At 43.9% G+C, this 144,179-nt stretch overlaps 6 protein-coding genes, 4 non-coding genes and 3 pseudogenes across 22 annotated transcripts in view; 8 read left to right on the top strand and 5 right to left on the bottom strand.

Annotated features, from left to right (window-relative positions):
- LOC139547932 (neurobeachin-like) overlaps window positions 1-13,220 on the top strand; it is a 295,912-nt gene extending 282,692 nt beyond the window's left edge. For all 4 annotated transcript variants that reach the window (XM_071357133.1, XM_071357132.1, XM_071357131.1 and 1 more), the window contains 7 exons: window positions 1-10; window positions 1,494-1,649; window positions 1,919-2,089; window positions 7,948-8,049; window positions 8,894-9,090; window positions 9,433-9,584; window positions 10,132-13,220. The exon at window positions 1-10 is cut by the window's left edge and continues 62 nt beyond it. In XM_071357133.1, the coding sequence (XP_071213234.1) occupies window positions 1-10; window positions 1,494-1,649; window positions 1,919-2,089; window positions 7,948-8,049; window positions 8,894-9,090; window positions 9,433-9,584; window positions 10,132-10,222 (879 nt within the window). In that variant the 3' untranslated portion in view covers window positions 10,223-13,220. The remainder of the gene's footprint in view (window positions 11-1,493; window positions 1,650-1,918; window positions 2,090-7,947; window positions 8,050-8,893; window positions 9,091-9,432; window positions 9,585-10,131) is intronic.
- A 5,343-nt stretch (window positions 13,221-18,563) lies between these two features.
- Window positions 18,564-39,777, bottom strand: LOC139547933 (serine/threonine-protein kinase DCLK1-like). Of its 6 annotated transcripts, none has more exons than XM_071357136.1 (16): window positions 39,441-39,764; window positions 38,513-38,875; window positions 36,306-36,658; window positions 29,181-29,280; window positions 28,939-29,055; window positions 26,443-26,537; window positions 25,083-25,170; window positions 24,437-24,615; window positions 23,949-24,068; window positions 23,560-23,706; window positions 21,801-21,934; window positions 21,548-21,625; window positions 20,397-20,487; window positions 20,226-20,306; window positions 20,023-20,136; window positions 18,564-19,708 (listed from the first exon to the last, which is right to left on the bottom strand). In XM_071357136.1, exons 2-16 carry the CDS (start codon window positions 38,871-38,873, stop codon window positions 19,457-19,459), a joined length of 2,310 nt encoding a protein of 769 aa, XP_071213237.1. In that variant the 5' UTR covers window positions 38,874-38,875; window positions 39,441-39,764; the 3' UTR covers window positions 18,564-19,456. The 6 variants fall into 6 exon arrangements, with proteins under 6 accessions (XP_071213237.1, XP_071213236.1, XP_071213238.1 ...); XM_071357135.1 differs by having other exon boundaries at window positions 20,397-20,493; window positions 39,441-39,763; XM_071357137.1 differs by lacking the exons at window positions 18,564-19,708; window positions 20,023-20,136; window positions 20,226-20,306; window positions 21,548-21,625; window positions 21,801-21,934 and having other exon boundaries at window positions 20,397-20,493; window positions 39,441-39,769.
- A 5,358-nt stretch (window positions 39,778-45,135) lies between these two features.
- Window positions 45,136-59,214, bottom strand: LOC139547928 (spartin-like). 5 transcript variants are annotated; one of them, XM_071357128.1, is made up of 9 exons: window positions 54,329-54,698; window positions 53,054-53,874; window positions 51,527-51,724; window positions 49,809-49,959; window positions 49,484-49,678; window positions 48,953-49,111; window positions 48,550-48,640; window positions 47,923-47,972; window positions 47,239-47,427 (listed from the first exon to the last, which is right to left on the bottom strand). In XM_071357128.1, exons 2-9 carry the CDS (start codon window positions 53,870-53,872, stop codon window positions 47,387-47,389), a joined length of 1,704 nt encoding a protein of 567 aa, XP_071213229.1. In that variant the 5' UTR covers window positions 53,873-53,874; window positions 54,329-54,698; the 3' UTR covers window positions 47,239-47,386. The 5 variants fall into 5 exon arrangements, with proteins under 5 accessions (XP_071213227.1, XP_071213226.1, XP_071213228.1 ...); XM_071357126.1 differs by lacking the exons at window positions 47,923-47,972; window positions 54,329-54,698 and adding an exon at window positions 59,108-59,214 and having other exon boundaries at window positions 45,136-47,448; XM_071357125.1 differs by lacking the exon at window positions 47,923-47,972 and having other exon boundaries at window positions 45,136-47,448; window positions 54,329-54,697.
- A 51-nt stretch (window positions 59,215-59,265) lies between these two features.
- LOC139547929 (pannexin-1-like) lies at window positions 59,266-72,019 on the top strand (annotated as a pseudogene).
- LOC139548452 (integrator complex subunit 4-like) lies at window positions 71,329-83,390 on the bottom strand (annotated as a pseudogene).
- Window positions 73,132-76,423, top strand: LOC139547931 (mth938 domain-containing protein-like; annotated as a pseudogene).
- Window positions 83,389-90,540, top strand: LOC139547930 (small ribosomal subunit protein uS3-like). Its single transcript, XM_071357130.1, has 7 exons — window positions 83,389-83,507; window positions 84,003-84,133; window positions 87,218-87,311; window positions 88,139-88,233; window positions 88,833-89,020; window positions 89,556-89,759; window positions 90,466-90,540. The coding sequence occupies exons 1-6, from the start codon at window positions 83,478-83,480 to the stop codon at window positions 89,753-89,755; spliced, it is 738 nt and encodes a 245-aa protein (XP_071213231.1). The 5' UTR covers window positions 83,389-83,477; the 3' UTR covers window positions 89,756-89,759; window positions 90,466-90,540.
- Window positions 87,637-87,782, top strand: LOC139548656 (small nucleolar RNA SNORD15). Its single transcript, XR_011669745.1, has one exon. It is a non-coding gene; the product is annotated as a small nucleolar RNA SNORD15 (small nucleolar RNA).
- Window positions 88,512-88,658, top strand: LOC139548655 (small nucleolar RNA SNORD15). Its single transcript, XR_011669744.1, has one exon. It is a non-coding gene; the product is annotated as a small nucleolar RNA SNORD15 (small nucleolar RNA).
- LOC139548657 (small nucleolar RNA SNORD15) lies at window positions 89,233-89,380 on the top strand. Its single transcript, XR_011669746.1, has one exon. It is a non-coding gene; the product is annotated as a small nucleolar RNA SNORD15 (small nucleolar RNA).
- LOC139548654 (small nucleolar RNA SNORD15) lies at window positions 90,060-90,206 on the top strand. The gene has a single exon (XR_011669743.1). It is a non-coding gene; the product is annotated as a small nucleolar RNA SNORD15 (small nucleolar RNA).
- A 24,924-nt stretch (window positions 90,541-115,464) lies between the features above and the next one.
- Window positions 115,465-119,503, bottom strand: LOC139547524 (olfactory receptor 6N1-like). The gene is made up of 4 exons (XM_071356387.1): window positions 118,603-119,503; window positions 116,197-116,315; window positions 115,784-115,978; window positions 115,465-115,692 (listed from the first exon to the last, which is right to left on the bottom strand). The coding sequence occupies exons 1-4, from the start codon at window positions 119,501-119,503 to the stop codon at window positions 115,465-115,467; spliced, it is 1,443 nt and encodes a 480-aa protein (XP_071212488.1).
- Window positions 119,504-140,854: 21,351 nt separating this feature from the next.
- LOC139547523 (olfactory receptor-like protein DTMT) lies at window positions 140,855-141,790 on the bottom strand. The gene has a single exon (XM_071356386.1). It carries the CDS (start codon window positions 141,788-141,790, stop codon window positions 140,855-140,857), a length of 936 nt encoding a protein of 311 aa, XP_071212487.1.
- Between the last annotated feature and the right edge of the window lie 2,389 nt (window positions 141,791-144,179).

Here is a 144,179-nt window from a genome sequence, read left to right as displayed (position 1 = left end):
CCTCTGATTGGTGAGTGTAACCCTGAGGCCAGGCCAGACCATTGTACTGAATACTAACTAAGTTATCCCTCTGATTGGTGAGTGTAACCCTGAGGCCAGGCCAGACCATTGTACTGAATACGAACTAAGTTATCCCTCTGATTGGTGAGTGTAACCCTGAGGCCAGGCCAGACCATTGTACTGAATACGAACTAAGTTATCCCTCTGATTGGTGAGTGTAACCCTGAGGCCAGGCCAGACCATTGTACTGAATACGAACTAAGTTATCCCTCTGATTGGTGAGTGTAACCCTGAGGCCAGGCCAGACCATTGTACTGAATACTAACTAAGTTATCCCTCTGATTGGTGAGTGTAACCCTGAGGCCAGGCCAGACCATTGTACTGAATACGAACTAAGTTATCCCTCTGATTGGTGAGTGTAACCCTGAGGCCAGGCCAGACCATTGTACTGAATACTAACTAAGTTATCCCTCTGATTGGTGAGTGTAACCCTGAGGCCAGGCCAGACCATTGTACTGAATACGAACTAAGTTATCCCTCTGATTGGTGAGTGTAACCCTGAGGCCAGGCCAGACCATTGTACTGAATACTAACTAAGTTATCCCTCTGATTAGTGAGTGTAACCCTTAGGCCAGGCCAGACCATTGTACTGAATACTAACTAAGTTATCCCTCTGATTGGTGAGTGTAACCCTGAGGCCAGGCCAGACCATTGTACTGAATACTAGCTAAGTTATCCCTCTGATTGGTGAGTGTAACCCTGAGGCCAGGCCAGACCATTGTACTGAATACTAACTAAGTTATCCCTCTGATTGGTGAGTGTAACCCTGAGGCCAGGCCAGACCATTGTACTGAATACGAACTAAGTTATCCCTCTGATTGGTGAGTGTAACCCTGAGGCCAGGCCAGACCATTGTACTGAATACGAACTAAGTTATCCCTCTGATTGGTGAGTGTAACCCTGAGGCCAGGCCAGACCATTGTACTGAATACGAACTAAGTTATCCCTCTGATTGGTGAGTGTAACCCTGAGGCCAGGCCAGACCATTGTACTGAATACTAACTAAGTTATCCCTCTGATTGGTGAGTGTAACCCTGAGGCCAGGCCAGACCATTGTACTGAATACGAACTAAGTTATCCCTCTGATTGGTGAGTGTAACCCTGAGGCCAGGCCAGACCATTGTACTGAATACGAACTAAGTTATCCCTCTGATTGGTGAGTGTAACCCTGAGGCCAGGCCAGACCATTGTACTGAATATGAACTAAGTTATCCCTCTGATTGGTGAGTGTAACCCTGAGGCCAGGACAGACCATTGTACTGAATACTAACTAAGTTATCCCTCTGATTGGTGAGTGTAACCCTTAGCCCAGGCCAGACCATTGTACTGAATACTAACTAAGTTATCCCTCTGATTGGTGAGTGTAACCCTGAGGCCAGGCCAGACCATTGTACTGAATACTAACTAAGTTATCCCTCTGTGTGGGTGTGTAGCCAACAACTCTGGGAATAACAAGCGTCAGATTACAGACCTGGTGGATCAGAGCATCCAGATCAACACACACTGCTTCGTGGTTACCGCCGACAACCGCTACATCCTGGTCTGTGGCTTCTGGGACAAGAGTTTCAGAGTCTACTCCACCGAGACAGGTAATACTAACTACCATGGTACTTCTAGCTACTATAGTACCACCATAATACTACTACTATACTACTGTAGTACTATACTACTACTATATTACACTGTACTACTTACACTGTACTACTTCCACACAGTAGGCCTAGACACAAAGGTTTAAATCATAATACTGTCTCTGTGCAGGTAAGCTGACCCAGATAATAGTACAGACTGTATAATACTGGTACCTTAATACTACTGTATGTCTACAATACTTTATATTGCTCTCTCTGTGCTGCAGGTAAGCTGACCCAGATAGTGTTTGGCCACTGGGACGTGGTGACGTGTCTGGCCCGGTCAGAGAGCTACATCGGGGGAGACTGCTACATCGTGTCAGGGTCCAGAGACGCTACTCTGCTACTGTGGTACTGGAGTGGACGACACCACATCATAGGAGACAACCCCAACAACAGTAAGTCAGAACACACACTCACATGCACACACACACAAACAGACAGAGACAGACATACACACACACACACACACACACACACACACACACACACACACACACACACACACACACACACAGTGTAACAGTCCTGTCCATGAGCTGTAGCCAGTAGTTGCCCTCTGTTCAAGGGTAGAGAGAGGAAGCTCTTCATATCAGCTCAAATTAATTACAGCACCTCATTGTGGAGCTGTAGTTCATTAAGGTAGATTATTATATTAATAAAAGCATTCTTTGATCAGCAGTGAAAATTCTAGTTTCCACTCTTGTTATGGAATGATGGACAGAGACAGTGAGCAGGGCTGGCGCCAGAATGAATCAGTTGGACTGCCATTTGATTTCTATAGGCAGGCCCGTTTTTTTCTTCAAATGTTGTTCATGTGTGTTACAATAAAGACCATAGGCAGCTTGTGAGTTTCAAGTTTGGGGAAGTTTACAATTTATCTTATGATTTCTACCTATCTGTGTGCCAGTTATTTAAAACATGTATGCGCATTTTTGTGGAACACCTTCACTTCAATAATACTGTTTTAGTTTCTCAAAATTATTGTCATGTGGTTAATCAAAAAACGAATTAAAATGCAAAAAATCTCAACGTCAACAGTGAAGAGGCGACTCCGGGATGCTGGCCTTCTAGGCAGAGTTCCTCTGTACTGTGTCTGTGTTCTTTTGTCCATCTTAATCTTTTCTTTTTATTGGCCAGTCTGAGATATGGCTTTTTCTTTGCAACTCTGCCTGGAAGGCCAGCATCCCGGAGTCACCTCTTCACTGTTGACGTTGAGACTGGTGTTTTGCGGGTACTATTTAATAAAGCTGCCAGTTGAGGACTTGTGAGGGATCTGTTTCTCAAACTTGACGCTCTAATGTACTTGTCTTCTTGCTCAGTTGTGCACCGGGGACTCCCACTCCTCTTTCTATTCTGGTGAGAGCCAGTTTGCACTGTTCTATGAAGGGAGTAGTACACAGCTTGTACAAGATCTTCAGTTTCTTGTCAATTTCTCGCATGGAATAGCCTTCATTTCTCAGAACAAGAATAGACTGACGAGTTTCAGAAAAAAGTTTTTTGTTTCTGGCCATTTTGAACCTGTAATCGAACCCACAAATGCTGATGCTCCAGATACTCAACTAGTCTAAAGAAGGCCAGTTTTATTGCTTCTTTAATCAGAACAACAGTTTTCAGCTGTGCTAACATAATTACAAAAGGGCTTTCTAACGATCAAGTTGCCTTTTAAAATGATAAACCTGGATTAGCTAACACAACGTGCCATTGAAACACAGGAGTGATGGTTGCTGATAATGGGCCTCTGTACGCCTATGTAGATATTCCATAAAGAATCAGCCGCTTCCAGCTGCAATAGTCATTTACCACATTAACAATGTCTACACTGATCAATTTTATGTTATTTTAATGGACAAAAGATTTGCTTTTCTTTCAAAAACAAGGACCTTTCTAAGTGACCCCAAACTTTTGAACGGTAGTGTATGTAATGTTGAATTGATATAAATAAACAATCAAAGGGCAAACAATTCACACAATGAAACAATGAATGTGCAAGATTTGGCAAGAGACAGCAGAGCACATTCTGTAGAGTTTAGTGCATGCCCCTTCTTCTTGTACTCAAGACACATTATCTAAACACATTTGAGATGCTATTCACTGACAGACGCAACTCAATGTTCACCTAGGCCTATAGCCGCGCACGCTGCACGAATTCTGGCTTCGCAAATAAGCATAGGCTATTTAAAAAGAAAGAGCCAATGATCCTCTGTGGCTAAGTCAAGCTCTCTGGTAAAGTCTTTTGAATGATTTTACTTAGACAGGAGTAATTATATAATTTTGTCAAAACATCACTTTACTTTAGGGGAAGCCAGCATCCGAACAGTGCACTGTGCACCCGTCAACTTTCCTTTCTAATTTTCAAGTGGCTGAAACCAGAGATCTGTATATAATGCCTTTCAACAAGTTTAGTTCTGCATATTGTGCCCATAGAAACGCATTGGGCTTATTCCTCGCTGCAGAAACTAGCGAGCGAAACAGCACCCCTCTGTCTTACTGTATGTAGCCCATGTATCTGATGCTGTCAGGCCAGAAAAAGTATGACATGCCATACTCCGTTTGTCCAGACAGCATCAGATACATTGTGTACACATACAGAGACAGGGACAGGGAGAACACACATAACGCCGGCCCTGACAGGGAGAAGCATCTGCTGTATATGCACCTATATGTGTGTGTTACTTGCGTTCCAGTAAAATACTCCAGATGTCTTGCTATTCAGCTCCAGTGTGATTTGATTTCTGCTGCTCTTCTCACTTAGTTCCTCATACTCACTAATTATCTGTGTTCAAAACAACCACTTCACCATTTGTCTGACTTGGACACAATAACAGTGTGTGAGCGTGTGTGAGCGTGTGTGAGCGTGCGTGTGTGTGTGTGTGTGTGTGTGTGTGTGTGTGTGTGTGTGTGTGTGTGTGTGTGTGTGTGTGTGTGTGTGTGTGTGTGTGTGTGTGTGTGTGTGTGTGTGTGTGTGTGTGTGTGTGTGTGTGTGTGTGTGTGTGTAATGTATTTGTGTGTACTGTGCATGAACTGGTGTCACATGGGGCTGTGGTTGGTGTGAGTGTTTTTCTCATTATCTTTTCTGAAGATAATTAAGAATTTCAGCTTGGTTTGTTCCAATTAATAGAGGGTGCCGCAGCACTATACTGCAGGAGAAAACACTCCCATGGTACACACACACACATACACACTGCTTACTGCACTGTGCACCTTCCTAACAAAGGAAGGTTTCTTCTATGGAGAGAACTTCAACTAATCATATTCCATATCAATCAAACCAGGATGTTTGATATCAGTTTTTTCAGAGTGAACATTTAATAAGTTCTTCACTATAGATGAAACACATAGTGGTCTTCAGTAGCTACCTACAGTACCAGTCAAAAGTTTGGACACACCTACTCATTCAAGGGTTTTTCTTTATTTTAACTTTTTCTAAATTGTAAAATAATAGTGAAGACATCAAAACTATGAAGTAACACATATGGAGTCATGTAGTAACCAAAAAAGTGTTTAACAAATTAAAATATATTTTAGATTTTAGATTCTTCAAAGTAGCCACCCTTTGCCTTGATGACAGCTTTGCACACTCTTGGTATTCTCTCAACCAGCTTCACCTGGAATCCTTTTCCAACAGTCTTGAAGCAGTTCCTACATATCATTTTCACTTGTTGGCTGCTTTTCCTTCACTCTGCTGTCCAAGTCATCCCAAACCATCTCAATTGGGTTGAGGTCAGGTGATTGTGGAGGCAAGGTCATCTGATGCAACACTCCATCACTCTCCTTCTTGGTCAAATAACCCTTACACAGCCTGGAGGTGTGTTTTGGGTCATTGTCCTGTTGAAAAACAAATGATAGTCCCACTAAGCGCAACCAGATGGGATGGTGTATCACTGCAGAATGCTGTTGTAGCCATGCTGGTTAAGTGTGCCTTAAATTCTAAATAAATCACAGACAGTGTCACCAGCAATGCACCATCTCACCTCCTCCTCCATGCTTCATGGTGGGAACCACACATGCGGAGATCATCCGTTCACATACTCTGCATCTCACAAAGACACAGCGGTTGGAACCAAAAATCTCAAATTTGGACTCATCACACCAAAAGACTTCCACCAGTCTAATGTCCATTGCTCATGTTTCTTGGCCCAAGCAAGTCTCTTCTTCTTATTGGTGTCCTTTAGTAGTGGTTTCTTTGCAGCAATTTGACCATGAAGGCCTGACTCACACAGTCTCCTCTGAACAGTTGATGTTGAGATGTGTCTGTTACTTGAACTCTGTGAAGCATTTATTTGGGCTGCAATTTCTGAGGCTGGTAACTCTAATGAACTTATCATCTGCTGCAGCAGAGTTAACTCTGTGTCTTCCTTTCCTGTGGTGGTCCTCATGAGAGCCAGTTTCATCATAGCGCTTGATGGTTTTTGCGACTGCACTTGAAGAAACGTTCAAAGTTCTTGAAATTTTGGCTGGTCTTAAAGTAATGATGGACTGTCGTTTCTCTTTGCTTATTTGAGCTGTTCATGCCATAATATGGACTTGGTCTTTTACCAAATAGGGCTTTCTTCTGTATACCACCCGTACCTTGTTACAACACAAGTGATTGGCTCAAATGCATTAGAAGGAAAGAAATTCCACAAATTAACTTTTAACAAGGCACACCTGTTTAAGTGAAATTAATTCCAGGTGACTACCTCATGAAGCTGGTTCTGAGAATGCCAAGAGTGTGCAAAGCTGTCATCAAGGCAAAGGGTGGCTACTTTGAAGAATCTCAAATATAAAATATATTTTGATTTGGTTACTACATGATTCCATATGTGTTATTTCATAGTTTTAATGTCTTCACTAATATTCTATATTGTAGAAAATAGTTAAAAAAAATAAGAATTACCCTTGAACGAGTATGCGTGTCCAAACTTTTGACCGGTACTGTATATGAGCTATTTAGTTGTATTATTAATAAAGCAGTTAATCATCATTTATGATACAATTTTAAGATGAACAATAATATTTTTTGTCAGACTTCAGTTCACAGCAATCTAGGTAGGAGAGTATTATATGATTCATATTTGACAGAGTTGAAGATGTTGTAACCCTTGGCAGGAAGAGAACAGTGCCCTCTAATGTACATCAGCCTGCATGTGTCCTTAAACACCTCAGGCCTCATTTATCAAAGGTCCGTGCCCAGTCAGCGCACAGAAAAGACTAAACCTTGCCAGTTTTCCCACAAAGGTGTTTTATCAACATTTATCAATGTTGATCTTGATGGGAACTTTGCTTATCTCCATGCAAATCTCAGATCATGAGTATTCACCACGTCTAGTGGTTGATCAACTGTATTGCAAGCAAATATTGTTCTTTTGAGGAAAATGGAGGCGTTTGATACACAGGAATGATAATAATGGTAGGCTAATAAAAACATTAAAACATATGCCTAATGATGAAACAGATGCATTTGCCATTGGTAAGGAGATCTCATGTAGACTTTTATTCCCGCTACACAACAAATATTAGGCTATCATTTATCCATTGCTCAGAATTTAGTGAGAAATGTACGCATTCTTGATAAATGAGGCCCCTGGTCATTAAAATAACTTCCAGCTCAATCCCCCGCCTGCCTCTCAGGCCCAACTCGGCCCATATCACTGCAATGTGAGGCAGGGTGGGGAGGTTGTGTTGGCTGGCTGGGGGGGGCTCAGTGTAGGCTGATTGAATCTTTTGTAGGGCAGGTGAGCTGGATGAGTCTGTGATCTCTCTGGAGGCCTCACACTGTCCTGGGACTGGCAGGTCTGCTCTGGTCCTACCCTCTAAGGGACTGGAGAAGAGAGAGGGGTGAAAGGGAGGAGAGTGGAGAAGAAAGAGGGATGAGAGGAGAGAGGAAGGAAAAGACACATGGGGTGAGAGGAGAGAGGGGTGGAAGGGAGTAGAAGGGAGGAGAGGAGAGAGGGACGAGAAGGGGAGAGACTCCAGGTGTCCAGGACCTCCCTTCACTAGCCTCTCCCCCAGCCGTCATCAATCATGGGACAGTGTGAGGGGAGGGTGGTTGGGGAAGGGGATGATCTGCCGTCACAACATTTATATGACAATTGACCAGGACCTCGCTGGCAGCAGCTGGGTGGATGTGACTATCACAATGTCTGTGGTCAGTTATTTATCAACATAGTTCATTACATTCTTCGCATCCCCCAGTGAAGTGAACTCTGTTGCAACGATCCCAAGCCATGGTATGTTGTTCTTAATAAAACCCAACTGTTGTGTTGTGTTCCAGGTGACTACCCGGCACCGCGAGCTGTGCTGACCGGCCATGACCATGAGGTGGTGTGTGTCTCTGTGTGTGCCGAGCTGGGACTGGTCATCAGTGGAGCCAAAGGTCAGCAGAGACAGCCTGAGTCCCAAATGGCACTCTATTCCCTGTGTAGTGCACGTCTTTTGACCAGGGCCCATATGGCTCTGTTCCAAAGTAGTGCACTGCTCCAGAGTCTAATGGCGGCGAGCTTTACACCACTCCATTTGACGCTTGGCATTGCGCATGGTGATCTTAGTCTTGTGTTTGGCTGCTCGGCTATGGAAACACATGTCTTGAAGCTCTCAATAAACATTTATTGTACTGAAATTGCTTCCAGTGGCAGTTTGGAACTCGGAAGGGAGTGTTGCAACCGAGGACAGACGATTTTTACGTACTACACGCTTCAGCACTTGGCGGTCCCTTTCTGTGAGCTTGTGTGGCCTACCACTTTGCGGCAGAGTCGTTGTTGCTCCTAGATGTTTCCACTTCACAATAGCAGCACTTACAGTTGACCGGGGAAGCTCTAGCAGGGCAGAAATTTGATAAACGGACTTGTTGGAAAGGTGGCATCCAATGACGGTGCCACGTTGAAAGTCACTGAGCTCTTCAGGCCATTCGTCTGCCAATATTTGTCTATGGAGATTGCATGGCTGTGTGCTCGATTTTATACACCTGTCAGCAACGTGTGTGGCTGAAATAGCCCAATCCACTAATTTGAAAGGGTGTCCACATACTTTTGTTTATATAGTGTATGTGAGTTGGCTGATAGGATTGTAATGTCACATGCCACAGTACATAGTTGAGTTATCTCATTTAGGAGTGGAATGTTGAGTATCTCAGTTAGGAGTGGAATGTTGAGTAACATTCTTGAAACAGTGTGTGTGCATTCGTCCGTGCATGTTAGTGTGTAACTCTATCTTCCCTCCAGAGGGTCCGTGTCTGGTCCACACTATAACAGGGGACCTGCTGCGGGCCCTGGAGGGCCCAGATAACTGCCTGTGTCCCCGCCTCATATCGGTGTCCAGCGAGGGCCACTGTATCATCTGCTACGAGAGAGGACGCTTCTGTAACTTCAGCATCAACGGAAAACTACTGGCTCAGATGGAGGTCAACGACTCAACACGGGTAAGACAACAGACACAATATGTACCTAGTAAAAGTCTACACACGCCTTGCACAGTCTTCACATTTTACTGTCTTAAAATTATATATAAACAAGGGATTCAATTGGGGAGGGATTCCACTGATCGACAGAACCTACTCCACATTTTCAATGTGAAAGAGATGTAAATCATTGCTGGACAGCAGTATTCAAACTTAGTGCACTACATAGGGCCTAGGGTCTAAATATCTAAAGTAGTTTACTACATAGGCTGTGATTTGAGGTAGATGATGTCGTTATTATTGTTTATTTTTATGTTATTTATTTGATTTATTATTATATAATTATTATGATGTGCTCCCTAGGCCATTATGCTGAGTAGTGATGGTCAGAACCTGGTGACGGGTGGAGACAACGGGGTAGTGGAAGTGTGGCAGGCCTGTGACTTCAAACAACTCTACATCTACCCAGGCTGTGATGCTGGTGTCCGCGCCATGGACCTCTCTCACGACCAGAGGTTAGTCCTGTTTGTCCACCCAATCAGGTTGCCTCTACAACAGGATCAATGGCTTGTGTGTGTGTGTGTGTGTGTGTGTGTGTGTGTGTGTGTGTGTGTGTGTGTGTGTGTGTGTGTGTGTGTGTGTGTGTGTGTGTGTGTGTGTGTGTGTGTGTGTGTGTGTGTGTGTGTGTGTGTGTGTGTGTGTGTGGTTGTAGAGCAGTATGTAGGCTGTAACACTGAAAGGGCCTGTGTGTTTCATGCTTGTCAGGGTACATTTGGGGAAATGGAACGTTCGCAGTTCAGTGAGCTTTGTTTTCTTTAAATAGAACCGGTTGCCATAGAGACAACGAAATTGCAGTGCAATGTTCTGAAAGCACACTTGCCTTGGAGCAATACACAAGCGTCACTTTCCTCACACACATACATACACACCAGACACACACCACACACACATTCACTCACACACATACACACTCACACCTATAGTGTTTATGTTAGTAAAGTAATGGGTCTTATTGTGTTGATGAACATACTGTATTGTGTGTGTGTGTGTCCCCTCCCCCAGGACTCTCATCACTGGCATGGCATCCGGTAGCATTGTGGCGTTCAACATCGACTTCAACCGGTGGCACTACGAGCACCAGAACAGATACTGAGGGTTACAGAGACAGAGAGGCAGTACAACATGGCCATGTTTGGAGGACACCTGGACACTACTGTTAACCAACTATACAGGTTAGCTGCTGTTAACTACCTATACAAGTTAGCTAACTACGGTATAAGAGTTAACTAATGCTAACTAACCTCACAGGTCAACTACAAGTTAACGACAGGTTAACTAACTAACCATAAACTGTAGGAATACAGTGGGGTCCGCAATTATTGACACCCTTGATGAAGATGAACAATAATGACTGTATAAAATAAATAATTCAGAAACTGAGCTATATTATATGCTCCCAAAAATGTGAGAATTATTTTATGTTATTAGAATTGCTTAGAGAAAGAGATTTTGTTTAACAAGTTAAAAAAAACTATTCTCAAGAGGTAGGAGTGAAAATTAAAGCTACCTAAAGATTCTTATAAATAAAGTTGTCAAAAGTGTAGTATTTGGTACCATATTCCTAGCATGCAATGACTACATCAAGCTTTGGATTCTACAAACTTGTTGTTTGCATTTGCAGTTTGTTTAGGTTGTGTTTCTGATTATAGAATGGTAGAAATGAATGGTAAATAATGTATTCTGTCATTTTGGAGTCACTTTTATTGTAAATATGAATATGATACATTTCTAAACACTTCGTAATTAATGTGGATGCTACCATGATTACAGATAATAATGATGATTACAGATAATAATGAATAATGATGAGTGGGAAAGTTACAGAGGGTCAAAATCATACCCTCAAGACATGCTAACCTCTCACCATTACCAATAACATGGGAGGTTAGAATGTCTTGGGGTTATGATCTTTGACCTGTGATAATCTGAAGTACCCAAAAGGGCCACTAGATGTTGTGTGATAGATTACATAAAATCCTTAAAAGATACCAAAATGCTGGTAGTTTATTGTTAAACTTCAAACATTTCCAGTAATACCCTCCCTTTGCAACCTATATTTAATATATATATATATATATATATTACTTGTCAAACAAAATCCCTTTCTCTGAGCAATTGAATTAGTATAAAATAATATATATATTTTTACTATACAATATAGCTCAGTATTTGAATTATTTCTTTTATAGAGTAATTTTTGCTCATATTTATCAAGGGTGTCAATAATTTCAGACCCCACTGTATATACTAAGGCCCAGAGACAGACAGGTTAAAATATAGGTTATAAGACGTGGAGAAAAAACACTTCAACTGATGATCTTAGAAGACGAGGTCAGTTATAGTGCTACAGTGACAGTTTCTTTCAACACTGATTTAAAAAAATGAATGTACGATTTTATTCAACTGGTCATATTTAAAACTGTGAAAAATACAATAAACAAACCTACGGTTAATAACGTTTATACAACATTTGTATGTCAAATACATATCAAACTTGGGACACTTTTCTAGGAAAAAAGGAAAAACTGTTGTATATAAGGATGATGTAAAGAGTTGATTTCCAGAAAAGATTTGAAAAGAACAAGACGTCTCCATTTAGTCTCCATTTTGACAGTTGAACCATAATTCTCTGTTCCAAACCGTGACCTGACTCTCTCACATCATGTCTTAGTGTGCGTCCAAAATGGTACCCTATTCCCTTTATAGTGTGCAACATTTGATCAGGACCCATAGGGCTCTGGTCAAAAGAAATGCACTATAAAGGGATTAGCGTGCCATTTGGGACGTAGATTAGTTGGTTAGTAATAATAACTGATAGTTGGTCTCCCATCACAGTAGTCTATTGATGTAGGTGTCAAAAGCAACAAATTGTTCTATGTTAATTTGATAATGTGTTTACATGTCTGTAAGGGCAATTTCAGAACTCTACGTACTGTGTGAAATTTGTCCATTGTAATTGTAATTTGTTTCTTAATCACGTTTCACATTATAAAGCAGGAAATAACAATCCTTGTAATGATTTACATCCCATTTGTTTTTCGGTAACTATTTTATTTATATTTCAACAAAGGCAAGGATTTAAAATTACTTTTATCTACTTTTAAAATGACTACCACAGGCTAGTCAGGTTTAGCACTGAATTCTTTAGTCGTCGTGGTTTGTATTTCCAGCTAATGGATTGATAAGGAAGGCAGTGCAAGACATCAGTTGTAGAAACTTTGGATGATAACTATGGTAACTCAATATGAAAACTATCAATGCCATGAGTTTATTACAGCCTGCAATCCAGACCTGTTTTGTACTACCATTCCACTCATTGTACTCTGTGTCATATGACAAATATGACATGATATTTGGCATGGCAAGTAGTGGAAAGGAATGGAATGTTAGTGCAAACAGACTGATACCCAGGCTAAATGAAAGGTTGGGGCATGTAGCTAAGCTAACCAAGAACAGGCTATAGTCATCCAAAAATTATTCTTAACTATTTTGAATAAACAGAAAATATTACAACAATGTTAAATATACCACGTGTGAGTTGACAGTAAGATGAAAAGGAAAAAAAGAAATTGCAATATGCAAAGAGTTTGGATTTGCATTGTAATGGTACAGACAGCAGCCTAGCTAAACAAGGGGCTCTGCATGCAGAGACCTACAGTGGCTGTAGTAGGGAAAATATATCTTACTTTACTGGTTTGACTCATAATAACCATCAATATGAATTTGACATTCTGGGTTTATTTAGACAATATTTGTGTAAGGAGGATTTTGCTAAATAAATGCATTTGATTTGTGTTGACATTGCAATTTGATGTCGTTTTTTTTAACATTTCTTATTGCTTTCAAATACTTTTTTTGATTTGTATGTAATATATTTTGTTGATATAAGTATATCATATGATTTTATAAGTTATTTGTATTTACCTGTTGTTTTTTGCATATGTTGCAATTTCTGAGGTATTTACCTTGTGTTTGTTTGAAGCTGTTTTACATTAAGCTCTGCCAATATATACAGATTAATAAACTGTGCAATATAACATTGGTTTCCTTTTTGTTGTATTTATAATAAAAATAAATAAAGCAAGCTCTTATGCAAGTGAATTTTCCATTCTTTATAGCAGTCTGAACATAACTAGTACTATGTTTTCCTAATAGTCTGCCATATAGAATAGAGTATGTATATGTATTTTACTTATAAACCCATGCACTAAAAGTTATCTCAAGAGTGGAAGCTCAACGTGCTGAAATGTTTATTGTGTTTGTTGTTGTTTTACTACTATCTTCTGGATCTGGTACAGATTATCCTATACTGCCATCTACTGACTGGATGTTGTTATTGCTGCTGCTGCTGTGGCTGCTGTTTGTAAATCCCAGATTGTTCTACTGTACTCCCCCTGGAGTGACGCAGTACAATGACCAGGCTCTCAGATTGAGGAAGTGATTTATTCACAGGTTTGGCTTGCTGATGACCACCAGTTACAGGGTTGCTTCTTCAGGAACAAAGACCATTCACTAACATCATCAGGAAAAAAGACGTGCTACTGGTGATGAATCCCAATCAAATTGGCTTCACATGTAGTCACTGAATCTTAAATAACATCGGGTAAAAATACATATTTTGCACAGTAACATACTTTCAATCAGTACCTTTTCTTTCTCTCACAACAGAAATGTAGTAACAAATGTCTTTTGGAAAATTACATTCAGCAGATAGATACAGTCAACTCACTGTCCTTCTCTCTCTAGACCTGTCAACTCACTGTACTTCTCCCTCTAGACCTGTCAACTCACTGTTCTTCTTCTCTCTCTAGAACTGTCAACTCACTGTTCTTCTCTCTCTAGACCTGTCAACTCACTGTAATTCTCCCTCTAGACCTGTCAACTCACTGTTCTTCTCTCTATAGACCTGTAAACTCACTGTCCACTCTCTAGACCTGTCAACTCACTGTTCTTCTCTCTCTAGACCTGTCAACTCACTGTCCACTCTCTAGACCTGTCAACTCACTGTTCTTCTCTCTCTAGACCTGTCAACTCACTGTCCTTCTCTCTCTAGAACTGTCAACTCACTGTGCTTATCTCTCTCTAGACCTGTCAACTCACTGTACTTCTCTCTCTAGACCTGTCAACTCACTGTGCTTCTCCCTCTAGACCTGTCAACTCACTGTCCTTCTCTCTCTAGACCTGTCAACTCACTGTCCTTCTCTCTCTAGACCTGTCAACTCACTGTCCTTATCTCTCTCTTGACCTGTCAACTCACTGTACTTCTCTCTCTAGACCTGTCAACTCACTGTGCATCTCTCTCTAGACCTGTCAACTCACTGTCCTTCTCTCTCTAGACCTGTAAACTTGCTGTCCTTCTCTCTCTAGACCTGTCAACTCACTGTCCTTCTCTCTCTAGACCTGTCAACTCACTGTTCTTCTCTCTCTAGACCTGTCAACTCACGGTCCTTCTCTCTCTAGACCTGTCAACTCACTGTCCTTCTCTCTCTAGACCTGTCAACTCACTGTCCTTCTCTCTCTAGACCTGTCAACTCACTGTTCTTCTCTCTCTAGACCTGTCAACTCACTGTGCTTCTCTCTCTAGACCTGTCAACTCACTGTACTTCTCTCTCTAGACCTGTCAACTCACGGTCCTTCTCTCTCTAGACCTGTCAACTCACTGTGCTTCTCTCTCTAGACCTGTCAACTCACTGTGTCTCTGTCTAGACCTGTCAACTCACTGTGTCTCTGTCTAGACCTGTCAACTCACTGTTCTTCTCTTACTAGACATGTCAACTCACTGTTCTTCTCTCTCTAGACATGTCAACTCACTGTGCTTCTCTTACTAGACATGTCAACTCACTGTTCTTCTCTTACTAGACATGTCAACTCACTGTTCTTCTCTCTCTAGACCTGTCAACTCACTGTGCTTCTCTCTCTAGACATGTCAACTCACTGTGCTTCTCTTACTAGACATGTCAACTCACTGTTCTTCTCTTACTAGACATGTCAACTCACTGTTCTTCTCTCTCTAGACCTGTCAACTCACTGTGCTTCTCTCTCTAGACATGTCAACTCACTGTGCTTCTCTTACTAGACATGTCAACTCACTGTTCTTCTCTTACTAGACATGTCAACTCACTGTTCTTCTCTCTCTAGACCTGTCAACTCACTGTGTCTCTGTCTAGACCTGTCAACTCACTGTGTCTCTGTCTAGACCTGTCAACTCACTGTTCTTCTCTTACTAGACATGTCAACTCACTGTTCTTCTCTCTCTAGACATGTCAACTCACTGTGCTTCTCTTACTAGACCTGTCAACTCACTGTTCTTCTCTTACTAGACATGTCAACTCACTGTTCTTCTCTTACTAGACATGTCAACTCACTGTGCTTCTCTTACTAGACATGTCAACTCACTGTGCTTCTCTTACTAGACATGTCAACTCACTGTGTCTCTGTCTAGACCTGTCAACTCACTGTGTCTCTGTCTAGACCTGTCAACTCACTGTGCTTCTCTCTCTAGACCTGTCAACTCACTGTGTCTCTGTCTAGACCTGCCAACTTACTGTGCTTCTCAATTTCAATTAAATTCAATTTAAAGGCTTTATTGTCATGGGAAACATATGTTAACATTGCCAAAGCAAGTGAAGTAGATAATAAACAAAAGTTAAATAAACAATAAAAATGAACAGTAAATATTACACTCACAGAAGTTCCAAAAGAATAAAGACATTTCAAATGTCATATTATGTCTATATACGGTGTTGTAACAATGTGCAAATATGGAAAATAAATAAGTATAAATACGGATTGTATTTACAATGGTGTTTGTTCTTCACTGGTTGCCCTTCTGGCAACAGGTCACAAATCTTACTGCTGTGATGGCAGACTGTGGTATTTCACCCAGTAGATATGGGAGTTGATCAAAATTGGGTTTGTTTTTGAAATCTTTGTGGATCTGTGTAATCTGAGGGAAATATGTGTCTCTAATATGGTCATACATTTAGCAGGAGGTTAGGAAGTGCAGCTCAGTTTCCACCTCATTTTGTGGGCAGTGTGTGCATAGCCTGTTTTCTCTAAAGAGCCAGGTCTGCTTATGGCAGCCTTTCTCAATAGCAATGCTCACTGAGAATGTACATAGTCAAAGCTTTCCTTAAGTTTGGGTCAGTCACAGTGGTCAGGTATTCTGCCACTATGTACTCTCTGTTTAGGGCCAAATAGGATTCTAGTTTGCTCCGTTTTTTCGTTAATTCTTTACAATATGTTCAGTAATTATCTTTCTGTTTTCTCATGATTTGGTTGGATCTAATTGTGTTGCTGTCCTGGAGCTCTGTGGGGTCTGTTTGTGTTTGTTAACAGACACCTCGGCCTAAACATCAGCGCCACAGGTAACTTCCACAAAGCTGTGAATGAGCTGAGAGACAAGGCAAGAGGGCATTCTATGCCATCGAAAGGAACATAACATTTGACATACCAATTAGGATTTTGCTAAAAATACTTGAATCAGTTATAGAACCCATTGCCTTTTATGGTTGTGAGGTCTGGGGTCCGCTCACCAACCAAGAATTCATAAAATGGGACAAACACCAAATTGAGACTCTGCATTCAGAATTCTGCAAAAATATCCTCAGTGTACAACATAAAACTCCAAATAATGCATGCAGAGCAGAATTAAGCCAATACCCGCTAATTATCAAAATCCAGAAAAGAGCCGTTAAATTCTACAACCACCTAAAAAGAAGCGATTCCCAAACCTTCCATAACAAAGCCATCACCTACAGAGAAATGAACCTGGAGAAGAGTCCCCTAAGCAAGCTGGTCTTGGGGCTGTGCTTCTCTCTCTTTCTCTAGACCTGCCAACCAAAATTATTTTCCAATAGTTTTGTTCTAAACAATCGTTATTATTTCCGTTCCATTCCATTGTTTTGACCAGCAAAATAAAGTTCTAAACCGGTTTGAACCCCCAAAAAGTAACAGTTTATATTGATCCTTTCTGTTCCTTTTTAAACCTCTGAAATCCTTTTTTTAATATATATTTAGCTCGACATTAAATTACTTCACCAATCTGTGCAGATATAGCAGCTTGATATGGAGAGGGCAAGCCATAGTAGTTTACATGTATTAGACAGACAATTGTAGAGCGTGAGATGCAATTGAAATTTTGCGGGTTGGGAGAGAGTGAGAAAGGGTGGAGGAGGTGGTGGCTTGCCTTGAAGCATTGGGCATCTTGTTATAACATGAATTATCTGAATTAGGACCAGATTCTGATGCTGGTTTTCGGTTCTGTTTCTGAACCAGTTCCAACCCCTGGCTTACACACAGCAAGCTGAAAATTCAGGCTGTACTTAAAGCAGCTGCCATGACACCTCTGTTCTGACATACACTCACATACATGTACGGATTATTTATGGTTAACGATCGCTTTAAAAAGTCTATGTGCTGTCTAATGTTGGTATGAGATCCAGAACCTAATTGCACTTGATCTATAGTGCTCAGGCCAGGAATTGTACTTTAACTAGGTAATTATTTCACTATCAACATATTAACATATTAACTGAAACAAGGCCATTTCTTTACCAAAATAAAAAGCCATGAAAATGTCCATTAATAGCTTTCCCAATACACAACCCATTCCATAGTCCATTAAATGAGGACTTTTCTTGAACTGGCACACTGGCATAACAGTCATGGACAAAAATATATTCCATCAACCAATCCGTATGGTATAGCAGAATGCCTGGATAGCTTCTAGCTCCCTTCTCTGGTCCTCTGTAAAGTGTATAATATATTATATCTCCAGCAGCACCAAGAACTGGAGAATAGCTCAATGCTAGATAGTTAGATAGATGACTGGGCAGGGATGGGACGCAGCCATGGGTGGGCCTGGGAGGGCATAGGCACACCCACATGGGAGACTGGCCCACCCACTGGGGAGCAAGGCCCAGACAATCAGAATGAGTCTTTCCCCACAAAAGGGCTTTATTACAGACAGAAATACTTCTCAGTTTCCTCAGCTGGTCTCAGACAATCCCGCAGGTGAAGAAGCCGTATGTGTAGGTCCTGGGATGGCGTGCTTACACGTGGTCTGCGGCTGTGAGGCCGGTTGAACGTACTGCCAAATTCTCTAAAATGACATTGGAGGCATCTTATTGTAGAGAAATGAACATTCAATTATCTGGCAACAGCTCTGGTGGACATTTCTGCAGTCAGCATGCCAATTGCACGCTCCATCAACTTGAGCCATCTGTGGCATTGTGTTGTGTGACAAAACTACACATTTAGGAGTGGCCTTTTATTGTCCCCAGCACAAGGTATGCCTGTGTAATGATCATGCTGTTTAATCAGCTTCTTGATATGCCACGCCTGTCAGGTGGATGGATTATATTGGCAAAGGAGAAATGCTCACTAATAGGGATGTAAACAAATTTTAGAGAAATAAGCTTTTTATGCGTATAGAACATTTCTGTGATCTTTTATTTCAGCTCATGAAACATGGGACCAACACTTTACATGTGGCGTTTATATGTTTGTTCAGTATACATACATTATATCTTCACATTACACATTATTGAATGTTCTGAATCTGAGATTACATCGTTTCACTTGGAAGTGTTTTTCTACAGAATTAACTAAACAAGTTGTAATGAATTGGATGCTATATCACTTCACTTAAATAGATAACTGACTGTATGCATACATTTTCAAAATGAATAATAAATGTTTTTTAATTTATATAGTGCTTTTCAAGGACACAAAGTCATTATTATTATCATTATTATTTTTCAAAATGTATGTTTAATCACAGAAATACTTAAGACGACCTATTCAGGGCGTATGAGGTCCCGTCAAGTTAAATGGAAGATTTTGATCTGTAGGTTTACATAGTTGTTGTGTTAGCAGGTTGGTTGCCCTGCAGTACTCATCTCCCAACACCAGGGGACTTCAGCAGATGAGTAGTCAGTGTTTGCTGAAAAAAGGCTTAACTACTGTATGTCTATGTGGTGTCTTAGAAAAGATAAGCAGATACAGATTCTCTGCCTTAGTAACCTCTCAGGGCCAGAGCAGAACCCATCCAGAATACACCTTTAACCTTGACCCTAACCTCTAACCTCTAACCTTTAACCCTAACTGATTTCTGTGTATGGCTCTGACCCCAGTGTATCTTAGGGTTAACTGACAATGTAGCCGGAATGGCAAATCAATGTTTAAGTAATTGGCAGGCATCTTGACAGACTGTCATGAATACAGGGTCATGGGCTAGTGTTAGTACAGGAATGCGTGCCCCCTGTCCTTCCTCGTTCTCTTTCCATCCTCTTCTCCCCTCTCTCTTCCTTCGGGGTCTAGAAGTCTAGAAGGGGGAGGTAGGGGAGCGGACGGTGTCAGCGGAGCTAGGAGAGGTGGGGGAGGGGCTGGGGGAATAATCTTCTGACTCTGAAGTGAAATCAGCGGGAGAAAGGGCAGGGTTGTTGGAGCTTTGGCTGGCGCTAGTGGGGAAGCCAGTTGGTTGGGGATGGGGCTGGAGGCGGGGGCGGGACTTCAACCTCACACCCTGCTGGTGTCTTAGTCTGAAAATCTGCCGCTCCTTATCAAGAGGGGTGGTCTGAAAGGGAGAGAGGAGAGAGGGAGAGATGAGAGAGGGAGGAGAGAAGAGAGGGGGAGAGAGAAGGGGGAGAAAGAAAACAAAGAGAGAAAGAGATAGGGGGAGAGAGGGGCAAAGAGAGAGAATCAGGAGCGAGGAGAGAGGCAGAGAAAGAGAGAAGAGGGAGAGAGGTAGAGAGAGGGAGATGAGGTAGAAGAGGACATGCATTAGATGTCAGAGTTACATGTGAAGAACCTGTTTTGGGCTGTACACATTCTGAACAGTCCTAAACACCTACACAGCCTTGAGTAAGAATGACTAAGAGGGATCCTTACTGTGATAACAGACACTCCAGCAGTGGTGCTGCAGGCTTTAGGACCAGTGTTGAAGTGTTTCTTAATCTTCCCAGCCACAGACAGCTGCTGGTCGTTCACTAATCGCCCATCATCCTGGAACACAAACAGAACCTGGTCAACCAACACACACACACACACACACACCTACCGTATGTTCTATGTACTAAGTTCTAGTTACTCACATTGACCCAGGGGTGATCCAGAACCTGCAGAGCTGTGTATCTCTGTTCCACTTTCATCTGCAGCATCCCTGTGATCAGCTCCTACAGTAAATCAATCAAACAGCTTGTTTATTTATTTATTTGAATTAAAATGTTTTGTCACTAAGTGAAGGGATTAAACCATAGACCAACCTTAGCAGTGACAGACACGTTGTCCCAGGACGGTGAAGGGAAGTCTAGTTGTCCCGTTAGAATCTGGTCCAACAGAATCTCCTGGTCCTCACTGCTCCTTGACAAAAACAACAGCAAGTCTCATGTCATTATCATCATCAGCATTATAATGTTATCGTCTATCTGGGTATGCTGAAATACTATGGCCAGGATTCAATGCAAGGCGCGTTATAGCGCAGCAGACTAAAACTGACTTTAAAAGGTCATTTACGCTTCAGCCAACATGAGAATCTTTTACTATGAATGTGATCTCCACAAATGTCTGGGAAAATGCCTTTAGACAGCTTATTGTCGGTAGTCTAGTGCATTGAGCTAGAGAGTAAGACATAGAGCAGCACAGAGCCACTGAAGGGTTATAATGGTATTGTCTAGCTAGGTATCATAGAGCAGCACAGACCCACTGAAGGGTTATAATGGTATTGTCTAGCTAGGTATCATAGAGCAGCACTGACCCACTGAAGGGTTATAATGGTATTGTCTAGCTAGGTATCATAGAGCAGCACAGACCCACTGAAGGGTTATAATGGTATTGTCTAGCTAAGTATCATAGAGCAGCACTGACCCACTGAAGGGTTATAATGGTATTGTCTAGCTAGGTATCATAGAGCAGCACTGACCCACTGAAGGGTTATAATGGTATTGTCTAGCTAGGTATCATAGAGCAGTACAGACCCACTGAAGGGTTATAATGGTATTGTCTAGCTAGGTATCATATAGCAGCACAGACCCACTGAAGGGTTATAATGGTATTGTCTAGCTAGGTATCATAGAGCAGTACAGACCCACTGAAGGGTTATAATGGTATTGTCTAGCTAGGTATCATAGAGCAGTACTGACCCACTGAAGGGTTATAATGGTATTGTCTAGCTAGGTATCATAGAGCAGTACAGACCCACTGAAGGGTTATAATGGTATTGTCTAGCTAGGTATCATAGAGCAGTACAGACCCACTGAAGGGTTATAATGGTATTGTCTAGCTAGGTATCATAGAGCAGCACAGACCCACTGAAGGGTTATAATGGTATTGTCTAGCTAGGTATCATAGAGCACCACAGACTCACTGAAGGGTTATAATGGTATTGTCTAGCTAGGTATCATAGAGCACCACAGACCCACTGAAGGGAGGGAAGCCACACAGCAGGATGTATGTGATTACTCCAGCTGCCCAGATATCAACCTTCAGCCCGTACCTGTCAGGGGACAACACACACACACACACACACACACACACACACACACACACACACACACACACACACACACACACACACACACACACACACACACCTGTCAGATGAGAATACACACTCCTGTCAGAGGACAACACACAAACCCTTGTCACACACCTGTCACACATAGACGTACCCTGTCTCAGCGATGATCTCAGGTGCTACATAGGTGGGGGTGCCACAGACCAGGTAGAGGAGTCCATCCACCAGGCTAGCCAAGCCAAAGTCTCCCAACTTCAGAGACTTACTACCATCCTGGTGCTCATACACCTGGGACACACAGTGACTCGTTGCAGACTTTTAAAAGTAATTCATGGTTGAGTCGACATGTGTAGCGTTTACCATAAATGCGATTTTCCTGAACTTCAGGCGTTTAAAAGGTGCATTGAGTGGTGTGCCACATTATATCACACCTTGCGTTGAATCCCGGCTATATATAGTTTTACTCATTCAAGGGTTTTTCTTTATTTTTACTATGTTCTACATTGTAGAATAATAGTGAAGACATCAAAACCATGAAATAACACATATGGAATCATGTAGTAACCAAAAAAGTGTTAAACAAATTAAAATATATTTTATATTTGAGATTCTTCAAATAGCCACCCTTTGCCTTGATGACAGCTTTGCACACTCTTGGCAGAAGAGTGTCCCAACCAGCTTCATGAGGTAGTCACCTGGAATGTAATTCAATTAACAGGTGTGCATTTTTAAAAGTTAGTTTGTGGAATTTCTTTCCTTCTTAATGCGTTTCAGCCAATCAGTTGTGTTGTGACAAGGTGTGTGTGTGTCTGGGGGGAGGTATACAGAAGATAGCCCTATTTGGTAAGTTTCTTCAAGTGCAGTCGCAAAACCCATCAAGCGCTATGATGAAACTGGCTCTCATGAGGACCGCCCAGGAAAGGAAGACCCAGTGTTACCTCTGCTGCAGAGTATAAGTTCATTAGAGTTACGATTCTGCTTCACAGAGTTCAAGTAACTGTTCAGAGGAGACTGTGTGAGTCAGGCCTTCATGGTCGAATTGCTGCAAAGAAACCACTACTAAAGGACAACATTAAGAAGAAGAGACTTGCTTGGGCCAAGAAACACAAGTATTGGACATTAGACCGGTGGAAATTTGTCCTTTGGTCTGGAGTCCAAATTTGAGATTTTTTGTTCATGTCTTTGTGAGACGTGGTGTGGGAGAGCGGATGATCTCCGCATGTGTGGTTCCCACCGTAAAGCATGGAGGAGGAGGTGTTATCGTGTGGGGGTGCTTTGCTGGTGACACTGTCTGTGATTTATTTAGAATTCAAGGCACACTTAACCAGCATGGCTACAACAGCATTCTGCAGCAATATGCCATTCTATCTGGTTTGGTCTTAGTGGGACTATCATTTGTTTTTCAACAGGACAATGACCCAACACACCTCCAGGCTGCGTAAGGGCTATTTTACCAAGAAGGAGAGTGATGGAGTGCTGCATTAGATGACCTGGCCTCCACAATCCCCCAACCTGAAAAAAAATTGAGATGGTTTGGGATGAGTCAGACCGCAGAGTGAAGGAAACGGAGCCAAGTGCTCAGTATATGTGGGAACTCCTTCAAGGCTGTTGGAAAAGCATTCCAGGTGAAGCTGGTTGAGAGAATGCCAAGAGTGTGCAAAGCTGTCATCAAGGCAAAGGGTGGCTACTTTGAAGAATCTCAAATATAAAATAACAAAAATATTTGTTTAACACTTTTTTGGTTACTACATGATTCCATATGTGTTATTTCATAGTTTTGATGTCTTCACTATTATTGTACAATGTAAAAATAAAGAAAAACCCTTGAATGAGTAAGTGTTCTAAAACGTTTGACCGGTAGTGTATAAACATAAATAAACAAACACTCAAAAACATCATGTACACACACTCACCAGCAGGTTCTCAGGTTTGATGTCTCTGTGTACGATGTTGAGGCTGTGCAGGTACTTGATGGCACTGGCCAGGTTATATATCATTCCACTTGCATCTCTCTCTGTGTATTTATTAGAGGAGGTGATGGAATCAAATAGGTCACCCCCCTGTGGACCGATACACACATTACACCTCACAACAGGAAGAGTTGTAATGAACAGTGTTGACCTGCATGACTCTATCCATAACAGGGTGTAATCAATGAAACACCTGACCAGGTACAGCTCTTCTTGACCAGCTGGTCTAAGCTCCAGACCACTCAGCTGACTGTCTGTGCCCTTTCCTCTGTTTCCCTCTCTAAACCTGTCTCCAAATCTATTCTGTTCGTCTAACTGTTCTGTCAACTCACCTTGACCAGCTCCATGACCAGGTAAAGCTCGCTGTAGGTGTCCATTTCCTCGATCAGCAGGACAATGTTGGGATGTTTGACACGACGGAGGATGGACACCTCGTTCTGGATCATGTGTTCCTGGGGAATAACATCAAGTAGCGGTCAGGTTACAGATGTTAATAGTAGCTTAATAGTACTGTAGTGCAGGTAAAAATAATATAATAATACTACTACTACTATCAAACTACTGGAGACCATGCAGTCATTTTCAATAGGGGGAGAAGACATGAGGAAACTCATGTGACTTATCGGTCAGCTACTATGAGCTGAGCTCGATAACCGATCAGAAGAGGTAGGGTCTCACTAGCTAGCTTTGACATCCTGCTGGATAGGCTATTAGCGAATGTGACATATGTCGAAGATACACCCACAAAAAGAGAGCTCTGCAATTCCCTACTACTCTGTAGCTTTCGGTATAACTGGGCCGAAACAGGAGTAGTTCTTACCTTTCCCCTACATTTGACTTTGTTGATGATCTTCAGGGCGTATTCTCTGCCCGTACATCTCTCCACACACTCTCTGACAACAGCAAAGGTACCGTCACCTAAAGTCCTCCCCACCTTGTACCTCTCAGCGATGGACGGAGGGATGGAGGGACATTCATCACTCAGCAGGTTCAGCTCCGCTATCAAACCAGGCAAGCAGGAGAGTTCGGTTATGTCTGTTACTGCACTCTCCACTCCACAGTCCCCAGATTAATAAGAGCTAGATTCAATCTGTATCGCGGAAGATCAGCGCTATAGCCCAATATAAATGTAAAAGTAATTTACAATTGGGCCTACAAATGCAGCGTTTACCGTAAATTCAGTCTCCTCGAACGTGGGAACGTTGCCTTTAAATGTCAGTCACGCTATAGCGCTGAACTTCCGCGGTACGGATTGCACCTAGGCCTAAGTCTCTGTACAATAGGCACCCTATCCCCTATACAGTGTACTACTTTTACTTACTTTGTTTACTGACTTTTTCTGTATTGGTCAAAACAGTTCACTATAAAGGGAATAGGCTGCAATTTGGGACACATCCAATGCCTTCTAGAGCATGCTCAATGGAAAGCTGCCCTTAAACATGTATACAGCACGTCCTCTCTACTACCTTCACTTCCTGCTCCGTCTCCCTCATCCATGGAGCTACACACCTTGGTGGAGGCTAGAGACAGGGATGAGCCACTGTGTTGGGACCCCTGAGGCACGGAGAGATCATAAATGCTTTTTGAACACATGAATGTTGACAGTTTGGGCATCTATAGACTATCTATAGGGGGCCATCTACGGGGGACTATATATAGGGGACATCAACAGGGGACTACATATAGGGGACTATCAACAGGGGACTATCAATAGGGGACTATCTAAAGGGGGATATATATAGGGGCTATCAATAGGGGACTATATATAGGGGGTTATCAATAGGGGCCTATCTATAGGGGGCTATATATAGGATACTATCTATAGGGGGCCATCTATGGGGGACTATATATAGGGGACTATCAACAGGGGACTATATATAGGGGACTATCTAAAGGGGACTATATATAGGGGACTATCTAAAAGGGACTATCAATAGGGGACTATCTAAAGGGGGATATATAGGGGCTATCAATAGGGGACTATATATAGGAGACTATCTATAGGGGGCCATCTATGGGGCACTATATATAGGGGGCAGCAGGTAGCCTAGAGGTTAGAGCGTTGGGCCAGTACCCGAAAGGTTGCGAGATCAAATCCCCGAGCTGACAAGTAAAACATCTGTCGTTCTGCCCCTGAACAAGGCAGTTAACCCACTGTTCCTAGGATGTCATTGTAAATAAAAATGTGTTCTTAACTGACTTGCCTAGTTAAATAAAGGTAAAATAAAAAAATATAGGGGACTAAATATAAATATAGGGAACGTCTATAGATGACTATCTATAGGAGGCTATGGGCTCTGTTCAATCAGATTCATTTTAGCCGACATCCACATAGCGTTGTTTTGCCGGTGTCAGAGGTGGAACTGCTTTAGAGCTGTGAAATCCACAAGCTTCTGGAATTATATCTAAAGCGAACATTGCCATTGGCTGCACAGAGTCGCATTAAGTTAAGAGAAATCCCATGCAGCCTTGTTTACAAGTTCAAACACTGGAATGTGACGTGTAATCTATACCTTGTATAGATATAGGCTGATAGAAATCCTAATTATTTTTTAATAATGATTTTAATGATTTTCAAATTGTAACCTATAGACTACACTTTCTCGTTCTGAACTTCTAATGGGAGTGGGACGGGTGTGGCTTTGTAACAATGATCAAGAGCAGCATCTCACCGATTTGACAGCTCCAATGCAGTTATACCTCCGACACCGCCCAAAACATTAGCTATGTGGGTGCCGGATATCACCGGTTAACGCTTGATCTGATTGAATCTAGGCCTATGTTAAAGCGTTGTGATTATATTAGTAAAGCATTGTGTGGTCCTACCCTGTGTCGTCGGAGGCTGGCAGGACTGGTAGGAGAGGGGCTGGAGGACTTCCCAGATCGAGGAGTCGACAGCTGACTGCATACTGTCCCATTGGCTACAGTACAGACACAAGAGGTTAGAGGTTATAGAAAAACACTCCTCTCTGTAACGCTTGTCGTCTGGAGGAGAAGAAGAGGACCAAGGTGCAGCGTGGTAAGTGTTCATATCATTTAATAAAATATGCAACACTAAACAAAACAACAAACACGACAAACGCACAGTCCTCAAAGGTGACACAAACACTAAACCGGAAACAACCACCCACAAACACAGGTGGGAACAGGCTACCTAAAACTGATTCTCAATCAGAGACAATGATAGACAGCTGCCTCTGATTGAGAACCATATCAGGCCAAACACACAGAAATACAACACAAGGACAACATAGAACACCAGATATAGAATGCCCACCCAAACTAACGCCCTGACCAACCAAAACAGAGACATAAAAAGGATCTCTAAGGTCAGGACGTGACAGTACCCCCCCAAAGGTGCGGACTCCGGCCGCAAAACCTGAACCTATAGGGGAGGGTCTGGGTGGGCATTTCACTGCGGTGGCGGCTCTGGTGCGGGACGTGGACCCCGCCCCACCTTAGTCTTGGCCCACTTAGGTGGTGCCTCTGGAGCGGGGACCCTTACCGCCGACCCCAGAATAGACGGGCGACTCCGGCAGCGCCGGACCGGCGGGAGACTCTGGCAGCGCCGGAGTGAAGGGCAGCTCCGGCAGCGCCGGAGTGACGGGCGGCTTCGGCAGCTCCTGACTGACGGGCGGCTCCGGCAGCTCAGGACAGGAGGGAGACTCTGGCTGCTCCGGACAGGAGGGAGACTGGCTGCTCCGGACAGGAGGGAGACTCTGGCTTCTCCGGACAGGAGGGAGACTCTGGCTTCTCCGGACAGGAGGGAGACTCTGGCTGCTCCGGACAGGAGGGAGAGTCTGGAGGCTATGTACTAGAGGGCGTCGCTGGAGGCTCCGGACTGAAGGGCGACGCTGGAGGCTCCGGACTAGAGGGCGTCGCTGGAGGCTCCGGACTAGAGGGCGACGCTGGAGGCTCCGGGCTGACCTCCTTCGTTGGAGGCCTCATGCCATGGATCCTCAACGGGGGCTTCATGCTTCATGCCATGGATCCTCACTGGAGGCTTCGTGCCATGGATCCTCACAGGAGGCTTCGTGCCCTGGATCCTCACAGGAGGCTTCGTGCCCTGGATCATCACAGGAGGCTTTGTGCCATGGATCATTACTGGAGGCTTCGTGCCATGGATCATCACTGGAGGCTTCGTGCCATGGATCATCCCTGGAGGCTTCGTGCCATGGATCATCACTGGAGGCTTCGTGCCATGGATCATCACTGGAGGCCTCGTGCCATGGATTATCCCTGGAGGCTTCTTGCCATGGATTATCACTGGAGGCTTCGTGCCATGGATTATCACAGGAGGCTTCTTGCCATGGATTATCACTGGAGGCATTTTGCCATGGATTATCACTGGAGGCTTCGTGCCATGGATCACCACTGGAGGTTTCTTGCCATGGATCATCACTGGAGGCTTGGCTCTGGGAGAAGGCACAGGACTCACCAGGCTGGGGAGACATGCAGGAGGGTTAGTGCTTAGCACAGGCACAGAACTCACCAGGCTGGGGAGACATGCAGGAGGCCTTGTCCTTGGCCGAGGCACCGGATGCACTGGACCGTGGAGGCGCAGTGGCGGTCTCGAGCGCAGAGCTAGCACCACTCGTCCTGGCTGGATCCCCCCTGTAGCCCGGCAAGTGCGGGGAGTTGGAATAGGCCGCACTGGGCTGTGCTGTCGAACTGGAGACACCGTTCGTAGGGCTGGTGCCGTATACCCCGGGCTGAGGAGACGCACAGGAGACCAGATGCGCTGAGCCGGCATAATCCTTCCTGGATCGATGCCCACTCTAGCCCGGCAGATTCGAGGAACTGCGATGTAACGCACCGGGCTATGCGTGCGCACTGGGGACACCGTGCGCTTCACCGCATAACACCGTCACTCTCTCGCCACGGTAAGCACGGGGAGTTGGCTCAGGTCTCCTACCTGAGTCCGCCAATCTACCCGTGTGCCCCCAGTCCTCAAAGGTGACACAAACACTAAACCGGAAACAACCACCCACAAACACAGCTGGGAACAGGCTACCTAAATATGATTCTCAATCAGAGACAATGATAGACAGCTGCCTCTGATTGAGAACCATATCAGGCCAAACACACAGAAATACAACACAAGGACAAGATAGAACACCAGACATAGAATGCCCACCCAAACTAACGCCCTGACCAACCAAAACAGAGACATAAAAAGGATCTCTAAGGTCAGGACGTGACACTCACTCAGTTGGTTGCTGATAAGAAGGACAAATACATTGCTAAAAAAGTTGTTGATTCTGCAGATTAATTACTTATGCATGCACGCACAAAAACACATACACACTCACAGGGCCATACCTGAGCCTGAGCTTCGGCGTGAGCCTCCTCCTCTGGGTGAGCCTCCTCCTCTGGGTGAGTAGCGTCCCAGCAGAGAGGAGATCCGACCGTATGACGTCGACTTCACCACCCTACACTCTGGAGGGAGAGGACACTGTCAGATACCACACACACACATAAACATCTACAGTACACACACACACTAATTACTCCAATGAAATTCTAATTTAAATGTTATGGTACTGTTATTATAATTATCTCACCACTCTCATCTAAGAGGAAGTCATCTTGGTAGCGAAACTTCTCTGGACCACAAGCCATAAAGATGTCGTCATCACCAAAGAAGTCCTGAAGGCATGTCACCTGGAACAGACAGACAGCTAGACACTGTCAGTCACCTGGAACAAGGATACCACAAACAACTAGTCTTCACCCCCTCTCCTCACCAACTCTCCCCCTTCCTGCTATCACCCTCCCAGCCTCACCCTCTCCCCTCTCTCCACTCCTCACTTCTCACTTCTCCCACCTCCCCACCCCTCCCCCATATCCCTTCTCCTCTCTCCCTGATCCCCCCTCCCCACCTCCTTTCTTGCTCCCCGTCTACACCCTCCCCAACCTTCTCCTCCCATAGTCATATAGGCCTACAGCCTTAATGCATGTACAAGAAAAATACTGATTCATAGCTACAACATTACCACTGGAATTAAATGCCTCCCACTCAAAGACAGGCTTTTCCAGAGACAGGTGGTTTCAGAGACAGACCTTTTCAGAAACAAGCTACTGACAGGCTGTACAAGAAACCAGCTACTGAGAGGCTGTAGGGTGGATAACAGCGTTTGGCCATTAACCAAAAGGTTTCTGGTTCGAATCCCGGAGCAGACTAGCTGAAAAATCAGTTGATGTGCCCTTAAGCAAGTCACTTAAACCCAATTAAGAGTGTCTGCTAAATTACTTAAATGTAATGTTTTAAGAAAGGCTATTGGCAGGCTGTTTCAGGCTACTGACAAGCTGTTTCAGAGAGAGGCTAGTATCTGTCTTAGATCTGTTCATTCATTATTGAGAGACATTAGACAGACTGCTACAGTATGTCAAGCAGGAATGTCCATTATCAGAGATGCGTGTGGAGGGGAGAGGGAATGTATTCATATCAATAGCATGTACAAGTAGTCGTCAGGTTGAATATGATTACAGTAGCAATCAGTAACAAAATGTCAATGTAACTCTGCAGTAACACTAATCAATGTCTGAAATGAGCTTATAACCCGTATGTAAATCACACTGGGTGTTTATGAAGCGCTGAGAAGTTCCAGCTGGCTGCTATATTACTACAACTGCATCCCAAATGGAAAGTAGTGCACTATATTGGGAATAGGATATCATTTGAGACACAGCCTGCAGCTGCAGTGGAGGAGATGAATTATGAATGGCTTCAGACGGGAAGTCAGCACAACTGTACGTCGCTCCATTACTGTTCTGTAGCAGCTCCCTAACAGTTACTGTGGAGTCAGACACTTAGCTACACTACATGAAGCAAAGCTCCATTCACCACTCTGCTGACAGTACTCACGTTAGTCCAGGATTCTCAGCTGTAAGTTGTTGTATTTTCACCTCAGACAGATCACGTCAACAGGTCAACTTCACAGCTGATGTTCAGAAAACAAATTAGTGCAAGGCTGAGATTCAATCTGTATAACACTGTCAACAATTAGGTTTTTAAATGCTACATCACCATGTTTGCAGATATTGCATTTGTGGAAAACAATGTAGATGTCGGCTCAATTAGAAATTGCCTTTAAATAGCACATTGTCAACAGGTGTTGCTTTACTGTGCAGTAATAGCACAGTAATAAGACAGCAATAACACATTTCTAACAGTAATTACACAACAGCATCATCTGACCTTAGGAGATGAGCGCTGCTGAAGCCAAACATCAACAGACAATAAGCCTCAGGCAACAGTGACATCTCTACCACAGCTGTGAGGCGCACGCCATGTGCGTGTGTGTGTGTATATGTCCGTGAGTTTGTGTATGTCTGTGAATTGATTGCACAATCACCAATGAGAGGCCAAGTCAAGGATAGGTCAGATAGTTGCAGAGCACATAGTTGCCAAGCCCAAACCTGATACCCACTGTATAGAACTGTACTGTATGGTCCAACCCTGAAACCCACAGTAGATAACTGTACTCTATAGCCTAACTCTGTTACCCACTGTATAGAACTGTACTGTATGGTCCAACCCTGATACCCACTGTATAGAACTGTACTGTATAGCCAACCATGTTACCCACTGTATAGAACTGTACAGTGTAGCCCAACAATTTTACCCACTGTATAGAACTGTATTGTATGGTCCAACCCTGATTCCCACTGTATAGAACTGTACTGTACAGCCCAACCATGTTACAAACTGTATAGAACTGTACTCTATAGGCCAACCCTGATACCCACTGTATAGAACTATACTGTATAGCCCAACCCTGATACCCACTCTATAGAACTGTACTCTATAGGCCAACCCTGATACCCACTCTATAGAACTGTACTCTATAGGCCAACCCTGATACCCACTGTATAGAACTGTACTGTATAGCCCAACCCTGATACCACCTGTATAGAACTGTACTCTATAGGCCAACCCTGATACCACCTGTATAGAACTGTACTCTATAGCTCAACCCTAAAACCCACTGTATAGAACTGTACTCTATAGCCCAATACTGAGACCCACTGTAAGGAAATTTACTCCATAGCCCTACCTTCTTGCTCACTGTATAGAAATGTACTGAATTACCCAACCCTGATACCCACTATATAGAATTGTACTGTATAGCCCAACCCTGATACGCACTGTATAGAACTGTACAATATGGTCAGCACTGATACTCACTATATAGAATTGTACTGTATAGCCCAACCCTGATACCCACTGTATAGAACTGTACAGTATGGTCAGCACTGATACTCACTATATAGAACTGTACTGTATAGCCCAACCCTGATACCCACGGTGTAGAAATGGACTGAATTACCAAACCCTGATACCCACTGTATAGAACTGTACTGAATTACCAAACCCTGATACCCACTGTATAGAACTGTACTGTATAGCCCAACCCTGATACCCACTGTATAGGACTGTACAGTATGGTCAGTACTGATACTCACTATATAGAACTGTACTGTATAGCCCAACCCTGATACCTACTGTGTAGAACTGTACTTTATAGCCCAACCCTAATAACCACGGAACAGAACTGTACTATATGGTCCAACCGTGTTACCCACTGGATAGAAATGTACACTATAGCCCAACCCTGACACCCACTGTATATAACTGTACTGTGTAGCCCAACCCTGGTACCCACTGTATAGAACTGTACTGTATAGCCCAACCCTGACACCCACTGTATAGAACTGTACTGTGCGATCCAACCAAGATACCCACTGTACAGAACTATACTCTATAGTCCAGGCATTATACCCACTGTATAAAACTGTCCTGCATGGTCCAACCCTGAAACTCACTGTATATAACAGTACTGTATAGGCCAAACCTGATACCCACTGTATAGAACTGTATTGTATGGTCCAACCCTGATACCCACTGCATAGAAATGTACTGTATAGCCCATCCCTGTCACCCACTGTATAGAACTATACATTATAGACCAACCCTGATAAACACTGTATAGAACTGTACTCTATGGTCCAACCCTGATACCCACTGTATAGAACTGTACTCTGTAGCCCAACCCTGTTACCCACTGTATATACATTTACTCTATAGCCCAACACTATAACCAACTGCAGAGTACTGTAATGTGTAGACCAACCCTGATATCCACCGTAAAGAACTGTCCTCTATAGCCCAACCCTGATACCCACTGTATAGAACTGTACTGTACAGTCCAGCCCTGATACCCACTGTACTCTATAGCCCAACCCTGATACCCAATTTATAGAACTGTACTGTAGAGCCCAACCCTGATACCCAATGTACAGAACTGTACTGTATAGCACAAACCTGATATCCACTGTATAGAACTGTACTCTATAGCCCAACCCTATTACCCACTGTGTTGAACTGTGCTCTAAAGCCCAAACCTGTTACCCACTGTATAGATCTGTACTCTATAGCCCAACCCTGATACCCACTGTACTCTATAGCCCAACCCTGATACCCACTGTTTAGAACTGTACTTTATAGCCCAACACTGTAACCCACTGTAGAGTACTCTACTGTGCAGCCCAACCCTGATATCCACTGTATAGAATCGTACTCTATAGGCCAACCCTGTAACCCACTTTAAAGAACTGCAATGTATAGCCCACCTATGACACCCACTGTATAGAACTGTACTCTATAGCCCAACCCTGACACCCATTGTATAGAACTGTACTCTATAGCCCAACACTGTAACCCACTGTAGAGTACTCTACTGTGTACCCCAACCCTGAAATCCACTGTATAGAACTGTACTCTATAGCCCAACCCTGATACCCACTGTTTAGAACTGTACTTTATAGCCCAACACTGTAACCCACTGTAGAGTACTCTACTGTGTAGCCCAACCCTGATATCCACTGTATAGAACTGTACTCTATAGCCCAACACTGTAACCCACTGTAGAGTACTCTACTGTGTACCCCAACCCTGAAATCCACTGTATAGAACTGTACTCTATAGCCCAACCCTGATACCCACTGTTTAGAACTGTACTTTATAGCCCAACACTGTAACCCACTGTAGAGTACTCTACTGTGTAGCCCAACCCTGATATCCACTGTATAGAACTGTACTCTATAGCCCAACACTGTAACCCACTGTAGAGTACTCTACTGTGTAGCCCAACCCTGATACCCACTGTACAGAACTGTACTGTACGGTCCAACCCTGTTACCCACTGTACAGAACTGTACTGTACGGTCCAACCCTGATACCCACTGTATAGAACTGTACTCTATAGCTCAACCCTGTTACCAACTGTATAGAACTGTACTGTATGGTCCAACCCTGATACCCACTGTATAGAATTGTACTGTGTAGCCATACCCTGATACCTATAGTATAGAACTCTACTTTATAGCCCAACCGTGATACCCACTGTATAGAACTGTACTGTATGGTCCAACCCTGATACCCACTGTATAGAACTGCACTGTGTAGCCCAACCCTGATACCCACTCTATAGAACTGAACTTTTTAGCCCAACCCTGACAAACAATGTATATAACTGTACTTTATGGTCCAACCCTGATACCCACTGTATTGAACTGTACTCTGTAGCCCAGCCCTGATACCCACTGTATAGAACTGTACTCTATAGCCCAAACGTGTTACTCACTGTATAGAACTGTACTGTATGGTCCAACCCTCGTACCAACTGTATAGACATGTCTTGTTAGCCCAACCCTTTTACCCACTTTAAAGAACTTTACTGTGTAGCCAAACCCTGTTGACCACTGTGTAGAAATGTACTCTATAGCCCAACCCTGATGCCCACTGTGTAGAAATGTACTCTATAGCTCAACCCTGTTACCAACTGTATAGAACTCTACTGAATTGCCCAACCCTTTTGCCAACTGTATAGAACTGTACTCTATGGTCCTGCCCTGATACCCACTGTTTAGAACTGTACTCTATAGCCCAACACTGTAATCCTCTGTAGAGTAATGTACTGTGTAGCCCAACCCTGATACCCACTGTATAGAACTGTACTCTATAGCCCAACCCTGTAACCCACTGTAGAGTACTCTACTGTGTAGCCCAACCCTGATATCCACTGTATAGACAAGTACTCTATAGCTCAACCCTGTTACGCACTGTTTAGAACTGTACAGCCCAACCCTGTTATGCACTGTATAGAACTGCACTGTATAGCCCAAACCTGTTACCTACCATATAGAACTGTACTGTATGGTCCATCCCTGATACCCGCTGTGTAGGACTGTACTCTATAGCCCAACCCTGTAACCCACTTAATAGAACTGTACTGTATAGCCCAACCCTGACACCCACTGTATAGAACTGTACTGTATGGTCCAACCCTGATACCCACTGTATAGAACTGTACTGTACGGTCCACCCCTGATACCCACTGTATAGAACTGCACAGTATAGCCCAACCCTGTTACACACTATATAGAACTGTACTGTATAGCCCAAACCTGATATCCACTGTATTGAACTGTACTCTGTAACCCAACCCTGTTACCCACTGTATAGAACTGTACTGTATAGCCCAACCCTGTTACACAGTATATAACTCTACTGTATAGCCTAAAATCTGATACCCACTGTATTGAACTGTACTCTGTAACCCAACCCTGTTACCCACTGTATAGAACTGTACTCTATAGCCCAACACTATAACCAACTGTAGAGTACTGTACTGTGTAGACCAACCCTGATATTCACTGTAAAGAACTGTACTCTATAGCCCAACCCTGATACCCACTGTATAGAACTGTAATGTATAGCCCAAACCTGAAATCCATTTGTCTCACTTAGTAGCACAGAGAGCATATTAGCCTCATAAATCATCAACTGGAGAAACAATGATATTGAACCAAAAGTGTGTGACTGGAGAACTCTTGTCAATACTTTCTAATTCTACCATCATTATTTAATGAGACAGTGAAGTTAAACTGAACCGGATGAATAGGGTGAACCGCAGACATTACAGATGAATCCCTGAATGCATTTCATCTGCATGATACTGATGATGGAATATACAGCTACTATCTCCGGTCATGTCTGGGCCATACGAGTACCCTGCACCATTCTCTAGCCTTCCTCGATAGCACTGACATACACACTGTTCTGCAACACTGAGCCACACACAGACAACATTCCCACTGCACCACTCTGCCGCAGAGGCTGTTCCTTAGCAACCAGCCTAGGCAACCAGATCACCATAGAAACCGTCCAGGAGAGAAAAAAGAAAAACTACATCGGAGTTTATTTGATAGAACCAATATAAAAGAGGATAGACTGACTATTAATAGGCCTATCACAACTAAACATCATGATTCCCAACTCTACTTGCCTCTCTGAATCACTTCTCATTTTTACTCTCTCTAGAGAGTGTTAAAGGTGTTAAAGGTCTGTGTTCATGGGATTTAAACCATATAGTCATCTGGTCATAAAGGCTATACTTCAGAAATATTTAAAGATCATTCATTGTGAAAATGTCTCAGTGAAACTGTGCTCCTGAAACGCCTACTGACTGGGTTAATAAAGGATGATAACACAGCAGACTGAGTCCCAGAAACCTACTTCTAACTCTAATTGTCTTATAGCCATTCCCTCTGAGTCTGTGGGGGAAGCTAAGCCTGAGAACCAGGCAGTAAATTCACTAGTACAACCGTAATTCATAACCTACCAGCTTCCCGTCCACGGTGTACAGACTCTTGACAACCCCAGAGTCCAGCTTGATGGCGTCTGTGATGTCAGAGAGAACCTGTTCAAAGGAGTGGGCAGTCTTCTTGTTGAGGAGGATGCGGATGGCCTTACGAGGCTTCACCCCGCTGCGGATGATGGTGACCAGTTTGGGCCGAATGAAGTCCTTACTCTCCCTGGTCTCCGGGGCCCCAGCCTTGGCACTGCCCAGGGATGGGGGGCCACGTGCAGAGGCAGCCGCAGCTGTCTTCACCCCAACTGACCAGTTGGGGTTGACATTCTTAGTGTAGTCCAGCTTCTTGTATGACTCTATGGAGCCACACACATAGCTCTCTCCTGCAGGTAGGCAACACACAGAGATAGGCCGACATGGTCACAGCAACCATAGACTCACATCACTGAATGCACCACATAATGACACAGCTATGACATTTAGATTATAGAGTTTACAGACCTATTGGAAATATACTATATGCCTACTATATAGGCCTACTGGAGCAGGTCACTCATTGTACAGTTGGAAACCTAGAACAATGCACAACTTATTTTGTTCTCAGACTTCTACTGTCCCAACCCTTAGGCTTAGCTGCTCAATAGTGTCTCATCCCATCCCTTAGGGTTAGCTGCTCAATATTGTCCCCTCTCTTAGGGTTAGCTGCTCAATACTGTCTCATCCCATCCCTTAGGGTTAGCTGCTGAATACTGTCCCCTCCCTTAGGGTTAGCTGCTCAATACTGTCCCATCCCTTAGGGTTAGCTGCTGAATATTGTCCCATCCCTTAGGGTTAGCTGCTCAATACTGTCCCATCCCTTAGGGTTAGCTGCTCAATACTGTCCCCTCCCTTAGGGTTAGCTGCTCAATACTGTCCCTTCCCTTAGGGTTAGCTGCTCAATACTGTCCCCTCCCTTAGGGTTAGCTGCTCAATACTGTCCCATCCCTTAGGGTTAGCTGCTCAATACTGTCTCATCCCATCCTTTAGGGTTAGCTGCTCAATACTGTCTCATTCCAACCCTTAGGGTTAGCTGCTCAATACTGTCCCTTCCCTTAGGGTTAGCTGCTCAATACTGTCCCATCCCTAAGGGTTAGCTGCTCAATACTGTCCCATCCCTTAGGGTTAGCTGCTCAATACTGTCCCTTCCCTTAGGGTTAGCTGCTCAATACTGTCTCATCCCATCCTTTAGGGTTAGCTGCTCAATACTGTTTCATCCCAACCCTTAGGATTAGCTGCTCAATACTGTCCCATCCCTTAGGGTTAGCTGCTTAATACTGTCTCATCCCATCCTTTAGGGTTAGCTGCTCAATACTGTCTCATTCCAACCCTTAGGGTTAGCTGCTCAATACTGTCCCTTCCCTTAGGGTTAGCTGCTCAATACTGTCCCATCCCTAAGGGTTAGCTGCTCAATACTGTCCCATCCCTTAGGGTTAGCTGCTCAATACTGTCCCTTCCCTTAGGGTTAGCTGCTCAATACTGTCCCATCGCTTAGGGTTAGCTGCTCAATACTGTCTCATCCCTTAGGGTTAGCTGCTAAATACTGTCCCATCCCATCCCGTAGGGTTAGCTGCTCAATACTGTCTCATCCCATCCTTTAGGGTTAGCTGCTCAATACTGTCTCATCCCTTAGGGTTAGCTGCTCAATACTGTCCCATCCCATCCCGTAGGGTTAGCTGCTCAATACTGTCTCATCCCATCCCTTAGGCTTAGCTGCTCATACTGTCCCATCCCATCCCTTAGGGTTAGCTGCTCAATACTGTCTCATCCTATCCCTTAGGCTTAGCTGGTCAATACTGTCCCATCCCATCCCTTAGGGTTAGCTGCTCAATACTGTCTCATCCTATCCCTTAGGCTTAGCTGCTCAATACTGTCTCATCCTATCCCTTAGGCTTAGCTGCTCAATACTGTCCCATCCCTTAGGGTTAGCTGCTCAATACTGTCCCACCCCATCCCTTAGGGTTAGCTGCTAAATGCTGTCTCGTCCCTTAGGGTTAGCTGCTCAATACTGTCCCATCCCTTAGGGTTAGCTGCTCAATACTGTCTCATCCCATCCCTTAGGGTTAGCTGCTCAATACTGTCTCATCCCAACCCTTAGGGTTAGCTGCTCAATACTGTCTCATCCCAACCCTTAGGGTTAGCTGCTCAATACCGTCTCATCCCAACCCTTAGGGTAGGGTTAAGGTTAAGGGTTAGCTTACCTTCCTCCAGCTGCTCCATGCCGGATATTCTCTTGGTCCCGTCAATAGAGTAGATGGTCCGGACCCCCTGGGGCAGGTTCACATTATCTGACAGGGAGCGGGTCAGATCAGCCAAAAGGGCATCTATAGACCGGAACCTGTCCTGGGAAATAGCGTAGACAATCCCTTTGAAGTAGCGGTCTCCATTGCGATAAAAGCGGACCTTCTTGGCCTTCTTCTCCGAGGCTAGAGACTGCAGGGTCCGGGTCCTGTACAGACTACAGTGGGCGCTGTGAGTGGGGCTCGGCAGCCCGTTGTTCCTGGAGCCTCTGCTGGTATTTCTCTGGGCTTTCTCCCGCTCGTCAAAGTGCTCCAGCTCCATGACTGTAGTGATGTTACACAGAAAGAGACAAATCAGGGAGGGGAACATTATAAATGAGAACGTTTAAACCTCAAGCAACTTATTTTCCTTTGCAGAATAAATAAGTCATCCTTTAGTTTTAGTTGAATGTCATATAGGCCTACTGGAGAGAGTAGAATCAATTGGATTTCTGCATGAACTCTGAGGTCGTGTCCGACATTCAGTGGTGCTGAATGGACAGCGCCGCAGGTGCGGATCTCCTAGCAGCTAGCTAGTCTGACAGGTAGTCTATAGTGGTGGCAGTAGTCAGATTGAACTCCGTGGTGCTGAACGGACAGCGCTGCTGGCTAGCCAGATATAATTCTCCTGCTTGTGGGCAGTTTGTCACATACTGAAAATTAGCTCTTTCTGAGGCACATAAAAATCTGATTGGAGGCTATAGCACGCTCACACGTCATGCTCTTTAGTTTCGTCTACCACCCAATTGGCACTGTGATTCTAATCAAATGTAACGTTTGTTTTGATCATATTCATTTCTGACAACATAACCCCAGCTGTTGTTAAATGACACGGCAAATAACTACTTACCTTTATTTGAAGTCGGATGCAGTCAACCGTGTCAGTGTTTAGCAATTGCATATATCAGCTTTCCAATCGGCTGTGTCAGTGCTGATATGTGTAGTATGATGGCCCGCCTGAGCGGCAGAAGAAGCATCCGCCCCTTTGTTGCTCTGTGATTGAGCAAGTGTGAGCAGCACAAGCTGCAGCTGGTTTTTGTCTCTAGCAGTGATTTCCATTTGGCCGTCACTCATTGACATGCAGGTCTTCCAAGGGAAGCACCAAGCATCTCACCTAACACGCTCCCTTCTCTCTCATCTTCTCTCCACCCCTCTAGATGCGCTGAAACAAGGGCGCAGGCGGTCATTACTCTACTAGTCTCTCAGTGCACTAACTGCACTGACAGACACGAGGCTTTTCAGCAACATGCTTGTTCATAACGCAGATAGACAAAATTTGTGCACTAGGAAATAGTTTGCCATTTGGTAAGCAGGCATGAGACAGCATGGGCATCTGTATGCTGGTGCTGAGGAGGATGTCTAGCAGTGTCTGCAGTAGTGTACTATACTGCATGCACAAACACAGGATGACCAAACCCAAATATGTCTGTAACAACCTAATAATGATTAAGCTGTACACACACACAGATATACAGTTGAAGTCGAAAGTTTACATACACCTCAGCCAAATACATTTAAACTCAGTTTTTCACAATTCCTGACATTTAATCCTAGTAAAAATTATCTGTATTAGGTCAGTTAGGATCACCGCTTTATTTTAAGAATGTGAGATGTCAGAAAAATAGTAGAGAGGATGATTTATTTCAGCTTTCACTTCTTTCATCACATTCCCAGTGGGTCAGAAGTTTACAAACACTCAATTAGTATTTGGTAGCTGTCACGCCCTGACCATAGAGAGCCCTTGTTTCTCTATGGTGTAGTAGGTCAGGGCGTGACTAGGGGTATTTTAGTTTATAATTTCTATGTTGTGTTCTAGTTTAATTTTTCTATGTTGGTGTTTTGTATGATTCCCAATTAGAGGCAGCTGGTAATCGTTCTCTTTAATTGGGGATCATATTTAAGTAGCTATTTTTCCCACCTGTGTTTGTGGGATATTGTTTTGTGTTTGTGCATGTGCACCACGTAGTCACGTTTAGTTGTTCGTTTATTGATATATTTTGTGTTGTTTAAGTTTCTCTTTGAATTAAATATGTGGAACTCAACATCCGCTGCGCCTTGGTCCCATTCTCACGACAGCCGTGACAGTAGCATTGCATTTAAATTGTTTAACTTGGGTCAAATGTTTCGGGTAGCCTTCCACAAGCTTCCCACAATAAGTTGGGTGAATTTTGGCCCATTCCTCCTGACAGAGCTGGTGTAACTGAGTCAGGTTTGTATGCCTCCTTGCTCGCACACATTCTTTCAGTTCTGCCCACAAATTTTCTATGGGATTGAGGTCAGGGCTTTGTGATGGCCAATCCAATACCTTGACTTTGTTGTCCTTCAGCCATTTTGCCACAACTTTGGAAGTATGCTTGGGGTCATTGTCCATTTGGAAGACCCATTTGCGACCAAGCTTTAACTTCCTCACTGATGTCTTAATGTTGCTTCAATATATCCACATAATTTTGCTTCCTCATGATGCCATCTCTTTTTTGAAGTGCACCAGTCCCTCCTGCAGCAAAGCATCCCCACAACATGATGCTGCCACCCCCGTGCTTCACGGTTGGGATGGTGTTCTTCGGCTTGCAAGCCTCCCCCTTTTTCCTCCAAACATACCAATGGTCATTATGGCCAAAAAGTTATATTTTTGTTTCATCAGACCGGAGGACATTTCTCCAAAAAGTATGATCTTTGTCCCCATGTGCAGTTGCAAAGCGTCGTCTGGCTTTTTTATGGCAGGTTTGGAGCAGTGGCTTCTTCCTTGCTGAGCAGCCTTTCAGGTTATGTCGATATAGGACTCGTTTTACTGTGGATATAGATACTTTTGTACCGGTTCCCTCCAGCATCTTCACAAAGTCTTTTGCTGTTGTTCTGGGATTGATTTGCACTTTTCGCACCAAAGTACGTTCATCACTAGGAGACAGAATGCGTCTCCTTCCTGAGCAGTATGACGGCTGCGTGGTCCCATGGTGTTTATACTTGCGTACTATTGTTTGTACAGATGAAAGTGGTACCTTCAGGCGTTTGGAAATTGCTCTCAAGGATGAACCAGACTTGTGGAAATTTGCATGTGGAGGTCTTGGCTGATTTCTTTTGATTTTCCCGTGATGTCAAGCAAAGAGGCACTGAGTTTGAAGGTAGGCCTTGAAATACATCCACAGGTACACCTCCAATTGACTCAAATTATGTCAATTAACATATCAGAAGCTTCTAAAGACATGACATCATTTTCTGGAATTTTCCAAGCTGTTTAAAGGCACAGTCAACTTAGTGTATGTAAACTTCTGACCCACTGAAATTGTGATACAGTGAATTAGAAGTGAAATAATCAAACAATTGTTGGAAAAATGACTTGTGTCATGCACAAAGTAGATGTCCTAACCGACTTGCCAAAACTATAGTTTTTTTAACAAGAAATGTGTGGAGTGGTTGAAAAAGGAGTTTTAATGACTCCAACCTAATTTTGTGTAAACTTCTGACTTCAACTGTGTGTATATATATATATATATATATTAAAAGCATACTGACAAAGTACTCATCATTCACGGATTTGTTTTATATCTGAAGCAACATGGCAACAAGTTAAATAGTCAAAACAAATATTTAAAAAAAAAATGAGTTTCAGTAGCTACATTTCTTTGAGTTAACAATCCAAGAAGTTTGCAGCCATGAGTAGTTCCACAGTATATATATATTTATTGAGAGAGATAATTGACAGAGCTGATTGTCAGATCATTAACAACACCCTCAGGTTATGTACAATTATTGATGATTGGGCAGACAGATGAAAAATACAGTGGTGACCTGATGGTTGTCTAACTCAGGACTGGTTTAGGGAGACAGAGAGCTGTAATGTTGTCCAACCCGGGGGGTAGTTGTGTAGGGAGACAGAGAGCTGTAATATTGTCTAACTCAGGAGGTAGTTGTGTAGGAAGACAGAGAGCTGTAATGTTGTCTAACTCAGTAGGTAATGGTGTAGGGAGACAGAGAGCTGTAATGTTGTCTAACTCAGTAGGTAATGGTGTAGGGAGACAGAGAGCTGTAATGTTGTCTAACTCAGTAGGTAATGGTGTAGGGGGACAGAGAGCTGTAATGTCTAACTCTGGAGGTAGTGGTGTAGGGAGAAAGAGAGATGTAATGTTGTCTAACTCAGTAGGTAATGGTGTAGGGAGACAGAGAGCTGTAATGTTGTCTAACTCAGTAGGTAATGGTGTAGGGGGACAGAGAGCTGTAATGTTGTCTAACTCAGGAGGTAGTGGTGTAGGGAGACAGAGAGCTGTAATGTTGTCTAACTCAGTAGGTAATGGTGTAGGGAGACAGAGCTGTAATGTTGTCTAACTCAGGAGGTAGTGGTGCAGGGAGAGCTCTCAGTAGGTAATGGTGTAGGGAGACAGAGAGCTGTAATGTTGTCTAACTCAGTAGGTAATGGTGTAGGGAGACAGAGATATGTAATGTCTAACTCAGGGGGTAGTGATGTAGGGCGACAGAAAGCTTTAATGTCTAACTCAGGGGGTAGTGGTGTAGGGAGACAGAGAGATGTAATGTCTAACTCATGGGGTAGTGGTGTAGGGAGACAGAGAGATGTAATGTCTAACTCAGGGGGTAATGGTGTATGGAGACAGAGAGCTGAAATGTTATCTAACGCTGGAGGAATACGGTTTTGACGTGTCAGTCCTATATCTAGGAGATATAAGAAAGCTTAGGAAATATACTATATATATATATATTTTTGGGAGACCCATATTTAATCCCTTATTTTTGTTGGCACAAAACCACCTCCATACTTCAATTAATTTGTATGGGTTACCTTCAGACGAGTCCCATGTCACTTGTGGGGGACGTAGAGCAAAACAGAGAACATCCTCGTGTTCCTAAGAGTCTCATCTTTCAATAGAGTGGTCACAGGCCAAACTTTTTGTAGGCCAAACTGTTCGGACGGTACAGATGGTTTCGTGAGAAGACCAATTTTCGGGATGTCTCATGGTCTGACAAACACACCTGTAGCTTGGTCACCTTCCACCGCAGATGCGGAAGGCCGACATATGCGAATGTGGGGATTGAGACGCAGCCCATTCAATTTTGCAGATATATTTAGTTTAAACTGACAGATTTTGAATGGGATTTTTGTATTATGTTAATTTGATTGACGCACGGGTGGGTCACTAGACTCTTAAGGATTAATAACTAATAAAACATGAAAACAACAATAAATGATCAAATGTCTCGAGACGTTTTAAGACATTGTATTTCAAAGAGGTGTTCATAGACTGTCTTAAACGAGTCATCATCTCAAGACGTCTTCATTTATAAGCCTTAAGATGTCTCAAGACATGGATTAAGATGTCTCAAAACAGAGAGCTGACAGAGATTTTTCACCGAGTTGGGCCTCTCTCTTCGTCTTCCTTTCTGTAATGGCTGGGTATATAGGTTACTCGTGGACGTAGTTTTGCGCCAAGGTTGGTATGGATAAAAAGGATGCCTGCCAGGCAGGCCGAAACTCCATCCCACCAAAACAGCCTGAAATTTCAGGTAGTCTTTTCAAACAGCTCTTACAATAAAAGGGCATTATTGTAATAATTTTCACAATTTCACATTATTATTCCAACCCTGTGGAGATATATATAAAACAAAGGAAAAATCCAGTTTTTGACTGCACTGGGCCTTTAAATTCTGTGAACAAAAATAATATCCAACGCAGTCTCATTTCAAGAATGAATTTTGACTTGTTTGATTCGGTGTTAAACTCAAATATGAGATTATAGCATCTATGGACCCTCTCAACCTTTTCAGTCATAAGTGGTGGACCACTGGTGTGTGACGTGTAGCCTATAGTTTAATTTTGAGCAGAAGGAAATTCACTCTGCTCTTTATCAAGAACCTGAAAGATACAGGGTACCTTTCAGCGCTCCAACTCACTGTAGCTAGCCATCTCTGTCTTGATTACAAATTTATAAAACACGCAACTCAAATATGTAAATCGTGAACATAATGTAGAGGTAGGGCTTGAACCTCAAACAATTCTAATACAGTGATATGACATTATGTGATTGAGGAGTAATACAGCCTAATAATAATAATAGTAGCCTAATCATCACCATTATGCATAAATAATAAAAAGTACATTTTGATTGAATGTGATTCAACTAATTCAAATGTGAATGAGCTCCTTTGCATTCAGGATAAATCACTTGGAAAACGTGCTGCAAAATGCTTGAAAATTATCCTATTTCACTAACTTGATTTCCAGGTCATTTGAGTGGCATCTGCATGAAAATTCTCCTTTATGCTAGGTAAACACAAATGCATTTCTGAATATGATATTATGCTTAAGCCAAATACCTTTGGCCCATATTTAATCTAATGCGATAGCCGAGTCCGGCCTGGTTGCCAGTCTGTTCAGCTATTACATGCCACTCCTTGCATTCCGTGTCATTTGTCAAGACAGAGAGTAGGAGAGGATTGTTATAGAGACTGGTACCCAGACTAAGTCAGGTCTATTATGAAGTAGAAATGCCCAGACAGACAGATGACATGCTCTATCCAAACCGATGATATACAACACATTCTTCTATAGCTTTTTATTACATATCAGATATTTGGTTAATCATCAGGCCATGTGACTATTTGTTCACATAGGGCCACAGAAGCACAGAGTCATTATTTGGAAAATCACAACCACTTTGTGAGAATGCTGATGTGTATTTAATGTCTGCATGAGATTTCAAGTTCACACAAAAAGACAGTCTGACTTCACTTTACACAGATATATTACTAAAGACAATTCACATTGAATAAACATTAGCCCAAGGTAAATAATGAATGGTAGACAGCATTACAAGTTAAATACAGTATGTTGACAACAAAACACATATACGGCGACACTAATCATAAACACACACTCAAATTGTGCTGAAACTGTTAATGTATTTATATCTGTAATTTTTCCATAATTATTTGTTATAGATGTCATAGTTAAAAACAATTGTCCAAATGTTAATGGCATTGAATATAATTATCTTTACATCACATGAAAAAAAAAAAAAGTTTGTCCTTTCATAGAAAATTAATATCACAGCTTTAAAAAGTAATAATCAGATACCAAGTTGAAAGGATAGGTTATAGCTTCTCAAAGATAATGAAATGGACCACAGGATGATACAGATAGCAAGCCCACGCTACTGTAAGGTGGCTGTATTGGCCTATGGTTACAGTAGCATACAGCCTGTAGTAACTGGTTATTAAGGCATACTAAGCAAACCATGGACCATTCTAAAACCAGTTCAAACCTCCACTGCTTCTACATTTGGATTGACTCTTTCCTCTGCATTACAAAGTCATGACAAGAGTATACCTTAGAGACCCTTGTTCCATCTTATATAGTACCCTCAACAGCTATTTATCTATTCCTGTGCTTGCTTGGGTTTCGTCTTGTTTCACACATTAACATTATTTCATTGATTAAATGAACCCAAACATGTATTCTTATAGCACATAGTCAGCATGCTGCTGGGTTTCTTCCCCACCATACACCTTGACTTTCAGATAAGGGTTGCACATTTCTAGCAACTTTTGCAAAATTCCCAGGTTTTCCAGAAATCCTGGTTGGAACTTCCAGGAATCAGGTGTGAATTAATCTTGAAACCCAGAACCCAATGCTGACCTCGGGTTACGGGTGGGGGAAAAAGACTAGGTGGGGATAAGCAGAACATCCAGATTCCTCCAACCAGAATTTCTGGAAAACCTGGGGATTTTGGGACAGTTAGCAGAATTGTGCAACTCTACCTCAGTTACACCTTTACTTCCAGATACATTGAACTGTGGACAGTGTTACTACAGTACTACTGCAGTAATACTACTGTTACTACAGAATTACTACAATAGGTCAACAGCAGTAGTCTTGAAACAAACAGTTCCATCTGAAATTTAAACAAGAATCCTGCTTTCAGTTTATATTTATATCACCTACGTGACTTTTTAAATTCCGGTGTCCTCTTCTCACCAACATTGAACACAAATAACTTAGCGATTATACATCAGCCTACCTATATACAACGTCCATCTTAGTTATTATAATATTTGACATTATTATAATGTCATTATACCATTCATTATGAAGATTAAAGTGCTTAACAGTTGTATCAAACCCTAGTAACATTTCTAGAGGCTATTAGTCAACTAAAGCATTTATGTATAGATAGGTTTCTTTATAGAAGAATACAAATCATGTTTTAATTAAAGCTCAAAAGGAAAGAGAGGAAGAGGACATGGTGTGCGTCCCAAATGGCACCCAATTCCCTTTTGTAGTGCACTATAAATCGGGAATAGGGTGCCATTTTGGAAGCAAACCTATCCTCTACTCTCTAGGCACTTGGGTAGATCTGAAAGAATAGGATATGTTTAATCAATATGGTAGTACCTCAGCCTTTCCCTATGACAGACTAGGCAGGTAGAAGTTGACATTTTGCTCACACCTATCCAGTCCTCTTATATCTACACCAGTGCTCTGTGGGTAAGGGCTATGGTAAGTGTCATGGGGTTAGGGGTTGACTGTCCCAAATTGCACCCTATTCTCTATATTTTGTCTGGTCAAAAGTAGTGACAATATGGAATAGGGTGCCACTTGGGACGTAGACTTGTTCCCGGATGGAGCCTATTTGTCCCGTTTCTCTACTTGTTTCTGGTTAGTATTAGGGTCCCGTAGCTGGTAGTCCTCCAGGATGGCCACGGCCGTCTGTTTGCCAGTCTTCTTCACCGCAGCTTTAATGCCCAGGTTGTCAATGTTGAAGGCGGTGACGCCCATGTTAATGGCTGAGTTCACAGCATGGTCTGTGGCCTGGCCGGCTGCCGCCCCATACCTTATAATCACACACAACCAACTGTTGAGAGGGGGAGGGCAATTACAGGGAACAGCAAGGACAGCAACAACATGCAACTAGGATTAAAGCCACCACCGATGCAGAGCATGAATTCAACAGAATTATTCAAGTTGTCTGACTATTCATAAATATACAACTGATTATATTGTGGGGCTGGTGACTGCACTTATTTCTACAGATAATACACATCAATTCAATAAGTGCATCAATTCATACTATGATTATGTATTAGGAATAGTTATATTGTTTTCAATGAAGTCAGGAAAAAGAGTTGGTTAGTTAGAAACCAGAGGAATCAGTGTCAGCCACATGTTGAATTACGGGTGCATAGCCGAGTAGGATAGAAGAGTAGCCTGTTTAGAGAGTAGAGGTGAATCTAGCAGCTTTACATTCAGACCACCTAGAAATAGAGGCTAAGCCTTGACCATGCTTCTCGTTATTAAGGAGGGTTCATTAAAGGCTGGCTTTAAATACATGTCTTCTTGTCATTAGGAGGGTCTAAGATGTTTTGTAGACCCCTAAATCTGAAAAATAAGTGGAAGAGGGAAATGTACTGTAAGTGCTTGCTTGTCTTGTCTAAACCTGGTTTAGCAAAACCTGGTCTAGCAAAACAAAAGAACAGACATACACATCCGAGCTGGGTGGCCAGGAGCAAATGTAAAGTCAAGCAAGTAGTACTGCCAATCAGACATGGTGAATGAGCTGAGCACAGAACACATTCGGCTGGTAGCCTAGCGGTTAGAGCGTTGGGCCAGTAACCGAAAGGTCCCTGGTTCGATTACCCAAGCAGACAAGGTGAAAAATCTGTCCATGTGCCCTTGAACAAGGCATTTAACCCTAATTTACTCCATGAGCGCCGCACTACTATGTCTGACCTTTTAAAATAACACATTTCACTTCACCTATCCGGTGTATGTGACAATACAACATCTTTACTTATTTTGACATGGTTGCGTCTCAAATGGCACCCCATTCCCTATTTAGTGCACTACTTTTGACCAGGACCCATAGGCTCATCGAGTGCCATTTGAGACGTAGCCATGTTGAATGAGAAGAGCACAGACAACACATGTTGGTTGAAATGTACAGAGAAAAACTTACTTATGCTTGACAGTGTTGACGGTTTCTGAGGCAACGGAGACGGTGATGTTCTTTGCTGCTACTTCCAAGCCAGTCCACATGGTAGCGAAGCCTTCAGGTAGAATGACAGGAACCACAACAATGACTAGACACTTGGTAGAATAGGGGGCACATCATCCATGTGAACCATCCTTAAGGACAAGACAGACCGATACGAACGACGGCCATGAGTAGCGGATGGCCGTCCTATAGCCTCTGGCCATAAAACATCGGCCGCCATTATCTATTCATTCCCCCTGAATCTCCACTGTTCGTTGACACTCAGCAGGTGATCTGCGCACGGCCAACGTTCGTGTTGTTCTGTCTTGTCCTATACAATCACTAGTCTAGTGACTATAACAACCACAACAGTGACCACGTGTACCTTGAACTCCGCTAGCAGCCACCACCATGGCTCCATCAATGTTGGATCGTCCATCTTTGTCTTTCTTCATGGACTCCGGAACCAACTTGCCTCCATGTTTCTTCACGTGGGGAGCTATCTCTCTACCCACACACCCTGCCACCATACACACACCGTCCACTACAAACACACCCCGTCATAACACAACACGCACCCCGTCATAACATAATACACACCACCACACACACACACACAGTCCACTACACACACACACACACCCCCCATCATAGCACAAAACAAAATCCCATCATAACACAACCAGTCATAACACAACACACATCCGTCATAACACAACACACACCACCATACAAATCATCCACTACTAACACACCCATCCACAGTCAACTCCTTCCAACACCACAACCAATCAGACAGTCAACCCCTTCCAACACCAGAACCAATTACACAGTTAGCATCTTCCAACACCAGAACTAATCAGACAGTCAACTCCTTCCAACACCAGAACTAATCAGACACTCAGCTGCTTCTCACCAAGGAACTGGCTGACGCGTACAGCGCCCCCGGTGGCCTGTTTGGCTACATGCAATCCCTTGGAGACAGAGGGGCTGACGTGGGCTGGCTTGTCCTCGGGGGTGATGTGCTCCCGCAGTTTGGACGCCCCCTTCTGGATGGCTATGCCAGTGAACTCAGCCCCCTTCACCAGGCCCCAGCTCAGCCACGATGCCCCTGGATGGAAAAAACACAGTAGGTGTGAGTGAAACACAGCATACATTCCCTAACCTTAACCCCTACAGCCTCGGGTTAGGATGCCATTGGTTAAGGTTAGCGTTGTTGGGGTTAGGGCCCTGGGTCTGACCTGTGAGGATGCCGCTGGCCACTTTCTCGCTCCACTCTGGCAGGTTCTTCTCATCCTCCTCCTCCTCTGCTGCTGGGGCCTCCTCTTCCTCGAGGGGAGCGATGGACACCTTCTGGCTCAGGTTGATGCTGTCTGCTGCCTCATTTGGAGCCTGCAGCAGCAGGACATGTATTAATATGGTGCTTTGAAACAGCGGTTTTATGACACCTGGTGGTGTACATGTACAGCATTGGCAGAAGAACATTGAAGTTTGATTAACTATGCTTCGTTGTCATGGTCCTCTTACAACGAATACAAGACTGGATAGCCTAGCTGGAGCCTAGCAAACCCTGCCTCATGGTAACCTCCTGGTAACTTCAAGTGCCTTACCCTAACTCTCCTAGTCACATCATAATAACCTCCTAGCAGTAGCCTCCTGCTACCCTAGGGTGCCTCTTCTCCCTCTATCCCCATCCTGATCACAACGTCTCATTCTTCTCTAAACAAAGAAATGGTCACCAGACACATTTCAGAAGTCTCCTTGCTTGAGGAAAACACACAGAGGGGCATTGTTCTAACACCATCATTGCTATTCTCAACAAGACACAACCTCCTAAATGTACATATATTCCATATGTGATCATGAAAAGCCTACTTGTTTATTGCATTCCATCCCAGAAGCAGCTGTCCATGTGAGAGGTAGTTTATCAACAACATGCCCTCAGTTAAAACCTGGCTGAATACTGTTGCTCGGAGACAGAACCCCCGTCTGACTCCATTACTGTAGTGACTACTGAGGCTGTGTTGTGTTCTAGCCAGATAAGAGCATTAGCACACATTAATGCTCTTCATCTGCCTGACGTTCTAAATTCCCTAACTGCTGAGGCCAGGCGTATTCAGGGAGCAAGCAGTGCAGTAGAGCCTTTAGTGTATGTATCCCAAATGGCACCCAATTTCCTACATCGTGCACTACTTGGGACCAGGTCCCATAGAGCTCTGGTTAAAAGTAGTATACTATGTAGGGAATAGGGTTCCATTTGGGACGCATCAACATTTCTTCCCTCGACCCACAGTGTCTGTCCTATACCCTCAGTATCTGCCCTAGACGTTGAGAAGGCCCAAGACCCACAGATGAAGTAGAGCGCCTTATAGCAGCAAGCAGTCATTTTCACACCAGAATAGAGCAGCATTTACATCATTAGTAACATCAGAAATATGGACCAATCAAATATTGACCAATCAGACTGAATGGTTATTGAGGCTAGAGAGAGCAGAATAGCTCATGTTAATCTACTACTGCATTAAATCTAGGCTGTCCGAAATGGAACACTATTCCGTAAATCCCTAATTTGAATCTTACATTCCACTGGGATCATTGTCTGGGAAATAAGAAAACACAGAACAACGCTTGGGAATGACGTCAAACTGTCGCTGTTTCTGAACTGCTGATTTAGAATGGATGTAGGCAACCCTGTCATTCTTTCCATCCAGGGTCCATAACCTTCTGTAAAAGGACACTTGTCATGGTGTGGTGTGACAATGACTCAAATACACCTGAAATCAGCAAAAATGCATCAGGCAGAGAGACACATTTATAATTCTATTACTATTATTCTATTACTTGGACCACCAGACACCTTCATATGGGCCAGTCAGAGAGCAGGACCCTATGGGCCATGGTCAAATGTAGTGCACTATATAGGAAATAGAGCACCGTTTGAGACACAGCCGCTGCTCACCTGCACCCTGAGGTCTGTCATCTGGGACAGCAGGTCCTGGAACAGCTGTCTGTCTTCTATAGGCAGTTCAGAGGACAGCACAACGCCCACGTAGGACCCCGGGGCGGACGCCATCATGTCTGGGAACATGAACACCCCTGTGTTACACAGCAGGACGGGGGAGTCAGTGGCCATCAGAGGGTACAGCCAATCACACACCTGGAATACATGAACAGTATAACCCATCACACACCTGGAACACATCAACAGTACAGCCAATCACACACCTGGAATACATGAACAGTATAACCCATCACACACCTGGAACACATCAACAGTACAGCCAATCACACAAGACAGTACAGGGAGTTTATACGGTATGACTAACCTAACCCCCCCAGACCAGGCTTACTGGGATATTCCACAATGACAAGTCGACCCCAACCCACCCCAACTCCATGGTACAGTACTGTTAACTCACTGTGAAGACAAACACATCAAGTGGGCTGTTACTATCTCTGACAGTCCCACATAGCCATACAGCTGTTGATTACATTCAGGCCTTGGTGAAACATTAATAAGAGTTGTATTATTTCCATTTCCTTATCTTATCACCAGTCTCAGTACATGTTTACACACTTCAGGTACATGTGTGCTAAATACTACGGTCTGACATAAACGTTCTGTCATTTAATTCTACAGTGCATCAACGGGCCATTCAGTCACATTAGTCCTTTAGTCTGAGTCGGTCCAGTGCTGAGGTGTGGAAAGCATGGGGACAGTATTACTGAGGAGGGGACAACCTTCTCCACTGTCCTACTCACTGCAGACACACAGCGTGGGGTGTGTGTGTGTGATTGTGTTATCTATCTCCGGCTCTGTTCAAAGACTAGCGGTGCTGGTGTAATATTCTGTCCATGTGGCAGGCAGCAGACAGACAGCAGGAGCATAGAGCCAGAGGTTATCTTGTCATGACACCACAGGGACGGGGAAACCAAAGAGGGAAACCGTCCACCTATAAGCTGTCTCAACTAGGCCTACATTCCTACATACAGGAAAACACAGGGAAGATTCAACACCCTGTCTGTCTCTTTGCTGTAAGTAGTTGTGACACAAGTATCTGTAAACCTGACAAAGTGGCCACTGGGGTTTCCCATCATGACATCATAGAGAACTCCTGCTTGGGATTAGGGCCACTGAGTCACTAATCACATGATGTAGGACACAGATCATTAGATAGCCTATCCCACATATACACGAGCTCAACCCTATTCTAAACACCAACCACACACACACAAACACCTCTGTATGACAGGGAGTTTATGAGCAGAGGCAGAGCAAATCACTGATGATGAAATCGTGTTAAAGTGCACAACGGATACAGAGAGAGATCAAAGAAACAGCTACCAAGAACCCTGTGATTTCATCATACACTGAAATGCTGAGATACAATAAGTGTTGACGCTATATTAAGGGCACTGTAAATGGCAACATCCACAGTAGACAGTGACTAGAATTCATCACCCCATCCCCCCACATCCCTCTTACCTGCAGGAAGGCTGGGGGCCGGTTGGGCACACTCTCTGACTGCTGGCTGGTGAACTTGACCATCCGCAGGTACCCTGGGTAGGAGGGAGCGCTGACCTGGCCGTCAGGTGTGACAAAGAATATCTGCACCCCGTGAGGCAGGAAGAAGAGTTCCTCTCCATCCTCCCCCAGGCTCTGAGGAGAGGGGTGAGAGGGGGACATGTGGCTGTAGAACTCCTCTCCCATCAGCGACATTTCTCCAGACTCTGTCCCATAGGAGATAGTCAGGTGGCCGTCAGCCGCCTGGGAAGAGTAGGCTGGGGGCAGCTCGCCAGGCACCACAGACTGTCTAGTGGGAGAAAGAGGCAAGGAGGGAAACACACTGCCGCCCACAGCTCCACCCTGGCGGTTAGTCATCAGCAGCTTGGGTGGAGAAGGCCGCTCTGGTTTCTCCTTCTCCAGTTTGGGGTAGAGGTTTGAGTTAGAGGCTGTCCCTGGGACTCCAATAGAGGCATCTAGAGGTGGTGGGAACTCAGGGTCTGGGCTGGTCTCTAGGGCCGCCAATCGAGTGGTGATGTTGTTCAGAGTCTCCTGCATCTTGTGCTGCATCTGGCGGGCTGACTCCCAGGAGCTGCCAAAACACTCGTCCCCCTGTGAGGGCACGCTGATGGCCCTGAGGAGGTGCTGGCGACCCTGTGTGTACTGGGCCAGGGCCTGGGCCTTGTGGCCAGCTTCATCCTCTGTCAGGCCTCTGTTGATGCACTCAAAGGCCTTCTCATAGCCATCTTTGATCACCTGCAGCCTCGCTCTGTCAAAGGCATCTTGATTGGCTTCCTCCATGCCTGCAAAGAAGACAAGAAAATACATCCATCTGATGAGATATCTCTACAAGGATCTGTTAACACCACAAGTAGCAATCTAACTATCAAAGGTTAAATGATACGAATGAATTATCAATAGCTAGCTAAATAGCTAAATTCAAGGAAGCAACAGTTGAGAATCTCAACTATTTAACTAGCATAGCTCTTCACATTAACTTTGCATAAGGTGGCTGGCAGTCAAAGGCAAGCAATACCATTACTGTAACTAGCTAGCTAGGTTTGTAACGAGAGTATTTTATTAGTTATCAGGTAATAACATCTAAATCATCTCTTTGGATAGCAAGCAAGCCAATTAGTTAGCTAGTTGTGTGTACTTTACCCTTGGGGTGTCGGTAGCTAGCTAGCTATCATGAAAACAAACAGAAACTTGAGACATTTTGTCAATCAAAAGCCATCTAATCTGATAAATCATTACCCGATAACGTTAGACGAGAAGCTCCTGTCAAGTGAACGAGGTGATCAACGTCTGACGTCTGTCTTTTTAGCAGTCTGAGCTAGATTTCAAGCTTTTCTATCAAGGGAAGGCTCTGTGTCATGCGCCTCCAACAACCATGTTTGGCTAATCAACAAAAGAAAATGTAGCGAAAACGAGATTCCCGACCCTCAAAGAGTTGAACTGGTGGAATTCTGGAACAGTTTTGTAATCTTCTGTGTTTACACGTCTTTTCTACGGCGAAGTATAAGAGACAAACAGTTCAAAGTCATAAAGTATGTCACGATAAGACTGACGAGAGCCGGGGGGGGGGGCGCTGTTGCTCTTCCCTGACAGAAGGGCTACAGAGTTTTCCACTTTGCCCCAGCCTGACAAAGTGAGAGCAAAGAGAATCTGATGGGGGCATAGCTGCGGGAAGGAGTGGCCCCAGAAAAAAACAGGTATTTTTCTCTGCTCATACAGGAGTAATAAAGGCCTAGTGCACTAATTTAGTGAGTTTTTTTAAAAATCCTACATTTGACATTAAACATGTATTCTTTAATTGTTATTTATCATGAGATGCTGCAGCACCCTCGGCACCCTTCCTTCCAGCGGCTATGCATGAATTATTGGGTCAAGTGTTAGTTTTACACTTAAGACACAACTGTAAAAAAATTGAATTTTGTCTCTTGTATAATAAATTCTATACATTAGTTTATACTGGATTAAGCGTACATTTTTGTTAACTGTAATTTAGGTTCCAACACTCCATCTTGTGCCAATCTCAGTTCTTGGTTTCAATAGTTAATTTTTTCTAAGAGATTGTCAATTGGATAGGCTTTCTGCAAGGTTTTGTATATCTTACCTATCATATGAGTATCATTTTCTGACTCAAATAGGATTCCCTTAACATTGCTCTGATGTCCAAAAGATTTCAGGTCGAAATTTGGTGACATAAAACTTTCAAGTTGTATGTATTTGAAAATGTCTACAATGGTCAGTCCAAAATGGATTTTTAATTATGTCATGTAAGTAATTGTATTTCCTATTACCAAGTCATTTACAATTTCTATGCCTTTAGTCTACTATGTGGGCCAATTTACTGTTGAACTCTGACAGTTACTTTACATTAGTGGCAGGGCTCTAGACTTTTTTCCCCCAGTGCTAAGTAAGACAACTGAGATGGTAGTTTATAAGTCAAAAAGTAAGCTATTTCATATAACACATTCAGGGAATGCATGATTTATATTTTGATGTGCAACCTGTCAAAATAAGATCCAGAATTATCAGAATTATTATCTTTGTGCATATTGGCCTAGGCTATAAACTATTGTTCACCATGGGCCCGATTCCAACCCGAGTTAAGCGCGCATAAATGGAACATAATTCCCTTTTTATGCACTTTTCTCTATATGCATATTCTGACCTTGAACTTAAGCATGAGAATAGCAAGCTTTTCACCTGCTATTTGTTTTGGGTGGAGATGGAATAAATTAAGGTGTGGCTGAGGTGTGTCTACAGATACGCTGTATTCTGACCTTTACTTAATTCCCTCATAATTCCACCACCTTTACGCGCAAGGGAACCATGAATAAGGTCTAGCGAACCTAGCGGTTCCAAGTACTTTGTTTTTTTCCGTTAGAAATAACACCATTCTCTATTTACTGTCATTTATAACTTGATAAGAGCTAGGTAAATGAGTCATTTGTTTGGATAAGAGAATTGTAAATATAAATGACAGTCATATGGCAGCAAACTGAAACATATCAACATATTTCCCACAGTAAAGTTTATGAAATGCTGTGCCATTATGCAAAATGTAAATTGTACAGCCTTTTAACTTACAGGGATGGTCACTCTTGAATATCTTAATTCTAGGATACCCAACTTTCTGCTTCCTATTTCTATCATGTTAAATATTAGCCACTATCAGTATCGACCATCAGTAGGCCTAATAACAACACATATTGATTCAACTGCAAATGTACTTTTAGTTCCCTTCAATTGGTATAGCCTACATTATCATTCCATTTAATTACATTGTTTTATTTACCTTCATTTGCTTCCTCTGTAAACGCAGTCACAGCCATGTGGTTGTTGCTGAGGATTATTAGCAACAATTGATAATATAAAAAAATAAAAAAAAGACATGCAGGTTAATTAAGTCGTTACGAGCAGAGCGCAGACCAAGCCATAACAGTTCGAACCCGACGGATGGCGCAATACTTGGCTGTGTCATCACACAGTTCCATGGTTAGTGCAGGCAATAGACGAGGGTATAGCCCAGACCCGGCGCCAGGATAAAATGATTAAGGGGGCAGTTGGGGGTTCTTGCATTGGAATTATATTGAATTATACTTATATATAATCACGCCATACCACAATAAACATAAAGTTCAAATGCAGAGCCTCCGAGATCATTGAGTGCTTTTGAAATCTGTAGCCTCTGTATCAGCACAGTGGACAGCTAGGCTGTTCTGGTATTCAATATAGGCTGCAAGATAGATAGGGCAATTCACCTATTACAAACAGCCTAAGTGAATGCAGCCTTACACACAGCTGTCTTACCAAAATAATGCAAACTGAATGCAGAAAGTAGTAGCATAGTTATCCATGCATGGAAACAAAAATACTGAATAGCAGTTTGGCTTAGAATCCCCACACAACTGTGAATGCTAACGAATGCACAGCTATTTTAAGGTCTCTCCAGAGATGTTCAATCGGGTTCAAATCCGGACTCTGGCTGGGCCACTCAATGACATTCAGAGACTTGTCACTCCTGCATTGTCTTGGCTGTGTGCTTAGGGTCGTTGTCCTGTTGGAAGGTGAACCATTCCCCCAGTCTGAGGTCCTGAGCGCTCTGGAGCAGGTTTTCATCTAGGATCTTGCTGTACTTTGCTCTGTTTATCTTTCCCTCGATCCTGACTAGTATCCTAGTCTCTGCTGCCACTACCATGCTTCACCGTAAGGATGGTGCCAGGTTTCCTCTAGACGTGACGCTTGGCATTCAGGCCAAAGAGTTCAATCTTGGTTTCATCAGACCAGAGAATCTTGTTTCTTGTTGAGTCTTTAGGTGCCTTTTGGGAAACTCCAAGCGGGCTGTCATGGGTCTTTTACTGAGGAGTTGCCTCCGTCTGGCCACTCTACCATAAAGGCCTGATTGGTGGAGTCCTGCAGAGATGGTTGTCCTTCTGGAAAGTTCTCCCATCTCCACAGAGGAACTCTAGAGCTCTGTCAGAGTGACCATCGGGTTGTTGGTCACATCCCTGACCAAGGCCCTTCTCCCCTGATTGCTCAGTTTGGCCGGGTGGCCAGCTCTAGGAAGAGTCTTGGTGGTTCCAAACTTCTTCCATTTAAGAATGATGGAGGCCACTGTGTTCTTGGGGACCTTCAATGCTGCAGAAATGTTTTGGTACCATTCCACAGATCTTTGCCTCGACACAATCCTGTCTCTGAGCTCTACGGACAATTCCTTCAACCTCATGGCTTGGTTTTTGTTCTGACATGCATTGTCAACTGTGGGACCTTATATAGACAGGTTTGTGCCTTTCCAAATCATGTCCAATCAATTAATTTACCACGGGTGGACTCTAATCACATTGTAAAATCATCTCAAGGATAATCAATGGAAACAGGATGCACCTGAGCAGAATTTCAAGTCTCATAGCAAAGGGTCTGAATACTTATGTAAATAAGGTATTTATGTTTTTTATTTGCAAAAATGCCTAAAAAGCTGTTTTCGTTTTGCCATTATGGGGCATTATGTGTAGATTGCTGAGTTGTTGTTTTATTAATCCATTTTAGAATCAGCCTGTAACGTAACAAAATGTGGAAAAAGTCAAGAGGTCTAAATACTTTCTGAAGGCATTGTATAAAGATGAGAGGGCCTGAGAGTAGGTGGCAGTATAGAGAGGGGCAGAGGGACGAGGGCCCTGAGTGATGAGGTCTGCAGATGGAGGGCAGTCAGTGTCTGGACCTCTCTCTCTCTCCCTCAGGCCTCAGGGAAGAGCAACAGCTCTCATCAGACATAGTAAAAACATGCAGCTACAGTGCATAAAGAGAGGATGGAAAAAACGGTTTCTTTCATGCAAGCCCGTGTAAGTGCAGTGTCCTGTAGACGTTTTGCGAGTGGAGAAGGTAACACAGGGAAAGACATTGGGGGGGGGAATGAAAGAATAAAGCAAGCAAGGGGCTCTCGAGTGGCGCAGTAGTCGAAGGCACTGCATCTCAGTGCTAGAGGCGTCACTACAGACCCTGGTTCAATTCCAGGCTGTATCACAATCGGCCGTGAATGGGAGTCCCATAGGGTAGCGCACAATTGGCCCAGCGTCGTCGGGGTTAGGGTTTGGCCGGGGTAGGCCGTCATTATAAATAAGAATTTGTTCTTAACTGACTTGCCTAGTTAAATAAAGGTTCAATAAAACAATTAAAAAAGGAAGTATGGAAAGATCACAGAGCTTGGAAACACAAAAAAAGGAAGGATCTGAAAGGGTCCTTGCTATCTGGGCTCCTACCTCCCAATAAGTTAACATTTTAAATGGTTAAGGAAACGGTAAGGGTTAAGTTTAGGGTAGGGAGATCCCAAGAAACCGAGTTTGCACTACCCGAGTTTGAGACACCCCGGAAGAGACATCAAAGCATTTTAATTGGTTAACAGCATTTGCCTTGTTGTGCACCGCCAAACCAGATACTTTATTTAGCTAGCTAAATTTATAGCATGGCTTGATTGATTTATATAGTTGGGTCAAGCGTACACGTGACACACTAGTTACATTAACTTACCGGTAGCTTAGCTTGCTATCTAGGTGTTGTCAACTTTTCAATGGTGCGTCTTTCAGTTTGAACTTTAGCGTTGTCATTTCGAGCTCACGAGAGCGAGGGTAAACAAGTTTAGAAACGAAACGGTGGGTCGATCTGCTAAGAAGACAACAGAGTCAGAGATGGATATCGCCCACGTCGCTACAGAGTATGTGTTTAGTGATTTCCTCCTGAAGGAGCCGGGTCAGGAAAGGTACCGCGCCGTGCGCACTGAGCTAGCCGTGGACAAGATGGTGACGTGCGTGGCGGTGGGACTCCCTCTCCTCCTCATCTCTCTAGCCTTCGCCCAGGAGGTCTCTGTGGGTGAGTAGGTCACAGGTATGTGTGTGTGGTGGTTACGTGTTTGCGATTAATTAATTATTAAATCATAAATGATGATATCATTTAGTGATTATCTAGCCTTTGCCCAGGAGGTCTCTGTGGGTGAGTAGGTCACAGGTATGTGTGTGTGTGTGTGTGTGTGGTGGTTACGTGTTTGCGATTAATTAATTATTAAATCATAAATGATGATATCATTTAGTGATTATTATCTCTGTGTGTGTGTGTGTGTGTTTCTGTCTGTCTTCCAGGTGTTCAGATCAGCTGTTTCCCTCCAGCTAACTTTTCCAGGCGTCAGGCCATGTACGTGGACTCCTACTGCTGGGCAGCCCTACACACTCGAACACTACAGTTATGGCAACACAAGGTAACGTACACTTGCAGACTATCCGTAGGGCTACACAAGGACAAACACAGAGAACTAATACTTAACCTTTCTCTTGCTATCTCTCTTCTCTTTCCTCTCTCCCTTTCCCACTCTCTCAGTTCTTCCCCTATATCCTGCTGTTGGTAGCAGTAATTATGTATAGTCCAGCAGTTTTCTGGGGTTTCTCTGCCTCTCCTCTGCTTCAGTCAGACCTCAGCTTCATCATAGAAGAGCTCGACCGCTGCTACAACCGTGCTGTCACTCTGGCTAAACGCATGGCCACTGCTGGGGAATACACAGACAGGTAGGCTGACTGGGTTGGATTCAATGGGCATCAAACAGACTGAAAGGCTGGAATGGAATTAATAGAACGTCATCAAATCAAGTGTTATATGTCACATGCGCCGAATACAATAATACAATCTTACCGTGAAATGCTTACTTACAAGCCCTTAACCAACAATGCAGTTAAAAAAATAGAGTTAAAATATTTACTAAATAAAAAAGTAACACAAATAACAATAACGAGTCTATATACAGGGGGTACCGGTACCAGGTCAATGTCTGGGGGTACAAGTTAGTCGGGGTAATTTGTTTAAGTAGGCAGGGGTAAAAATTTGCTCCCAAGTTGCGCAGCGGTCTAAGGTACTGCATCTCAGTCCAAGAGGAGTCACTACAGTCCCTGGTTCGAATCCAGGCTGAATCACTTCCGGCCGTGATTGGGAGTCCCATAATAAAATAAAGTGACCATGCATAGATGATAAACAGTGCGTAGCAGCAGTGTAAAAACAAAGGTGGGAGGGGGGGGGGGGTCAATGTAAATAGTCTGGGTGGCCATTTGATTAATTATGTTGTTGGAGTTGTGCTTGGCCACGCAGTCGTGGGTGAACAAGGAGTACAAGAGAGGACTAAGCACACACCCCTGAGAATCAGCGTGGCAAATGTGTTGTTGCCTATCCTTACCACCTGGAGGCAGCCCGTCAGGAAGTCCAGGATTCAGTTGCAGAGGGAGGTGTTAAGTCCGAGGGTCCTTAGCTTAGTGATTAGCTTTGTGGGCACTATGGTGTTGAACGCTGCACTGTAGTCAATAAACAGAATTCTCACATAGGTGTTCCTTTTGTCCAGTTGGGAAAGGGCAGTGTGGCGTGCGATTGAGATTGCATCATTTGTGGATCTGTTGGGGCGGTATGCGAATTGGAGTGGGTCTAGGGTTTCCGGGAAGGTGGTGTTGATGTGAGCCATGACCAGCCTTTCAAAGCACTTCACGGCTACTGACGTGAGTGCTACGGGGCGGTAGTCATTTAGGCAGGTTACCTTCGCTTTCTTGGGCATAGGGACTATGGTGGTCTGCTTGAAACATGTAGGTATTACAGACTCGGTCAGGGAGAGGTTGAAAATGTAGCTGAAGACACTTGCCATTTGGTCTGTGCATGCTCTGAGTACACGTCCTGGTAATCCCTCTGTGAATGTTGACCTGTTTAAAGGTCTTGCTCACATCGGCTACGGAGAGCGTGATCACACAGTCGTCTGGAACAGCTGTTGCTCTTATGCATGCTTCAGTGTTGCTTGCCTCGAAGCGAGCATAAAAGGCATTTAGCTCATCTGGTAGGCTCACGTTACTGGGCAGCTCAGGGCTGGTTTTCCCTTTGTAGTCTGTAATAGTTTGCAAGCCCTGCCACATCCGAGGAGCGTCAGAGCCGGGGTAATAAACATGGAGACCGTTTGAAGTGTTTGATACTGTTCCATTAATTCCATTCCAGACATTACTATGGGCCTGACCTCCACCACTGCTATCCCACTCTCTCACTCTGTCTCTCCCTCCCTACAGTGGTGCGTCCGACCCTACTGAGGGGTGTTTCATGTACCCGGTGGTGGAACAGTATCTGCTGACCAAGAGGAGGAGTGTTGTGTTGTTGTGGCGCTACCTGCTGTGTCGAGGCCTCAACCTGCTCACCTTGCTTTTGGCCTGTGTCTACCTGGGCTACTACCTCTGCCTCGCCTCCCTCACTGACCAGGTAACTAACCCTGACCCACTGACCAAGTGGGTCTAGTCATAACTGACCCTAATTTATGTTGTGAGTTATCTGGCTAACTAATTGGTCCTAAATTGTGATCCTCCCCACAGTTCGGCTGTTCCCTACGCACCGGACTCCTGGCCAATGACACCTCGATCCCCGACCAATTACAGTGCAAGCTAGTCGCCGTGGGCGTTTTCACTTTGCTAAGGTTTTTATGCCACCTTTTTAGCAAGTAATTGTTGTTCCCTTTTTAAATGAAGTTGACTGGATTGTGATTTCAGCTTTGTTAACCTGCTGGTGTACGCCATGCTGGTTCCCGTGGTGATATACTCCGCTCTGCGCCCTTTCTTCCAATCACACACCCATTTCCTGAAGTCCTACCAATCACTGCCTACCACCGGTGTTCTGCCGCGCCCCCAGGGGCAATGGGATGACCTGACACTCTACTTACTTTTCCTGGAAGAAAACCTCAGCGAGCTCAAGTCCTACCAGTACGTGAAGGTACGTGTGTGTGTATAGCTCTGTGTTATAGGTGTTGGATTTAAGTTGTTATTGTCACATGCACAAGTACAGTGAATCTTGCTTGCACTTCCCTAACAATGCAGTAATGAGTATCAGTAGTACTATAGAGAATAGTCAAGTAGAACAAAAACATAAGAAATAAGAAGAACGAAAGTAAGTAAGCTATATACAGTCAGTTGCAGGGTCAGTGCCAATACCACATTTACAATGTGCAGGGATTCTGGAGTGGTGGGGGTAGATATGTATAGGGTTAATGTGACTAGGCATCAGGACATGCAGTACCAGTCAAAAGTTTGGACACCAACTTATTCCAGGGATTTTTCTTTATTTTTACTATTTTCTACATTGTAGAATACAAGTCAAGATATCAAAACTATGAAATAACACATGGAATCATGTAGCAACCAAAACATATATTTTACATTTGAGATTCTTCAAAGTAGCCACCCTTTGCCTTGATGACAGCTTTGCACACTCTTGGCATTCTCTCAACCAGCTTCATGAAGTAGTCACCTGGAATGCATTTCAATTAACAGGTGTGCCTTGTCAAAAGTTTATTTGGGGAATTTCTGTCCTTAATGCGTTTGAGCCAATCAGTTGTGTTGTGACAGGACAGGGGTGGTATTCAGAAGATAGCCCTATTTGGTAAAAGACCAAGTCCATATTATGGAAAGAACAGCTCAAACAATCACCCTTCATCACTGTCAAACGCTTCCTAAAACACTTCAGCAAGCAGACCTTTCTAACCGACCTGGCCCGGGTATCCTGGAAGGATATTGACCTCATCCCGTCAGAGGATGCCAGGTTGCTCTTCAAAAGTGCTTTCCTCTCCATCTTAAATAAGTATGCCCCATTCAAAAAATGTAGAACTAAGAACAGATATAGCCCTTGGTTCACCCCAGACTTGACTGCACTCGACCAGCACAGAAACATCCCGTGGCGTTTTGCATTAGCATCGAATAGCCCCCGCGATATGCAACTCTTCAGGGAAGTCAGGAACCAATATACTCAGTCAGTTAGGAAAGCTAAGGCTAGCTTTTTCAAACAGAAATTTGCTTCCTGTAGCACTAATTCCAAAAAGTTTTGGGACACTGTAAAGTCCATGGAGAATAAGAGCACCTCCTCCCAGCTGCCCACTGCACTGAGGATAGGACCACCGATAAATCTACGATAATCGATCATTTCAATAAGCATTTTTCCATGGCTGGCCATGCTTTCCACCTGGCTACCCCTACCCCGGGCAACACCTCAGCACCCCCTGCAGCAAATTGCCCAAACCTACCCCGCTTCTCCACCCAAATTCAAACAGCTAATGTTCTGAAAGAGCTGCAAAATCTGGATCCCTACAAATCAGCTGAGCTAGACAATCTGGACCCTCTCTTGCTAAAATTATCCTCAGAAATTGTTGCAACCCCTATTACTAGCCTGTTCAACCTCTCGTGTCGTCTGAGATTCCCAAAGATTGGAAAGCTGCTGCGGTCATCCCCCTCTTCAAAGGGGGGGATACTCTTGACCCAAACTGCTACAGACCTATAGCCATCCTGCCCTGCCTTTCTAAGGTCTTCAAAAGCCAAGTCAACAAACAGATTACCGACCATTTTGAATCCCAACCTACCTTCTCCGCTATGCAATCTGGTTTCAGAGCTGGTCATGGGTGCACCTCAGCCACGCTCAAGGTCCTAAACGATATCTTAACCGCCATCGATAAGAAACAATACTGGGCAGCCGTATTCATTGACCTGGCCAAGGCTTTCGACTCTGTCAGTCACCACATCCTCATCGGCAGACTCGACAGCCTTGGTTTCTCAAATGATTGCCTTGCCTGGTTCACCAACTACTTCTCTGATAGAGTTCAGTGTGTCAAATCGGAGGGTCTGTTGTCCGGGCATCTGGCAGTCTCTATGGGGGTGCCACAGGGTTCAATTCTTGGACCGACTCTTCTCTGTATACATCAATGATGTCGCTCTTGCTGCTGGTGAGTCTCTGATCCACCTCTACGCAGACGACACCATTCTGTATACTTCTGGCCCTTCTTTGGACACTGTGTTAACAACCCTCCAGGCGAGCTTCAATGCCATACAACTCTCCTTCCGTGGCCTCCAATTGCTCTTAAATACAAGTAAAACTAAATGCATGCTCTTCAACCGATCGCTGCCTGCACCTGCCCGCCTGTCCAACATCACTACTCTGGACGGCTCTGACTTAGAATATGTGGACAACTACAAATACCTAGGTGTCTGGTTAGACTGTAAACTCTCCTTCCAGACTCACCTCAAACATCTCCAATCCAAAGTTAAATCTAGAATTGGCTTCCTATTCCGCAACAAAGCATCCTTCACTCATGCTGCCAAACATACCCTTGTAAAACTGACCATCCTACCAATCCTCGACTTCGTTGATGTCATTTACAAAATAGCCTCCAATACCCTACTCAATAAATTGGATGGAGTCTATCACAGTGCCATCCGTTTTGTCAACAAAGCCCCATATACTACCCACCACTGCGACCTGTACGCTCTCGTTGGCTGGCCCTCGCTTCATACTCGTCGCCAAACCCACTGGCTCCAGGTCATCTACAAGACCCTGCTAGGTAAAGTCCCCCCTTATCTCAGCTCGCTGGTCACCATAGCAGCACCCACCTGTAGCACGCGCTCCAGCAGGTGTATCTCTCTGGTCACCCCCAAAACCAATTCTTCCTTTGGCCGCCTCTCCTTCCAGTTCTCTGCTGCCAATGACTGGAACGAACTACAAAAATCTCTGAAACTGGAAACACTTATCTCCCTCACTAGCTTTAAGCACCAGCTGTCAAAGCAGCTCACATATTACTGCACCTGTACATAGCCCATCTATAATTTAGCCCAAACAACTACCTCTTTACCTACTGTATTTATTTTGCTCCTTTGCACCCCATTATTTCTATCTCTACTTTGCACATTCTTCCACTGCAAATCAACCATTCCAGTGTTTTACTTGCTATATTGTATTTACTTTGCCACCATGGCCTTTTTTTTGCCTTCACCTCCCTTATCTCACTTCACTTGCTCACATTGTATATAGACTTATTTTTCTACTGTATTATTGACTGTATGTTTGTTTTACTCCATGTGTAACTCTGTGTTGTTGTATGTGTCGAACTGCTTTGCTTTACAGTGGCCAGGTCGCAATTGTAAATGAGAACTTGTTCTCAACTTGCCTACCTGGTTAAATAAAGGTTAAATTATCTCCCTCACTAACTTTAAGCATCAGCTGTCAGAGCAGCTTTCCGAAGGCTGTGTACAGGTACAGTGAATATGTAAATAGCACACACAACTACCTCATCCCCATATTATTAATTACCCTCTTGATCTTTTGCACCCCAGTATCTCTACTTGCACATATATCACTCCAGTGTTAATGCTAAGTTGTAATTATTTTTTGCCTCTATGGCCTATTTATTGCCCACCTCCCTACTCTTCTACATTTGTACACACTGTACATAGATCTTTCTATTTTTATTTTCCTTTGTGTTATTAACTGTATGTTTGTTTGCAACTGTTGTTTGTGTCGCACTGCTATGCTTTATCTTGGCCAGGTCGCAGTTGTAAATGAGAACTTGTTCTCAACTGGCCTACCTGGTTAAATAAAGGTGAAATGTATATATTTTTTAAAATAAATTTAAAAAATGCAAAGAGAAACGATAGTCCAACATTACTTTAACACAAAGGTCAGTCAATCTGGAAAATTTCAAGAACTTTGAAAGTTTCTTCAAGTGCAGTCGCAAAAACCATCAAGCGCTATGACGAAACTGGCTCTCAGGAGGACCGCCACAGGAAAGGAAGACCCAGAGTTACAGAGGATCTGTAACTGCTGCAGAGGATAAGTTAATTAGAGTTAACTACAGCCCAGATAAATGATTCAGAGTTCAAGTAACAGACACATCTCAACGTCAACTGTTCAGAGGAGACTGAATTGGACCTTCATGGTCGAATTTCTGCAAAGAACCCACTACTAAAGGGCACCATTAAGAAGAAGAGACTTGCTTGGGCCAAGACACACGAGCAATGGACATTAGACCGGTGGAAATCTGTTCTTTGGTCTGATGAGTCCAAATTTGAGGATTTTGGTTCCAACCGCTGTGTCTTTGTGAGACGCAGAGTAGGTGAACGGATGATCTCCGCATGTGTGGTTCCCACTGAAGCATGGAGGAAGAGGTGTGTTGGTGCTTTGCTGGTGACACTGTCAGTAATTATTTTGAATTCAAGGCACACTTAACCAGCATGGCTACCACATCATTCTGCAGCAATACGCCATCCCATCTGGATTGCGCTTAGTGGGATTTTCATTTGTTTTTCAACAAGACAATGACCAAACACACCTCCAGGCTGTGTAAGGGCTATTTGACCAAGAAGGAGAGTGATGGAGTGCTGCATCAGATGACCTTGCCTCCACAATCATCTAACCTCAACCCAATTGAGATGGTTTGAGATGAGTTGGACCACAGCGTGAAGGAAAAGCAGCCAACAAGTGAAACTCCTTCAAGACTGTTGGAAAAGCATTCCAGGTGAAGCTGGTTGAGAGAATACCAAGAGTATGCACAGCTGTCATCAAGGCAAAGGGTGGCTACTTTTGAAGAATCTAAAATATGAAATATATTTTGATTTGTTAAACACTTTTTTTTGTTTTGTTTACAACATGATTATTTCATAGTTTTGACGTCTTCACTATTATTCTACAATGTAGAAAATAGTAAATAAAGGCCCTTGAATGAGTAGGTGTACAAACTGTTGACTGGTATTGTACATGTTAAACAGAGTAGCAGCAGTGCATATGATTGTATGTGAGTGCCTGTGTGTAGAGTCCATATGAATGTGTGTGCAGGCAAATTTAAGTGTGTAGTGTGCAAAATAGAAGGGTCAATGCAGATAGTCCTTGCAGCCATTTTAGTCAAAATAGAAGGGTCAATGCAGATAGTCCTTGCAGCCAACGAGACTGCTATTTAGCAGTCTCGTTGCCTGGGTATAGAAGATGTTCAGTAGCCTTTTGATGTCAGATTTTTTGCTCCGGTACTTGTTGCTGTGTGGAAGCAGAAAGAACAGTCTATGGCTTGGGTGGCAGGAGTCTAACAATTCTCCGGGCCTTCCTTTCACACCGCCTGATATAGAGGTCCTGGATCGCAGGGAGCTTGGCCCCAGTGCAGTTGCCATACTAAGCAGTGATGCAGCCAGTCAAGATGCTCCCAATGGTGCAGCTGTGTTAACTTTTTGAGGATTTGAGGGCCCTGCCAAATCTTTTCATCCTCCTGAAGGGGACGAGGCAATGTCATACCTTCGTCACGATATTTGCGTGTGTGTGTGTATAACTGTATAGCTCTGTGTTGTAGGTGTTGGAGTTGCTGAGGAGGAGGGGGGTGTGTGACGGCGAGGACTTTGATGCCATGAGACTGCTTCAGATGCTGTGTCTGGTGAAGACTGATGTCACAGACGGAAAGAGGCGCAACGCAGCTACCTCCAATGCTAGTGACAAAACCCCCAATGATAATGCTGGCCTTAATGCTAAAGCTAATGACAACCCTATTGCTAAAGCTAGCCAAATTGCTAATGCTAACCCTGCCGCTGGGGAGGCCAGTAGCAAGGCCCAAGTCCCCAGTCCAGCAGCAAGGCCCCAGTCCCCAGTCCAGCTTCTCCAGACCCAGGCCGAAGCCAGACCAGTGCCACTGAGATGACAGGTGAGTCTGAATCAAATTTTATTGGTCACATACACATGGTTAGCAGATGTTAATGCGAGTGTAGCAAAATGCTTGTGCTTCTAGTTCCGACCGTGCAGTAATATCTAACAAGTAATCTAACAATTTCACAACAACTACCTTATACACAAGTGTAAAGGAATGATTTAAGAATATGTACATATAAATATATGGATGAGCGATGGCCGAACGGCATAGGTAAGATGCAGTAGATGGTATAGAGTACAGTATATACATATGAGATGAGTAATGTAGGGTATGTAAACATTATATGAAGTGGCATTGTTTAAGTGACTGGTGATACATTTGTTACATCCAATTATTAATTATTAAAGTGGTTAGAGATTGAGTCTGTATGTTGGCAGCAGCCACTCAATGTTAGTGATGGCTGTTTAACAGTCTGATGGCCTTGAGATAGAAGCTGTTTTTCAGTCTCAGTCCCAGCTTTGATGCACCTGTACTGACCTCGCCTTCTGGATGATAGCTGGGTGAACAGGCAGTGGCTCGGGTGGTTGTTGTCCTTGATGATCTTTTTGGCCCTCCTGTGACATTGGGTGGTGTAGGTGTCCTGGAGGGCAGGTAGTTTTCCCCCGGTGATGCGTCGTGCAGACTTCACTACCCTCTGGAGAGCCTTACGTTTGTGGGCGGAGCAGTTGCCGTACCAGGCGGTGATACAGCCCGACAGGATGCTCTCGATTGTGCATCTGTAAAAGTTTGTCAGTGTTTTAGGTGACAAGCCACATTTCTTCAGCCTCCTGAGGTTGAAGAGGCGCTGTTGCGCCTTCTTCACCACGCTGTCTGTGTGGGTACCATTTCAGTTTGTCTGTAATGTGTACGCCGAGGAACTTAAAACTTTCCAGCTTCTTCACTGCTGTCCCGTCGATGTGGATAGTGGGGTGCTCCCTCTGCTGTCTCCTGAAGTCCACGATCATCTCCTTTGTTTTGTTGACGTTGAGTGTGAGGTTATTTTCCTGACACCACACTCCGAGGGCCCTCACCTCCTCCCTGTAGGCCGTCTCGTTGTTGTTGGTAATCAAGCCTACCACTGTAGTGTCGTCTGCAAACTTGATGATTGAGTTGGAGGCGTGCATGGCCACGCAGTCATGGGTGAACAGGGAGTACAGGCGAGGGCTCAGAACGCACCCTTGTGGGGCCGCAGTGTTGAGGATCAGTGGGGTGGAGATGTTGTTTCCTACCCTCACCACCTGGGGGCGGCCCGTCAAAGTCCAGGACCCAGTTGCACAGGGCGGTGTCGAGACCCAGGGTCTCGAGCTTAATGACGAGATTGGAGAGTAGTATGGTGTTAAATACTGAGCTGTAATCGATGAACAGCATTTTTACATAGGTATTCCTTTTGTCAAGATGGGTTAGGGCAGTGTGATTGCGATTGTGTCGTCTGTGGACCTATTGGGGCGGTAAGCAAATTGGAGTGGGTCTAGGGTGTCAGGTAGGGTGGAGGTGATATGATCCTTGACTAGTCTCAAAGCACTTCATGACGACGGAAGTGAGTGCTATGGGGCGATAGTCGTTTAGCTCAGTTACCTTAGCTTTCTTGGGAACAGGAACAATGGTGGCCCTCTTAAAGCATGTGGGAACAGCAGACAGCCAGCTGGTCTGCGCATGCTCTTAGGACACGGCTAGGGATGCCGTCTGGGCCGGCAGCCTTGTGAGGGTTAACACGTTTAAATGTTTTACTCACGTTGGCTGTGGTGAAGGAGAGCCCGCAGGTTTTGGTAGCGTGTCATGGCACTGTATTGTCCTCAAAGCGAGCAAAGAAGTTGTTTAGTTTTTCTGGGAGCAAGACATTGGTGTCCGCGACGGGGCAGTTTTTTTTTTTGTAATCCGTGATTGACTGTAGACCGTGCCACATACTTATTGTGTCTGAGCCGTTGAATTGCGACTTTACTTTGTCTCTATACTGACGCTTAGCTTGTTTGATTTCCTTGTGGAGGGAATAGCCACACTGTTTGTATTCGGTCATGTGTCCGGTCGCCTTGCCATGGTTAAAAGCAGTGGTTCGCATTTTCGGTTTTGCGCGAATGCTGCCATCAATCCACGGTTTCTGGTCGGGGAAGGTTTTAATAGTTCCCGTGGGTACAACATCACCGATGCACTTGCTAATAAACTCACTCACCGAATCAGCGTATACATCAATGTTGTTGTCTGAGGCTATCCGGAACACATCCCAGTCCACGTGATCAGATTGGTCGGACCACCATTGAACAGACCTGAGCACGGGCGTTTCCTGTTTTAGTTTCTGTCTATAGGCTGGGAGCAACAAAATGGAGTCGTGGTCATATTTTCCGAAAGTAGGGCGAAGGAGGGCTTTGTATGCGTCGCGGAAATTAGAGTAGCAATGATCCAGAATTTTGCCAGCCCGGGTTGCGTATTTGATATGCTGATAAAATTTAGGGAGCCTTGTTTTCAGATCAGCCTTGTTAAAATCCCCAGCTACAATAAATGCACCCTCAGGATATGTGGTTTCCAGTTTACATAGAGTCCAATGAAGTTCTTTCAGGGCCGTCGATGTGTCTGATTGGGGCGGGATATACACGGCTGTGATTATAATCGAAGAGAATTCTCTTGGTAGATAATGCGGTCGGCATTTGATTGTAAGGAATTATAGGTCAGGGAAAGAAATGACAGGGAGTAGAGGAAGGCAGGGGAGAGGAAGCTAATTTGAATTATATGAAATTACAAACTATTCTACAAATAAAACAAATATCGGAATTTAAATTTGTAATGTTCTATTTGACCCACAGAATTTTCTGCTCTCTTGCCAGGCAACAGTGGAATGGAAGGCGGAGTGACGAGGGGGCGGTCCGACAGCGAATGATCTGATCGTTGTCATGAAGGAACAGCCCCAGTGGGTTGTGGGACACTAGGAACCAGAGCGGTTCTAAGACCCAGACACTCAACAAGCCATTATCTAAACAACTCAGACTAAGGATTAGCAGAGATGTCTTGATGTCAATGGGACAATTAACTAGCGCCAGTGGTACTAGCCAACAATGCCATGAAGTCGCTTTGATGTGATCGGGGATTTGAATCGGACAAGCAGTTTCTGGGTATCTTCCTATATTCAAAGCCATACTGCCCAAGGTGTATTTGTGTGTGGTGGTGGCATACTGTCTGCAGAAGGGTCGATCTATAAACTATGGTACCACTGAGAATTTCCTACACAGGACAACTTGATACAGCTGTTGATAATACATTGATAATATTCTGGCTTTAAAAAAAATGTAATTACATGAAGAAATAAGGGGAGATCGTGGCTATATTCAATACAATTCACAAGTTGATGTGGGGTTGCTGAGGAGTTTACCTGTCTAATAAAGCCCTTTTTTGGGGGAAAACTCTGATTGGCTGGGCCTGACCCATGGCTGCACCCCAGCCCAGTCATGTGAAATCCATAGATTAGGGCCTAATCAATTTCAATTTACTAATTTCCTTATAAGAACTGTAACTCAGTAAAATCTTTGAAATTGTTGCGTTTATATTTTTGTTCAGTACATATTAGGCCCTATATGTACAATTGGAGGTCCCTTGAAAATTACAATTAATCGCTTGAAAAAGTCCCTGAAAGTCCTTGAATTTGACTTGCCACTGTCTTTATGAACCCTGCTTAAAGGATGTATAGTCCAATGTTGTTGTATAGGTGGAGTTATGGGCCAATTTGCATATATTTACTTTTATTACTCTAAATACATGTGGAACTGCATGAAAATCATTTTTATTTTAGTTTCAAACCATTTTGATATTTTGATCCAAATGTCACACATTGGCCCCATTATTTATATAAAGACCCAGAACTGTTATTTTTATAACAGTTATTTTTAGTCCAGAAATAGGCTTTCTGGGCCCGGAAGCCAGATTGTGATGCATATGTTAATGTGGATAAACAAAATTAAATATTTGTTATTATCAAATGCATTTGCAACATCATTATTCCCATTTGGACAGGTTACACATTGGCTGACAGTGACAACAGGAGGAATGGGAACCTAAAGACAGTATAATAGCCTTTTAGAAAACGGGAGGGACTCACACACAACATAAAAGTCCATGTAGAAAAAAAGTGTATACAATAAATGGTTATTGGATGAACTCGGGACAAACAGCTCTTACTTCAAACGTTGAGTTAATACATTTATCCATTAACCAGTCCACATTTAACATTGTTCTCGCTACCATATTTGGAAGCCCAATGCCGGGGAGTGGGAGAAGATGGATTTTGGCCGACATTCTGCAAATGTTCTCATCGATGAAACATTTGATGTCAATACGGTTTTATGAACAGAGTGGACTAAGGTTTGTAAACTTTACCCTTTGAAAAAAGTTTTTAAAAATCGCGTTTAGAAGAAGTGCAAATGCTTATTGAGTTATTGCACACGCGCACTTCATAGAGTAGGCGTTCCCTAACGGAAATATGCAGATGATGCTATGATGCCAATAGGATCTCGCAAGCTCGTGCTTGGCTCTGCCCCCCCCCTCCTTGCTTGTTCTGCCCACTATGGCTCATTTGTTCCCATTGGAAACGACATGCTTTGGTTAAGGAATAAAACTCTTTAGTCAGGTTGGGAGGGAACGAACTAGTAAGGAAAAGTAGCACGACTGACGGACATAAAATTAATACCAACAGAAACATGTAGTAAATGATAAAGTGACATTTGAGCGATACGTTCGTCTATTTGTTAGGGTTTTTAAACTTGTTTTCGTGTACTTGCTAGAGTTCACCAGTTTGTTTACATGGTCACGTGGACAGAAATACGATCTAATAGTTCATACGGATTCAACCATATTCCTTGCAGCATTGCTCTCAAGTTGACAACCCCTCTGAAAGACACACCAACACACCGATTGGAGAGCTTTGAGCAGGGCAGCCCCTGATGAGCAATGGATAGTACCCTCCGGTTCCTGGCTATTCCCCAGCAGATGTTTCTGTTGGGATTCAAAACCGGCAAGCCTCCTGTTGCTAGGGCACCTTTTAGATTAAAAACGCAGCATTTGTTGCCTGCAGCAGCCGAGACACACATGCCCTATGTCGTCACCAGAGATCGCTTCCCTTCCCTGGAGACACATGAAGGTGAAGGGCTGCTCCTCTTCCTATAAGGACTATAAGGTGTGGCCCGGGGGAAGCCGCGCCTGGGACTGGAGAGACAGACGGACGTAAGTTATGATGATAATAGGACGGATAGCACATAGATATGGGCATGGGCTGCACCTTATATGATGATAATGTCACTCACTTTGTGTGTAGCATCACCCTGGAGTGCAGCCTGCAAATCTGGAGGAGGTACTTCAGAAGGGGGTGGAGACGCTGGTCATCGGCCAGGGCATGAGTGAGGTACTGCAGGTATGTCCCTAGGCCTGGACCCATACACACAGACTTTCCCTAGCCATACACATTTACCCCAAATATTGTTTATTATATTGACAAGATATTAGAATGATGAAAATAAATATCCTCAAAGATGGAAGGTAGGTGGGAGGAGGTGAGATCAGGTGGGACTATTCTAACCAATGAGAGGGCAGATACGTGTGAACAATAGGCCATAGAGATATATAGAGGACTCATCTTTGTATCTGTGCCAGTATAGCATCTGACAGCAATAGACATAGCCTCAATGGCAATCTCCTTTATAAAGTAGTACAATATGTTTCTTCATTGGCAGATTTTTTCCCAACTCATAAGAATCCCCACCCAGTTGACTACTTTAACATGTTGGAAGCCTTCAAATGGCAATGTCCATGCTAAAATAGATTATATCCATGATGAGTCCTCTATATATCTCTATGACAACAGGCACAACTACGGATATAGTAGTTTTTGGGTAAGTTGCCGATATGCCACAGGCGTCCACTTATCACTGCATTCGTAACAACCTAAACATTACAAAAATTCCTTACAATTAAATAAGCCTCACGTAGCAAATTAGCAATTCAATTTTTTCTTGACCAAATTCAAAACTCATTGACCTCCATACAACAATTCCTCACTTATTGGGCTTATTTGGACGACTGTACGTACATACCCCAACCAGAAGCCATGGATTACAGGCAACATAAGCACTGAGCTAAAGGCAAGAGCTGCCGCTTTCAAGGAGCGGGACTCTAATCCGGAAGCTTATAAGAAATCCCGCTATGCCCTCCGACGGACCATCAAACAGGCAAAGCATCAATACAGGACTAAGATCGAATCATACTACACCGGCTCCAACGCTAGTCGGATGTGGTAGGGCTTGCAAACTATTACAGACTACAAAAGGGAAGCACAGCCGAGAGCTGCCCATTGAAACAAGCCTACCAGACGAGCTAAATAACTTCTAGGCAAGTAACACTGAAACATGCATGAGAGCACCAGCTGTTCCGGACAACTGTGTGATCGCGCTCTCCGCAGCCGATGTGAGTAAGACCTTTACACAGGTCAGGGGTGTGTCTATATGGTCAACATTCACAAGGCCGCAGGGCCAGATGGATTACCAGGACCTGTACTCTGAGCATGCGCTGACCAACTGGCAAGTGTCTTCACTGACATTTTCAACCTCTCCCTGTCTGTAATACCAACATGTTTCAAGCAGACCACCATAGTCCCTGTGCCCAAGAACACTAAAGTAACCTGCCTAAATGACTACCGACCCGTAGCACTCACGTTGGTAGCCATGAAATGCTTTGAAAAGGCTGGTCATGGCTCACATCACCACCATTATCCCAGAAACCCTAGACCCACTCCAATTTGCTTATCGCACCAACAGATCCACAGATGATGCAATCTCTATTGCACTCCACACTGCCCTTTCACACCTGGACAAAAGGAACACCTATGTGAGAATGCTATTCATTGACTACAGCTCAGCGTTCAACACCATAGTGCCCTCAAAGCTCATCACTAAGCTAAGGACCCTGGGACTAAACACCTCACTCTGCAACTGGATCCTGATTGCATGGCCAGGCACGAGTCCAACACCATCATTAAGTTTGCCAATGACAACAGTGGTAGGCCGGATCACCAACAATGATGAGACAGCCTATAGGGAGGAGGTCAGAGACCTGACCTTGTGGTGCAAGGACAACAACCTCTCCCTCAACGTGATCAAGACAAAGGAGATGATTGTGGACTACAGGAAAAGAAGGACGAGCACACTCCCATTCTTATCGACGGGGCTGTAGTGGAGCAGGTGGAGAGCTTCAAGTTCCTTGGTGTCCACATCACCAGAAATCTAACATGGTCCAAGCACACCAAGACAGTCATGAAGAGGGCACAACAAAAACTATTCCCCCTCAGGAGACTGAAAAGATTTTGCATGGGTCCTCAGATCCTCCAAAGGTTTTACAGCTGCACCATCGAGAGCATCCTGACGGGTTGAATCACTGCCTGGTATGGCAACTGCTCGGCCTCCGACCGCGGTACATCACCGGGGTCAAGCTTCCTGCCATCCAGGACCTCTATACCTGGCGGTGTCAGAGGAAGGCCCTAAAAATTGTCAGACTCCAGCCACCCTAGTTATAGACTGTTCTCTCTGCTACCGCACGGCAAGCGGTACCGGAGTGCCAAGTCTAGGTCCAAGAGGCTTCTAAATAGCTTCTAACCCCAAGCCATAAGACTCCTGAACAGCTAGTCAAATGGCAACCCAGACTATTTGAATTGCCCTTCCCCCACCCTCTTCTACGCTGCTGCTACTCTCTGTTATTATCTATGCATAGTCACTTTAATAACTCTACCTACATGTGCATATTACCTCAATTACCTCGACACCAGTGCCCCCGCACCGGTACCCCATGTATATAGCCCCGCTATTGTTATTTGCTGCTGCTCTTTTTAATTATTTGTTATTCTTCTCTCTTACTTTTTGGGTGGGGGGGGGGGGGAATTTTCTTAAAACCGCATTGTTGGTTAAGGGCTTGTAAGCATTTCACTGTAAGGTGTAACCTGTTGTATTCGGCGAATGTGACAATTGTTTTTATTTGATTTAACTTTCAAAATACAGAAATCATCCCCGCAGCAAAATATGATACAAATTGCATGATTTATCTATTTGGAAAGTTACGTATCTTGAAAAAATTTTTTTCTTGTCAGCAATCAAGTTGAGACTATGTCAACAATGGACTAATGAAACAAAAACAAAATGATAGCGTTCGGGTGGAATTTGTCTTTTAAAGTCAGCTGCAATGTTGAACATGCTCTCTTTAAAAGGTCCCTTCCTCAACTGTGGACTTTGTGACAGAGAGGAGTGGAACTGAGGGTGCTGCAGACCGTGAAGGCCGTCACAGAATACAACAACCTGGTTGGCCAGGGAGCCAAGGTGGGTGGCGTCTTCCACTCTACCTTCTGATGAAATCATGCCACATACCATCTGGTTTCATTTATTGTCATTCAAAAAAAGTTTGTCCTTAACTATAGCAACTAGGAATAGCAACACACAGATCAGACAGGTGACCTCAGTGATACTCTGGCTTAGTCTCGGGCGGAATTCCAAATGGCACCCTATTCCCTTTACAGTGGTCAAAACTAGTGCACTATATAGGGAATAGGGACCTATTTGGGACGAATTCTCATTCTAGTTGAGCATAAAGGCCAGTCAGCTAGTCAGCCAGCCACTAACAAATATATTGTTTTGTAAAAATTAACACAGTAAGGAAGGACTAGCTTTGAGGTCTGCACCAATGGCTGAGGAGAAGCAGGTCAGGGGTGGGAGAGCGAGAAGACAACAGACAAGATAGAAAAGACTAGAGGATAGGGAAAGCGAGATGGATGTTTAAAGAGGTGTGTTTGGTGTCAGCGGCGGGCAGGTTTGGGCATGATGAAGACCTTGACAGGTTTGCTGAAGGGAATGGTTCCCTCAGTGGCACCCTCTGCTGGCTGGAGGCCTTCAATGCTGCTGTAGCTTTACACTGTCTTACAGAGACGAGATGAGCTGTAGGCCAGCAGCAGCCTCACCTCGATCTGACACGCCTCTGAGAGAAAGACAGAGAGAAAGGGGCCGGGGTGAGTTTGTGTCCTCACCGGTCCATGCGGAGTGAGACAGGTAGAATGTGTGTGGGTGTGCCCCCACTAGTCCATGTGCTGTGAGACAGGTAGTGTGTGTCCTCACCAGTCCATGCGCAGTGAGACAAGTAGACCTGTGTGATGTGGCAGTGTGGTCCAGGACTCCTGAAGTCTCCAGGTTTAGGCTGAATCACATGAGACTCGCCGTCTGGATACAGGACCTGGAGAGAGACCGTGTGTGTGTAAAAGACAAAGCAAACTATTACAACTGGGACCAACACTTCATCCATGAGCAGGAGAGAGGAGATGGCACAGCTTATATACCGCTAGGGTCCTGAACAAAGGCTCCATTCTGATTCTCTACCCTTCACCCAGAAATGTGCATGTATGTCCACCTTATGCATCTACATTGGATTGGTGCAAGCATGGGAGTTAACACCATATTCCAGTTAATTCCTTTTAAATCCATGAGGGTGAGTGTATGAGTGCACATTTTTGGAGAAGTTTGGAGAATCGGAACACAGCCAAGGGTTGTGTACCAGAGACCTTATAACAGGGTGTGTACCTGTACTTTGACAGTGTTGTGGGGGTCTTGTACGTGCTCCAGCGTAGCGTCAATGTCTAGCGCCACCACCAGGCCAGAGGTGAAATGCAGCGGGTTGTCAGGCTCTCCTGTCGGCTCGATGATGGCCGCTGATGCACGCTGGACCTGCCAACCAATACAAACCACACCTGGGTCAAATACCTGTGTGTGTGTGTGTGTGTGTGTGTGTGTGTGTGTGTGTGTGTGTGTGTGTGTGTGTGTGTGTGTGTGTGTGTGTGTGTGTGTGTGTGTGTGTGTGTGTGTGTGTGTGTGTGTTCTGTGTGTGTGTGTGTTCTGTGTACCTGTTTAGGTAATTGAAGGTTTAAGAAGCCACTCTGTCTCAGTGTGGTCTGAAGAATCTTGACCAGTTCTCCAGGCTTGCAGGCAGACAGCCTGGGACTCACGTCCAACAGCTTCCCCACAAAACTTTCCTGGAGGTGGGGCAGCTCCACCACAAAACTTTCCTGGAGGTGGGGCAGCTCCACCACAAACATCTTGGAGGCATAGAGGTTAGGATTCATCAGAATACCAAAAGAAAATGGTGTGCTTTCTGCAAGGTCAATGTTGCCACCATGTGGCGATAAATTAAAACAACAATTCAGTTGCCCAATTAAACACAAATGCATCAGTTTCTGCTTATTTTCTTTTATAGGACAAATGTTCTGTCTTTTTTGTTTTCAACGATATCAAACATTTATGAAATAAAATAGATTAAATGATTGGTAGATTAAATGATAGTTAAAATAAATAGATAATATACCTCTGAAAGGATTCTACCTCCTGAAGGAATTTCTCACAGACACTGATGAGAGTTTCAACTGAGCAGTAGTTGGCAGCGGAGGTAGGTGGCAGAAAAGTCAGCAGCCCCTGCCAGCTCTGTCTGTAGCTTCCCCAGTCTCTGTAGGTCTCTGAGACACACACACACAAAATAGTCAGAGTACAGTATCTAGCTGGTCTTCTCTCAGGGTGATGTTAGTAGAGATCTGTCTGAGGACGTGGATGTACTGCAGCCTGACTGCCTCAATCTCATCATTAAACATGTCAACCAGGAAGTCCAGGCACTTCTCAGCCAAGCTGGCAGATGATTGGGCGAGAGCAGAGTGCCTCCACAACAGCAATACGCACCTCTACAGATAACACACAGGCACATTATCATTTACACACACACACTCTCCCTCTCACAGCCTTTACAGGGGAGAAAAATAAATAACACACCACACACAGAGGCATCCCCCAAACACAAATACTGACACACACACACACCCTTGCCGGTACACACGCACTTACCGACACACACGCACTTACCGTACATCTCGTCCTCCAGTCCGTGAACAAAGGCTCCGCAGGCCTCCCGAGGCGATCAGGTTGACAGCTGAGGTGTCCATCTTCTCCTTGGAAGCATCATCAGCCCATTTCCTCCCCGAGGAGAACTCACCAGACGCATAGAGCTCCTTGGCCCGCTCATGAGCAGTACGTTTCCTCTGAGATATAGATAACACACACGTACATATATATTATAAACGCAGCAAAAAAAGAAACGTCCTCTCACTGTCAACTGCATTTATTTTCAGAAAACATAACATGTGTAAATATTTGAATGAACATAACAAGATTCAACAACTGAACAAGTTCCACAGACATGTGATTAACAGAAATTGAATAATGTGTCCCTGAACAAAGGGGGGGGGGGTCAAAATATCAAAAGTAAGTCAGTATCTGGTGTGGCCACCAGCTGCATTATGTACTGCAGTGCATCTCCTCCTCATGGACTGCACCCGATTTGCCAGTTCTTGCTGTGGGATGTTACCCCACTCTTCCACCAAGGCACCTGCAAGTTCCCGGACATGTCTGGGGGGGGATTGGCCCTAGCCCTCACCCGCCGATCCAACAGGTCCCAGACGTGCTCAATGGGATTGAGATCCGGGCTCTTCGCTGGCCATGGCAGAACACTGACATTCCTGTCTTGCAGGAAATCACGCACAGAATGAGCAGCATGGCTGGTGGCATTGTCATGCTGGAGGGTCATGTCAGGATGAGCCTGCAGGAAGGGTACCACATGAGGGAGGATGTCTTCCCTGTAATGCACAGCGTTGAGATTGCTTGCAATGACAACAAGCTCAGTCCGATGATGCTGTGACACACCGCCCCAGACACTCCACCTCCAAATTGATCCCGCTCCAGAGTACAGGCCTCGCTGTAACGCTCATTCCTTCGACGATAACCGCGAATCCGACCATCACCCCTGGTGAGACAAAACCGCGACTCATCAGTGAAGAGCACTTTTTGCCAGTCCTGTCTGGTCCAGCGACAGTGGGTTTGTGCCCATAGGCGACGTTGTTGCCGGTGATGTCTGGTGAGGACCTGCCTTACAACAGGCCTACAAACCCTCAGTCCAGCCTCTCTCGGCCTATTGCGGACAGTCTGAGAACTGATGGAGGGATTGTGCATTCCTGGTGTAACTCGGGCAGTTGTTGTTGCCATCCTGTACCTGTCACGCAGGTGTGATGTTCGGATGTACCGATCCTGTATCGCAGGATACGATCCTGTATCCTGCGAGGACAATCAGCTGTCCGTACTGTCTCCCTGTAGCGCTGTCTTAGGCTTCTCACAGTATGGACATGGCAATTTATTGCCCTGGCCACATCTGCAGTCCTCATGCCTCCTTGCAGCATGCCTAAGGCACGTTCACACAGATGAGCAGGGACCCTGGGCATCTTTCTAGAAAGGCCTCTTTAGTGTCCTAAGTTTTCATAACTGTGACCTTAATTGCCTACAGTCTGTGAGCTGTTAGTGTCTTAACAACCGTTCCACAGGTGCATGTTCATTAATTGTTTATGGCTCATTGAACAAGCATGGGAAACAGTGTTTAAACCCTCTACAATGAAGATCTGTGAAGTTATTTGGATTTTTACGAATTATCTTTGAAAGAAAGGGTCCTGAAAAAGGGACATTTACATACACATACAGAAATAAAAGCTGAAATAAATCATTCTCTCAACTATTATTCTGACATTTCACATTCTTAAAATAAAGTGGTGATCCTAACTGACCGAAGACAGGGGATTTTTACTCGGATTAAATGTCAGGAATTGTGAAAAACGGAGTTTAAATGTATTTGGCTAAGGTGTATATAAACTTCTGACTTCAACTGTATGTATATTGGGACGTAACAGGAGCAAGTGAGGTCATACCATGGCTTTGATGGCCGCCGTGCGCACCCTGGGGTACTGGTCGGAAGAGTAGTCACTGATGACGCTCTGCGTGTCTCTCACACACACTCCGCCAGACACCCCTGGAAGGGAGAGTGGAAAGTAGTCACTGATAACACACTACTGCTGCACATCCCACACACATCTCTCACAGACATGGACATGGTGATGTGACGAGGGGACTAGGCTGGTTAAATTAAGTATAAACATGTTATGTAGTGAATATTTTTTATTGTAGTTGACTCAACTACCCTGGTTAACGCAAATAGAAATACACACCTGGAGCACCGCCCCTAATCACAGCTGGAACCAATCCCTGTCCGTCTTTATTTAGGGGCGTGTCCACATTTCCCAGGCAACTCAGGAGTTGCATGCATTTATTCCTCACGCCGAAATATGTGTCTGACAGGTGCTGAGAGAGAGGAGGATGAGCAAGAGGGATGAGAGAGATCGATGAGCGAGAGAGGGATGAGCGAGATCGATGAGCAAGGGGGACGAGTGGGGGGGATGAGCGAGATCGATGAGCAAGGGGGACGAGTGAGAGAGGGATGAAAAAGAGGTATGAGAGAGATTCAACTTGCAGACCACATCTGTGTTTTATCTTGCAGGCCACCTCTATGAGTCTGTGTCTAACAGTAGGGCTTTCTGGGAGCTGAGTGCCGATGACCAACAGAGTGTCCAGCAGCTGATCCAGGACCTGGTGGAACTCTGGACACACACACACACACAGAGAGAAGAAAACACAGAGACATGGACTAGGTCAGAGAAGATATGGGATAGAGTGTTACGATGTACGAAGTGTGTGTATCAGAGTGTAACTTACTCTCTGTGTTGAATGTGTTGAGGGTGTCATCTAGGATACTCTCAGGGCTGAAGTTCTGGGTCTTACTAAGCAGGCCGATCAGAGAGGCAATCTTCAGCCGGACCGAGTTATCCTGCTCCTACAGAGACATACATACATACACACACACACGTACAAGTTATCACTCTCCTACAGGAAGACAGGAGCAAGGTGAGGGAAAGAAGGGACGGAAGAAGGAGAGGGAGAAAGGATAAAAGTAGGAGGGGAGAAAGAAGGGACCATGGAAGGAGGGGAGAGGATAGCTGCTCTTAGCAACGCGGGCCTATTTCCATACACTAGCGTTGCTTTCAATTGTATTGGGTTGCACAAAAACAGTTTGCGGGAAGCCAGAAGTTAAATACAATTCCATTTCTACTTACTGTGCCGGTGGGCAGGAAGGTTGGTCATTATGACAGGGGGAATTTGACAAAATATCTAAAAGATTGTATTATTAAACAGACTTTCCAAACGTGGGTCTGTTGTAGACCCACTTCTAATCTGCATATCTCATGTCAAAATAAAAGTCCCCCATAAATTATTCCTTTTTGGTCCATATATGGCGCATGTGCAATACTTTTATTTTGGCATAAGGTAAGCAGAGAGTACGTTGGCACAGTACGTTGACATCATATTTTATTGAACTTCTGGCTTTCCGCTGACTGTTTTTGTGCAACCCAATACAACTGAAAGCAACGCTAGTGTATGTAAATACACCCGCATTGCTAAGAGCAGCTAGGGATAGGAGGGCTGCTTTACTTTGTAATAGTGTTCCAGGAGGAAGAGAAGGGAGAGAGATGAAGGATAGATAGAAAGAGAAGAGAAAGGACGGAAGGATGAAAGGATTAAAGCCAGGACACCATACCTTGTAGTAGTGTTCCAGCAGTATGCGCACCACCCCCTCTGCCTCCATGGAGCTGCGGGCAAAGTGCAGCAGGTACTGCAAGGCATCAGTGGGGTTGGAGGCCTTACACAGGTCAATGTGCAGCGCTGCAGACTTACTTGGTTTGGTCAGACGGAGCTTCTTGGCTGGAGCCTCCTCTTGGGGAAGCTGTTGATCAACAGAGACAATGGATTACCTTTTCTTTTTAATTTTCTGATATGAGATGATACGGATCTGGATAGATAAACGGCATATCTAAAGCTGTAGGGATCGAACTATAGCTAGGATCTAGACAAAGCTAGCCCGGATCAGTTTGTGCTCCTCCACTATATTCCTGTCCTTTGCATGATCATAACAGAAACAGACTGCCACTCAGGCTAGAACAAGATTGCAATTGGACACCAGCCAGCATAACTAGCTACCACTGGCCATTTGCTCAGATCCCTGTGACCCAGCTTTTCTATGAGGCCAATATAATATCTATATCTAGCTAAAGTTAATAAAAGAGGATGCATGATGTTATCAACAACTCGGTGTTGTTACTGTTAGCTAGCTACGAAACACTCAGACGCAGTCTAACGTTAGCTAGCTGGCTTGCTATTATTGAAAGAACAAAGTTGGTTAAAGGTGAATGTTTAGTTTTTTTACGTAATCATGATCTACCAACCTGGACAACTTTTGAGAATTTTTCGCAAACTCGCTTTTTGAGATGTGCTGCCATTTCCAACGAAGTTAACGTTCGTTGTTTAGCTAACGGTAGCTACCAGTATTTTTTTTTTTTAAGCGCCCAACACATCGTCATCAAGTGTCGACGGAACACGCAATTCTGGGTATAAATATACTTCCGGTTCCTTAACAATTTCTTTCCTGTCAGCGGCCTCCAGCAAGATGGCTGTGCAAATCTCAAAGAAGAGGAAGGTCAGTTCACATTTCGTCCCAAAATGCTCTTTATAGCGGATGCATTTGTAGCAAATTCGGATGCCATGTGTTAGCAGTATGAATACAGAGTTGGTTGTAGTATTGTTCGGCGTCCTCGTCCCCTAGTCTAAAGAGGATTACCACAGATGCTAGTTACCGGTACAGGAATCCTCACTCCGCTAGTGAACGTGTCACGGGTTGCCTTTTATACCGTACTAGTGAGTAAACATAACCATAATAGCACCATTAAAATAATTTAGTTGCAACTCTGATTCTCGAAGTGATGTCTGTAGATTAGTGGTCAGTGTCTAGTTGGCTAATGTTAAAGTCACACAGGTGGAAGGATACTTTATTTTAACTTTGGCCCTAACGTCAACGTTACAGTTCACCAGCTCTGTAGCTTGCTGGCCAATGATGCTACCTACAGTAGCACGTTCACTAGTGGCTATGTAACTACAAGCATGTTCCCTACAACCTTGTGTTATCCTTCGTTAGTTTGTCGCGGACGGAATCTTCAAAGCCGAGCTGAACGAGTTCCTGACGCGCGAGCTTGCAGAGGATGGGTATTCCGGTGTGGAGGTGCGTGTGACCCCAACCAGGACCGAGATCATAATCCTGGCCACAAGGTAACGTTACTGGTATGTTAGCTAGTGGTGTTATTCCGGCTTTAAAAGGTTTATTGTTGGTAGTATAATGAATTGTGTAAGGGGTAGGATTGGGCGGTATCCAGATTTTTATACCGTGCCATGCCGGGATATACTGTATTACCGGTAGTGCACACAAGGGGGCAATTTTCCCCAAACGTAACCCGAAAGTATGTCACATAATGATAACAAAATGCTAACAAGTACTAAGGAATACAGTTGATTTCAAAATCAAATCAAATTGTATTAGTCACATGCGCCGAATACAACAGGTGTAGACCTTACAGTGAAATGCTTATGAGCCAACAATGCAGTAATAAAAATATGGATAAGAATAAGAAATAAAAGTAAGAGGTAATTAAAGAGCAGCAGTAAAATAACAATAGTTGGACAATATACAGGGGGTACCGGTACAGAGTCAATGTGAGGTGGCACATTGATGATAACAACAGTAGGAGCGGTGTGGGGGGCAATGCTAATAGTCTGGGTAGCCATTTGATTAGGTGTTCAGGAGTCTTATGGATTGGAGATAGAAGCTGTTTAGAAGCCTATGACAATTTTTAGGGCCTTCCTCTGACACTCTGGTATAGAGGTCCTGGATGGCAGGAAGCTTGGCCCCAGTGATGTACTGGGCTGTTCGCACCACCCTCTGTAGTGCCTTGCGGACAAAGTCCAAGCAGTTGTCATACCAGGCAGTGATGCAACCAGTCAGGATGCTCTGTATGGTGCAGCTGTAGAACCGTTTGAGGATCTGAGGACCCTTGCTAAATCTTTTGTCTCCTGGGGGGGAGTAAGTTTTGTTGTGCCCTCTTCCCGACTGTCTTGTTGTGCTTGGACCATGTTTGTTGGTGATGTAGACGCCAATGAACTTGACACTCTCAATCTGCACCACTGCAGACCTGTCGATGAGAATGGGGGCGTGCTCGCCCCTCTTTTACCCGTAGTCCACAATCATCTCCAATTTTCTTGATCATGTTGAGGAAGAGATTGTTGTCCTGGCACCACACGGCCAGGTCTCTGACCTCCTCCCTATAGACTGTCTCTTTGTTGTTGGTGATCAGTGTTGTCATCAGAAAACTTAATGATAGTGTTGGAGTTGTGCCTGGTCTTACAGTCATGAGTGAACAGGGAGTACAGGATGGGATGTGTTGTTACCTACCCTTACCACCTGGGGGTGGCCCGCCAGGAAGTCCAGGATCTGCTTGCAGAGGGAGGTGTTTAGGCCCAGGGTCCTTAGCTTATTGATGAGCTTTGAGGGCACTATTGTGTTGGGCGCTGAGCTGTAGTCAGTAAATGGCATTCTCACATAGGTGTTCCTTTTGTCCAGGTGGGAAATGGCAGTGTGGAGTGCAATATAGATTGCATTATCTGTGGATCTGTTGGGGTGGTACGCAAATTGGAGTAGGTCTAGGGTTTCTGGGATAATGGTGTTAATGTGAGCCATGACCTGCCTTTCAAAGCACTTCATGGCTACAGATGTGAGTGCTATGGGTCGGTAGTCATTTAGGCAGGTTACCTTAGTGTTCTTGGGCAGAGGGACTATGGTGGTTTGCTTGAAACATGGTGGTATTAGACTCGGACAGGGAAAGGTTGAAAATGTCAGTGAAGACACTTGCTAGTTGGTCAGCGCATGCTCGCAGTACACGTCCTGGTAATCTATCTGGCTCTGCGGCCTTGTGAATGTTGACCATATAGACACACTACATGTCTTTTAATAAAATCAACTATCTACTGAGCTTGTCTGATGCTTTAAGCATGCTGTTTGATTAAATAATTAAGATACGCATTACTCGGGGGAGCCAGAGATCATGATGGCCTGACCAGAAAACCCTGTTCCCGACCATCCTCCTGCTGCCGGCCTTCGCAGATTCTGCCACGAGTTACGATTTTTGTGAAACAGTTTCATTTAGTTTATTATAGTCTTTGTGTCTCAAAATCATTATCATATGGTTAATCAAAGTTCTATCTAATTGAAAATAATCCAAATCTAAAATTAACTTCTATTGCCAACTATGTAAAAATAGCCTACATAAAGCCTACAAATAAAAACATTGCAGCCTGCTGGTAGAAAATATCCTGATTTTTAAAAACAAATGCCCTATAAATCACATTGGCTAGTCATGGCATTTCTGCAACGAACTTGAAACATTGTATCAACTGTGTTCACCAGAAGGTGCTAGTGGACAGACACAGCTGTAGGCCATTTGTGAAAGGAATAAGAAGTAATCCAGTGGAAACGTCATAAAATACCGGATCAGAGCTTTACATTTTTCCCTTTCATGACGAGTGGTTATCAAAAGGGAGAGACCTGTAAATATTTTCTAATGCTTTGAGAATGACAATAGTTCCTCAATGGATTTGAAAAACAGATTTAGTTTAAATGGTGTTTTGAGTTGAAGAGAACATTACTTTGAGAAGCTCCACAGCTCATTAGTGGTGGTGAGTTAAGACAATCCGAAATACTATCAGACATTCGCAGATGGGCACATTTATGGCCTACATTTACACACAGGTCAGGTAGCCCAGGCCTACTTCTATATGTGTAATCATGTGTGCGTCCTTACTCGACATTGACAGTAGCGCTTCAAACAAAATAGAGAGAACGATAAACAAATAATAATAATTGAATGCATTAACAAAAATCACCATAACCAAACATTCTGGAGTGAGATGTTTGTTGTGCATCTTAGCCACACTCCCCTTCTTGGACAGTGGTATTTTATTCCACTGAGACGGGTGCAAATCGGACTGTCTCGTGTGCAACTGCTCAACACAAAAAATGTTGTTTAGATGGCGAGTTAGAGATATGGTGGGTTAGGGTTGGCGAAAGTGGGCTGCTTTAGAAAGGGCCATTTTGCCAAAGTGTGTTCATCATAATGAGAACACTGACGCCTTCCAGCTACTGTCCTGCATCATTCAAACTAAACTGCGGTGACTAACTCCAAAATATATATTATCAGATTTTTAAATATTAAAAACCTGTTAAATATGGCTGGACCTTTCAGGAAAACAAGATGGCTGATAACTGATTGCATACAAAGTAATAATGGATTATTGTTGTTTCAGGACCCAGAATGTTCTGGGAGAGAAGGGCCGTCGCATCCGGGAGCTGACCGCTGTTGTTCAGAAGAGGTTTGGCTTCCCTGAAGGCAACGTGGAGGTAAATGCACACTACTGACATGCATCCACTGGACACACTACAGCTGTTTACGTGTAAACATTAGACATACTCCCTAACCCCAACATCAAGGAGCTGACAACTGTGGTTCAGAAGAGGTTTGGCTTCTGATGGCAGTGTGGAGGAGAGAGGAATATGATTGTGTGAAGTTTAAATTAAAACAAGTGTAAATTCCACATTGGGGATGATTTTAAATGTGTTAATCAACTTACAACAACCAACCTCAAGTGTGTGTCTGAAGGTAGTCTATCACTGGAGAAGCTCTAGCTTTGCCTTTGCACCAGACTGTTAACCAGGAACCGCTTTCCTTCAGTGATGATACGATGACGAGTCGGAATGGACACGGTTTGTCTCTGGGGTCGCTGAGTCAGGGTCACGTTCTGTGTCTGTGTTCAGTTCCCCAGAGCAGCGTGTCTCTTCAGTTGAAGACATCGAGGCATTTGTCTGAGAAGGACTCAATCCAGTATAGGAAATGTGTGGATTGATGTTTTCTTGTTAAGGAGTAAGGTGGCTAGTTGGGTAAGAAGAAGGTAGTCAGCGACGTATGAAGTAGTTGGCGTTCTACATACTATTTCCACCACAATTTTAAGAATGTGAATCGTGAGGCTACACTTCTCTGCTGTGGTGGTCCCGCGGCTATCACACTGCAGCAGCCGCACCAAGCTTTAAGCTGTGTAGCCTCTCCCACTCTCTGTATGTGTAGAAGGTTAACCTCCCCACCCACTCTCTGTATGTGTAGAAGGTTAACCCCTCCCCCCACTCTCTGTATGTGTAGAAGGTTAACCCCTCCCCCCACTCTCTCGCTCTAGCTGTATGCTGAGAAGGTTGCAACACGTGGTCTGTGTGCCATTGCTCAGGCTGAGTCCCTGCGCTACAAGTTGCTGGGAGGACTGGCTGTACGTAGGTAAGCCGAACACTGGCCTGTGAACACTAACATGTTGCACCTAGACACTGCTTCATGGTCAGTTATGCATTAACCTGTAATGGAGCAGGTTTCACTCTGTAATGGTACAGGTTAGGATTTGGGAAGGTAAGCAGGTTCTAGATCTGTTATCTTGAGCAGCCCCTGGTTAGCTTAGCATGCTAACATGAGTGTTTCTAGGAATCCATTGAGCAGAACATACCCCTGCTGTTACAGTCCACTTTCTTGAACTTTCTCATGATATAAAGTAGAATGTTTCCCTTCGGTGATGATACGATGACGAGTCGGAATGGGACAGTTCGTCTCTGGGGTCGCTGAGTCAGGGTCACGTTCTGTGTCTCTGGGTTCAGTTCCCCAGTGCAGCGTGTCTTTTCAGTTGAAGACATCGAGGCATTTGTCTGAGAAGGGCCAGCAAAATTGCTCATAATGTCAGATGTGATCTCATAGTTGACATGAGTATTAAAACAATTTTCTTTCTCATTTACACCCTCCCCTCCTTTCATCCTCTCGCTCTCCCCCACCCGCTGTCTTTTCTTCACCTTCTTCTCCATCCCTTTCCTCTCCTTCTATCCCTCTTCCAGGGCTTGCTATGGTGTGCTGAGGTTCATCATGGAGAGTGGCTCTAAGGGTTGTGAAGTGGTAGTTTCTGGGAAACTGAGGGGTCAGAGGGCCAAGTCAATGAAATTTGTTGACGGCCTGATGATCCACAGTGGAGACCCAGTCAACTACTACGTAGACACTGCTGTACGCCACGTCCTGCTCCGACAGGGTGAGTACCAAATCAACCCCTAGACACTACTACCCCTAAACAGTGAGTCCCAAGTCAACCCCTATATCCTACCTCTAGACAATACTACTAATGGTTAGACGGCGAATACCAAATCAACCCCTATACTCTACCCCTAGATTATTCTGCTCTGTCAAGGTGAGTCATCAACAGTATAATTTTTGGTCTGTTGCTTTTAAAGATGAAATGTTTTCCTTCAGTGATGATACGATGACGAGTCGGAACAGACACAGGTTGTCTCTGCGGTCACTGGGTCAGGGACACGTTCTGTGTCTCTGGGTTCAGTTCCCCAGAGCAGCGTGTCTCTTCAATTGAAGACATCGAGGCATTTGTCTGAGAAGGGCCAGGAATGACATAAGTCGAGTTATATTATGATCATCCTCTTTCTTGCTACACTACACACAGGCTAACCCTCATACTCTATTCTATATGCTTCACGGTTCTGCGTATACTCTGTTCTACGTACGCAGAATGATAACTGTTGGGTAGAGGGCACTGATGTGTTTTTGTCTGTCAGGTGTGCTGGGCATCAAGGTGAAGATCATGTTACCATGGGACCCGAGTGGTAAGATCGGCCCCAAGAAGCCTCTGCCAGACCATGTGAGCATTGTGGAGCCCAAAGACGAGACTATCCCCTCCACCCCTGTGTCTGAGCAGAAGGGGGCCAAGCCAGAGGCCCCAGCAGCCATGCCACCGACTCCTGTACCCACCGCATAGACAGGTACTATACCCTAACACTAACCCAGCCACCGCATAGTAGAAATGTACTGTAAATCAGTCTCAACTGGTTTTGCCTCAGGAACCAAATTTAACCAGATTGACTCAAAATTTGCATTGTGGGGGCACACCACAAATGAAATCTGAGAGATCATTTTTAAATTTAGATTGATAATGTATTAATTGTGGAGGAGGCTTGTGGTAGTGAAAGGACCCCCCATGATTGTCTTATTTTAAAATGCTCCACCAAAGCGTCCATCTCAGGGTGGGATACACTAGTTTGTTTAGTTTAGTTTACGCTTCCCTTCTGTGATGATACGATGACGAGTCGGAATGGGACACTGCCTGTCTGGGGTCACTGGGTCAGCGTCACGTTCTGTGTCTCTGGGTTCAGTTCCCCAGAGCAGCGTGTCTCTTCAGTTGAAGACATCGAGGCATTTGTCTGAGAAGGGCTTCCTGACTTTATCAAATATGTGTGTCTCAAATGGCACCACATTCCCTTAATTTTGCACTACCTTTGACCAGGACCCATAGGGCTCTGTTCAAAAGCAGTACAGTGTATACTGGTGGCGGAATTGACCTTGAGGATGTTTCTAGACTGTTGCGCTTTTAGCTAAGCTATTGTATGTTGTGTATAATTCACAAGCTGTGATTCTGGTAGGGTTAGGGATGGTGTCCTAATGTCGGATATTCTGGCTTTTCTTCTCCAGGTGTCAAACATTTGTTCAGATGGAAGCAGGACCCTGAATTTTCTGTCTGTACAAAAATAAAACCTGGAAAATACACCTGGTGTTGTCTGTCTCAACTTTCTGTTCCAACCATGCTAATTATTTAATTAGATAATTGTTTGGTTTATGGCACTTTTACAGTTGGTGAATGGTAAGTAGCAAGGCGTCTGGGTAGCCAGGTAAGGAAGTGCCACCTCAATAACTACTTAATAAAAAATAAAAAAATCCCATTGTTTTGGAGAATAATATACCGTATAAAAACAGAACTATTCAGAACTTTGACTACCAACAAAGGACCTAGAACGCAATTGTTTAATAAACCAGGCTTGTTTTAGCCCATGGTCATGTTCTAAAACTTCTTGTCGCTGTCATGGGAAATCATTCCTTGATGTGTTGTAGGGCAACAGAACCCTCTTCTGGTAATTTACCCACATCAAAGAATATACTGTCCTTTCCGCACCCGTGTTTGGGTTATTTACTTGTTACTAGTAGCTTATTTTATATTGAACCAAAAACGAAAGCAACAATTTTTGGATTCCAGTTCATTTGAGAAAATCTTAATTTAAATACATTTATTAGGCCCTTATCTATACTTTTTGCATGACTGGGAATATGTATTCATCTGTTGGTCAAACACCTTTAATAAATGGGCCTCCGGATCTTGTCACGGTATTACTGTGCATTCGAATTGCCATCGATAAAATGCGATTGTATTTGTTGTCCGTAGCTTATGCCTGCCCGTACCATAAGCCCACCGCCACCATGGGGCTCTTTGTTCACATCGTTGGCAGTCAATACTGCCACATTTTCTGAAACAGGTTTTATGGTAGAGAAATGAACATTGCATGCTCTGGTGGACATTCCTGCAGTCGGCATGCCAATTGCGCGCTCCTCGAATTGAGATATTTTGGCATTGTGTCGCAACAACTGCACATTAGAGGCCCTTTTTTGTCCCCGGCACGAGGTGCACCTGTGTAATTATGCTATTTAATCAGCTTCCTGATATGCCACACGGTCAGCTGGATGGATTATTTTGGCAAAGGAGAAATGCTTACTAACAGGGATGTAAACAATACATTTTTGTTCACTATTTGAGAGATAAGCTTATGGAACATTTCTCAGGTCTTTTATTGCAGCTTATGAAACATGGGACCAAAACATTACATTTTACACTGAATAAAAATATAAATGCACTTTCCCTGAACTGGGCACTGTTGGGACAGCAAAATTGTCCTTCAGTACAAACCTGTCACGGATACCCACCTGGGGCCATGCCTGGACAGGCTGAGACCATAGAAATAGTGATACCTGAAACTCTGGACTTGACCACGCCCATAGACACACCTCAGTACCACCGAGGTAGTCGATTACCAGGCTATGGCCCATGACATGATCTGGTGGAGGAATGCTTGCCCTTCTCAAATTGAACAGTTTTCTGCACTGCCCGACCCTACATCATTACCCCACGTGCTTGATGTCACTGGTTTAAACTGACTTCGCCATCGGCTTTCACCGGTGTATGGTACTGATGGTTTCTATAATTGTGGCTAGATGGAGTACAGCTTCATCTCGTCAGGTAGGGGGTTAACAGTTAACTGTAGCACTTTAGCTAATCCTTTTAAGGTAATTCTCCTAAACCAAATCAAATTTATTTATATAGCCCTTCGTACGTCAGCTGATATCTCAAAGTGCTGTACAGAAACCCAGCCTAAAACCCCAAACAGCAAGCAATGCAGGTGTAGAAGCACGGTGGCTAGGAAACACTCCCTAGAAAGGCCAAAACCTAGGAAGAAAGCTAGAGAGGAACCAGGCTATGAGGGGTGGCCAGTACTCTTCTGGCTGTGCCGGGTGGAGATTATAACAACATGGCCAAATGTTCATAAATGACCAGCATGGTCAAATAATAATAATCACAGTAGTTGTCGAGGGTGCAGCACCTCAGGAGTAAATGTCAGTTGACTTTTCATAGCCGATCATTAAGAGTATCTCTACCGCTTCTGCGGTCTCTAGAGAGTTGAAAACAGCAGGTCTGGGACAGGTAGCACGTCCGGTGAACAGGTCAGGGTTCCATAGCCGCAGGCAGAACAGTTGAAACTGCAGCAGCAGCACGGCCAGGTGGACTGGGGACAGCAAGGAGTCATGTCCTAACCTGCTACGTTTATTCTCACTTACCAGCTGTTATGTTTATTCGAAATAATTAATTGAATGTTTATTTGTGCTTCATTATGTAGTGAAAGTACACAATTGATGAAGTGGGGCTTGATCTTATGCTATTCCTAACAGGTCCTAGCCCTTTACCAAACAGTTTCTAACCCAAGCTGTTCCTATCCTAACCCTAACAGTCCCTATCCCTCCTTGTCTCTGACCTATCCTAATCTTAGCAGTCTCCCTGTCCCCAGAGTTGTTCTGTAGTGCAGCTGAACGTGGGTGGTCTTGTGTTCACCACATCTCTGTCTACCCTGTGTAAACACCCCGACTCAGCAACCCAAACTGCCCGCCAACGCCAACGGATGCGACGTCATCGGCCGCGACGGGATGCGCTTCGGAGCCATTCTTCAGTTACTCTACACACCCAATGCTTGCCCACAGTTTTTTTTGGAGGTTTGTGACACACAGACTAGCCCATATGTCGGAACCCTGAACCAATGAGCTAGCCTATCGTGCATTGATGTCACTTTCACTGAGACCTGTTGCCCCCAGTGTCTTGTTTTGCACACTTTGTACAAAATAATAAAATGCAGTACTACAGGATATTTCCTAACGTACCTCTTTATTAGTCAACTATAACTGGCATGTTCACGTATCGCCAACCAGGATCAAACTGACCATGACCTAACCATTTGGGTGGTCTTAACCAATCATAGCACAGTATGATATGGCAGTAAAATGCATCCAATTATAATTCAGTATGTTTACACATGAATATTACATCCCCCTTTTAAAACAAAAGAAAAATGTTTACATATTCTAAGCGTTTCTTTTGAAAACATGCTCTGCAGTTTGAACTCAAGGTAAGTAACCATTTATATTGCATACTACACCAACTGAATCAACATAGACGCTGAAACAATGATCCAACATACTGTTACTTTTCGAACAAGGGATTCTCAGCAACTCAGCTTTCACGGTAGAAATGCATCTTAACATTTCAAACAAATACAATACCAAAGCATTTCAAGTGAACTTTCAATAACAAGTTTACAGTCAAACTCTTTTAGGGCAGCGATCCGCCTACACCCTTTGACATTTCACAGGTCTAGGACAGCTCTGGGCTTGACCTCTCTTCCTGACCTTGTGCGATATGATGCTGAGCATGCTTCTGTGTCAGTCAACAGTTCTTGTGGTGTTGCAGGTAAGTATGGTGTATGTTGTGCTGTGTGTGTGTTTAGTCCATCACGTTCTCTTTCAGGGGAACAGTTCATCACGTCAGTGTCTTGTTCTTTTGTGTTCAGTAGGTGACGACGATTGCGGCGGTACACCGCTCCTTCTGCGGTGCGCATGTGATATGAACGTTCAGTGTCAGCTGGCTGGATGATGACTGCTGGCTTCCAGAGGCCATGCTCTTAGATTCTAACTGACTCTCCGTCGATCAGTGGTGGCAGTGGTCTAGCTGACCTGTCGTATCGCTTTTGTTGTTGTCTCTGTGCACGTTTTCCATGCATTTCCTTGTAGCTGACGACCTCAGGTTGGAGCTGCTGGATTGAGCGAAGTCTGCGGCTCATCAACAGCTGGGCTGGTGATTTGAAGTTGTCAACTGGAGTGTTGCGGTATTCAAGGAGACTAAGGTAGGGGTCTCTCTTGTCTGCTTTTGCTTTATCCATGAGGGATTTAGCAATCTGCACAGATTTTTCAGCAAGGCCATTACTTTGAGGGTAATGCGGGCTTGTGGTGACGTGTGAACTCCCATGCTTTTGTGAAGGATTCAAACTCATTTGATTTGTAACAGGGCCCATTGTCAGATATTAAAGTCTCTACAATGCCATGCCTGGCAAAGGCTGCTTTCAGCTTGTGTATCACAGCTGTGGTGCTGTGAAGCTTGTTGAGTTCGAAGTATCTGCTGTAGTAGTCCACTGTTACGATGTAGTCCTCGTTGTTCCAGGTGAACAGATCGGTTGCCACGACCTGCCAGGGTTGGTCTGGGATACAGTGAGGTAACATTGGCTCTTTGGTGTTTGAGTGGCGTCGTTCAAGACATATGGCGCATTTACCAACAATGTCCTCTATTTGTTTGCACATTCCGGGCCAAAACAAAATGTCCCGTGCTCTCTGTTTGCACTTTTCCATGCCCATGTGTCCAGCATGGATCTTTGTCAAAATCTCTTCTCTGAGACTGGTAGGAATAATGATTTTCTCTCCTTAAATTATTCCGTTGATCTGTGATAGTTCATCACGATGGTTCCAGAATTCTGAGACGCTCTGAGGGCATTTTCTCCTCTCAGGCCATCCATCCTGTATGACTTTCCTCAGCTGTGCGACTTGCGAGTCCTTTTCTGTTTCTGCTTGGATCTCCTTCAGTTTTGTGTCACTAACTGGTAAGTTGCTGTACACAGTGTACACTTGCATGTCCATGCCTTCACTGAGGCTGCTGTCCGTATAGGTAAGAAACTTCCTGGAGAGTGTCTGCGACAGGGATGTTGTTGCCTGGACGGTGAGTGATTGAAGTCGTATTTTTGTAGTTGAAGGATCATTCTCTGTAGCTTTGGCGGGGCTGCGGCTAGTGGTTTCCTCATGATTGACTCAAGGGGCTTGTGGTCGGATTCCACAGTGACTTGTCGTCCATATATGTACTGATGGAAACGTTTACATCCGAACAGAATGGTGTAGAGCTCCTTTTCGATTTGAGCGTAGTTGATTTCACAGTCTGAGAGATTTGGAAGCGTAGCTGATGGGCTTTCCTTCTTGCAGTAGCACTGCACCTAGTCCATACTTCGACGCGTCCATTTGGAGTCTGAGCTCTTTGTCGGGGTTGTAGTAGGCAAGGATGGGTCCTGGTTCTCTCGTGATCAAGTCTTTCACATTCTGGAAAGCAATGTCGTGTTGCTTGTCCCAGAGAAACTCACTGGACTGCTTTAGCAGTTGACGCAGGGGTGCATTAGCATTGGAGAGGCTGGGTGTGAACTTGGCTAAGTAGTTGACCATGCCAAGCACTGTTTCCAGCTCTGCACGGTTCTTTGGTGGCTCCATTTCTTTTATGGCTAAGATCTTCTGTGGATCTGGCTTGATTCCAGTCGCTGTAAGAAGATGTCCGAAGTAGCTGACCTCTGTAGCGCAGACTGTGCTCTTCTCGGGGTTGAGCCGGACTCCTCTCTCGCGGGACCTTTGCAGCATCGCGCGGAGGTTTCGGTCGTGCTCCTCTTTGGTTCGACCATAGACAAGGATGTCGTCCACAATTGCCACAACTCCGTCGAGGCCTTCGTACACTTCGATCTTTCGCTGAAACTCGTTTTGAAAACACTATCTCAAAACACACTCGTTTTGACATAATCCCAAAAGGCAGGCGACGGAACCTGTAGCGTCCAAACGGTGTGTTGAATGTTGTGAGCTTAGATGACTCTTCTGTGAGCTTGATAGCTCAGTAGCCTGATCTAGCGTCCATGACACTGAAGTAGTGTGCTCCCGCTAGCTTGTGTGTGATGCCATCTAGCGTCGGTAAAGGATAATGGGGGCGTTTGATAGCCTTGTTCAAGTCTCTTGGGTCGAGACATACTCGGAGCTTGCCTGTGCGTGGTCTCCACCACCACTAACGCGTTTACCCAGTCAGTCGGTTCTGTAACCTTGGTGACGATGTCAGATTGCTCCATGCTCTCCAACTCTTTCTTCAGACGGGCACGGAGAGCAAGGGGAATCTTTCTCGGTGGGTAGACCACAGGGATTGCGTCTGGGTCAAGGTGAATGGTACATTCTCCTGGGAATAATCCTATTCCTGTAAAAACATCAGCAAACTCCTCCAGTACATTGTCTGTCTCTACTGGTGCTGTCACTGATAAAACTAGCTTGATGAGGTCCATGTCTAAACATGCTTTAAGACCTAGCACTGCAGGTGCTCTAGTGTCAACAACATAAAAGTCCAACATCATGTCACTTTCCTTGTATTTGCATTTGATAGTGCATGTGCCTTTTACTGGGAGCTGTTCACCACCATAACCAGTCAGTCTGCACTTGGTGGGCTGTAGCTCGCATTCAGATGTCAAGCTGTGGTACTTATTCAGAGGAATAATGTTTACTTGTGCACCAGTGTCTAGTTTGAACTTTAGCTTTGTGCCTTGTGTTCCTATCTCAATGTCAGCAAAGGCTTGCTCTGTCTCTGATATTTGACTTTTCTGTGTCACTGAAGCAATAAACAGTTAATCAGCGTTTGACTCTTTGATTGACATTTCATCTTCACTCACTGTGTGTACTGTTTTTCTACGGTAAGCTCTGCACACTTTTGCAAAGTGTATCCATTTTCCACATTTTAGTACACTGTTTGCCTTTAGCTGGGTAATTTCCTTGTTCGCCATGCACTTTGTATCCACAATATCCACATGTTTTGAGTCTGTGCCGCTCTGTTTTGGAGTTATGTCTCTCTCGGTTATAAAATGTTTTGATGTCTGCCTGACTGTGTGCACTGCTGAAGCTGCCGCGCTTAATGGTTTTCATCTGAGCCTGTCCTAGCTCGTGAGATCTGGCTATGTCGATAGCTTTGTCCAGCGTTACCTCAGACCCAACATTCAAAAGTTTCTCTCACTCGTGGTGAGTATATTCCAAATACAATACGGTCCCTGATCATCTCACCCTTGTTTGCATAATCAGTCTTTCACAAGCAGACGCAGTTCTGTCACAAACTGTTCAAGACTCGCTAGCTCCCTTTACATTCTCATGGAATTTGTACCTAGCGAATATCGTATTGGTCTTCGGCACAACATATGCTTCAAAACGATCGTAGTATGTTTTCAGTACCTTTGATTCAGCCTCGGTAAGTGTCCATGTGTTGTAAATATCTCTCCCTTTTTCGCCGATCCAGAGGAGCAAGTAGCTGCATTTTTCCTCTTCTCCTTTGTCCTTCAGAGGACCCGTGAACATTAGCTCCACATGCTGTTTGTACTTACGCCATGCATCGGGTAAGTTTGTAGACTCCCAGTCCATTCGAGGTGAAGGAACTCCAGAAAAATCCATCTTGTAAGACCTTTTACTCTGACACCATGTCTTGTTTTGCACACTTTGTACAAAATAATAAAATGCAGTACTACAGGATATTTCTTAACGTAGCTCTTTATTAGCTAGCAATAACTGGCATGTTCACGTATCGCCAACCAGGATCAAACTGACCATGACCTAACCATTTGGGTGGTCTTAACCAATCATAGCACAGTATGATATGGCAGTCAAATGCAAAAATATTGATATTTAACTATTTAAAACACTTTCTTACAGCGACGGCCTACCAAAAGGCCTGCGGGGACGGGGGCCTGGGATTAAAATACAATATAAATATAGGACAAAACACACATCACAGAAAGAGAGACAACACAGCACTACGTAGAGACCTAAGATGACAACATAGCAAGGCAGCAGCACAGAAAAACACAGCATGGTGGCAACATAACAACATGGTTGCTGAATACCTGGATAACCTGGATATACAATGGCCCTGATATAATAATACCTAACCCCTGTAGCCTGGGGTGATCCAGCAATCTAAGCCACGGTCTTTGGATTACATGTACTGAACTACCGCAGCGAGCATGGGTTTGAATCCGACCCTCTGCTCTAGCACTCTCTCCTCCCATCCACTCCTCTATATATCCTGTCCAATAAACACAAATGTGAAAGGCACTCCTTTTGAAAAAATAAAACTGCATCTACAATGTCCCTGTCAAATAATTGATAAATACGATATATTATTTATGGTCACTGTTGTATGGCTACCACGTGTTGGAGAGTGGTTTTATGAATGCCAATCTATAATCAGGTAAAGTGTTACATGTGTGTGTACATTTTCAATGTGTGCTTGTGTCTACTGAGGCCCTGGGTCTCAACCCCGCCCTGTGCAATTAGGTCCTGGACTTCCTGATAGGGCGCCCCTAGGTGGTGAAGGTAGGAAACATCTCCACTTTGCTGATCCTCAACACTGGGGCCCCACAAGGATGCATGCTCAGACTCCTACTGTACTCCCTTTTCACCAATGACTGCGTGGCCATGCACGCCTCCAACTCAATCAAGTTTGCAGACGACACAACAGTAGTAGACTTGATTACCAACAACGACGAGACAGCCTACAGGGAGGTGGTGAGGGCTCTTGGAGTGTGGTATCAGGAAAATAATATCTCACTCAATGTCAACAAAACGAAGGAGATGATCGTGGACTTCAGGAAACAGCAGAGGGAGCACCCCCCTATCCACATCGACGGGACAGCAGTGGAGAAGTTAGAAAGTTAAGTTCCTCGGCGTACACATTACGGACAAACTGAAATGTTCTACCCACACAGACAGTGTGGTGAAGAAAGTGCAACAGCACCTCTTCAACCTCAGGAGGCTGAAGAAATGTGGCTTGTCACCTAAAACCCTGACAAACTTTTAAATGACTTTGTTGTGTCTGTCTGCATGTGTGTACATTTCGATGTGTGCTTGTGCAGGGTTGGAGTAACTGTAATCTGATTAAAAAAAATATATACTGTAATCAGTTACGTTACCAACAAAAATAATGCAATCCGATTAAAAATTCAGAAAGGATGTTTGCGAAAAATACATGACAGCTTTCTGTTTTCTCAATGACATTCAATTCAGCATTGAAAAAAGGCGCAAGTTTAAGTTTGTTCCACCTGAGCGAATCTGACCACAAGTCAGAGACCACTATGATGACACACCAAATGCATTTGATGGATACTTGTCTTCTTTTAATGCCTCTTAAAGAAATTATCTGGCGCTCACAAGCCAAAAGTGAACGGAAAAAATTACGTACGATGTCACATACTGTATTTGCAGATACTTCCATGTAGGTAGGAGTAAAGGGGCAAAGCAGATGGCACCCTTTTCCTGATTTTAAAATGTATGGAGTGTGACCCTGGCTATCCAACACTCAGACATTATTTACAAAAGATGCATTTGTGTTTAGTGAGTCTGCCAGAGACAGTAGGGATGACCACTTGCTCTCTTGAAAAGTGCTTGAATCTTGCTAAGCATTCAGGGAAAATGTATGGAGTAAAAAGTACAATATTTTCTTTAGGAATGTAGTGGATTAAAAGTAAAAGTTGTCAAAAATATAACTAGTAAAGTACAGTTACCCCAAAAACTACTTAAATAGTACTATAAAGTACTTTACACCACTGCTTACTTGTAGATCTAGATTAGTAACCAGTTAACCATATTTACCGCTCAAAACCAATCCCTTTTCTCTGGTAAATTAGAATAAATTATTTAAATGAACAGCATGGTGTGAAATGGAATGCAATGTCTAAATCAGGATTCACTACGGCTTCTGCATGAAGAATCATCAACGCTCAGGCAGGAAACAGACAGCCCATCTCAGTATGGAGCGCAGTTCACAATGCATATAGATCTATCATCTCATCATGGGGACTTTTTTTCTAGTGACAGGTGTGATGAATGGGTTTATTCATATTGTTACTTGTGCACATGCACAAGACAATGAGGGCAGTTGAAAACATGGCTACTCAGTTTGTTATATGTTATATGTTATGTTTCCAGTTCTCTGCTGCCAATGACTGGAACGAACTACAAAAATCTCTGAAACTGGAAACACCTATCTCCCTCACTAGCTTTAAGCACCAGCTGTCAGAGCAGCTCATAGATTACTGCACCTGTACATAACCCATCTATAATTTAGCCCAAACAACTACCTCTTTACCTACTGTATTTATTTATTAATTTATTTTGCTCCTTTGCACCCCATTATTTCTGTCTCTACTTTGCACTTTCTTCCACTGCAAACCAACCATTCCAGTGTTTTTTTAGTTTTTTACTTGCTGTGTTGTACTCACTTCGCCTCCATGGCCTTTTTATATTTTTATTTATTTATACATATATTTGTTTGCCTTCACCTCCCTTATCTCACCTCACTTGCTCACATTGTATATAGACTTATTTTTTTTCACTGTATTATTGACTATATGTTTGTTTTACTCCATGTGTAACTATGTGTTGTTGTATGTGTCGAACTGCTTTGCTTTATCTTGGCCAGGTCGCAATTGTAAATGAGAACGTGTTCTCAATTTGCCTACCTGGTTAGATAAAGGTTAAATAAAAATAAATAAAAAATAAATAAATATCTGGAGTACTTCTCCTGTCTCATCCGGTATCCTGTGTGAATTTAAGTATGCTCTCTCTAATTCTCTCTTTCTCTCTTTCTTTCTCTCTCTCGGAGGACCTGAGCCCTAGGACCATGCCTCAGGATGACCTGGCATGATGACTCCTTGCTGTCCCCAGTCCACCTGGCCGTGCTGCTGCTCCAGTTTCAACTGTTCTGCCTGCGGCTATGGAACCCTGACCTGTCACAGACCTGCTGTTTTCAACTCTCTTGAGACCGCAGGAGCGGTAGAGATACTCTTAATGATCGGCTATGAAAAGCCAACTGACATTTACTCCTGAGGTGCTGACTTGCTGCACCCTCGACAGCTACTGTGATTATTATTATTTGACCATGCTGGTCATTTATGAACATTTGAACATCTTGGCCATGTTCTGTTATAATCTCCACCCGGCACAGCCAGAAGAGGACTGGCCACCCCTCATAGCCTTGTTCCTCTCTAGGTTTCTTCCTAGGTTTTGGCCTTTCTAGGGAGTTTTTCCTAACCACCGTGCTTCTACACCTGCATTGCTTGCTGTTTGGGGTTTTAGGCTGGGTTTCTGTATAGCACTTTGAGATATCAGCTGATGTACGAAGGGCTATATAAATACATTTGATTTGATTTGATTTACTTAGCATACAGTCGCATGTTGTTTGTTACTTGGCCTTCTATTAAATGTGGTAACACATTGAAAATAACCTATGGATAAAAGTATCTTATCTAGCTATAACCAAGGCCATTACAACAGGTAGGCCTACATTTGCTGCAGCATAGCCCATGCTACAGCAATATAAAGACCGATTGCGTGTCTAATTTACCGATCTCCATCTGGCTTTTGGGGGTCACCTTATTTTTTATTGTAAAGATGTGTTTTTTAAATTGCATCTGCCCAGTTTTAAAACAGGCTATCAGTTGCTTTGCTCTCGCAGTCTTTCTCTCCAACTCCATTCAAATTGCATCCAAAATAGATTGTCCTGTTCTAGATTGATATATAGCCCTATATATAGATGTCCTAGACCAGGTATTCCCAAACTGGGGTTACCCCCAGGGGTACACACAATGCCGTCGGGGGTACACCAAATAAAAATGTGATTCACATGTAAAAAAAATTATATATATTCTTCACATTTTCAAACAGTGCATTTATATTTTCCAACGGGGCTATACATTTGGGTGAGTTTTTTTTCTCGCCTGAGTAGCCTCGTTTCACTGACAAAAATTTAAGTAAACTATCTAGTGTTGAGCGAAATAACAACACAATGTCAAATACAGATAGCCTAGACGCATAATTAACATCCAATCACATTAACCGTTACTCTCTCGTGGGAAACCTTCACTCTTGCACAGACATTTAGAAACGAAACATGACAATTTGAGCGAGAATAAAAACATGGTATTTATAGCAACAGATAAATGTACCATTAATAAGAAGGGGCTAGAAGCGTCTTATATGGTGAGCTACCGAGTGGCTAGGACAGGCAAGCCCCATACTATTGTGGAGGGCTTAATTCTCCCTGCTGCCGCGGATATGGCTGGAACAATGCTGGGGGGAAAGGCCCAAAAAACTATACAGACAATGCCTTCATCAAACAACACTGTTTCACGACGCATCAGTGACATGGCAGGAGATGTTTTGAAATAATTACTGCTTCACATACAAGCCAGTGAATTATATGCGTTACAGCTGGATGAGTCAACAGACGTGGCGGGCCTGGCACAGCTCCTGGTATACGTATGTCCGTTACGTTTATGGGGGGAAGACATCCTCTTCTGCAAACCACTGGTAACCAGGACAACATGAGAGGATTTTTTAAAAGTACTGGACAGCCTTGTGACATCAAATGGACTTTGGTGGTCAAGATGTGTTGGTATCTGTACTGATGGCGCAAAAGCATTGACAGGGATTCATAGTGGAGTGGTAACGCGTGTGCAAGCAGTTGCTCCCGACGCCACTTGGGTACACTGCAGCATCCACCAAGAGGCTATTGCTGCCAAAGGAATGCCTGACAGCTTGAAAAGACGTTTTGGACACTACAGTGAAAATTGTTCACTTTGTTAAAGCAAGGCCCCTGAACTCTCGTGTATTTTCTGCATTATGCAATGATATGGGCAGCGACCATGTAACACTTTTACAACATACAGAAGTGCGCTGGTTATCAAGTGGCAAAGTTTTGATACTTTTTTTTAAATTGAGAGACGAGCTTAAAGTTTTCTTTACTGACCATAATTTTCACTTGTCTGACCGCTTGCATGATGACGAGTTTCTCACACGACTGGCCTATCTGGGTGATATTTTCTCTCCCCTGAATGATCTGAATCTAGGATTACAGGGACTCTCCGCAGCTATATTCAATGTCCGGAACAAAATTGAGGCTGTGATTAAGTTGGAGCTCTTCTCTGTCTGCATTAAAGTTTAATTTCATCAGAAGCCACTGCCAGATTTCTGGATAGGGCTGCGCTCAGAGTATCCTGCCTTGGCAAATCGCGCTGTTAAGACACTGATGCCCTTTGCAACCACGTACCTATGTGAGAGTGGATTCTCAGCCCTCACTAGCATGAAAACTAAATACAGGCACAGACTGTGTGTGGAAAATGATTTAAGACTGAGACGCTCTCCAATACAACATTGCAGACTTATGTGCATCCTTTCAAGCACACCCTTCTCATTAACCTGTGGTGAGTTATTCACAATTTATTATGAACACATAAGGTTTTATATGTAAGATGGCTAAATAAAGAGCAAAATTATTGAAAAAAGCTCACTCATTCTTATGTTTAATAAATGTATCGTATGGTGTGTGTGTGGCAGGCTTACAATGATGGCAAAAAAACAACATTTGAGATTGCGCTGACCCTGGTGCTAGAGGGGGTACGCAGTTGGAGGTTGAACGTTTGAAGGGGCACGGGACTCTAAAAAGTTTGGGAACCACTGCCCTACTGGAAGTAGTTTAATTTATTTACCCAATTAGAGCATATAGCTAGCGACATCTATGGGCTTTTATGTTTTGTTGTCGTCCGTAATGTGCAGTAGTCGATATCATATACAGTGGGGCAAAAAAGTATTTAGTCAGCCACCAATTGTGCAAGTTCTCCCACTTAAAAAGATGAGAGAGGCCTGTAATTTTCATCATAGGTACACTTCAACTATGACAGACAAAATGAGAAAAAGAAATCCAGAAAATCACATTGTAGGGTTTTTAATGAATTTATTTGGCCATTCCTGTTTTAACATTTGGATGATGAATGTGATTAGTCACAGTGACACAAATGAGAGAACTCACTCTCAACATTTTAGTCACCCTAGCAGAGCTGAGAAGTGAGTGACTATAATGCAGGTTAGCGGTTTCATCATGAATTTTGATCTGGAGGCAGCTCTGCAGTGGTCACTAGATGGATTAGCCACAAAGTCCAAATCTGATTTTAAACCTAACCTTAACCACATTGCTAACCCTAATGTCCAGTGGCAACCCGTCATTCAGGGCAGGTCGGGCAGAGCTAAACATTTTTTTGCATGTTATTTCGGCATTAATACTTGTCACATATTAGTTTGCAAACAATGTAAAAAAAAGTATTCATTTAATAAAGCCGCATACAAACATGGTCTTTGTTTTGCTTTCTTGAGTAAGGCAGCTCCAAAATGCAGGTGTTTCAGCCTAGCTCAGTGCTTTCTGTAGTGGTGGGGCAGCCTGTGGAAAATACGGAGAGCAGGTGTTGGTAATGCTCTCTAGTTGCGCATTGATTGGCTCAATATTCTGTCACTCATGGGGACACTACATCACCACCAAGTCTAAGGTACAACTCTAAAATTCAAGCTCCTTAGGTGCCGCCATAGAGTTACATTAGAAGTGCCCATCCAAGAAGGCTCAAGGTCATTGGCCACAGATAAAATGATGTCAAATCACATTATATCTACAGTAGCTTTGAATGGACTGATCGTGTCATCATCATACTTTCATTATCTTAGCTAACAGTCATCATCATGTATCAAGTCAACAATCAACTGTCAAATCCTTTTTAATCCTTGTCATATGAAGAGAAATAATGAAGCAAGATTATAGATAAAATGTATCGGTGCTCATCGGCCATTAGACATAAACATTACACAACAGGTTTGGAAATCGCAAATTCAACAATGAATGGTTTGGAAGGAATCAGTGGCTAACTGCAAGCATTGCAAAGCAATCACTATCCTGCTATTCAGTTGAGTGGCTGTGTAGTCCCAAGTCTGGAATGAAGGGTCTCTTTTCCAAGCTTAAAATGATAAACATTCAACATTGGCCATGCTGTCAATGAAGCATGATTTCTGCCGCGTTTAAAACAACTGTTAACTTGGAACTGCGAAATATGACTTCAGTGAGTTCAAGACAACTGGGAACTCGTAAACAAATCTCAGACTGGAAAATTACGTTTTGAATGGTCATCCAACTTGGAAATGTAAATCCGGAACTCAGGCCTCTTTCTAGAGCTATGACCTGAAGATCAGTGACTTCCTCATGATTCGACTTTGTTTTTTTCAGAGTTCGCATTTGTCTTGAAAGCACCATAAATCCAGAGAATGCCAGAATTTGAAGACAAAGTTCGATGACAAAATTTGCCCACAAAGGACCTCCGCGCCACCTTCCTGTTCAAGTGAGCACAGCACAACAAGGTGTGTCCAAAAATGTATTGTATGCTGCTGCATAAATGATGTAATATGCCAGGGAGATATGTATACTGTAGCTAAGAAAGTAATACTAAGTGTATGTTGTGTAGTAAGCTGTAGCCCATGTGCCTCACCCTAATAATTTGGTCTATTTTCCCCTCTTAATTTCAGCCTACTGTTGTCCCCTTATGCCATAGTTTGTACATCTCAATTGTCATTAGAAACCACATTTGTTTAAACAAGTCAGCCATATCAGATATGTTTTTTAAAAGGTAGTAAATGAGGCAGAATGAACTGTTTCGCTGCCAGACAAGGCTCTGCTGATAGCCAGGTGTAGCAATGGTAAGGTGTTGGGACTCTGCTGTTGGGAAAGCTTTATATAATGTAGGCCCAAACAGTTGGTGGGCACCGTTTGTCACCGTTATACTGCAATTAATGTATTGTTTAGTGTTGTGTTTTGTAGTGGTTTTGCTGGCATGCATCCCACATTTTTCTTTGCCCCACCAAGATGTACATGCTCAAATCGCCACTGCTAATGTCTAACTCTAACCTTAAATTAAAACCAAAAAGCAAATGTTTGTTTTAGTGAGTTATCACAATATAGACAAATTGGATTTTGCAGCTTTGCAGCTAAGTGGAAAGTGCTCAGTTCTGCCTGCAGGACAAGACTCAGACGATGAATGTCAACCTCAAATCAAATCAAAGTTTATTTGTCACGTGCGCCGAATACAACAGGTGTAGGTAGACCTTACAGTGAAATGCTTACTTACAGCGTCTAACCAATGGTGCGGAAAATAAGGTGTGTGTGTGTGTGTGTGTGTGTGTGTGTGTGTGTGTGTGTGTGTGTGTGTGTGTGTGTGTGTGTGTGTGTGTGTGTGTGTGTGTGTGTGTGTGTGTGTGTGTGTGTGTGTGTGTGTGTGTGTGTGTGTGTGTGTGTGTGTGTGTGTGTGTGTGTGTGTGTGTGTGTGTGTGTGTGTGTGTGTAGGTAAGTAAAGAAATAAAACAACAGTAAAAAGACATTTGAAAAAAGAGTAGCAAGGCTATATACAGACACCTGTTAGTCAGGCTTATTGAGGTAGTATGTACATGTAGGTATGGTTAAAGTGACTATGCATATATGATGAACAGAGAGTAGCAGAAGCGTAAAAAGACTGGTTGGCAGGTGGTGGGACACAATGCAGATAGCCCGGTTAGCCAATGTGCGGGAGCACTGGTTGGTCGGGCCAATTTAGGTAGGATGTACATGAATGTATAGTTAAAGTGACTATGCATATAAGATAAACAGAGAGTAACAGCAGCGTAAAAGAGGGTTTGGGGGGCACACAATGCAAAAAGTCCGGGTAACCATTTGGTTACCTGTTCAGGAGTCTTATGGCTTGGGGGTAAAAACTGTTGAGAAGCCTGCTCCACTACAGTCCCGTCGATGAGAATGGGGACGTGCTCGGTGCTCCTTTTCACACTAAAGCTGAGTTCGAATACCCATACTAACATACTGTATACTACATACAGTTGAAGTTGGAAGTTTACATACACCTTAGCCAAATACATTTAAACTCAGATTTTCACAATTCCTGACATTTAATCCTAGTAAAAATTCCCTGTCTTAAGTCAGTTAGGATCACCACTTTATTTTAAGAATGTCAAATGTCAGAATAATAGAAGAGAGAATGATTTATTTCAGCTTTTATTTATTTTATTTCATCACATTCCCAGTGGGTCAGAAGTTTACATACACTCAATTAGTATTTGGTAGCAATGCCTTTAAATTGTTTACTTGGGTCAAATGTTTCGAGTAGCCTTCCACAAGCTTCCCACAATAAGTTGGGTGAATTTTGGCCCATTCCTCCTGACAGAGCTGGTGTAACTGAGTCAGGTTTTTAGGCCTCCTTGCTCGCACAAGCTTTTTCAGTTCCGCCCACAAATTTTCTATAGGATTGAGGTCATTTATGGCCACTCCAATACCTTGACTTTGTTGTCTTAAGCCATTTTGCCACAACTTTGGAAGTATGCTTGGGGTCATTGTCCATTTGGAAGACCCATTTGCGACCAAGCTTTAACTTCCTGACTGATGTCTTGAGATGTTGTTTCAATATATCCACATACTTTTCCTTCCTCACGATGCCATCTATTTTGTGAAGTGCACCAGACCCTCCTGCAGCAAAGCACCCCCACAACATGATGCTGCCACCCCCGTGCTTCACAGCTGGGATGGTGTTCTTCGGCTTGCAAGCCTCCCCCTTTTTCCTCCAAACATAACAATGGTCATTATGGCCAAACAGTTCTATTTTTGTTTCATCAGACCAGAGGACATTTCTCCAAAAAGTACAATCTTTGTCCCCATGTGCAGTCGAAAACTGTAGTCTGGCTTTTTATGGCGGTTTTGGAGCAGTGGCTGCTTCCTTGCTGAGTGGCCTTTCAGGTTATGGCGATATAGCAGTTGTTTTACTGTGGATATCAATACTTTTGTACCTGTTTCCTCCATGATCTTCACAAAGTCCTTTGCTGTTGTTCTGGGATTGATTTGCACTTTTCGCAACAAAGTACGTTCATCTCTAGGAGACAGAACGCGTCTCCTTCCTGAGTGGTATGACGGCTGCGTGGTCCCATGGTGTTTGTACTTGCATACTATTGTTTGTACAGATGAACGTGGTACCTTCAGGCGTTTGGAAATTGCTCCCAAGGATGAACCAGACTTGTGGGGGTCCACAATTCTTTTTCTGAGGTCTTGGCTGATTTCTTTTAATTTTCCCATGATGTCAAGCAAAGAAGCACTGACTTTGAAGGTAGGCCTTGAAATATATCCACAGGTACACCTCCAATTGGCTCAAATTATGTCAATTAGCCTATCAGAAGCTTCTAAAGCCATGACATAATTTTCTGGAATTTTCCAAGCTGTTTAAAGGCACAGTACACTTAGTGTATGTAAACTTCTGACCCACTGGAATTGTGATAGTGAATTATAAGTGAAATAATCTGTCTGTAAACAATTGTTGAAAAAATGACTTGTGTCATGCACAAAGTAGATGTCCTAACCGACTTGGCAAAAGTATAATTTGTTAACAAGAAATTTGTGGAGTGGTTGAAAAACGATTTTTAATGATTCCAACATATGTGTATGTAAACTTCCGACTTCAATTGTATACGACATACTATATACTATTAGTTCAGTTTAGTATACTGTAAACTAACGGTATTCTTTCAGCTCTTCGCCTGTCTACCGGAAGTTGATGCTGTTGCTATGCAACCTCTTGCTAGCTAGTTAGCATAACAAAGTACTAGTTGGACATTTTACGACTTCAGGTGTGTTTTTACATTCAATCTGGAGTGCCAGAGTGTGCTTGTAAATTCAGAGCATTGTCAGATTGTACGTGCGCACACTGAGCATTCTGACATTGGCTAGCTTGCTAGCTACTCCCAGACACACGAGACCACTCTGACCATTTTTCTCACCCTAGCACAGCTAGTTAGGCAGTTTTCATGTTATCCAGAGTGTTGGTGACTGTAACTATGCTGCTGGCAACAATTGAATTATGCTTTTATGCTGATGTTTTCTGACACTGGCCATATTCAACGGGTGTTGAGCGCTCGTAAATTCATTATTCTGCACTCTGGTACGCTCAGATGAGAGTGCTCTGAAATCTGAGAAGATAGCCATAGCAAATTTACGAAAGCACCCGAATGTCCATTTTGAACGCACAACAACTACACCATTTAGCTAAGCTAAGAATGATGGGAATAATCAAGTCAATAACCGTTGGGTAGTTTGTTAGATAGCCTATAGTTAATATACTGGCAAGTTTGATGTATAAGTAGCCAACTAATGTTCGGTAGCTAGCTAACATACAGGTGCGTACTGCTGTAATGATATGCTATGTGGTTCATAAGGACAGCATAGCTAACAAACTGTCAGCCAACATAATGTGTAAGGTAACTTATTTGACAAGTCATAACTTAATTACATTGCTGAACATTTTCTTAACATTTGTCATAAATTGTTAAAGCAATGAATTTGTATCCGCTCTCGTTGTACGTCGGCTCCATATTTTCCGCCATTTTCTTCAAATCTGAAAATGACGTGAAGCCACACCCATTTCCTGAAGAATTGCATTATAGGCCCTAAAGTACGTAAATAGTATCCTCTGTGTGTATACTTCATACTTTGGTGAATTTAGTATGACATCCGGGAACTTTTGGCATACTAACTATATCCATACTATGACCAATAAGCATACTACATACTCAATTCACTTCACAAGTAGTACGGTTAGTACGGTTAGTATGAGTATTCGAACACAGCTTATAACTGTGTTACTGTTTTGGATGTACAAATGCTTCCCACTTGCAAAGACACACACAAGAAACACCCACATCAAAGCACGCCTCCAATACACACACCTCTTTGGCTGTTAACTAACATGCTATTTGACATTTACAATTAACTTTGTGGTTGAACTTATTTTCTCAAAGCTGCACTGCCCCACAAAGTTACACTTTCAAACTTGGTGAACTTACATTGCAGGTGAGCATTTTACATATAGAATTAAGTCTTTGTCAGAGGATCTATCCATTCACGGATAGATACAGATGAATTACTACAAAATATGTAACTTTAACAAGAAACTCAATGCAGAGAACTGGCAAACCTTTTTATTTTACTTGCACTTGTATGTGCTACTCTATTGTTGCAAAACAGACATAGCTACCCCTGGCACTGAAATAAAATTGTTAAAATCTCATTTGAGGTGTCTGTTATTGAACTTTGCACTTCCGTTGAACCCGATACTGCAACAATGTATCTCTGTATAGTAGGCTATTTTCCATCCTGTTATGCTACTAGAAAAACTCATAACACTACCACTACATCAGAGAGGGAAGGGCCAACAAAGCTACAATCAATGGTTGGCTGGTCAATATGTCAATCCAACTCAAGATGCAAGGTTTGTCCAATGACAAGTCTAAATCATTTGATTTACTGCCTGAAGCTATACATAGCCTACTTTGTGCCATTTCTAAAACAATCCTTCATACCACCGACTTGTCAGAATATGAATATATAATATACGTTAAACTTGGATTTCTAAAAATGTAGTGATTCAATTAAATAGAAATTCAGAATGTGATATTTCTGTTTGGCATTTCTTGTATATCACTCTAAATGTGTAGCCTATATTCAACCATACTTTCTAGTTACATGAATATTATTCTTATTGCATCAATGAAATAATGAATTTTATTCAAAGTGGTCGTGAATATCCACTTATTTTGAAATACACTGAGAAGGCCTGGTTATAAGCACATAGATGCATTATCACAACTTAATAACATAAAAAAAAAATTACTTTTGGATTTGTGTATGAAATGGAACGAGCGGCCAAAGGATGGAAGACCAATATTCTGATGTTTTCTGACAGTGTAATGTGAGATTTTATTAGAGTCAGTATAGCAATGTAACGTTATTGATCTGTCAGTTTCCCTATATAGTTGTTACTGCTGTGTATGGGAGGCGAAGTCAAGTGCAGGAGAACAGAGTAGATTTAACAGGCACACTTTTCTTCCGGTCAAGAAATAGGCACAAAATGACATCAAAGTGCCCAAAAGAAAACAAGGAACATGTACAAAAGTATAGCGTGTGAACATCTCACATAAAAATAAACAATTACACACAAAGACATGGAGGGGAACAGAGGACTAAATACATGCAGTGTGGTTAGATAATGAAAAGCAGGTGTGTATGGAAACAAGACAAAACAAATAGAAATATGAAAAATGGAGCAGCGATGGCTAGAAAGCCGGTGACGTTGATTGACGAAAACCTCCCGAACAAGGAGAGGAGCCAACTTCGGTGGAAGTTGGGACAGTACCCCCCCCCCTTGACGCGCGGCTCCAGCGGCGCGCCGACACCGGCCTCGGGGTTGACCCGGAGGGCGAGGCGCAGGGCGATCCGGCCGGCGACTGTGAAACTCCCGTAGCAGTTCGGGGTCCAGAATATCTGCAACAGGGACCCAGCACCTCTCCTCCGGACTGTACTCCTCCCACTCCACGAGGTACTGAAGGCCCCCCGCCCGACGCCTCGAATCCAGGATGGTACGAACGGAGTACGCCGGGGCCCCCTCGATGTCCAGAGGGGGCGGAGGAACCTCCCGCACCTCAGATTCCTGGAGCGGACCAGCCACCACCGGCCTGAGGAGAGACACATGGAATGAGGGGTTTATACGGTAATCAGAGGGAAGCTGTAATCTGTAACACACCTCGTTCACCCTCCTCAGGACTTTGAATGGCCCCACAAACTGCGGACCCAGCTTCCGGCAGGGCAGGCGGAGGTGCAGGTTTTGGGTCGAGAGCCAGACCCGGTCCCCTGGTGCGAACACCGGGGTCTCACTGCGGTGACGGTCCGCACTGGTCTTTTGGCGAAGCACGGTACGCTGGAGGTGAACATGGACGGCCTCCCATGTCTCCTCCGCGCGCCTGAACCAGTCGTCCACCGCAGGATCCTCGGTCTGACCCTGATGCCACAGCGCCAGAACCGGCTGGTACCCCAATACGCACTGAAAGGGGGAGAGGTTAGTGGAGGAGTGGCGAAGAGAGTTCTGCGCCATCTCGGCCCAGGGCACGAATGCCGCCCACTCCCCCGGCCGGTCCTGGCAATAGGACCGCAGAAACCTACCCACATCCTGGTTAACTCTCTCTACCGGCCCGTTACTCTCGGGGTTAAATCCCGAGGTAAGGCTGACCGAGACCCCCAGAAGTTCCACGAACGCCTTCCAGACTCTCGACGTGAACTGGGGACCACGATCAGACAATATATCATCAGGCACCCCGTAGTGCCGGAAGATGTGAGTAAACAGAGCTTCCGCAGTCTGTAGGGCCGTAGGAAGAACGGGCAGAGGGAGGAGATGACAGGACTTAGAGAAACGATCCACAACGACCAGGATTGTAGTGTTTCCTTGTGAAAGAGGTAGATCGGTTAAGAAATCCACAGACAGATGTGACCAAGGTCGTTGTGGAACGGGTAAGGGGTGTAGCTTACCTCTGGGCAGGTGTCTCGGAGCCTTACACTGGGCACACACGGAGCAGGAGGAAACATAAAACCTCACGTCTTAGCCAAGGTGGGCCACCAGTACTTCCAAGTCAGACAGCGCACCGTCCGACCGATCCCCGGATGACCAGAGGAGGGTGACGTGTGGGCCCAATCGATCAGCTGGTCACGAACAGCAGACGGAACGTACATACGCCCGACGGGACACTGGAGGGGAGCGGGCTCTGTACGCAATGCCTGCTTAACTTCTTTGGGATAGAGGGGCGCTGTTTTCACTTTGTAAAAAATCGTTCCCAAATTAAACTGCCTCGTACTCAATTCTTGCTCGTACAATATGCATATTATTATTACTATTGGATAGAAACACTCTCAAGTTTCTAAAACCGTTTGAATTATATCTGTGAGTAAAACAGAACTCATTTTGCAGCAAACTTCCCACCAGGAAGTGAAAAATCTGAAATCGAGGCTCTGTTCCAGGGCCTTCCTATTCATTTGCTTGAAATCTATGGATATACATGCACTTCATACGCCTTCCACTAGATGTCAAGAGGCAGTGAGAGGTGGAATGGGGTGTCTAGCTTGATCTGAGGTCGAACAAGAGCTCTTGGAATGACGTGACCACTATTTCCTTTGTTCAGCAAGGCGCGGGAAGGAACCCTGGATTGCGTTCTGAAAAGCTTTCGTTATAGACGGCTAATATCTCCGGCTTTGATTTTATTTGATACATGTGATAATATCATCGTAAAGTATGTTTTTTCAATATAGTTTTATCAGATTATTGAAAGTTTATCGGGAGTTTTGGCGGTTTCCGTTCTCTGCGTTTGGTGAAGATGGACAGCTTTGTGCCACTTGGCTAGCTTTGGTTGCTAATTCGACAGGAGAAAAGGACATTCTAAAACCAAACAACGATTGTTCTGGACAAAGGACCCCTTGTACAAGATTCTGATGGAAGCTCAGCAAAAGTAGGAACCATTTATGATGTTATTTCGTATTTCTGTGGAAAATGTTTAGTACTATTTTCCGCCCTCATTGCAGGCGCTGTCTCGCTATAACGTAAGCTGTATGTCGTACTAAAGTTATTTTTAGAATTCTAACACGGCGATTGCATTAAGAACTAGTGTATCTTTCATTTGCTGTACAACATGTATTTTTTAGTAAAGTTTATGATGAGTTCTTTGATTAGATTAGGTGAGTGTCAGAAATATATCCGGATAATTTTGTGCAGTTTGGCTACGTATTCACATTGTAAAACCACGATTTGTACCGCTAAATATGCACATTTTTGAACAAAACATATCTGTATTGTGTAATATGATGTTATAGGACTGTCATCTGATGAAGTTTGTTAAGGTTAGTGAATAAATTTATATATTTTGCTGTTTTTTTCGCTATCGCTACCTTTGCGGTGAATGAATGCGGTTGTGTGTTTGGCTATTGTGGTAAGCTAATATAATGCTGCGTTGTGTTTTCGCTGTAAAACACTTAAAAAATCTGAAATATTGGCTGGATTCACAAGATGTTTGTCTTTCATTTGCTGTACACCATGTATTTTTCATAAATGTTTTATGATGAGTATTTAGGTATTTCGCGTTGGTCTCTGTAATTGTTCTAGCTGCTTCGGTGCTATTTGTGATTGTAGCTGCAATGTAAAACTATGATTTATACCTGAAATATGCAAAACATAGATTTATTGTATATTTATTGTATAACATGTTATAAGACTGTCATCTGATGAAGTTGTTTCTTGGTTAGTGACTAATTCTATCTCTATTTGGGGGTTTTGTGCAAGCTACCTGTGCTGTGAAAGAAATGTCTGTGCTTTTTTGTATTTGGTGGTGAGCTAACATAAATATACATGGTGTTTTCGCTGTAAAACATTTAAAAAATCGGACATGTTGGCTGGATTCACAAGATGTTTATCTTTCATTTGCTGTATTGGACTTGTTAATGTGTGAAAGTAAAATATTTAAAAAATATATTTTTTGAATTACGCGCGCTGCCTTTTCAGTGGAATGTGGGGGGGGTTCCGCTAGCGGGGGTAGGGGGAACCCCGGGGCTAGACATGTTAATGTCTGCGTCCAGCTCCCACATGACCGGCGCTACCAGGCAAGAGGCCGGGAGTATGGGAGTCTGATCCATGGGCCGCTCCTCTGTGTCATACAGCCGGGACAGTGCGTCTGCCTTCATATTCTGGGAACCTGGTCTGTAGGACAGGGTAAACACAAAACGGGTAAAGAACATGGCCAACCTTGCCTGACGAGGATTCAGTCTCCTCGCTGCCCGGATGTACTCCAGGTTGCGGTGGTCAGTCCAGATGAGGAAAGGGTGTTTAGCCCCTTCAAGCCAATGTCTCCCCGCCTTCAACGCTTAAACCACAGCCAACAGCTCCCGGTCCCCCACATCACAGTTACGCTCCGCTGGGCTGAGCTTCTTTGAGAAGAAAGCACAGGGGCGGAGTTTCGGTGGCGTACCCGAGCACTGTGAGAGCACGGCTCCTATCCCAGCCTCGGACGCGTCCACCTCCACTATGAACGCCAAAGAGGGATCCGGATGGGCCAGCACGGGAGCTGAAGTAAACAGAGCTCTTAGCTGCCCAAAAGCCCTGTCCGCCTCAGCCAACCACTGCATCCGTACGGGATCCCCCTTCAGCAGTGAGGTAATGGGAGCATCCACCTGGCCAAAACCCCGGATAAATCTCAGATAGTAATTGGCAAACTCTAAAAATCGCTGCACCTCCTTTACCGTGGTGGGAGTTGCCAATTGCGCACGGCTGCAATGCGGTCACTCTCAATCTCCACCCCTGCTGTGGAAATGCGATACCCTAGGAAGGAGACAACCTGCTGAAAGAACAGGTATTTCTCGGCCTTGACGTACAGGTCATGCTCCAACAGTCGTCCAAGTACCCTGCGTACCAAGGACACATGCTCGGCGCGTGTAGCGGAGTATATCAGAATGTCATCGATATACATCACTACGGCCTCCCGGGTGGCGCAGTGGTCTAGGGCACTGCATCGCAGCTACAGCTGCGCCACCAGAGACTCTGGGCTCGCGCCCAGGCTCTGTCCCTGCATCTCCATGGCCAGGGAGATGGAGGCCTCCCTGATTAGCCCGGACCCGAATGGTCGACTATCCAGAGCATGAACCGGGAAGGGTCTAACTACAGGAATAATGGGGATCCCTAAACCAAGGGCTAACGCTCTGTCGATAAAATTCCCAGCTGCGCCTGCATCGACGAGCGCTTTATGCTGGGAATGCGGAGAAAACTCAGGGAAACAGACAGGTACCCACAAACAGGTGGTCAACAGAGGACTCTGGATGAGTGTGGTGCAGACTCACCTGGGGTGACGCCAGAGTGCCCTGCCTGTTGCCTCGACTCCCAGAGGAACCGACACGGCACCGACCGGCAGTGTGCCCTCTGCGGCCACAGAGGGTGGACATGATGGTTCCTCCTCCAGTCTCCCTACGCGCAGCCCCTCCCAACTCCATGGGCACCGGAGCGGGGGTGCTGGAAGATGGCACCGACAGAGCCCCCTCTGGACGTCCGCGGGTGACCAAATCCACAAATCCACCAGTTGGTCAAAGGAGTTGGTGGTATCCCTGCAGGCCAGCTCACGTCGGACATCCTCGCGCAGGCTGCACCGATAGTGGTCGATGAGGGCCCTGTCGTTTCAGCTAGCTCCGGCGGCCAAGGTCCGGAATTCCTGGGCGATCCTAGTCCCCTGCCTCAAATGGAAGAGCCGTTCTCCCACCGCTCTCCCTTCGGGCGGATGGTCGAAGACGGCCCGGAAGCGACGGGTGAACTCCTCGAAGTGGTCCAACGCCGCGTCATCTTCTCCCCACACGGCGTTTGCCCACTCCAGAACTCTCCCTGAGAGGCATGAGACGAGGGCAGACACTCTCTCCCTTCCCAAGGGAGCTGGGTGCACAGTGGCCAGGTAAAGGTCCAGTTGTAATAGGAATCCCTGGCACTATGTGGCCGTCCCATCATACTCCCTGGGAAGGGAGAGACGTATCCCACTGGCTCTGGATGGGACGGGTAGAGGCAACCCGGTTGCGCTGGTCGAGGCACTGGAGAGACTTCCTGTCTCTCCCAGCGGTCCATAGTCTGGACAACGCGATCCATCATGGCACCAAGATGATGTAACATAGCCGAATGTTCCTGGACGCACTCCTCGACTCCTCTAACCTGCTCCTGCTGACTCCATTGTTGGGTGTGTAATTCTGTTACAGCTGTGTACAGGAGGCAAAGTCAGGTGCAGGAGAACAGAGTAGATTTAACAGGCGCACTTTTATTCCGGTCAAGAAATAGGCACAAAATGACATGAAAGTGCCCAAAAGAAAACACAGAACATGTACAAAAGTATAGCATGTGAACATCTCACATAACAATAAACAATTACACACAAAGACAGAGGACAGAGGACTAAATACGTACCGTGTGATTAGATAATGAAAACCAGGTGTGTATGGAAACAAGACAAAACAAATAGAAATATGAAAAATGGAGCGGCGATGGCTAGAAAGTCAGTGACGTCGATGCCAAATACAGCCCGCACAAGGAGAGGAGCCGACTTCGGTGGAAGTCGTGAAAATAATTCCCTACTTTTCACACTGACACGGTATAAACAGCTCTACAGGCTTCACTGTCATGGTGCACAATCAGTTCACAACACTATGCTCATCATGTCTTAGCAGGATCAGACAGCTAGGGAAGGCCAGTCTACAGAGCTCAGGTAAATTTTGCAGTATATTATAACAATCAGTGAATAGATACAAATATCCATCTTTAGTTGATTGATAGTCTACAGTCTGAGATCTGGGAATAATGGTCATTTCAATTATTGAACCATTGATTCTATTCTTGGATAAAATAATGTATAAATGTACTTCAAGGCAATTCTTTGTCATGCCTCATCTGAGCTGGCTACATTCTGGCAAAGACTATGTTCTTTTGTCTCACTTTCCATGTTTTTGTTTGCTTGGAAATGTTGATACTGGAGGATTTTAAAAGGAGAAACTGTGTAGCCATAGCATGTATAGCAGATAAGAAATGCATTGTCATTAATTGGAAGGTTGGTTATCCTCCCACAATGTCACAATGGATGGCAGAAATGTCAAATAATGTATCACTAGATTTGATTTATTACTAGATTAAGGGTATACTGTGCAACCTTGATAAGGTCTGGGTACCTTATGGAATACTTTATGACAAATGGGGTCTGTAATGAATTTTTTTTTTTTTTGTCAAGTAGTCACAAATATCAATTCCCCATTACAAATATCACCAGTAGTGGCCTACATGTACTGTTAATTCACATAAGTTCTCATCTGCAATGTTTATTTGGTGAGGGTAATTTACTGTTTTCAATGTCGGAGTGGATATGTGTTTTGCAGAACTCACAACCTATGCTATACTGTGAGAAACAAGTTTGTCTGGTATGTCTGATAGTATTTCTGATTGTCTTAACTCACCACCACTAATGAGCTACATCAAACAGCAAGTAAACAGTCTGTTTTTAGAATCCGTTAAGAATGACAATAGTATTTGAACAATATTTCCAGCTCTTTCCCTTTTGATAACCACTCGGCATGAAAGGGACAAATGTAACGATCTGATCCAGTGGAAACATCATAGAATAACCGACCCAGTTGATAGTAGATACAGTGTTTCGAGATGGTTGCAGACAGGCCATGATTTATAGGATATTTATTGGTATCAGGATATTTTCTGCCTTGCAGGCTGCATTGTTTTTATGTGTTGGCTTTATGTAGGCTTTTTTTACATAGTTGGCAGTGGCAATAAAAGTTACTTTTAGATTTGTATAATTTTCATTTAGATTACCATTGTAGAATGTAGATTAACCACAGACACTGTTTTTGAGATACAAAGACTATTATAAATTAAATTAAACTGTTCCACGAATATGTACCTATGAAAATCATAACTGTCTCACAGGTTGGTAGAAATGGTAAGATAAAAAGGCACATAGGATGTGTCTATATTTGGAAAATTTAGACAAATCGATTGGTTGAAATAAAAGACTACTCTTGGTTGACCAAGGTGCATTTTATCCATGCTTCTGATATCAGGAAGTCTACCTGTTGTGTAGGATCATGTAACTAATGTCTCACATCAATGGTTTTATGTGCATTACACTTTCTAAAAACTGCCCTTTGAATCTGCTGGAGGTTAAGTCCATATATAATAGGGTTTAAGACAGGTGGTATAACAAGGAATTGTACAGCCATTGCATTACGCATATTTAGCGTACTATTTACATTATTCCACCCTTGTAAATTGTCAAACAGGGTCACTGTGACGAAAATAAATATTGTTATTAAATGTGGCACACAAGTCTGTGTGAACTTAATCCTTCCCTTAGCTGACTTTACACAAGTCCTTACAATCTTACAGTAAGAAAATACAATGAAAAGGATCTGTAAAACATGAACCACTATTACAAATTTGTTCAAATTCTGATTGATTGTAATGGGTAAACATGCATGTTTCAGTATAGATGGAATGTCACAGAAGATCTTATCAATGCGAGATCCACACAAAGGAATTCTGACGGCTAAACTAACTGCTATGAGTGCTATAAATAAAGGATAACACCAAGAAAATAAGAGTAACTTTCTAACAGTTAAAGATGTCACAATGGTATGATATAGTAGTGGTCTGCATATTGCCACATACCTGTCGTAAGACATCACTGTTAGAGTAGAAAGTTCACACATGACAGATGTGTATATTACATAGGCTTGAGTGAAACATCCACCATAAGATATCACCTGAACATCTGACTGAAGGTCCAGTAACAACTTGGGGTAGAAACCAGCAGTTCCATACAATCCATTGACACATAGACTACACAGAAAGATATACATGGGCTCATGGAGACCTTTCTCCTGAATGATTGTTATGATCAGAGGCAGATTCACAGTGATGATGAGAAGGTATGTGATAAGTGGCAATATAAAATAAACCGATTTGTTGTTAAATGTCTCTTGTAAGCCAAAGAGATAAAATAACTTGACTTGGGTTGAGTTCTCCATAGCTTTTGTTAATTTTCTTCCTCTGGTCAATGCAGCAATTCTTAGTCCTTACACGGCTTGAGTGTGTATGGATGTGAATGAATTCAAGAGTGAATCATTTGATTCTGTTTTAGCTCAGAAACTTGTGTCCATGAAATGTCTTCTTGCTTGAGAGAGTGATACTGCTCCAATAACTTGTCCTGGTAGCCTCTAAATATATCATAGTGTATGATCACATGGGATTGTAGTTTCAGCGTCAACATGTAACCACTCCATAGAGATGGAACTATATTGAGTTTATGACAAGCAACTCATTAGATTCTATTTACTCTGTTTTTGCATTAACCCAGCAAACAGGGGATGTCCTAAGGACATTCGGCAACGTTCCCATTAGGTCCATTTCAGGCAATGTTTACCAAACTCTGTCCTGGGGACCCCAAGGGGTGCACAAGCATCTTTTTGCCCTAGCACTACATAGCTGATTCAAATAATCAAAGCTTGATGATTAGTTGATTATTTGAATCAGCTGTGTAGTGCTAGGGCAAAAACCAAAACGTGCACCCCTTGTGGTCCACAGGTCAACGTTTGGGAAATGCTGCTTTAAGGGTTTCAGCAAGACGTCCCACTGATGTTTTGAGAACATTGTAGGAACATTAAAACATGATGTTAACCTCGGGACCATAAGAGGGTGTTCAGTACAGATTCCAGTTTGGCCGCAGTATAACGTTATGATAAGGTATACCGAACAAAAATGTAAATGTAACATGCATTTTTAAAAGATTTTACCGAGTTATAGTTCATATAAGGAAATCAGTCAATTGAAATCAATGAATTATGCCCTCATCTATGGATTTCACATGACTGGGAATACAGATATGCATCTGTTGGTCACAGATACAGTACCGTAAAAAAAGCTAGGGGTGTGGATCAGAAAACCAGTCAGTATTTGGTGTGACTTCTATTTGCCTCATCCAGGGCCGACACATCTCCTTTGCATAGAGTTGATCAGGCTCTTGATTGTAGAATATTTTCCCACTCATGTGGAATACTTTCACATTGGCGGGAAGTGGAACGCGCTGTCGTACCTGTCGATCCAGATTATACCAAACATGCCTGGGTATGCAGACCATGGAAGAACTTGGACATTTTCAGCTTCCAGAAACAGTGTACAGATCCTTGCAACATGATCCTTGCAACGTTGCCGAATGTGATCATACACTACGATATATTTATTATGCTCAAACATGAGGTGATGGCAGCAGATGAATGGCACGACAATGGACCTCAGGATCTCGTTACAGCATCTCTGTGCATTCAAATTGCCATCAATAAAATGCAATTGTGTTCGTTGTCCATAGCTTATGACTGCCCATACCATAACCCCACCAGCACCGTGTTCACAACGTTGACATCAGCAAACTGCTCTTCCACACGATGCCATACACGTGGTCTGCAGATGTGAGGTCGGATGGACCTACGCTACCGTTCAAATGTTTGGGTTCACTTAGAAATGTCCTTGTTTTTCAAATAAAAGCACACTCTGGGATGCTGGCCTTCAAGGCAGAGTTGCAAAGAAAAAGCCATATCTCAGACTGGCCAATAAAAAGAAAAGATTAAGATGGGCAAAAGAACACAGACAATGGACAGAGGGACTCTGCCTAGAAGGAACTCTGCCTAGAATAGTCATTTACAACATTCACAATGTCTACAATGTATTTATGATCAATTTGATGTTATTTTAAAGGACATTTCTAAGTGACCCCAAACTTTTACATAATAGGATTGAATAGCGGTGGACATTATTAGAAAATAAATTAATAAAAAGTACAGTTGAAGTCGGAAGTTTAAATACACCTTAGCCAAATACATTTAAACTCAGTTTTTCACAATTCCTGACATTTAATCCTCGTAAAAATTCCCTGTTTTAGGTCAGTTTGTCACGATCGTCGTATGGTGGAAGAGAGGAGGACCAAGGCGCAGCGTGAAGTGAATACATTCAACGTTTAATGACACGAAACGAAGAACACTTGACAAACTAAACAAAACAACAAACCGACGAACGGGACGCTAACGCTAAACAGTGCAGACACAGGCAACTGACATAGACATAGACAATCACCCACGAACTACCTAATGAATATGGCTGCCTAAATATGGTTCCCAATCAGAGACAACGATAGACAGCTGTCTCTAATTGAGAACCAATCTAGGCAACCATAGACATACATACACCTAGACTAGACTCTGCCCCATAAATATACAAAAAACCCTAGACAATACAAAACACATACATCCCCCATGTCACACCCTGACCTAACTAAAATAATAAAGAAAACAAAGATAACTAAGGCCAGGGCGTGATACAGTTAGTGCAAATCAATCCCAGAACAACAGCAAAGGACCCCGTGAAGATGCTGGAGGAAACAGGTACAAAAGTATCTATATCCACAGTTAAACGAGTTCTATATTGACATAACCTGAAAGGCCACTCAGCAAGGAAGAAGCCACTGCTCCAAAACCGCCATAAAAAAGGCAGACTACGGTTTGCAACTGCACATGGGGACACAGATTGTACTTTCTTGAGAAATGTCCTCTGGTCTGATGAAACAAAAATAGAACTGTTAAACCATAATGATCATTGTTATGTTTGGAGGAAAAGGGGGAGGCTTGCAAGCCGAAGATCACCATCCCAACTGTGAAACATGGGGGTGGCAGCATCATGTTGTGGGGGGGCATTGTTACAGGAGGGACTGGTGCACGTCACAAAACAAATGGCATCATGACGAAGGAAAATTATGTGGATATATTGAAGCTCAAGACATCAGTAAGGAAGTTAAAGCTTGGTCGCAAATGGGTCTTCCAAATGAACAATGACCCCAAGCATACTTCCAAAGTTGTGGCAAAATGGCTTAAGGACAACAAAGTCAAGGTATTGGAGTGGCCATCACAAAGCCCTGACCTCAATCCTATAGAAAATTTGTGGGCAGAACTGAAAAAGCGTGTGCGAGCTAGGTGGCCTACAAACCTGACCCAGCTACACCAGCTCCGCCAGGAGGAATGGGCCAAAATTCACCCAACTTATTGTGGGAAGCTTGTGGAAGATTACCCAAAATGTTTGACCCAAATGAAAGGCAATGCTACCAAATACTAATTGAGGGTATGTAAACTTCTGACCTACTTGGAATGTGATGAAAGAAATAAAAGCTGAAATAAATAATTCTCTCTTCCATTATTCTGACATTTCACATTCTTAAAATAAAGTGGTGATCCTAACTGACCTAAGACAGGGAATTTTAGGATTAAATGTCAGGAATTGTGAAAACTGAGTTTAAATGTATTTGGCTAAGGTGTATGTAAACTTTTGACCTCAACTGTATGTGTGGGGACCCTCTAGCCTGGTAATTTACACTGTAGAAGAAGTATGTGACATCACCAATGTGCTGGGCTGGCAAAGCTATCATATCTATCATTAACTCTTTAGCAGGAGTTTGTGTGCTATGTATTGTGCACCATGTACAAGAAAGAAATGGTTCAGTGAAACCAACCCAAAGCCTCTGACAAAGGAACGGTTTCCCAGACCATATAACCTAACCAGGGAAAACAGAGAACAACTCTGGACCCTAAGTCATAGATATATATTAAAACCTAGGCCCAGAGCTAAGTGAGGACCCTTATTGTCACTCTTGGATATCCTAGACCTTCAGTACACTTTCAGGGTCTACACTCCCAGAGGCGATGACAGAAGGTGTGTGTCACAAATGGCACTCTATTCCCTATATAGTGCACCACTTTTGACCAGAGGGCTCTGGTCAACATAGGGAATAGGGTACATTTTGGTATGCAATCAAGACCAGCCGTGCCTCTCCTTCAGCCCCTCAGGTCTCTACAGGTTAATAGGTGCATTAATTGGGTCCCAGGGAACGATGTGATAGAGGGGACTAATGACCACGTACCTAATGACTCAATAAACATGTTTTTTATGCTCTTGTTATTGGCTTATTTTTTCCCCGTTGTAAGGTATGCTTTTTACATGATGGATGGAGTACATGACCAATGTGTGTTATACATACAATACATCATCATTAACCTTACTGTATTATTTTATTCAGTGGGTCAAACATATCTGCACAGTGACCTTAACAAAACTAGATTGGTGTGTGGTTGTCCCACCTAGCTATTTTAAGATGAATGCACTAACTGTATGTCGCTCTGGATATGAGCGTCTGCTAAATGACTAAAATGTAAATGTATATGTGGTCCGCCGATTTCTCAATTAAAACCAAATAAAGTATATGCAGTATATTTGTTAGTATCTGGAATTTGTTAGGACAGAATAAGCTATCCATATTTGACAACAGGTTTCTCTTGTGTCCCAGGTAGTTGCCTTTCTGGTATGACTCAACATTTCTGAGGAATACCAAAACTAGTCATCTGTCAGATAGCTGGCACACAGATATCATGTTACATACAGTAGATCAACTGGTCCTCAGAAAATTTCAGACAAAATATATATTTTTTTAATGCTACATTATTTCTCTAGATTTCTCTCTCAAAATGTGAAATAATCGCCAAGCTTGTACTGTATATACCATACAGGGCCTATTTTCCATTAGGGATGGACGAAATGGTACCAGGTTGGCTACAAGGTGGGCTTACCTTTTATACATTTACATCCAGTGTATCGATCCAGACAGTTTTGCATTTCTAGATTTGTTACTTACTTAGACTGAATTCCTGCCTGTCATGACCTCGAGCCTGCCTATCGGGACCTCGAGCCTGCCTATAGCCTGGTACTGTTTGGACTCTGACCTGGTTTATGAACTCTCGCCTGTCCCCGACCTGCTTTTTGCCTATCCTTTTGTTATAATAAATATCGGAGCCTCCTGTGTCTGCCTCGGAGCCTCCCATCTGCCTCCTGTGTCTGCATTTGGGTCTCGCCTTGTGCCCTTATAGTACAAACTGGCCATGACAGACCCAGCAGACTTGGAACAGCTTCGTCACGTTGTCTCCCTGCAGGGAGTCACCATTGGGAGGCATGAGGAGCAACTTCAGGACCTCTTAGAAGGGCTTTGTTCCCTTACAGAACGCCACGACCAAGGGTTCAAGGCTATATCGGAGCAAATTGGTGAATTAGCTCATAAGCAGCATGCCACATTTGAGACCTCACAGCCACCCAGTAACCTTTCTACTACTAGTGGATTTGTTTAACCTTCCCCGGATCCCCAAAAACCCAGCTTACCTCCTCCGGAGCATTATGCAGGCGATCCTGGTACCTGCCGGCTTTGCTTTCCCTGAGTTCCCTCATTTTCGAACTCCAGCTCTCTTTGTTCCCGTCGGCGACACAGCCGTCTTTGAGACGTCCCCCACAGGATGTAAGCAAAGCCTCGGATGTCTCTGTCGTTCCCACTGAGTACGATGACCTCCTGGAGGTCTTCAGTAAGGCACGTGCTACTTCTCTTCTCCCGCACCATCCTTATGATTGTGCCATTGATCTCCTCCCAAGCACCACAACACCTCGTGGTCGGCTATATTCTCTATCTGGCCCGGAGACCAAGGCCATGGTGGAGTACATAGAGTCTCTGACTACTGGAGGCATCCGTCCGTCTGCATCTCCTGCCGGCGCAGGGTTTTTCTTTGTGGAGAAGATGGACAAGGCCCTGCGTCTGTTCATTGATTACCGGGGTCTGAATGATATAACGATCAAGAATTACCCCTTACCACTCCTCTCCTCGGCTTTAAAACATCTCCAGGGGGCCACCATTTTTTCCAAGCTGGACCTTCGGAATGCCTACCCCCTGGTTTTGATACGGGAAGGAGATGAGTGGAAGACAGCATTTAACACAGCCAGCGGACATTATGAGTACCAGGTCATGCCATTTGGACTCGCCAACTGTCTTCCAGGCTCTGTTTTTTTCCTGGTTTGCCCAAGAACACGTTCTTCATGTCAGACAAGTCATTAAGCGCCTCATGGAGAACCAATTGTTTGTAAAAGCCGAGAAGTGTGAAATCCACCGCTCTAGCCAGTGGAGGCACTGGCTGGAAGGAGCAGAGCAGCCATTCTTGGTTTGGACCGACCAAAAAATGTGGAATATCTCCGTACAGCCAAGTGCCTTATCTCCAGGCAGGCCCGGTGGGCTTTATTGTTTACAAGTTTCAACTTCACCATTTCCTACTGCCCAGGGTACAAAAATGTGAAGCCCGACACCCTCTCCGCCTATACAGTTCCTCTGCCACACACTCGGTCTCCAAAACCATACTTCCTACCTCATGCCTTGCGGCTTCAGTGGGTTGGGGTATTGAAACCTTGGTCCGCAAGGCACAACGTTACCAGTCTAAACTTGAAGGGGGCCCGGCTAACCGGTTATTTTTCCCTAACTCAGTCCGGTCCCGTGTCCTGGAATGGGCTCATTCCTTCAGGCTGACCTGTCATCCAGGTTCCCGTCGTATCCTAGCCTTCCTCCAACAACGTTTCTGGTGGCCCACAATGGTTCCTGATGTATCTGCCTTCGTCGCCACGTGCACTGTGTGTGCTCAGAACAAGACTCCATGGCAAGCTCCTTCTGGCCTCCAGCCACTACCTGTTCCTCATCGTCCGTGGTCCCATATCTCTCTCGACTTTGTCACTGTGCTCCCTCCATCTGATGGCAACACCGGCATTCTGACGGTAGTGGATCGGTTCTCCAAGGCCGCCCATTTCATCCCTCTCCCCAAACGACACTCTGCCAAGGAGACGGCCCAGCTTATGGTGCAGCACATCTTCCGGATCCATGGACTCCCGGTGGCCACGGTCTCCAACCAGGGTCCTCAGTTCTCGTCTCTGTTCTGGAAGGCATTCTGCACCCTCATTGGGTCGTCGGCCAGCCTGTCCTCTGGATTCCATCCCCAATCAACGGCGAGTTGGAGAGAGCTAACCAGGACCTGGAAACCACCTTAAGTTGCCTGGTCTCAACAAACCTCAATACCTGGAGCCGACAACTGGTCTGGGTGGAGTATGCCCGGAAAACACTTCCCTGTTCAGCCACAGGACTCTCCCCCTTTGAGTGTTAAATGGGGTATCAGCCTCTTCTCTTCCCAGAAGAAGAGCAGGAGGTCAACATACCCTCGGCCCAGATGTTTGTCCGCCGCTGTCGACGTACCTGGAGAAGAGCTCGGGCGGCAACCATCTGCCTCCTGTGTCTGCATTTGGGTCTCGCCTTGTGGCCTCATTGTACGATAAAGCAGTCTTTGGCAAAACTGTAAATGTAAGTAAGGAATTCAAAGTAATGAACTTCTGTTATTTCTTATATATATTATAATAATAATTTATGATATTTGTAAAGTGCTTTTAATTATAAAATAATAATCTCAAAGTGCATAAAAATGATAAACAAATCATGAAAGCAACAATCAAAGTCTAGAAAGAATGGACGGCTCATAGAGATGAGTCTTAAGGCCTGCTTTAAAGGTAGTCAATGGAGAGGCTGAGCACACACCCTTGTGCAAAGTGGAGGTGTTGTTTCCTACCTTCACCACCTGGGGGTGGCCCGTCAGGAAGTAGCAGGACCCAGTTACACAGGGGGGATGGTAACGAGACCCGTAACATAACTCATGCAAATTATAGTAGTGAAAAAGTAAGAGTGAGAACAAATAACCACGTCAACTTAAATCTACCGTCAAACTCCCAGGGTTTATTAGTAAACACACAGTAATGGGGGGGTGGAAAGAAACAAATATCCCAAAACACCCCTAAGCTAGACTAGCTTACTTCAACAACAGCTAACTAACTAACCAAAAATACAGTGGGTGGTCCGCCCAGTTCTAACTAGTGTATTAACAAAGTTTACCTACGGGTAGTGTATGCCCATGGGCGACCTGTCTGGTTACCCCCTATTCCCACCATCAAACAAACACTCAAACACCATAACAAAAACAATAGTCACAGGTGGGGACAAAGTGACATGTCGGTGCTAAACCACACAAGAGATCTACAGACATATGGCATTTACAGAGAGATTGCTCCAGAGAAAACAACAGAGTTTTTAAACCAAGGGAAAGGGAATGTGATTGGGTAAGGGAAAAGGAGCAGGTGTCTTCCGATTAGCGACTGTTTGATGACTGATTGCCACCTGTGAGAATGGGAGAAGGAGAGAAAAGAAATACACACAGGATACACACAGAATACTTGTATCCGTAACAGCGGGGTTCAGACACAGAGCTGCGAGATTAATGATGAGCTTGGAGGGTACTATGGTGTTGAAGGCTGATTTACAGTCAATGATCAGCATTCTTACATCTGGACATTCTTCTTGTCCAGATGGGATAGGGCAGTGTGCAATGTGACGGTAATTGCATCGTCTGTGGATGCATTGGGGCGGTATGCAAATTGAAATGTGTATAGGGTGTCAAGTACGGTAGAGGTGATATGATCCTTATGGTGGACATCTTGAAGCAAGTGGGGACAACGGACTGGGATAGGGAGAGATTGAAAATATCTGTAAACACTCCTGCCAGCTGGTCTGTGCATGCTCTGAGGACGCATCTAGGGATGCCGTCTGGGCCGGGCAGCCTTGCGAGTGTTAACACGCTTAAATGTCTTACTCATGTCGGTCACGGAGAATGAGAGCCCACAGTCCTTGGGAGCGGGCCGCGTCAGTGGCACTGTGTTATCCTCCAAGTGGGTGAAGAAGGTATTTAGCTTGTCCGGAAGCAAGATGTCGGTGTCTGCGACGTGACTGGTTTTCCCTTTGTAGTCCGTGATTGTCTGTAGACCCTGCCACATACGTCTTGTGTCTGAGCCGTTGAATTGCGACTCCACTTTGTCTCTGTACTGATATTTTTGCCTGTTTGATTTCTTTACTGAGGGAATAACTACACTGTTTGTATTCAACCATAATCCCAGTCACCTTGCCATGCAGTGGCTTTCATTTTTACACGAATGCTGCCATCTTTCCATGGTTTCTGGTTTGGGTAGGTTTTAATAGTCACATTTGGAAGAACATCCGCTATACACTTCCTGATGAACTCAGTCACCATGTCTTTTATATGTAAATGTTATTCTCAGAGGCTACCCGGAACATATCCCAGTCCGCGTGATCAAAACAATCTTGAAGCATGGATTCCGATTGATCAGACCAACGTTGAAAAGACCTTAGCACAGGTAATTCCTGTTTGAGTTTCTGCCTATAGGACGGGATGAGCAAAATGGAGTTCTGATCTGATTTGCCGAAGGGAGGGCGGGGAGGCCCTTGTGTGCATCCCGGAAGAGGGAGTATTAGAGGTTGAGCGTTTTAGCAGAACGAGTACTACAGTCAATGTGTTGATAGAACCCCCACCTGTGGACGTCGGGCCCTCATACCACCCTCATGGAGTCTGTTTCTGACCGTTTGAGCAGACACATGCACATTTGTGGCCTGCTGGAGGTCATTTTGCAGGGCTCTGGCAGTGCTCCTCCTTGCACAAAGGCGGAGGTAGCGGTCCTGCTGCTGGGTTGTTGCCCTCCTACGGCCTCCTCCACGTCTCCTGATGTACTGGCCTGTCTCCTGGTAGCGCCTCCATGCTCTGGACACTACGCTGACAGACACAGCAAACCTTCTTGCCACAGCTCGCAGTGATGTGCCATCCTGGATGAGCTGCACTACCTGAGCCACTTGTGTGGGTTGTAGACTCCATCTCATGCTACCACTAGAGTGAAAGCATCGCCAGCATTTAAAAGTGACCAAAACATCAGCCAGGAAGCATAGGAACTGAGAAGTGGTCTGTGGTCACCACCTGCAGAACCACTCCTTTATTGGGGGTGTCTTGCTAATTGCCTATAATTTCCACCTTTTGTCTATTCCATTTGCACAACAGCATGTGAAATTTATTGTGAATCAGTGTTGCTTCCTAAGTGGACAGTTTGATTTCACAGAAGTGTGATTGACTTGGAGTTACATTGTGTTGTTTAAGTGTTCCCTTTATTTTTTTGAGCAGTGTATATACAGTGGGGAGAACAAGTATTTGATACACTGCCGATTTTGCAGGTTTTCCTACTTACAAAGCATGTAGAGGTCTGTAATTTTTATCATAGGTACACTTCAACAGTGAGAGACGGAATCTAAAACAAAAATCCAGAAAATTACATTGTATGATTTTTAAGTAATTCATTTGCATTTTATTGCATGACATAAGTATTTGATCACCTACCAACCAGTAAGAATTCCGGCTCTCACAGACCTGTTAGGTTTTCTTTAAGAAGCCCTCCTGTTCTCCACTCATTACCTGTATTAACTGCACCTGTTTGAACTCGTTACCTGTATAAAAGACACCTGTCCACACACTCAATCAAACAGACTCCAACCTCTCCACAATGGCCAAGACCAGAGAGCTGTGTAAGGACATCAGGGATACAATTGTAGACCTGCACAAGGCTGGGATGGGCTACAGGACAATAGGCAAGCAGCTTGGTGAGAAGGCAACAACTGTTGGCGCAATTATTAGAAAATGGAAGAAGTTCAAGATGACGGTCAATCACCCTCGGCCTGGGGCTCCATGCAAGATCTCACCTCATGGGGCATCAATGATCATGAGGAAGGTGAGGGATCAGCCCAGAACTACACGGCAGTACCTGGTCAATGACCTGAAGAGAGCTGGGACCACAGTCTCAAAGAAAACCATTAGTAACACACTACGCCGTCATGGATTAAAATCCTGCAGCGCACGCAAGGTCCCCCTGCTCAAGCCAGCGCATGTCCAGGCCCGTCTGAAGTTTGCCAATGACCATCTGGATGATCCAGAGGAGGAATGGGAGAAGGTCATGTGGTCTGATGAGACAAAAATAGAGCTTTTTGGTCTAAACTCCACTCGCCATGTTTGGAGGAAGAAGAAGGATGAGTACAACCCCAAGAACACCATCCCAACCGTGAAGCATGGAGGTGTAAACATCATTTTTTGGGGATGCTTTTCTGCAAAGGGGACAGGATGACTGCACCGTATTGAGGGGAGGATGGATGGGGCCATGTATCACGAGATCTTGGCCAACAACCTCCTTCCCTCAGTAAGAGCATTGAAGATGGGTCGTGGCTGGGTCTTCCAGCATGACAACGACCTGAAAGACACAGCCGGGGCAACTAAGGAGTGGCTCCGTAAGAAGCATCTCAAGGTCCTGGAGTGGCCTAGCCAGTCTCCAGACCTGAACCCAATAGAAAATCTTTGGAGGGAGCTGAAAGTCCGTATTGCCCAGCGACAGCCACGAAACCTGAAGGATCTGGAGAAGGTCTGTATGGAGGAGTGGGCCAAAATCCCTGCTGCAGTGTGTGCAAACCTGGTCAAGAACTACAGGAAACGTATGATCTCTGTAATTGCAAACAAAGGTTTCTGTACCAAATATTAAGTTCTGCTTTTCTGATGTATCAAATACTTATGTCATGCAATAAAATGCAAATTAATTACTTACAAATCATACAATGTGATTTTCTGGATTTCTGTTTTAGATTCTGTCTCTCACAGTTGAAGTGTACCTATGATACAAATTACAGACCTCTACATGCTTTGTAAGTAGGAAAACCTGCAAAATCGGCAGTGTATCAAATACTTGTTCTCCCCACTGTATATTGATTGCAATTATTCCCGAAAGAGTGAGCGTTCATGTGCAAAGGATTATCTTTTCAATTGTTAGAATTATGAACTGTGTAGTGCCTTTTGTCTTTCGCACCCTTCTCCCCTCTCTCCACTGGGATTCTCTGCCTCTAACCCTATTACAGGGGCTGAGTCACTGGCTTACTGGTGCTCTTTCATGCCGTCCCTAGGAGGGGTGCGTCATTTGAGTGGGTTGAGTCACTGACGTGATCTTCCTGTCTGGGTTGGCGCCCCCCCTTGGGTTGTGCCGTGGTGGAGATCTTTGTGGGCTATACTCGGCCTTGTCTCAGGATGGTAAGTTGGTGGTTGAAGGTATCCCTCTAGTGGTGTGGGGGCTGTGCTTTGGCAAAGTGGGTGGGGTTATATCCTTCCTGTTTGGCCCTGTCCGGGGGTATCATCGGATGGGGCCACAGTGTCTCCTGACCCCTCCTGTCTCAGCCACCAGTATTTATGCTGCAGTAGTTTATGTGTCGGGGGGCTAGGGTCAGTTTGTTATATCTGGAGTACTTCTCCTGTCTTATCCGGTGTCCTGTGTGAATTTAAGTATGCTATCTCTAATTCTCTCTTTCTTTATCTCTCTCAGAGGACCTGAGCCCTAGGACCATGCCTCAAGACGACCTGGCATGATGACTCCTTGCTGTCCCCAGTCCACCTGGCCGTGCTGCTGCTCCAGTTTCAACTGTTCTGCCTGCGGCTATGGAACCCTGACCTGTTCACCGGACGTGCTACCTGTCCCAGACCTGCTGTTTTCAACTCTCTAGAGACCGCAGGAGCGGTAGAGATACTCTTAATGATCGGCTATGAAAATCCAACTGACATTTACTCCTGAGGAGTAAATGTCCTGCCAGGTCGTCCTGCCAGGTCGACTTGCTGCACCCTCGACAACTACTGTGATTATTATTATTTGACCATGCTGGTCATTTATGAACATTTGAACAACTTGGCCATGTGCTGTTATAATCTCCATCCGGCACAGCCAGAAGAGGACTGGCCACCCCTTATAGCCTTGTTCCACTCTAGGTTTCTTCCTAGGTTTTGGCCTTTCTAGGGAGTTTTTCCTGGCCACCGTGCTTCTACACCTGCATTGCTTGCTGTTTGGGGTTTTAGACTGGGTTTCTGTACAGCACTTTGAGATATCAGCTGATGTACGAAGGGCTATATAAATAAATTTGATTTGATTTGATTCTCAGTCCCTTTGTCTACCAAGGCGCCATGCCGGTTTAGCACACTGGGGCACATCATTTCCTTGTAACCATATCTACTTTTTTTGTTTCTGTGTGCATTTCTGTGATTATGTAGTTAGTTAATAAATAAATGATTGATTGAGACAATTGATGTATGGATGATTCATGGTGAATACTGGGTTTGTGCAGATAACCAACAATTTACGACGTTTGGAATGAGACTAACGTGAGGTAAAGAATAATTAATTAGAAGACTAATTGATCAGATATTACGATATCTGAAAGTTATCTGAATATTTTCCTTGGTGCCCCGACTTCCTAGGTAATTACATTTACCTGATTAGTTAATCACGCAATAATAATGACAGAGAATTGATTTGATAAACGAACAGTCTTCAGTTTAATGATGCCAAAGACACGACAAGTCCCTGATGTCTCTCTGGAAGGAGATCCTCGTCCTGTGTCACGATCGTCGTAATGAATAGACAAGGCGCAGCGTGAGTAGAGTTCCACATATTTTTTATCAACCGAAACTCAGCAAAACAAAACAAACAAGCACAAAAACAAAACGTGAAGCTACTGTTGTGAAGTCAGGCAACTAAATGTAGACAAGATCCCACGAAAACCAATGGGAAAATGGCTACCTAAATATGATCCCCAATCAGAGACAACGATAAACAGCTGCCTCTGATTGGGAATTGTCACGATCGTCTAAGGTGGAAACAGTGGACCAAAGTGCAGCGTTGTGAGCGTACATACTTCTTTATTACAAAGAACGAACACTAAACAAACAAAAAAAAATAACAAATGAAATGTGGAGCCAACGTAGTGCTCACAGGCAACTAAACATGGACAACTACCCACAAATACAGGTGGGAAAAAGGCTACCTAATTATGGTTCTCAATCAGAGACAACGATAGACAGCTGCCTCTGATTGAGAACCACACCCGGCCAAACACACAGAAATACAAATCATAGAAGAAGGAACATAGAATGCCCACCCAAATCACACCCTGACCAAACCAAAATAGAGACATAAAAAGCTCTCTACGATCAGGGCGTGACAGTACCCCCCCCCCCCCCCCCCCCCACCCCTAAAGGTTTGGACTCCGGCCGCAAAACCTGAACCTAAAGGGGAGGGTCTGGGTGGGCATTTCTCCGCGGTGGCGGCTCTGGTGAGGGACGTAGACCCCGCTCCACCTCTGGCTTGGCCCACCTAGGTGGCGCCTCTAGAGCGGGGACCCTTGCCGCCGACCCCGGACTGGGGACCCTCGTAGCGGGCCCAAGACTGGGCACTCTTGTAGCGGGCCCCGGCCTGGGGGCGTCGCTGGGGGCTCCGGACTGGAGAGCATCGCTGGAAGCTCCGGACTGAAGGGCGACACTGTAGGCTCCGGACTGGAGGGCATCGCTGAAGGCTCCGGACTGGAGGGCGACTCGGAAGGCTCCGGACTGGAGAACGTCTCTGGAGGCTCCGGACTGAAGGGCGACGCTGGAGGCTCCGGACTGAAGGGCAACGCTGGAGGCTCCGGACTGAAAGGGAGACACTGGAGGCTCCGGACTGGAGGGCGACTCGGAAGGCTCCGGACTGGAGAACGTCTCTGGAGGCTCCAGAGAGTCACTATCACGCCCCAACCAACACAGAGAATAAACAGCTTACTATGGTCAGGGCGTGACACCCTGAGCTTGTCTACTTCTTTTGTGCGGAGTGAAACAGAGGAACCCAAGAGCAGACTCAGACGAGGAGACTGTGATGACGTAACCAAGGTATTTATTGAAACACAGGGGGAAGATGGAGTGCAAGCCAGGGGAAGCTCGGGTGGGTTGTAGGAAACCAGGTGCGGAAGCTGAGGCTGGAGCGAAAGGGGTTGGGACAGGGTCCGGAGGTGAATCCAAGGGAGTAGTAGAGTGGGGAATCCAGGACAGAGTAGCAGGATGACGAGACGTAGGAATGGAGACAGGGACCATAGTCAGAGCGGGCGGAACTGTAGCGGAGAGGAAAACAGCGTCAGACAAGGAAAACAAGCACACCAGGATAACAGGATCTGACAGTACAAACGTCTAGAAGCGTAAACTGACTGAGTAGAGATTACGATCTGGCAGCGTGGAAGTGGCAGGGCTGATTATTTGTAGAGGTCTTGATTATGGAACAGGTTGCAGCTGGTGGGGATCTGCTCTGACTCCAGCACACCTGTCTCCACCCACACGAGCACACACAGAGAGAGGGAGAGGGAGAGAGTACTGGGGGAGTGGCGGCAGGTCAAGGAGACACAGGATGAGCAGTAGAGGGCGTTGCAGGAGCAGAAGTGACTTTATTGTCCAGAGACTGAACATTAGCGAGTAATACACTCTGAAGCGGTTGATGGTGTGCCCGCCTCCTGGGTCGGACTAGAAGTCCACTCTGAATACCTCTTATATGGCGGCGGCATCTTGGGGCAGTCTCTGAGATAAGTTCAATTGCCCTGGGAGGTACGAACAAAGAATCTAATTCAGGAAAGTTATTCCTGGTTGTAATGCTGGTGAGTTACCCCCGCTCTGATATCCAAAAGTTATTTACACCATAAATACACCATAATGTAAGAAATAACACACAAAAACATACTGCAAAGTTGCTTAGGCGCTAGAAGCAGAGCTACCATGTCTGTCAGCGCCATCTTTATACTATACTATACTTCACAATAACTTTGTGGTTGAACTTATTTTCTCAAAACCACACTGCCCCATAAAAATAAAGTTACACTTTCAAACTTGTTGAACTTGCATGGCAGGTGAGCATTTTACATTTAGAATTAAGTCTTTGTTAGAGGGTCTATCCACTCAAGGCTATATCCCCCAAGGGTGGCTGAATACAGGTGAATTACTACAAAATATGTCATTTTAACTAGAAACCCATTGCAGAGAACAGGCAAAACGTTTAATTTTACTTGCACTTGTGTGTGCTACTCTATTGTTGCAAAACAAAACATTGTTGCAAAACAAACATAGCTACCCCTGCCACTGAAATAAAATAGTTAAAAACTAGTTTGAGGTGTCTGTTATTGAACTTTGCACTTCCATTGAACCCAATACTGCAATAATGTAGCTCTGCAATAATGTAGGCTAATCCGTAATGTTTATCCTTTTAAGCTGGTAGAAAAAATCATAATACTACCACTACTACAGAGAGGGAAGGGCCAACAAAGCTACAATCAATGGTTGGCTGGTCAATATGTCAATCCAACTCAAGATGTAAGGTTTGTCCAATGACAAGTGTAAATCATTTGATTTACTGCCTGAAGCTAAACATAGCCTAATTTGTGCCATTGCTAAAACCATAATTCATACCACCATAAAACAGCAAAAATACATAATTTTCAACTGTCAGAATATGAATAAATAATATATGTTAAACTTGGATTTAAAAAAATGTAGTGATTAAATTAAATAGAAATTCACAATGTGGTATTTCTTTTCAGTATTTCTTGTATCTTGTTTATGCGTGTTATATCACTCTAAATGTGTAGCCTATATTCAACCATACTTTCTACATGCATATTACTGTTATTGCATCAATGAAACAATGAATTTTCTTCCGAAGTGGTCGTGAATATACATTTATTTTGAGATACACTGAGGAGGCCTGGTTATAAGCACATAGATGTGTTATCACAAGTTATTAACCAACAAAACAACATTTGGGATTCGTGTAAACACAAGCATTATTAACATAATTTATTTGTTGACAGTATTAAGACTATACTCCCAGTGGGAATAATATATATTGAAAGAGTAGCTTTCCATGTTGTTATTCTTTTTTAGAAAGTTCTTAACTGCATAAAGAGTCACATATTTGTTCTATCAATTTCACGCTATAAACTTAATAGTGCACTACTTTGGCTCTGCTCAAAAGTTGTGAACTATACTGGGAATAGGGTGCCATTTGGGATGCCTTCAAGTGTTTTCCTGCTCTGGAAGTCTGCTTCAATTACTCTATTCTTGTAATATTCGCAAATCACAGAAGATGGCGATAGGCAGGGGCACACCATGGGGATGGTAGGGACGTGACCCCCCACATTCTGAGTGCCTTATGGAATATTGTAAGAGGGTCTATATTGAAATCATTCAATTTCTTTTTGTCAAGCAGTCACCAATATATATATATTTTTCATGGTACATGTGACACTGATTCGCGCCTGTCTCAATGAGGAGGTCGCAGGGATGCCACTGTCCAAGAACATGGGGATTGTGGCTCAGACGCACAAGGCACGTCTCTCTCCAGAATGAGCTCTCTCCCACCATTTCGTGGGTATTCATTGTTTCATAACTTCATTGTGTGCAATGTTTGCTATGTCTATCAATTCCCCATTAGAAATATCACTAGTAGTAGCCTACATTTACTGTCAATTCCCATAATTACTAATCTGCAATGTTTATTTGGTTACGGTAATTTCTGTTGCATTGAAAATATTATTATTACAGTAATTTACCATTCTCAATGTCGGAGTGGCCATGTGTTTTGCAGAACTCACAACCAATGCTACACTTGTGAGAAACAAGTTTTGGTTTATTCCATTCCATTTACGAGTTTTGTCAATTTATTCATAGTTTTGTGTTTGAAACTCTCCTGTCAATGTTGAGTAACGACGCGCACTTGTGTCGTTGCTGTCATTAATGTGTTTGACTGTTATTTTATAAAATCAATTAACTGCGTTTCATTATTACGCAATTCAATTAACCACATAACAATTAATGAAGTAGTAATCTTGGGCACCACGGTAAAAGTTTATTTAATGAGTTTTCCAAATGAACTCTTAAAGATATACCGATCTCTTACATCAGTCACAGTCAATTCATTAATTCGTATTTACCTTCAGTCTCATTCTGAACGTCGTTGACTTCAAATCTGCTCGAACACTAGCATCTGCACGAACCCCGGCAGGTAGCCCAGTGGTTAGAGTGTTGGGCCAGTAACCGAAAGGTTGCTAGACCGAATCCCCGAGCTGACAAGGTAAAAATCTGTCATTCTGCCCCTGAACAAGGCAGTTAATCCACTGTTCCTAGGCTGTCATAATTAAAAAATAGTTCTTAACTGACTTGCCTAGTTAAATCAAGAACGAATAAATGATGAAAAAGCAACATACACATTTGTCTTAATTATTTATTAAAGACAAACTTCTCCATAATGCAATGGCTGTGTCAGATTTTTTTTTTAAATTGACGGAAAAAGCATAATCTGAGAACGGCGCTCAGAGACCAATCCAGCCAGAGAAATATCTGCCATTTTGGAGTCAACAGAAGTTAGAAATAACACTATATATTTTCACTTACCTTTGATGATCTTCATCAGAAGGCACTCCCAGGAATCCCAGTTCGACAATAAATGACCGATTTCTTCCATAAAGTTGCATAAAGTCCATAATTTGTCCAAATAGCCACTTGTTGTTAGCGTGTTCTGCCCAGTAATCCATCTTCATGAGGCGCGAGCACTTCGTCCAGACAAAAACTCGAAAAGTTCCGTTACAGGTCGTAGAAACAAGTCAAACGATGTATGGAATCAATCTGTAGGATGTTTTTAACATAAAACATCAATAAGCTTCCAACCGGAGAATTCCTATGTCTGAAGAAAAGCACTGGAATGAGAGCTAACTCTGTCGGGAGCGCTCGTCACAAGCCTGAGACACTCTGCCAGACCATTGACTAAAACAGGTCTCATGATCCCCTCCTTCATAGTAGAATCCTCAAACCAGTTTCTAAAGACGGTTGACATCTAGTGGAAGCAGTAGGAAGTGCAACTTGACTCCATAGACACTGTGTATTCGGTAGGCCAAGCTTTGAAAAACTACAAACCTCAGATATCCCACTTCCTGGTTGGATTTTTCTCAGGTTTTCGCCTGCCATATGAGTTCTGTCATATTCACAGACATCATTCAAACAGTTTTAGAAACTTCAAAGTGTTTTCTATCCAATAATAATAATATGCATATATTAGCATCTGGGCAGAGTAGGAGGCAGTTCACTCTGGGCACGCTATTTATCCAAAAGTGAAAATGCTGCCCCCTATCCCAAAAGAGTTAATTAAATAATCACACAGAACTACATAAATTGTCAGGACATGCGTGAAGGGCTGTAGAAAGTCAGGCGCAGGAGAGCAGATAGTTGGTAGCAAAACGGAGCCTTTTATTTGGCGACCTAAAAGCACAAGGCACAAACTAACACGAAATACAAATAAGGGTTTAACATAACCCAGTTTAACCAGCCTAACGTGCACATACATGAACAGATAAACAATACCACACAAAGACATGGGGAAAACAGAGGGTTAAATACACAACACATAATGAGAGAAATGAGAACCAGGTGTGTGGAAAAACGAGACAAAACAAATGGAAAATTAAAAATGGATAGGTGATGGCTAGAAGACCGGCGAATTCGACCGCCGAACACCGTCCGAACAAGGAGAGGCATCGACTTCGGCAGAAGTCGTGACATAAATACATAAACAGGATAGCTTACACATTGATTACTACACAAGGCAATGAAAAGTCCCTAGTGGATTAACCCGATATGATGGCTTGTTACAAAAAAAAAATGGCAGGGACATGTAAGAAAGAGCGGGAGAAGAGACAAAGGACTTCACTATCGTACGTACAGCTGATAACTATGCTCATGGAAATGCAAATACTTTGCACCTGAACAGCCGCTCATTTGAAAATAATTGCAATATACATATTTACGTGTGTATCTCTTGTTGTCTCTCTGTTGAAATCGCCGGTCCGTCTAGGGAGTAATTCGACAGAAAGTCTCTGGTTTGTCCACCAGAGATCAAAGTCTTTTGTAGTTGTGGCTTGTTCAGCGGGCTCTGTAAAAATGGATACGTCGTTTGATAGGGAAATGTTCTTTAGAATGTATCTTTCAGAGTACCACCCGGTGGTTCTCAGTCAAGTTTACTAGACTAAGAGTACTTAAACAGCTGCAACTGAATGTTCCTGTGTAGTCTTCATCTTATTCACTCAAGTGAGTTTAAGAGTGTCTTACCGTTTTCTGGTCTTGTAGTTTTAAAACCATTTGTAATGTATTCAGCTGGAACCACTTCACACACCGGCAGCAACCCAACGTGTTTTGGTCGAATATGTTAATTCTTCAGCGAGTCCTTTTAAAAACTTTGGGGAAAAGTGCGTTCCATTACGCTTGGCATAATGTCTGTGCTCACGTGGGCATGATAACTGACTGGATAAACTTTACATGAAAAACAATGTTCTCATTTAGAAGGTCAAGATCACATTTCATCTTCTCACAAATAGTTCCATATTTAATCCTATAAGTTTCACAACATTTGGATGTAAACCTGACAACTCGGAAATATACACAGAGATACAGTTATGTTGTTATACCGTCCTTAATGACATCCCAAAACAACAACTGATCTGACATAATTGTTCATTAAGTACCCACAGACCCTTCCAACTGTTTGGATTACAGAAATATTGTTTCATTATTCAACCTTTTGATGTTACCGTACTGCAACTTCTCTCTCTGTGGTAACAAAGGGATTTAACTCCCATTTCTGAAAGAGTGGGAGAGAGAGTTTTCCCGCAGGTATTTCCGACCATCATAAAACTGTGGTGGGAGAGAGAGAGAGAGGGGGGGGATCTGGCATCTATGATCTTTACTCAAAAGGGCAAGTCATGACACCTGATTACCCATATAGAAGTAGGACTAGTCTACCTGGCCTGCGTGCAAATGTAGGCCTATACATGTGCCCATTTGGTGATGTCTGATAGTATTTCTGAATGTCATAACTCACCACCACTAATGAGCTGTGGAGCGAATCAAAGTATTTTTTCTTCACCTCAAACAGCAAGGAAACAAAGTCTGTTTTTAGAATTAATTGAGAATGACAATAGTTCCTCAAAGTATTTGAATAATATTTCCATCTTTCTCCCGTTCGATTACCACTCGGCATGAAAGGGAAAAATGTAATGCTCTTATCCAGAGGAAACGTCATAAAATACCTGACCCAGTTGATAGTTGATACAATGTTTAGAGTTCATTGCAGACAGGTCATGCGTAGCCAATGTGATTTATAGGATATTTATATTTATCAGGAAATTTTTCTGACTGCAGCCTACAATGTTTTTATGTGTTGGCTTTATGTAGGCTTTATGTAGGCTTTTTTTACATAGTCGGCAGTGGCAATAACAGTTACTTTTAGATTTGTATCAATTAAATGTATATTTATATTGTAGAATACAGATTAACCACAGACAATGATTTTGAGATACAAAATAAAGTAAATCAAACTGTTCCATGAAAATGTGCCTATGAAAAGCATAACTCTCTCGCAGGTTGGTGGAAATGGTAAGATGTGTCTATATATGATAAAATACATGTTTTAAAATGTAGACAAATTGATTGGTCAAAAGAAAAGACTTGTTGTTGTTGTCTACAGCACTAGTAGAAATGCAGGAAATTAGCATTAGATGCCCCAGAAATTTAGGGAGGACCCCCAGACCCACTTCCAGGTTATGTCCCCCCCCCCTACACTTCTAAACCCACCTCAAACTTTTTTTTGTTGACTTCTGAGATCAGGAAGTCTCCCTGTTGTGTAGGATCATGTAACTAACGTTTCATATCAATGATTTTTTGTGCATTACACTTTCTAAAAACTGCCCTTCGAATCTGCTTGAGGTTAAGTCCATATATGACAGGGTTTAAGACAGGTGGTATAACAAGGAATTGTACGGCCATTGCGTTACGCATATTTAGCGTAATATTTACATTATTCCACCCTTGCAACGTGTCAAACAGGGTCACTGTGATGTAAATAACAATTGTTATTAAATGTGGCACACAAGTCTGTGTGAACTTAGTTCTTCCTTTAGCTGACTTTACACAATTCCTTACAATCTGACCATAAGAAAATACAATGAAAAGTAGCTGTAAAACATGAACCACTATTATACATTTGTTCAAAATCTGATTGATGGTAATGGGTAAACATGCATGTTTCAGTATAGATGGATTGTCACAGAAGATCTTATCAATGCGAGATCCACACAAAGGAATCCTGGCGGTTAAAATAACTGCTATGAGTGATATAAATAAAGGATAACACCAAGAAAGTAAGAGTAACTTTCTAACAGTTAAAGATGTCACAATGGTATGGTATAGTAGTGGTCTGCATATTGCCACATACCTGTCATAAGACATCACTGTTAGAGTAGACATTTCACATATTACGAATGTGTATATTACATAGGCTTGAGTCAAACATCCACCATAAGATATCACCTGAACATCTGACTGAAGGTCCAGTAAGAACTTGGGGTAGAAACCAGCGGTTCCATACAATCCATTGACACATAGACTACACAGAAAGATATACATGGGCTCATGGAGGCCTTTCTCCTGAATGATTGTTATGATCAGAGTCAGATTCACAGTGATGATGAGAAGATATGTGATAAGAGACAAGATAAAAAAGACTGATTTGTTGTTAAATGTCTCTTGTAAGCCAAAGAGATAAAAGAGCTTGACTTGGGTTGAGTTCTCCATAGCTTTTGTTAATTTTCTTCCTCTGGTCAATGCAAAAATTCTTAGTCCTTACAAGGCTTCAGTGTGTATGGAGGTGAATGAAATCAAGTGTGAATAATTTGATTCTGTTTAGGCTCAGACTAAACACAACAGTTTTAACAAAACTAATTCACATCCTCCCTCAAATTCTTATTTCCCCCCCAAGAAGTTCCCAATAATATCTGTACATTATCAGATTTCTGAGGTGTGAAAGTAATAAAAAAACTTGAGTGGATGAAATGTCTTCTTGCTTGAGAGAGTGATACTGCTTCAATAACTTGTCCTGGTAGCCTCTAAATATATCATAGTGTATGATCACATGGGATTGTAGTTTCAGCGTCACCATGTAACCACTCCATAGGGATCTATATTGAGTTTATGACAAGCAACTCATTTGATTATACACTGCTCAAAAAAATAAAGGGAACACTAAAATAACACATCCTAGATCTGAATGAATGAAATATTCTTATTAAATACTTTTTCTTTACATAGTTGAATGTGCTGACAACAAAATCACACAAAAATGATCAATGGAAATCAAATTTATCAACCCATGGAGGTCTGGATTTGGAGTCACACTCAAAATTAAAGTGGAAAACCACTTTGATGTAATGTCCTTAAAACAAGTCAAAATGAGGCTCAGTAGTGTGTGTGGCCTCCACGTGCCTGTATGACCTCCCTACAACGCCTGGGCATGCTCCTGATGAGGTGGCGGATGGTCTCCTGAGGGATCTCCTCCCAGACCTGGACTAAAGCATCCGCCAACTCCTGGACAGTCTGTGGTGCAACGTGGCGTTGGTGGATGGAGCGAGACATGATGTCCCAGATGTGCTCAATTGGATTCAGGTCTGGGGAACGGGCGGGCCAGTCCATAGCATCAATGCCTTCCTCTTGCAGGAACTGCTGACACACTCCAGCCACATGAGGTCTAGCATTGTCTTGCATTAGGAGGAATCCAGGGCCAACCGCACCAGCATATGGTCTCACAAGGGGTCTGAGGACCTCATCTCGGTACCTAATGGCAGTCAGGCTACCTCTGGCGAGCACATGGAGGGCTGTGCGGCCCCCCAAAGAAATGCCACCCCACACCATGACTGACCCACCGCCAAACCGGTCATGCTGGAGGATGTTGCAGGCAGCAGAACGTTCTCCACGGCGTCTCCAGACTCTGTCACGTCTGTCACATGTGCTCATGTGCTCAGTGTGAACCTGCTTTCATCTGTGAAGAGCACAGGGCGCCAGTGGCGAATTTGCCAATCTTGGTGTTCTCTGGCAAATGCCAAACGTTCTGCACGGTGTTGGGCTGTAAGCACAACCCCCACCTGTGGACGTCGGGCCCTCATACCACCCTCATGGAGTCTGTTTCTGACCATTTGAGCATACACATGCACATTTGTAGCCTGCTGGAGGTCATTTTGCAGGGCTCTGGCAGTGCTCCTCCTTGCACAAAGGCGGAGGTAGCGGTCCTGCTGCTGGGTTGTTGCCCTCCTACGTCCTCCTCCACGTCTCCTGCTGTACGGGCCTGTCTCCTGGTAGCGCCTCCATGCTCTGGACACTACACTGACAGACACAGCAAACCTTCTTGCCACAGCTCGCATTGATGTGCCATCCTGGATGAGCTGCACTACCTGAGCCACTTGTGTGGGTTGTAGACTCCGTCTCATGCTACCACTAGAGTGAAAGCACCGCCAGCATTCAAAAGTGACCAAAACATCAGCCAGGAAGCATAGGAACTGAGAAGTGGTCTGTGGTCACCACCTGCAGAACCACTCCTTTATTGGGGGTGTCTTGCTAATTGCCTATAATTTCCACCTGTTGTCTATTCCATTTGCACAACAGCATGTGCAATTTATTGTCAATCAGTGTTGCTTCCTAAGTGGACAGTTTGATTTCACAGAAGTGTGATTGACTTGGAGTTACATTGTGTTGTTTAAGTGTTCCTTTTATTTTTTTGAGCAGTGTATTTAGTCTATTTATGTACTCCCTGTTCACTCATGACTGCACGGCCAGGCACGACTCTCACACCATCATTAAGTTTGCAGATGACACAACAGTGGTAGGCCTGATCACCGACAACGGCAATGAACGGCCTATACGGCCTAAATTGACAGACCATACGAATGATAATCTTCAAGGTGATTGTGGAGGCCAGGTCATCTGATGCAGCACTCCATCACTCTCCTTCTTGGTCAAATAGCCCTTACACAGCCTGGAGGTGTGTTGGGTCATTGTCCTTTTTGAAAAACAAATGATATGGAAAGGGGGATACCTAGTCAGTTGTTCAACTGAATGTATTCAACTGAAATTTGTCTTCTGCATTTAACCCTACCCCTCTGAATCAAAGAGTTGCGGGGGGCTGTCTTAATCG

The sequence above is a fragment of the Salvelinus alpinus genome, chromosome 21 (assembly GCF_045679555.1).
Source record: "Salvelinus alpinus chromosome 21, SLU_Salpinus.1, whole genome shotgun sequence".
Taxonomy (NCBI): domain Eukaryota; kingdom Metazoa; phylum Chordata; class Actinopteri; order Salmoniformes; family Salmonidae; genus Salvelinus; species Salvelinus alpinus.
The sequence above is the reverse complement of the archived record's forward strand: the minus strand, read 5'-3'. Positions and strand labels throughout refer to the sequence as shown.

Excerpts from the sequence above, each read along its gene's own strand:
- LOC139547524 (XM_071356387.1), bottom strand. The coding sequence starts at position 119,503 with ATGGAGAACTCAACCCAAGTCAAGTTATTTTATCTCTTTGGCTTACAA. Across the intron at positions 115,979-116,196 it reads ATCCGCCCGAAGGGAGAGCG|GGGGCTCTGTCGGTGCCATC; the intron begins GTGGGAGAACGG and ends GGACGTCCAGAG. Across the intron at positions 115,693-115,783 it reads GCACTCTGGCGTCACCCCAG|CATAAAGCGCTCGTCGATGC; the intron begins GTGAGTCTGCAC and ends CCGCATTCCCAG.
- LOC139547523 (XM_071356386.1), bottom strand. The coding sequence starts at position 141,790 with ATGGAGAACTCAACCCAAGTCAAGCTCTTTTATCTCTTTGGCTTACAA.
- LOC139547933 (XM_071357135.1), bottom strand. The coding sequence starts at position 38,873 with ATGGAGCTGGAGCACTTTGACGAGCGGGAGAAAGCCCAGAGAAATACC. Across the intron at positions 36,659-38,512 it reads CATGGAGCAGCTGGAGGAAG|GAGAGAGCTATGTGTGTGGC; the intron begins GTAAGCTAACCC and ends GCCTACCTGCAG. Across the intron at positions 20,494-21,547 it reads GGCTTCCCTCCCTTCAGTGG|GAGCAGTGAGGACCAGGAGA; the intron begins GTCTGTGGTGCT and ends GTTTTTGTCAAG.
- LOC139547928 (XM_071357126.1), bottom strand. The coding sequence starts at position 53,872 with ATGGAGGAAGCCAATCAAGATGCCTTTGACAGAGCGAGGCTGCAGGTG. Across the intron at positions 49,960-51,526 it reads TGACAGACCTCAGGGTGCAG|GCTCCAAATGAGGCAGCAGA; the intron begins GTGAGCAGCGGC and ends CTGCTGCTGCAG. Across the intron at positions 49,679-49,808 it reads GGCCAGCGGCATCCTCACAG|GGGCATCGTGGCTGAGCTGG; the intron begins GTCAGACCCAGG and ends TTTTCCATCCAG.
- LOC139547930 (XM_071357130.1), top strand. The coding sequence starts at position 83,478 with ATGGCTGTGCAAATCTCAAAGAAGAGGAAG. Across the intron at positions 87,312-88,138 it reads TCCCTGAAGGCAACGTGGAG|CTGTATGCTGAGAAGGTTGC; the intron begins GTAAATGCACAC and ends CTCTCGCTCTAG. Across the intron at positions 89,021-89,555 it reads CCACGTCCTGCTCCGACAGG|GTGTGCTGGGCATCAAGGTG; the intron begins GTGAGTACCAAA and ends TTTGTCTGTCAG.